This window comes from Aphelocoma coerulescens, chromosome 3 (assembly GCF_041296385.1).
Source record: "Aphelocoma coerulescens isolate FSJ_1873_10779 chromosome 3, UR_Acoe_1.0, whole genome shotgun sequence".
NCBI lineage: Eukaryota > Metazoa > Chordata > Aves > Passeriformes > Corvidae > Aphelocoma > Aphelocoma coerulescens.
The window spans coordinates 101,680,498-101,824,676 of record NC_091016.1 but is presented as its reverse complement, the minus strand read 5'-3'; the positions used below and the strand labels follow the sequence as shown (position 1 = coordinate 101,824,676).

Below are 144,179 nucleotides of genomic sequence, written 5' to 3'. Positions count from 1 at the left end.
TTCAGGAGAAAAAGAAAATTAGATCTGCTCTGGTAGCAGACTCTTAGCTCTTGATATATGTGTTCACCTGTTCCAGGTAGGACTCTGTGGCCAGAGATAACTTTGACCTGTAAGACAGAGCCCCTGCCTCTACCACTGTGATTACAATAGTGACTTAAAAACTACATGACCATCACTGTAAATACAATGGCTTGGCCAAAGTAGTTTTATAAAGCAGGTCTGAAAGAAATACAGTTTCATTTGTTTTATTTTATGTATTTCTTTACAGAAAACTGATTGTGACGTACAATACTCAGGTTCAGTTTCCATCAATCACTGGTGTTTGATGGGGATGATTTTTGTTACTATTTTTTAAAATAAATAGAAATTTTATTATTTAAAAATAATTAAGAGCACTGGAAACCAAAACACTTGTGCTCCTGAATCTTTTCTGATGCTCTGTAAAACCAATGAGAGAGACAGTGACAGAATGAATGCCATCACGTCTTCCTTGGCTCTCTGCGACATCTAACAAAGGGAAGAGTAAAGGTTCTGCAGACTGGTTATTTTTCTTATTCATGGTGTATTCATGTAGTTACATGTGTGGTTAGCTATTACATTTCACTAACACACTGGTTAGCTAACCATGCTTCTACAAGCAAAGTTACCTGTACTTTGAAGTGGACAACTGGACCACAGCTTAATGTTCTGTGCCTTTAAATTAAAGCAGAGTAGAGATTGCATGTGCTCTAGAGATGACAGCCATTACCCAGTACCAAGAAATCACTTCGGGGGGAAGACAAAATTTTATCAACAAAAATTAATCAAAATTTATAGGCACTTAATAGTTTCTCTCAGTCCCTGGAAGCACACAAATTTTAATGATCAGTGAAACAGAAAAATTTGAAAGACAAAACCCATATTGGACTTTGATACTCCCATCTGCTCAAAATGTAATGCACACACTTTCTGTAATATAATTAATAGTGATTTCTTCTTCCAAAGGTCCTAATGGCAGCAAGAGAAAAGGCATGCTATTGTCAGATCTTATGTTGCTGTAAGTAAATATTTAATCTATACGCAGCTCTAAAAATGGTCTGCTAAAAGGAACTTGTCCTAGAATACTATTTAGTAGCATGTCCTATATGCAGGTCCTGTCCCTATCTGAAGTGCTACAAATCAGATATGAGGCTAAAAAAGGAACTTTTTCTTTTCTAAATTGAGCACACAAAGCAACCGAAGTCACTGAAAGCAATCTATATTGTCCTAGTGCTATCACAAAGAGCACTTTCAAAATGACCCACTCAGAAAGCTAATGTTCTCTATGATACAAGGAAAATATAATTAACTGGAACCCTATAAAACATCCTGATAAATATCTTATTTGTTAGACTATTTCAGTAGGATCAATCTAGTTAGAAATCAGGTTACTTTCAGAATTGGCTAAAACTACCACTACCTAGCCACAGAGCAATGAAAAACAGACTATGTTCACTTAAGCATGAAGTGTCTACTGGCTTCCCTGCATTTACTATAAATATGACCTGAGCTTATGAAGAGGTCTTCAGCCATTGTTTCACTAAGACAAGAGCAAACAGAAGAGCAGTTCTCATATGGCTGATGGCTACTGAAGGGCTTCTTATATGGCTTGCTGCTTGACCTGTAATGTGTGATAAGAAGCTTCTTTTTTAATGTGTGATGCCTCCAAATCACATTTAAGGATGATTGGGTTTTTTTCTCAATGAAGGCTGCTCCATTTCACAGATTCTGTACCATCATAGTTATTCTGGCACAGCAGCACTGGAAACTAATCCCCTTCCAAAGGAGATGCAAAAATTCTGTCCAAATTAGCAAGTCTTTAAGAAAAATAGAGGATCAGTAGAGTGCAACTGTCAGTGTTAGGGAGCAGATTTTCATGGCTTTTTTATATATTTCACTTTCTTTAATCTAGTCCCATTGCCCAAATGTTCATTTGCAGGTGGACTTCATCTTCCATATTTTAATCTAAAATCCAATTCATGTGTACTAAGGCCACTCCGCAGTGTGAACAGCAGGAAGCAAGTGGGGAATGTCAGGAAATTCATTTTATTCATATGGACATAGTGGTTTAGTTCACTCTTGAACTAAAACACTGTGTCCATATTGTCCATAAACAAAGAAGGAGTTTTCCTGCTGGTGTAAATTTGCTTCCTCTTTAAATGACGTAAAGTCCATTGCATTATTCTCTGCTCATACAAGAACTGACATTTTTCATGCCCATATTCAAAGCCCAGCTGCATGTACTGCCAAAAGTCTATTTCATAAACCTGGTATACAAGTAACATCAAAGGCAAATCAGAACAAAGTATTCCTTCTAAACATGAGACTGCATGTCTCAAACAAGATTCCTGCATTTGCATCACTCTTGTAAAGTGATAGATATATTCATCATGCCATAGACAAGAAGAGCTGCTGACACTTAATGCTATTTCTGCATGTTCTGAATTTATTAACATTATGTAAAATGCAGCATCAACCACCCTATGCACAAAATTTGTGTTTGTTGGATATTATTAATAGAGAACACAAAGCCTCTACAGGTATATGATCCTTCAAACTATGGTTCACACAGCAATTACTATTAATTTTAGAAGTTATCCAGTCATATTCTTGGACAAAGCTTTGCGAGTGCAAGAGTGAGCTCACATGTACACAAGAATGATAAATATATTCCTCATGATTTATATTCACCAGCACAGTGCCCATCATTTTTCGGTAATGCAATTCATTGTAATGACTTCTAAGTAAATAAATACTTTAAAATAAAATAAAGCAGGGAACTTCAGGCAAGAGCTTGTTAGAATTTTTCAGTGAAACTCCTGTTGTTTGGGAGAGACTATTTATGAAAGGTTTTTGTGGGATTAGCATGAGTGACACTTACTGGGAAATGTTTCTGATCTGAATGGACATGCTAGAAATACAGAAAACAATGCAGGTAACAGCAGCACTCACAATTGCAGGTCTTTTGATGTACCAGACTTTTAGGAATGCTTCCTTCTCGTGACACTTTTCTTATATCTGCAACTATTTATTAGTCCAGAGTGAAAGAAAAGCTATCACACATACACTAGAGGGGTGGTCTCCAGATTGGTTTGATTGTTCACTCCATCAACTAAAAATTTCTGAACAGATACCCAGAATTTTTTTTTATTTATTTATAAAATGTATACATGTACTCCTGTACTAATATATTACATGTATTATAAAACACACATGAAAATAGAAAATAGAGTACAAGATAAACACTATTTCTAAATGTGTTTTATTTATTAATGGCAAAAAAATCATAGAATCATAGAACCATACAATGATTTGGGCTAGAAGGGACATTAAAGACCATCTAGCTCCAACCCTTCTGCCTTCAGCAGGGATGCCACCCACTAGATCAGGTTGCTCAGGACCCCATCCAAACTGGCCTTGGACACTTTCAGGGATAAGGTGCCCACAAAGTCTGTGGGTAACCTCAGAAGTGCTTCACCACCCTTTGAATAAAGAACTTCTTCCTAAAATGTAACTTGGACCTGTCCCCTTTCAGTTTAAAATCATTGCCTTTTGCTCTGTCACCATCTGCCCATTATAATAGCTCCCTCTTCTTCTTTTTAATTGTCCCTCTTAAGGTACTGGAAGGCCACAATGAGGTCTCCCTGAAGTCTTCTCTTCTCCAGCCTGGACAAGCCTAGTGCCCTCAGCCTGTCTTTGTAGAAGAGGTGCTCCAGCCCTATGATCATCTTTGTGGCCTCCTATCAACCTGCTTTAACAGGTCCATGTCTTTCCTGTGCTGAGAATCCCAGAGCTGGATGCAGCACTGCAGGTGGGATCTCACCAGAGAGGAGAAGAGGGGCAGAATCCCCTCTCTCGCCCTACTGGCCACTTTTGATGAAGCCCAGAACACTGGGATTGGATTTCTGGGTTTCAAGCACACATTATTGGCTCATGTCCAGCCTTTCATCCATGAGAGCCCCAAGGCCTTCTAAGCAGAGCTGCTGTCAATGAATTCATATCTCTGTCTGTGACCACGCCTGGGACTGCTCTGACCCAGGTGCAGCACTTTGCACTTGAACTTGTTGAACTGCATGAGGTTCTCATGGGCTCACTTCTCAAGTTTTTATTTTTTTCCTACACTCCAATGGATTGCTTTGAGAGTCCTGACATGTGCGCACACCCTGCTTTGGAGACTACTGAACAAGAGTATTCACCTCAAAGTCTGAATCCTTTATCTGAATCTAAAAGTGCAAGGATTTGGTTTCTCACAAAAACTTCTTCCAAGTCGTCTTGACATTGCTCTGACAGTTAAGATGGCATATTCTGTTTGAATTCTTCTCTCTCACCACTAGCAGGAACATGCATTGTCATTTCAGCTATCATGAGTCTTGATCATATGAAAGACAACTCAATAGAATTTCAGTATGTATTAATGACATCTATATTCAGCAAAACTGCTATTATCCAACAGAATGTTCAAAAAGTTGTCTGTTAGTACTTCTATAAGAGCATCTAAGTTGCTCTCGAATTATTCTTATTACCCATCCACCTTTCATACATACTCAAATAACTCCCAGACACAGATAAACAGACTAAAAGTTGCACACAATAATGCTTATTCAGTCTTGTTTAAGCTCTGACATAATTGCTTAATACCCATTTCTAAGTCCCAAATACAAAGTCCCCAAAAGCATACTAGTCTTTCTTTACTGAATACCTGTCTCTGCTTCCCTGATTTCCCAGATGCTCCATTCAAGTCACTAATACATGTGCAGAGTGCCTTTTCCAGAAATATATGAACCTCTCTCTTCCCTAATGGGCAACTGCAAACCAGGTTTAGCATGTGGGAACAAAATCTCTGACCATGCTGTGGTAAGCCTGAAAAAGCTGTTGCAGTCAACAACACAACTAATTTAGTCTGCTGTGATGGTAGGTTGTACACCATTTGTATAATGGCTAGCTCTTAGAGAATTCGCATAATGGTTGGAAAATAGAGCTCATCCCAGGAGATGTGGGATTAACCATATGGCTTTCAGTTATTGTGAGGGGCAAGGTATGCCACCTGCCTTCAAAACTGATCTGCCAAAAGCAGCAAATAGTCAGAAGGTGGGCCAGGCTAGGTCTGGACCCCTAATGACTAGACAAATCAGGGAACAGAGACATTTAAAGCTCTGCTTATGATCTTGAGTCATGACTAAAAAGTTCTTTTTTTAATAAAAAGCATTCTCACTGATACAACCAGACTTCTACCTGCTGAGTCTTCATCTGGTCCTGCAATACTTTTCACTGTGTAAGAGTTCAAGATGCAAGAGAAGGCACAAAAAGTTCATTTATTCATATGGGAAAAGAAAATAATGTTCTTTTTAGTCAGTAAATTTAAAGTCACCTAATACATGAATATGAAAACCTCCTGGTAAGACCATAACTACAGCTATCTTTTTAATACACTGTTGTGAAATTCCAGACATGATGCACACTCATAATTTAATCATGGCAATAATAACATTACCTTTGGTAATCAATTAACACAATGAATTTTACATTGCTGATAAAAAATCATTAATATGTCTTGTCATTCCAGTGCATCAGCAAGTAGTTCATTTTGCAACAGAGTCATCCTACTATACCAGTTAAAAGGAAGCTCACCTCAGGGCCATATTATTCATAGAGTCCTTGCTCCCAATGGAGAGACAGGTTCCAGGCAGATCCTGGGTGTTCTGCCTCCCTCTTATGTATGCAAAATGCAGACAATGGTGGTATTTAAAAATTAAATTCTGCTTCACAAAGGTTCACACTGCATTTACAACTGCCTTTCCTGGACATTTGAGTAAGAAAAGCTTCATCCATACAAATGCCCACAAAAACCCATTTCTGAATCCATAAAATTCATGTGTTTTAGCTTGGTTCCAAAACAATAATTGTCTTAAGTGTAAGTGGAGACTGCTTATATGATTCAGAATGGATTGGAAACCGTAAGATAGTTTTGCCTGATCAGTCACAGCCTGCATATGAGATTGGGTTTATGAATTCTTGAAGGAAGAAGACACCATTCTAGATCTACACAAACTGATCTTAATGCTCTTTGACCATAGTGAAATATTAAGAATTATGTTTCAAACCATTGGCATGTACAATGGCTAAGTCATGATTAGGCAAACTATGGCCTTCCAATAATAAATAAACCAGAATTCATTCTCTGCCAGAGAATCTTGTTTAAAATATTATCATGCAGAAAAACCCTTGTTCAAAATACATACACCTTCTTTTCCTCAGGGCAGGAACCACATTTGCTTCACAGTCTGAGAAGCTCAAAGAAATCCTTATTGCTGAGAAAACAAAAGTACCTATTGACACAATCATGTCTCGTTGATGTCTTGGAATTATGATGATGCTTGGTCTCACTGACTGCAGTAGCAGCCTTTATTGAAGAACTGTTAAGAAATCTAAATATAACACAAAAGCCTGATTTGTCAAAAAAATGAACATGGAGGGAACAGGGGAAAACAAAGAGAGCAGGGCAGAAGAGTCAGAATGCTTTAGCTTTAGCATTCTCCTGAGCACTCAGATAGTCAGCTAATGACCTTGCAGTACACCTTAAACCTAGATTTTAAACCATCCATGGCCCCTGTATACTGTCAGCACAGATACTGATGACATTTTTTGAACATGGTCAGAGATATGTGTCCTAATACGGTCTCCTCAAATTTTCATGGTTAAAAGTCAGAATGTGTTACATGTTCTTTCTGTTTGTAATGTCACAGTCACACAGTAAACTAAAATGGCATTTTTCTGATTAAAATATTTCTCCAGCAGCAAGCCACAGATCTGCAACAGTACATAGCACTGGGATTTATTTTTTTTATATCCATTTGCAGAAAATTAAATATGTGGTTTATGTCCACTTTTATGCTTAACATAACAGCAGCTACATCAAAAAGTTGGTATAGATCTGGTCCAAGCTTTCATATATTATTCTGCAGATGACAGAATGAAGTCCCATAGAAATGTTTTCAAATAAACATAAACATTTATTTAAAGTGGTTACTCACAGGACAGGTACTTTTTCCCAGAAATATTACCTGCAGTCTGTTTCTGGAAACATCTGTGCTTTAAGTGGTTTCTGTAGTGTTTGCAAAGCCTCCAGACATACAAGCCATTGAGAATACAACTGAAACTGTGTGTTGTCTCACCCTACAGCAGTTTGTAGTGTTGCCTGCAAACAAAAGTAAAAGTCAGACCAATTAGGCTTGAACACTACCTGTGCGACTGATAACTCTCTAACCTTTTTCAGTTCTGTATTTTTGTAATACCTCAAGCAGAGGATATGCTTCCCTTTCAAGCTCCAGCCCACTCCTGACCTAACAGCTCTCATTCAGGTTGGGGTAACTTTCACTTCCATTTGTTCCATGAGGTCGGACTCCACTGTCTGGTTATTTCATTTTCTAACAACATTTTCACCTTGTCCAATGCAAACTCATAGAATTTTTACTAAGCATTACAGATTTTCTTTCTCTGCCTTCAAATCACTTACTGAAACTTTGATTTGCAGCTAAGATCACTGGCAGACATGCTAACCATTATCTCACTGTCTTCACGCTCACCCATTTTAAGAAATGGTTCTCTTGTCCTGCGCATAGACTGTAAACTGCTTAGGAAATAAATACTATCTGAGACACAGGCTATGACTAGCATTCCTATGTGCAGATAGAAAGATAACATAGGATAAAAAATAGTAATTTTTGTGAGGAACATCAAGATGAAAACGATTGGTAAAAGAAAAGCAGTACTTCACAATGCACCACTGAGGCTTTTGATCAGTATCTACCCACAAAGAAGAATGCCACCCACTAAGCTGGTAATACAGATGAATCACTCAAAGCATCCACGAGTCTTTTTATGGCAATCATTCAACTTAAGTCAGGTAAGCCTACAAAATATAAGGAGGAGAAAAGCTCAAGACAACAAGGCAGAAGAAACAGAGGGGTGGAGAGTGTTTTTAAAAAGAATTCTTTTGTTTATCTAACATACAGTTTCCCCATAAGAAGTTCAATTTTTCCACAGTGGTTACTCCACCTTTATACCAAATGACTTGGAACATAAAGAGCTCATTTAATAAAGGCATTTTTGTTTACAGTGTTTAAAAATTCATAAACTCACTATATAAGCCCACGCTGAGATTCAGTCTTTCCTCAAAAAAGTGTCACACCTGCATAAAAGAAAACTGATTATAAAATGGGGGGGGAAAAAGGTGGAAAAAATTATGTGCAGAATTACTTTAGAATATTTAACTGCCTCAGCTTACACTGAAGAAAATACTAAAATTAAATAATGATGGAGATTATCAGAGCAATAAATTTTATAACATTCGTGTGAATTAGGCATATGGTGGTCCCTAACAAGAAGCAGGATGTGCCACAATGCCTACTTCCCTTGAAACCTAGTTTGCATACATGTTATATAGATTGTTCTACAGAAATAATAGAATAGATTCCTTTTTTGGTTGTGGTTTTTTTTCCTAAATGGAACATTCTAAAAATCAAACATTCTTTACAGAAAACAAAACAAAAAAAAAAAAAAAAATTGAGGGCAGCATAAAAGAAGAATAATCAATGAGAAAAATAACAGGGGGTTTTCTTCTTTTATTTAGTGTGGTAGCATTTGGGAACCTTACACTCAGATCAGAATACCTGTGTGTTTGGAACTATGCAAGAATATTAAAAAAAAAAAGAAGAAGAAGAAGAAGAAAACATTGCTTTTTCTATAACCTGAACTTCATCATAACTTGATTCTGATTTTATAACACACAGGTATGTTGAGCTTTATACTCCACTCAGAATGCAAAGCACTCATGCACTTTGCAGACAAGTGCAATTTTTTGCTTTATTCAAGTTATAATAGGAAAGGTCTGCTTAGGTGTACAAGAACTTACAAAAGCTTTAGATAAAAGCCTCTCTCATAGGTAATTCATAATATTTTTTACATAACAAGATAAAGATGAAAGAAATTTGCTTCCTAAAATTGGGACAGAACATCAAGAAAGCATGTAGATTTGGTTGTATAAGCAATCTGAACAATTTTTCATCATTAAAAGTCATAAAAATCTTGAAAATCTCTGATACGTTCAAAACATCAGGGCACATCTCCAGTGTTTTTGGAACACAATATTAGAATCATACCAGCTGTGGTAGATCTTTGACTTTGTGATGATATAGCAAAAATATTAGAAAAATAGTGGTGTGGCACAAATCTCAAAGTATTATTGTCTATGGACATCAAACTTGGTAAGTACAACTAAGTCTGGGGTGTGCATGATAGCAGAAATTTTTAAGGAAAGAAGAACATGAACACAAGAGGTAAGTTAGTCATTGTGTTAGACTGAAAATATCCTCCAAAGTTTCCTCAAGAATGCTGTTTGCTAAGACACCTACTAAAAGGAGATCTTCTTGGAGCTTGGAACTTTGCCCATTCTGTGCCTGAGTGATTCCAGGAAAACAAGATTCTCTGTTTAACTACCTCCGAAAGCATGCAAAATGTTATTTTAATTACTACTCAATAAATAAATACTCCATTTTACTGAGCTTTTCTTCATGCTCGCAATACTCTGTTGGCAAATATTTCTCTATCTTAAGAACCAAGTGCCTTCTTTTCCTTGGCTGTATAAATATTATTTTCAGTCTATCCACAAAGAGGAACTGACATTAACTTCAGCAAATAACTTAGAATCAATAAAATAGTTGCTTTCTGGAATTTGGCAGAGCAAAACATTGAAACCGTAATCCTCTGCAGTGGCCATAACCTGAATGAGAAGATTAAGATATAGACATAAACATCCACCATAAACTTATGTATGGCATGTTTATCATTTTTTCCCCACACTCAGCATACTAACCCATGCACAGTTATTAAGTTCGTCTCTTGTTTGTGATTAGGCAAAATTAAAAACCCGGACTTGTAATATTACACATTATTTTAATGATGATGTTAAAAACGTTATGAGTAGGACAATATTTAACTCAACGCAATCTGTCCACTTGTCTACTCCCTAACTAAGGGAAGACACATAAGTAATTGTGGTGAAGAGTATTAATGATAAAAGGAGAATGCAAGGCTGCTTCAAAATCATATGGTTGCAGCAGTCAAATGTTGTTGCTTCTCAGATACTGTTTTCCAAAAGCAGCTTTTGCAATGCACGATGCTGCAATAGCTTCTCCTTATGAGTTAGGAGATTGGTAATTATTTTTTTGGTCAATTCAACCAGTCAGGTTGCAAAAAGTAAGTCTTTTTTTCTTGCTGCTTGTCTCCCTTGTCACCTTGTCTTGGCTCATTTCCTTTCTCCTTTCTAGCCAGCAGCTATTTGCATAACATTCTATTGCAAATGTCAATGAGGGTGGTTTTAAACTTTTTCAGAGGTGTTTGTTATTTTTCTTTTGCTGGTCAGACAAATTATTTGCATTTTAAGCAAAATGAGAGAATAAGTGAAAAAGAAATCCACTGTTAAAAGTGTGATTAGCTCTGATATACAGTATTCAAGATAAGCCAGTTTCTTGCTTCCCATTCTGTGCAACTGACTGGCCATACAAAAGATTAAAAAACTAATATAGTTGTTTTGATCAAGACTCTTCCTTCAGAGCTGGTAATGACACTCACTAATACATTCCCAACAACACCTGGGATGGCTCCAAAGGAAACAGCAAACAGGTTGTGACACACTCTCTACTGGCTTTATTGCACTAAAAAAAAATGGGAATTTCTGTCACGCAGCTTTCTCCCTAGTATGGAACCCAAGTGAAGCTGGGATAGGAGTGCTTCATAGCAGGGTACTTCTCTGGGTTCCCAGAAATGGCAATTTTTGCCTTACGAATCTGCTATGGCACATTTTGAGTTCCATGCTGAGTTCTTCCGGTTTAGTTGAGAATGTCTCCACTGTGTACCCAGTGTTCTCCCTTAGGTGCCATAGTCGAAGACAGGAGGAGGAAAAAGATGCACAGCAGGAGCCTCTTCTCACCCAGAAAGTCATCTTCAATGGCTCCCTTCTTTGCATATGGATAAAGAGAGGCAAAATGGCTGGATCACTTATAGTTGAACATTTTGACAAAATTATTTAGTCAATGAAGTTGAAAGAAAGCCTCTAAGAACTGTGTGGACAACAGTGGATAAATTAACCTTTTGGATGAATTGAAGCTGTGTTTTCTTCATATGCTGCTCAGTGAATTCAAGCTGAATACAACCTGAATACTCCGTGAATACAACAGTTAGTAAACTGATGTTTCACTTCTGTGGGAGTGTGTTAGCTTAGCTCAGCCCGGGTCTCCCCGCCATGTTCTGTAAGTTTGGTGTACCCCAGTTGGCACCCCCCCTGTTTTATTTAAATCGCCCTGTCTGTCATTTTTATCTCCTCCCAGGACCCTGTCTGTCACTCTGCCACCCCTCCCAGGCTTCTGGAAAGTTCTAGCCAGGGGGCCAGGTGATTAGTCCTGGGAAAGGAGCCCCTCCCTTCCCCTGTTACAGTTGGTTCCCTTATGTGTCCCTCGTTCTGTATGCCGCACCCTTCCCTTCCCTGGTTGGTTGTTCTGTACACCCCCCCCCCCCCAAGCCCCCCCTGCCATAAAATGCCCCGGCGCGCCATCGGCAGGTGCTCTGGGTTGGGCACCCCTGGTGGTTGAGGTCCCCCCGTTCAGAGGACCAATAAACTTTCTGGATTTAACCCAACTCTGAGCCTGCCCCCTTTCCTCCACCGTCTGCCTTTATCGCCGGGTCCCTTGGAAAGACCCACGAGCCAGACCTCTGATCCGTCCGATATCAGAGGCTGGCCCCCGTTGCCTGCTGTGTCCCGAGCTGACCGGGCTGAGTGGGAACTGTTCCCAGAAGACACAACGGCACACTTCAAATGTGTATTCCTCCACTGATCTACCTATATCAAATAATTTTGTGAATAGTTTCTTAAACCACTTGTGAAAGTACTGCTTCTTCTTTTGGATTACTTCTCATCCCTGATTTACATCTTTTGGAGCTACTAACAAAAATAACTGTGGAGTTTTAAATATTGCAAAGACATGTCATTCAGAATTACCACTATCTCTTGCCTTGCCCATTTTCCTCTAAGACCCTCTCACTATCATGTTTCAAATATCTGTTGTGACCATTTACACAAAAACTGCATTAGCTATTGCTTTCATTTGCCCTTCTTTCCCCATGCTTCATAAATTTACAAGGAAAAGTGTTGGGATCAGACAAAGGCATATATCTGGCATATCTGTTTCTCTTTGGCTCATATTAGGAGTGGAGAGCCAGAAACTCAGTGATAAGCATTAGATGTACTGCATCTGAAATATTGTTTTTGAAAACAGAAAGTTAAAATCTTCTTCTGGAATTGTGAAGGTTTTGAATGGATGTCAGAAAACATGAAAAAACACACAGTCCTCACCAGTATTTTGTTTTTCTAAAAATATGATACTTGATCCATCCTTCCATGCACAGTCCCACACATACACACACACGCACACAAACCCATATTCTAGTCCAATGATGGAGTAAATCCTGTGGTTAAAAAACCCAATATACAGCTGTGAACAAGTGATAAAGCTACCTGCCAGCTCAGCTGTAAAGGCATGTCCAAGGCTTTTTTTTTTTACCTCCCGTAGGAACAATGTGAATAGGGTTGTGATTGCTACCTGTGGCATTTTATCACATAAAGCAAAATGTCTATGTTGTGTTGGAACATTTCATCAGTGTCTCATCACTCTTTATTGGATATGTCATGGCAGTTCAAAACTGCATGGCAAAGATTCCTTTGAAATATGATGGTTTTAGGAAGCTTGACACCATATTAGTTCCCTCCATCCTTAAAACCTAAAGCCCAATCCTCCAGAAGTTTCATATAAAAAATTTCAAACACAAAGCAAGGATTTTGCAAAAACAAAGTGCAGATTCACTGAAATAAAAATATTTTTATAAGCATTTTGGTTTCATAAATGCACGGCACAAACGTAGGCAGGCTTTGGAGCGGAAGAACACCTGTCTCTGATATCTGTTCTTTTTCTAGCTAACCTTGAAGGCAATTTTGACCTTGAGTCACAAGTTTAACGATTTTAAGAAGCTAGAAATATGCTTATGAAAACTGGAGATTCTACCGTTTCCAGGCCTGGAACTGCAGAAGACCTAATTATGTATACAGGACTGGGGTCAGAGATCGTGACAGTGCATTTGTATCACTAGACTTCTGAAATTGGTGAGTGCCAGTTCACAGTACAGAGCTCAAGAGTAGGGACTCGGCACTTCTACACCTCCCACAGAGAATTTGCGATCCGAGAGAAACTCAAAGGAACACCCTAAGCCAAACTTTTTAGTGTCTACAGAGTCCAAATAATTAGAACAGGAGTTCTAAGTTTGAGAGGGACTTCCCAAGCTGTCCTCTCTGAAAACAACTGTAAAAATAATTGTTCGCCATGCCAGAATGTCTAATGAAACATTTTGTTGGGCCGAAACTAAGGTGACAGCGTGCTTCCTCAAGCTCGGAACAAGGTTTACAGAGCCTACAAACCATAAGCCTGACAATTGCTCTTTTGAGACTCTTGCAACCTTGTATTATCTTGATGTGGTGCAAGAGGGGGGTGGAAAGAGTGCTATGTCCATCCCGAAAGTGTGCCTTCGGAGCAGCTCAGGTGGTGCCGCGCAAACACACTAGGACACACTCTGACACGCCAGAGTTGGTGGATACATGCAGCCACTCACACACACAGAGCCAAATAGCTTCTGCAGTGCCGCCGGAGACAAGAGGAGGGAGGGGTCTTTTGTATGGAGTTCCAAGGGGTTTATTGGGGTCCACCCTTGGAGGGATCCAGGGACAAAGAACTCAGTACACTGAGGGGTCCAGGGTTTTATCTGAGGCGGCACCAGGGGGGTGGGGCAGAACATCTGAGACCAATCATCTGGGGCCAAGGGGTGGAGAGGACATGGGGTGACAGTACAGTGACCAATGGGGAAGGCGAGGGGTGGAACAAGTGTCCGTTTCCCGCGCTTTCATGTGTCGGAGGAAAATAACTTTAAGGGATGGGACTATGCAACTACACGAATTTATTGTTTAAAATAACAAACGCATCAGTCGAGGCGTGAGATTTTACAACACATACGAGTAATGGCGACTAGTCACAAGATTTAGGGTTACATCGTAATTTATAACTTTCTAATCCAATAGATACTTAAAACGACACTTTGTTTTAGATTAATGACGTATCACCTGTGGCACTTCTCACTGCAATGCAGCTGTCTTGACCAATAACTTCTCATGTCACGTACACACAGATGTCCCTCTTATACCATCTACTTTCTTAACTTAAACTATATAAAATCACACTGCTATATTTTAAAACCCTTCACCAAAACACCCACTGTACAATTTTACTTATAATGATAGGAACACAAGTTTGTAATCCTTTTGCTTAAAGTCCACAAATCTTTGTCAATTAAGCAGACCTAGTGTCTTCCAGGGTTGTAAATCAAAGCCTCCTTTAATTGCAGGAGTTTCTACTCCTCTGTCTCCCACAAACAAGGGAACTGGGAACCAGTGGGGTATCAAGGAAAGGAGAACTATCTAGAATATGGACTTAAAAGGGGTAAAGGTGGTGGTAAGCCAACAAGCCATCTAACTGAGGGTAATTAATGTAGGGAAGCAAGGTCTTGTGGGATCTCGCCATGACCTGAAGGGTGGTCTTAGACCTCTGAGCCTTCCCACCAGCAGACCTCCACTGTTTTGGAGCCCTGTGGCTCCTTGGTCGATCCCATGGTGGACTCAACCACCGCTACATTATCTATCATGCCTTGATCAGTTTCTGAAGATTTTAAATGTTGATAAGCACCTGCAAAAAAGATTACTTACTGCATATTGCCTCTTAGTGATTTCAGTGGACTGAATGTGAGGGCCTAAAGTGTTTCTTGATTTTTAAAGCATTAAAAGGTGTCCTCACACTGTTCTCATGTAAACCAAAGGGTACAAGAGATAAAGTCCTGGAAGCATAGAATGAATAAGGTTGTAAAAGACCCTTAAGATCATCAATTCCAACTCTTACTTGAGCACTGTCAAGTCTGCCACTAAATCATGTCCCTAAGTGTCACATCTACACATCTTTCAAATACTTCAGGGATGGTGACTCAACCACTTCTTTGGGCAGCCTGATCCATTGCTTGACAACCATTTCTGTGAAGAATTTTTCCTAATATCCAACCTAAACCTCTCCTGGGGAAACTTGAGGCCACTTCCTCTTGTCCTGTCACTTGTTACTTGGGGAGAAGAGGCCAACCCCCACCTGGCTACAACCTCCTTTTGGGCAGTTGTAGAGAGTAATAAGGTCTCCCCTGAGCCTCCTTTTCCTCAGGCTAAACAACCCCACCTCTCAGCCATTCCTCATAGGACTTACCCTCTAGAGCCTTCATCAGCTCCACTGCCTTTCTCTGGACTTGCTCCAGCATCTCAATGCCTTTCTTGTAGTGAAGGGCCCAAAACTGGACACAGGATTTGAGATGTGGCCTCACCAGTGCCAAGTAGATCACTAGTCCACTCTATTTCTGATGCAGGTCAGGATGTCACTGGCCTCTTGGCCACCTGGGCACATGCTGGCTTACATTCAGCTGCTGTTGACGAGCACCCCCAGGTCCTTTTCCAATGGGCAGCTTTTCAGCCACTCTGCTCCCAGCCTGTAGCTCTGCATGAGGTTGTTGTGACCCAAATAAAGAACCAAGCACTTGGCCTTGTTGAGCCTCACACAACTGGCCTCAGCCCATTGATCCAACCTCTTCAGATCCCTCTGCAGAGCCTTCCTACCCTCTAGCAGATCAGCATTCCTGCCCAATTTAGTGTCATCTGCAAAATGATTGAGGGTGCACTCAATCTCCTCATCCAGATTATCAATAAAGATATTAAAAAGGATTGTCCATAATACTGAGACTTGAGGAACTCCACTAGTGACTGGCCAGCAATAGGATGTAACTCCATTCACCACCACTCTCTGGGCCTGGCCAAACAGCCAGTTTTTTACCCAGCAAACAGTGTGCACTCTCCAAGCCGTAAGCAGCCAGTTTCTCCAGGAGAATGCTCTGGGAAATGGTGTCAAACTCCAAGCAGAAAAAATCCACAGCCTTTTCCTCATCCACTAGAAGGGTCACCTTCTTATAGAAGGAGATTAGGTTGGTCAGGCAGCACATGTTTTTCCTAAACCCATGCTGGCTGGCCTCATCCCCTGGTTGTCCTGCAAGTGCTGCATGATGGCATTCAAGATTATCTGCTCCATGACCTTCCCCAGCACTGAGGTCAGGCTGACAGGTCTGTAGTTCCATGGAATTTTCATCTAGCCCTTCCTGCATATGGGCATCACTTTGCTAACCTCTAGTCCCCTGGGACCAGTTAGCAAGGACTGATTGGTGAGCACTTCTGCCGGTTCCCTCAGTACCCTTGTGTGGATTCATCCATCCCCATGAACCTTTGTGTGTCTAAGAGATGCAGCAGGTAGCTGACCATTTTCCCTTGGAATACGGAAACTTCATTCTGCTCCCCATCCCTGTCTTCCAGCCCAGGGGGCTGGTACCCAGAGAAGAACTGGTCTTACTACTGAAGTCTGGGAGAAAAAAGACATGAAGTACCTCATCCTTTTCCTCATATTTGCCACTGTGTTTCACCTCAAATCCAATAAAGGATTAAGATTCTCCTCAACTGTCCTATTGTTGCCCTCAGTAGCTCTCTATACTCTTCTAGGGATATGATTATCAGCCATGATTGCACAAGAATAAAGATTTTACAGGCTAGAACCTATCTATATATAAATAATATACTGAATTCCATGCAGCAAAATTGCATATAAAAGTGTACATAGGCCCCAAAGAGAGAAAAACCCATCATTCAACAAGGCATCACCTCATGATGGTTCCAGGTAAGTTAATTCTTACACTGGGAACAACAGGTTGCTTAGCAATAAGAAGACACAAGAAAGACAAACTGATATATTATATCCAGTGCTTTGGAAAGGCTAACTTTACAAAGCTCAGGAAAATTTGAACACAGATAAAGCTTTTTAACAGGATTCCAAAGGAAGGTCTCACCAGTGTAGTGCACAGTGGCATTGATACTTCCCTTTCTCTGCTGAAAATAGTTTACCCGATACATCCTTATGCTAAGTTCCCTTTCCACAGACCTGTCCTATTGCCACAACCCGGCTGACCCAGATCATTGTCCTTTGCTGTCATTTCCAACTGATCAGTCCCTAGCTTCCAGAAGAAATTCTTGTTATTAGTCCCTAAATACATTACCTGACACTTTTCATTATTAAATGTAATACTATTCTATTACTGCAGTCTTTTAGGTCATCCAGTTTCTTCTTTGTATTGGTAACACTTCCCATATTTTTTCATAAGCAAATTTCATTACCACATTCCTACTATTTCTGCCAAGATCCTTAATTAAACTATTAGATGAGATCAACCTCCAAAACCAATCCTCAAGGAAATCTAGAGACAACCTTTTTTTTCACCACAATTATTCCTTCAACCAATGTGTTGTCATATTGTCTTTAGCCAGTTCTCTTGTATTTCTGTCTATTTCACTGTTCTTCATTTCAACTAGTATCTTACCAAATGGTGATATACTGAATGCTCAGATGAAGGTCAGATAGAATTAATGAATTTCCATTACTTTTCGTATCATCTAAGACTGATAAAGAGGCTTACATTGGCGTGTCTCATAGTTAGGAGTCTTAAAATGATTAGTTGACAGAGTCAGTATGATTTACATTCATATTAAAAACACTAGGAAGTATGGAAATTTCAGAATAGATACGTGATCAGCTAAGGAAACATCTTTAAAGAAATAAAAGGTTTCACACACAAATAACTAGGTTGTCATCATAACCAAGTAAAATTGTGGAGAAACACAAAAACTTAAGACAGGAATACAATTATGTCAAGAATTTAGATTTTATGGAAAACAGGCCCTTTCAAACAAAAGTGATTTCATTCTTTCATAAGACTGACAAATGGAATAATATACCCTTAATATAGAGACTTGAAAACGGTTTGACGTGTGCTGCATTACATTTTGATTAATAAATGAGCATCATATTCTATCAATGAAGCATGTGGTAAATAGTTTAAAAGTTACCATGGACAGTATATACTTTGAATCCTAGACTGACTCCTGGAATAATCTAAAAGGATGTGCACTGTTCTCTCTGGTCTGTATTATATATTGTACCACCCAGCAAAGCCACCCAGGTTATGGAGTAGCCTTTATTTTTTTGGTTTTGTTTTTATATTTCATTAAGTGGAATCAGAGAGATGAAGAGAGATGAAGTAGTGTGCAAAAATTCCAGAAATTATTCTTATTTGGAAAATTTTAATATGCAAACTTGCCTATGCAAGTGAGCTTGAAATACCTTTTGAAAGTGTATTAACTTATTAAGCAAGCAAAGACAGATTCATCCTGGAAATTTAAGAGAGTCTCTGAAAAGGGAATAGACCATTCCTGTGATCGTGCTAAAAAGACTGACAGACAAGGAAGGCTAAGAACTTGGATGCAATGGCAATGTCGTTAAGACCCAGTATTAAATTCTACCTTACTGAAATACCTTCAAGAACTCTTCTCACTGAAGAGTTTTCCATTGACTGGGAGTGTTTTTCAGGCTGTCCCAAAGGCACTGGTTCAAGGCTTGGTTCTATCCAAAATTTTCATTAGTAAGCTAGTTAAAAATTATTACACGACCATACAGTAAGCAGAGTGATAAATAATGATGAGGAAAAGGAATCATGCAGAACAGTCTCTCTCACTTGCTAGGTTTGGCTTCTATTTAAACAGTGTAGAATTTACTAATTATAATGCAAAGTTCTATTTGTAGAAACCAAGAGTAGAGGTAAAATCCACAAGTATGACAGATTGTATCCTGAAAATTAATGATTAAAAAGCATGTAAAAATCATAGTAGACTACCAACTAAGCATAAACAGCTGGTGCATGCTACCACTATCCAAGGAGATTGCACCTAGGTCTAGTCTATTCAACAATTTCAGTCATTCGGGAAAATGTGTCTCTTCATTTGGCTTCTCATGTGCTAATCAATTCCTAATTATCTTCAAACATATTGACCTGCTCTCACTGTTTGTGCCATATAGATTAATGAATGACATTCTAAAGAACACAATATTACACTTGGAGAGCAAGGGATTCATGTATTATTCACTCTGCATAAATATATACTGTTACCTCTTATTTGATCTAAGTCAGACTTTGGAACTTGCAGATTGTTTGTGTGAAGAGATGCTGATAATGCAATCTTGTTTATTTACATCAACATTTAAAAAATAGAAACCAGAGAACTAAATAAGTCTCTTACAACTCTGCCCTGGAATTCTCAGTTCCAAAAGCTTTCTTTGTCAGGACCACAGTGCCAAGACTGGTCCAGGCTATGCCTGGTCCTTCCTTGGTAGCTCCTCTCTTTTCTCCTTTGAGTTTTCTGCCTTAACAATGCAACAGCCCAAAAATTCTCACCAGCCTTTCATCTGCTTTACTTTCATACCCAGAAATATGTACCCAGGTTTGGGAGTGAGGCTGCAGTCTAGTTCTTTGAAGAACTAACTGCTTTCTTTTTTCCCCTGTGGTTGTGCTTTTCCATCTTGATGCAGAAGCAACACATTTGGGGAGGTGAAGGGCTTGAGAGGTGAAAGAATAAAGCATAAAACGGAAAATGCTGTTGCGTAGGCAGAGTAGGGAAGAGGACAGAAGAAGTCATCATACATAAACAAAGAAAAAACACATGCCTTGGGAAAACACAGGAGAGAAAGAAAATAGACTTGAAGAGAGGAAATTGACATTGGAGATTGCTTTGAGCACTTACCCATGTTCACAAGTCTTTTTCTCCCATGGTACTCCCAACCAAATGCATTACCCTTGTGGGAAACAATGTCTTCTAATATGCTACACTGGAAAAAGTATTCCTAGTTTTGTACGTAAAGCTGATAAAAAAGGGAAGAATATTCTGAAATTGTGCTTTGTCCAGTTGAAGATAAAACTGCCTTTCTACCCTCTGCTGGTCCTTTCCTAGGCAACCTAATTTCTCCTGATCAAAGATTGTGTGATTTATTCTGGCTTCTGCCAAATGTCATGGTAGCCAACAATCTGTCAGAGCCTGCCTTCACCTCTTCCATGCTCTGCTATTCCTATGAGGACAGCTGGGACAGGTGCTTGGAGAAGGGTATTCTGACTTTGTGGAAGGGAAAGGTTGAGGTCCTTAGGTCACTTTTTTTTTTTCCTGCTGCTTTAACAGTTTCATACCAAACAGGAATTTGTCTTCAGAATTAGGAAGATTGTGTTCTTTTTCTGACTTGCTGATCTGGACAGAAGTGAGATAAGTAAGAACTGGTCTAGCATTTTAAACCATTGTAAGCTTTTTTTCTCTGTTGATGTAATTAAAAAAGATGGAAACATGCCAGATACACAGAGGACTCAGCAATATACCTATAAACATGCATAGAATGAAAACAACCCCTGCACACAGAAGCAAAAAACAACTCCTCTGGTCTGACCTTTATGTTAATTTAGAACCTGTTTGAATAGATGAGGTGAGATTTGAGCAGATACTTAAATTTGGTGCATATTGTCTTTTGAGATCCACTCTAAAAGTGCAGTTACTCTGCAGAGTGCAAGTGCAATAACAGGTTTCAGAGCAGGCCAGGTAATAATACTATGCCAGGGACATGTCAGAAATAAACACTGAATTTGAAGCACCTTGGTATATCAAGAATTGATCCAAGTACTTCTCACAATTTAGAAGGTTAATCCTGAACCATATATATTTTCAGAATTTAATACTTTAAAAATGAAAACATCCCTTATCAAGTATTATCTTACCAAAACCTTGGACTTTGCCAATGATAGATACAAGACTTTATTTGCGGAGACATGAACAATGATAGCACAGTTTACAAATCCCTCTCCTAAGCAGAGATTGTATTTCCAGTGTTTTAAGTATATTTAGGTATTCTGCATCATATGGCCAAACTTTACAAGAGTATGTGTATAAAATATTTTTTACAGGAATATATAACTGTTGCTGCATCAGGGCCCATATGCTTGCTTACTTCATGGGAGCACGAATGTGCGATTTTAATTCTCTCTTTACTGCTTTCATTTAAAGAACATTTTCCCCTTCTGGACTAAACACATAATTAGGGTTATTACAATATGAAGAGAAGTGAAAGCCAGAGGGAGAAGAGAATGTGTCCAGAGGAAAACATAAAGGAGGAGACTCTGCTGCTATGAGTATTGTGAATGGGGGCCCGTAACAAGTGCTTCTACACAAATGGATGCAGTGTGACAAACATCAAGAGGAATTACCAGTTCTTGTGTATCTGTAGAGAAATTATATCAGATAGGGAAGTGTGGTGGAACAGTGTTAATTTTCTCTGTTTTCATTTTGCCTCTGTTCCACGAGTTCTTTTACTCAGAGTTTGGATTGGAACACAGGATTGAGACGACAGACTTTTCTTCTAATTGATGTTTATTATTTTCTTATCTATAATACAGCAGCACAGAGTGTGTCTCCAAGTTAACAAGGTGGAAAATGGCCCCGAGTTCTAACTTCCAAGGCCATTTAAAGTCCAAATCAACCAATTATGAAATGAAACCTAAATTCTCCAAACCCAACAGAACAGCTCCCATGATAAAGTGTTGCAATAGCTTTTTGTGCAAGTTTTTTACATCAGAGAACAGATCAACACGGGTGATACTGTGGTGTGCATCTGTTATATATCATCTGATCAGAAATATCAAGACAAAAGTTTCTTTAGACACAACACTTTCACTTGCCCTGGTAGCATGGGGACTTCAGCCACTCTGATATCTGCTGGGAAAACATAAATCTTGGCGCAAACATCCAGGAGATTTCTGGGATGCGTTGTCAAAAAGTTGAGTTGCTCCTAATGAAGAGGATCAACTAATTAGGGATATGCTCTGCTAGACCTATCACAGAGCTAAGAACTGGCCAAGGCACTTTAAGAATGTGGAGTTTAAAATTCAGAGAAAAAGCCAGCAAAACAAATAGTAGAATCACAACACTAGACCTAAGGAAAGCAAATTTCAGATTGTCATGAATCTGCTCGGCAGAGTCCCATGAGAGACATCTTCAAACAAAAATGGAAAACTTGTGGAAGCCCATACTTACTTTTTGAAATATGTGTATGTTCATGCAACTTCTCCCGTTTAATGTTCGTACTTTCACTAAAGTAATAATAGTAATAAAGTAATAAAGTAATAAAGTAATAGAGAGAAGAGACAGGATCATTAATCACTATATACTCAGCTCTTCAAAAATGTGACCTGAAATTAGAAGACTGCACGAGAGTCTAAGTATGAAGAGTGAGTGGGGGTTAACATTTGCATAAGATATGTAATATGGGCAGTATAGACCACATGGATTATATAATGCATATACTTATTAAGATTAATAACATATGTATGAAGACTTTTTAAAAATTGATATGTCATAATTGGGCCCTAACTACATATACAACCATTTATACCAAGGTGGGAAGGCTATTAAGAAAATATGACACTTGAAAATGTTCATCAAAATGAATTAGTGGCTTTCAAAAATTTTGAAAGTCTATCGATTGTAAAGTACAGATTTGGAAACATAACCTCAAGTTAACAAGTATGGACAGAGGGTAGGACAGGCTATACAGGAGCCAGAAGACTTTAAACAAGGGAGAACATTTTCTCTAGAAGGCCCGTCAGAACAAATTAAACTAGGCTCTGAAGTATTTCATAAATGGATCTCTAATAAACACTGAGGAAGTCTAGAGAAATTAGCCTCCTGTGCCTGAAGCTAGTCATTGTAAATACCTCCTAATGTCCTTCTTGATACTATGTCTGTATATAAAAGTAGATCAAATAATTGGACTATCATAAAAATATGGCAAAGGTACTTGGGCAGAGAAGGAAGGTTTCTTTGATGTTGATTTGAATTTTGAACTTCAAGAGATGTGTGATGATATTAAAATAAATCAGAAAGAATCCTTGTGGTTGAGAAGACAAAGATAAAAGCTGAATATAAATTTATTCTACCTCCATTTCTCTCTGACCATTAGTTGGAATCCTGAACTAACAAATAAATGAAAAAGCACTAATGCTAATATTTAAGTATTAACTTTTTTTTACTTTAAAAGAGGTAGAGTCCTTTTTTCTGACCTTTATTTACCATTTAATTATTCCATTCTGCAGGCAACATCTAGGATGAATTTATTCTAGGATACTTATGAAGGCAAGAAATAAACATCTAAAATTTGCTCAGGTACAAACTGCAGGACCAGATTCTTTCTAAGTCATAATTTAAAGCAGAAAAAAGAACTCTGCTGGATGTAAGATAAGTTAGCCAAATGTCTAATGAAACTTGTTTACACAGCACTGTAATAAAAATATAGATGTTATGTATGAGCATCCTAAGCATGTCATATCACCAGTCTAAAACACTTTATATCACCTTGAAGGTCCTTTAGACAACAGTTTGAAGACAATTTTTTGCCTACTCTCTTGGGGTTTTTTCCTATTTACATTCCTTGAATATGTACAAGGTTAACTTTGAAAGAGGTGATGCATTCCCTCTGTGCTTTCCATATTGGGAAAGGTATTTTGGATATGTATCTGTTTTATCTTTATTTGAAAGGATTTCACAAATAGAATGTTTTATATTTCTGTTTATGATCAAAAGAGAAAAAGACCTGGATAAGGCATGATCAAAAGAAATTTTAAAACAATCCCATAATACTTAATTTGAGCATAAATAAATGCAAGTCAGATAAGACTGAACAAACAGATGGCAAATAAAAATAACATACAAATACCAAATAACTTATGAGTGTGCATAAGACCTTTCATGCAGTACAAAGAATCTACAAAAACAAAATCTGTAGCAAGAAGTGGGTTTACTCTTTCCACATAAAATAGAATTTTCTGGTTCAAACTGAAAATATGTTTTAGTAAAGATATTTTGTTTCTTCAATTTTGCATGGACTTTTGCATATTTATTACAGCTTGATATGAAGAACAATTTGTACAAAGGTAAACCAACAGAATAACCAGCATCCATGTGACAGGAATATCCCTGTATTCAAAATAGAAAGGAAAAAAAAGATGTTGAAATGCCAGCCTCATTAGTGCAGTATTTGGTATAAAAATATTGAAATTAAAATATTATTAATGTTTAAAGACAGAAATTGATTCAATATTGAATACTGCTTCAAAGGCAGTGCCTTTGTCTTTAGGAAGTATGACAATGCAGATTTCAAACCTGTAAAGATTTGGGGATATGATTTTAGTGAGCAATGGTACAGAATTCCCTGCAATTTACAGAATAGAAAAGTTTATTTTCCTTATTATGCATGCTTTAAGGCAATCACAGTGCTGTAAATATTCAGTAATTTATCACTGGGGTAAGACAGCAATTAATTAAATCAACATGAGGTAACAAACTCATTGACTAGTATTGACTACTATTTAAAATAATTTTGAATGTTCCCTAGATAATCACCATATTATGACATGGAACACACTCAGCATCCAATAGGGGATGACTTATTCATAGAAGAGGTGAGTTTAAAAGCTTTGTGAGAAAAATCTCTATGGATTCTGTCTAAAATCAATGAAGAAAATAAAGTTCTTAAGTGAAAAAATCAGAACAGTTTAATTAGGATACAACTCTGAACTATCCATAAAAGAAGCCTTTCAATTAGCTATAACGAAAGCCAAGGGAAACTTGCGAAACATTAGTGCTAAGAACACCCACCTCTGTCAGTATAAAATTGGAACTGTGGCCGCTGAATGGTTATTACACCTTAGGGTTCAAAACTTTAAATTAATTATCATTAGGTCTAAAGGAGAGAGGAGAAAAAAAATCCCTAAGGTTGTATCCAAATGGATTAAAGTAGAATGGAAAATAAATGGTTGCTCACACACCTTCTAGTCCTGAACTTCAAAATAAGGACTAGGAAATGTATTTCCTAGGATGTCCCAAGTGATTGACAGATCTATCATTATTCTCTTATATTAGTATTACCACTGAACCTTGAGGCCACTGTCAGACTGTTCAAGACAGTGTTTATCATCTTTAAAGACAAAGAAGACAGGTAACATTAGGGTAGGGGATTGAACACTAAAGTAATATACATGTATGCTAAATTACGTATCTACATCAGGCAATTTCTTGCATTTTTATAGATAAAAATAGTGGGTCTGCTCATTATTCCCTTTGGTTGACATTTCCCTAGTACTCTGCACTTAGCTGCATGTAATCTTGCAAAATATTACCAGTCCCAACTGAAACTTTTTAATTCAGAGAATAAACTCTTTGGAAAAGTCTTTCTCTAGTTTAGTTAGCTTCTGCTGAAGGTAAGTTATATTATAAACTCAAGGAAAAAGTATTTTGAAGGCTATTTATCCTGTGAAGATCTGGTACTCAAATGCTTTGACTTAAGACATATTTCTGAAATGTGCCTTATCCAGCTTCACGCAAATATATCTATAATTGTCCAGGTTGGAAAACTTGGAATGTTGCCATTTACACATGCTCTGTAGAAATTTTTTATCTTAACAGATTTGGGTTGGTGTAGGTGCTGCCTTTGCTGGGTGAGGCAGCTTCAGCCAGTGCAGAGTAATACTTTCTGATAGTTTGGATTGCTGTGGACCATGAGGAGCCCAGGAGCAAATTCTATTCATCTATACATAGAGCATGAGCACTCTCCTCTGCATTCGCTGAGCACTGAGGAGCTGTGGACATTCAAAATGGGAAAAGGAACAAGACGAATCTAAATGGACATGAGAGAGTGAATTAGGACTAAATAAATGGGAGGGAGAGCAGTTCAAAATTGAACCTAGAACTACTGTAAGTAATACAAATCACACAATGGTAGAAACTAGAAAGTGAAACCACAACTGGGTTAGAAAACATGGCAAGACAAGGAAAAGAACAAGAGTCAGGGAATAGGATGCAAGTAGAAAGAGCTAAAGGGGTTATTGAGCAAAGTTAGCTGTGAAGGCATTGGGACATTGAGATTGGGAAGGGATCTGGAAAGTGCAAGTGGTGAGGCAGTGGTACAGATCTCAGCAGGAGCTCTGCCACTAGAGGGAACTGGGGCAAGTCACATACTGTGCCATGGTGCAGGAATGCAGGCACAGGAAGAAAAGGAAGACTAAAGGAGAAGCAAAGACTGGAACTAAGCAAAAAAATGGGGGGAAAGATAGGGTCTGACTGCACCAGAAGATTACAAGTGTGGCAGAAGTCTGGAGTGAGGGGAGTAGCTGGATAATGTTCTGGTGCTTGTTCTGGTGCTGTCACCATGGAGAAGGCATAGGAAGTGTTTTGTATAAAGCCTACCTCATCAGTTGAAGAGTCTCCTAGTAATTCAATAAATTACTTAATAAAGAAGTAATCAGCAGGTACTACAGTCAAGTGTCCAGAGAAGGAATGCCCATTCTTTATGTCCTATTTTCAAAGCTCTAACCTTCTCAATGTGTAAAAAAAATGCTGGATCCCAGCACCAAGACAGGGATCTACAAGACTGAAGTTCACCTTATTCTCTACATCTGGCAGTGACAAATGACCAGTATGGCTAGAAAAACTCAATGTACTACTTAATCACATACTACTATAAGCCATTACTCTGGGGTCACTAAGGAAAAGATGATATTAATTTGAGTTTGATTGGTTTATGAACATGATTACTTGACATGGTCATCAGTAAAAACAGGAAACTGCCTCAGTAGCAGATTGAAAAATTCACCATCTCCTGCTTTTAGTAAAATTATACAGAGCTAACCTTTTCTGTTGGAAAATAACACACTTCTCAAGCACATGAGGCGATACAGTAGCATTTTGTCATATTCCTTTTTTATGTGGGGGATGTATTTATCTTTCAGTATGATAAATAACAAGTTCTACAGAACAGTGCACATTAAATGATGCCAGAGCATAAAAGTGGCAATGCTGCTTCATATTACAAGAATATAAGTAGATAAAATGTACAATAGTTCAAAGTATTTTCAGGAACTTTAAATTTTATTATAGGTATGTAAATAAGTGATAAAATATGAAGAAGATAAAGCATTTTTCAGTGCTATAAAATTTATACAAACGAAATTATTTTCTTATATATGAGTGAGAGGAGGAGAGGCAATGCTTCACACAGCAAACACATTACCATGATTTTTACACGCCCTAAGATACCGACACTGACACAGTAACTTTCATTCACTTGTTCAAAATATTCCAGCTTTTTGAAAAAAACAGCTGAGAACTGCTTCACAAATTTCTCTTTAGCACTTCCGTTCAAAAGACACGATTATCTTCCTACTATGCAAAAAAAAAAAATGGGATGTTGTTCATTACTAAGACAATAACATGAATCTCTGTCCCATTCTATTGCCTTTCATCAGTCTGTTTTAATATCCTGGCCCATAGGTTTTCATCTTGACTGTTAATCTTGCCACCAAATATCAGCAAAATCTGAGAAAGTATGCACAACCTCCCAAGTCATAACATGGACTACATATAACACATAATCAGGAGCACATACTAAATGATCAGAAAACAGAAAAAATCTGTTCTCTCATCTAAGGATGTCCTAGCACTTTAGGAGATATACAATTTTAAGTAGTATTTGTGATTGTGAAGTTAATGGCATCCTTTTGAATATCATATTTCACATAAAGATAGCTTAACTTTGGGCATCAAATATTCAGATATTGTCACTGTTCGAGGATTTTTTCCTTCTTTGTGGCTGTCACTGCAACTAGGATTGCTTTTAAAAAGTAACATAATTAATTTGCTAAAATCTCTTAAGAATAAATAATTTTAAAATGTTTTATTGTATTTTTAAAAGATATGCTATTGTATTGTATTTAAAAGAAATGCTATTGCATATATTATATGCATTATACCTATGTTACAAAACATATATGTGTGCATAATTACCCTTCTAAGTATTCGATTTACCGTAAGAAAAGGCTGTAATGTTTTGCAAAGCAATTGTTCCATCTTTGCTAAATTACAACCTTAATTGTAACTCAGCAAATGTTTCTAGGCATCTGTAACAAACATTATGAACAGGATGATTCTGATTACACAGTTTTTTCTAGAGATCATATATTCCAGCTCTAAATCACCTGTGCTGCAGCCCTGACAAATTCCAAAGCAGAGGAGCACCATCTAGTTGTTTCTATATCAAAGCTGCTGTCCTTTTTTAAAAAGTATATACTAGTTTTGATAGTATTATTTTTGCAAACAATAAGATGTTAAATAATCATAATTGGTTTAGGTATATTTAAGCAGGAAATTCCTTTGTATGGTTTAAAATTTATTTCTAGATGAATGCAAGAAGGTATTCTAATAACCAAGAATTTAGCAGATTTGACTTGCTTAGTTCTATTGTGTGTGTTTGCAAGTAGGATTTGTGGCTAGACAGAGGACATCGCAGCATCATGCATCAGCAGGAATGATCTCAGGAATACGTTTGCACTGTTCTCAGAGATGTGAGTGACACCTAGTATAGTCAGGCTCTGTCAAAGTCTTCAGGACATGGGAAAATAGCAGATCTATGAGATACAATCTTGTTTATTTATTCCTAATGTGGGATACACACCCATGGCTCTTCAGTCTTTCCTAAGGCAAACACCTATTAACTTTCTCACTTTTAACTGTAGAAATTTTTCACAGTGTTTAGGTAACACAATCATGATTTTTAGTCCCAATTTCAGCAGCACTCTCCTTGTTGAATACAGCAGAGATATTTTATGCAGAGTGCAAGAAAGTGCAGAGTCAGGATCTTTGTTGTAATCAGCTCACCTGCAGACTAATACTGCAGACTGCCCACTAAAATTTAAAATGGGTAATTTTATGTATGAATTCTTTAGTTTGTCAGCATGCTTCCACGCAGTATATATACTAGCACCAGAAGAAAAGAAGTATTTGGCAAAAACTTAATACCTAAAGAGACCTACCTATATAAGCCTGCCTATAAAAAAGCCTGGCAGGAGACCTAAGAAAGTCATTGTATCATTTTTACAGTTTCCCAAATGAAAATTATCTTCATACTTTAAAACTTCCTAAGGCTGCATATTCAAAGGCACCTGGAGACCTACACTATATTCTAGACATTAATTTAATAAATCTGGAAAGACAGACATACACAGAAGAAAAATTATCCTGCAATATGCCTACTTCTTTGGTTTTGGCTGTTAAAAAAAATCTCAAAGCTACAAACTAAACAAGCTCAATCATTGGACTGGGATGAATAAAATTATCTATTCTTAGAGACAACAGAATACAAGTAAACCAGAGGTGAAGAACTGTGTACAGGTCCGTAGACTTAATGAGGGAGCTGCTATGGGACAGCAAGAAAAAACACAAAGCACATTTATATATGTCTTCAGTGTTATGGTAGAGCTTGTAAAGAATTATTGACTGGCTGAAGAAAAAAAGGACGAACAAGCTGGACAAACAACATTTAACTCATTAAAGGTAGAAGTTTGTTTTAACCTGTTATATAATTCACTTCTATAAGCTGGTAGGCTGGGAAACAGATGGCCACTACGAATTCAATTCTTCAACTGAAAGAGCTGTTAGAAGCAGCTTTCCATGACTTCCCATGAGGTCAGATTTAGTATGAAATGAGCTAAAGCACTCTAATATTGTGAAAGAACATTTAAAGCTAAAATCACCAAAATGTATTTTCATGACCTAGTGCTAATGGTAGTGCTTCTTTGGCTTTGTTTCTCCAGGAACCAGTAAGCTAAAGAAATTTCAGAGACTGACAGAAAAAAAATACGTTAAAACTGCAGATGGTACCTCATTTCCTATTCAGATCCTGGAACTCTATTGAACTTTCATAATCTGGATCCTGAAAATTATCCTGATCTGTCAGATAAATACAAATTAAAATACATAAACAAATGAAATAAAGACAAATATAGAAGAGCTAGTAATTTCACATTTTAAAAAGTTAAAATACCCAATACCAATACATTCTGTAGACCAATATTAGGACCATTATGCCAACCAACACCTACTATGCTTCTTAAATCAGTGTGGTAAGCCTGAATTAGTTAAAAAGAGCTAGAAAAATAAACAGGGGAAATACTTCAATATTTACATCAGTCTGCTACCCCCTCTGGAAGTGGAACAGTGTGTCAGAGTATTAAAACAAAGTCACTGGCAAATCTCCAAGATAACAGCTGTAACATACCTCTCAAAGTCATATATCATAACAAACAATCTCTGCAGGAACAGAGACCATCTAAATAAAAGCAAAAATGGTTATGATTCTCTGCTTCTTGGGAAGATCTAGAATGTCAGACAATACTTAGCTATAGCCATGGTGCTCCAGAGCACTATGTGCTTTCTACATCCATGAAGCAAGTCCTTTGAACATCCCATCTAACCCTACAGCGTTGGGTGTGCTTGTACAATCTCTTTCACAGATGCCAAAGGCCTTCCTATTTCTTTTTCAACTCCTTTTTATCTATACCTTACAAATTAGTTGATTCACTTTACTATACCAGATGCTCCTGCCTTTCACCAACCACACTGACCACATTATATCAGTATGTGAAAAAAAGAGGTAAATTGTGAGACTGGGGAAAGTTGAGAAAGAGTCTGATCCCCAAGAGTGCTCTATCTAGAGAGAAGTAAAGTCCAGCATGGTAATGTCCCATTTTATCCCACTCCCAGTCTTTATTCACACTGAAAGGTTTGAATTGTCCCATGCATCTCCAGTGGGGTGTTCAGTCCACATCTACTGCCAGGTTAAGGAATTAATACCAACCTTGTTGCAGACAAGAAAAGACTACAGTACAGACATCTCAAGCACTCTGAAATGCCACAGATATTAGAAAAATATTCAAGCCCACTCTGTGAGCAGCAGGTTCATACCCTGGCACCAGGGTTGTGTTTGTTTTGAGGCGGAGAGCTGTCACTCCAGATGAACTATGAGAGAACAGAAAGAGCCTAGTGTAGAGCTATGCCTAGGGCTACATTTTTCTACCTGAGCTATGGGTACACTCATCACAAGTGTCTCACTTTTTGTTCACGTGACATGGACTCCTGCAAAGCTATTTTCTCTTGGATCCAGAGAAGCAGCCTGGGTAAGAAGAATGAATACTCCAGAACTGACCTCCTCACTCACACACCTTCCTCTTTAAATGCCCCAGTCAGCTGCTGGCCAAGAACCAAGGAGCAGGTGTCTGCAGATACTGGCATTTCTGCAGCTGTTGTTCCTGGTCCCAAATTAAGCTGGTTTGTTTTCTGGGTTTTTTTCCATTTGTTTTTCAAGAGAGAAAAGGCAGGACAATGGCAAGGTCAAAAGAGCAGCAAGGCAGGTGTTATAATAGTGTGTCAAAGGAAAGTACACAGCATTCTGGCAGCAGGGGTTAGTCTTCTCTGTTAGGAAGTAACACTAAAATTTTTGGTTGATTTCTGAGCTTGGGTGGGGGTTTTTTAATGGTCTGTACAAACCTCTGTTTACTTATTTATTTATGGCTTACTGCTACAATATTTGTTTAAGGACAGATTCAGTTTAGACCTCAAGTATACATTGCAGTGAGCAGACTGACCTCTTTTCAGGTGGGAGAAAGAGGTGGCATAGGTGGGAGAGAAAGGTGGCACTGCTGGTGGGCAGGAATCATCAAGCATATCATTGTTGGTGCCAGGCAACATTAGCACATGCAATTAAGACTTCATTTCCAGTACTAAGTAAAGTCCTATTTTCTCTCCCTTGTGTAATAGGAATTTAGGCCAGACTGCATGGAACTCTGAGCAATCTGCTCTAGTGAAAGATGTCCCTGCCCACAGCAGGGGGTTTGGAACCGCATGATCTATAAGTTCCCTTCCAAGCCAAACCATTCTGTGATTCTGTAAGAACTCACGGTCAGTAAGCTGTGGTTTTGCTTTGAAAAAGCAGTTGACCAACTCAGTGAGCGAACTGCATGGCTGATGATTCTCATAACATTTTGTTTTCCCTAAAGACATTTTTTCTTATGTTTGTGAAGAAGCGTAGTAGCCAACAGTCATTGCCAAAGACCTGCTTCCTTCCTAACAATCTTATCTGGACCTCAGCCATGTTCCTTCCCTGTTACTCTCTCATTTCCCTGAAACTGTTTTGCTCACTCTGCTTCCTTTTGGTTGCAAATACTGTTAATGAGAGAGTGAAGCTCTTAAAGAATATGTAAAACTCCATTATGTTTACTTCATGCTCTGATCAAAACAGCAAAGCTGCACCATTTTATAACAATTAATTACAGCCTTTTGAAACAATGAAATTTGAGTTGAAGTGTTTCTGCTGAGTTTAACAGGACATAAGGGCACCTAGGAAAAATGCAATGAACAATCAGTAACTAATCAATTCTGCTAGCATTCCTTTACTTCAGGGTAGTAGGAAGGATTAAATCAGACTAAGAAAATAGATGCCTCTCCTGACATCTTGAAAATATATCATTGCAGGTTGCTCACATTAAAAAGTAAAAATGTTTACATGAGCTCCCCTATGCTACTTTGTTGGTACTGTTCATTTTTAGAAACGAAACCCTTTGTTCCTTATCTATGAATCACTTTGGTTACCCTTGAATTTTATAAATAATGTCTTTCTCTCTGTTGGTCAGATAGCCTACTTTCAGATCAGGAGAGCAAGAGCAATGTTCCTATGATGTAAAATAAAACTTGCAAAAATTGCTAGCTGCTTTCCTTTTAGTTTCTAGGTGACTTCTGAAACTCAACTGATATCAAAAAGTGATGTAAGAATTGTTTTAAAAAATGAAGGAACTGCTTTCCCCACAGCATTTTAAGTTTAATCATGTCCTGATTTTTTCTTTGTAACCAGAAGCATTGATCAGCTTTGATTCGTGTAAAAATCATCTGCTGGTGTGCTTCTTTCTTGTGATGTGATGGATATAGCCTACTTTTCTAAAACCCAATATGCTTGTTTACAAGCAGAAGTTTCTTTCTTCATTCTTGCTCCACTCCAGCCCCTACCCCCCAAATGTGTACAGTTCCTGTGTTCAGCAATCAAACATAACATTTGCAGCAATATGTGCCATAGCCTAGCTTCATAGTCAGGGTATAGTGATCCTGATGTTATGATCACAGACAGGTCTGGGACTATGACATGATTTTCCTTTTCCTCTCTGAGGCCAGATATGAATAAAGTCCTGAATTCATTTCTCATGCATCATAGGGTCACGGTCTGGAAAAAACAAGGATCACCACTGAATAATGCAAAGAAGAGAGGTCATGCGTAACACCACTGTCAAAAATGAGGCTGTAAATATGCTGTCTTTAATAATGAAGCACACTTAAGTTTCTCATCCTGAAGTTCCTTCTGCCCCTCTCTCTCTCCTTGCCTCCCCCCCCAGCTTTTCTCAATCAGATCACTAAAAGGGAGTAACTTTCCAAAAAATGGGTCTCGGAGGAGAAAATGTTACTTTTAACCTGGACACAGACAACTATGCATCATAAACATCTAACAGCTTACTGCTACTAAGAGGGGACAGCAAATAACAGTATTACCATGTGTGTATGAAAGGGATAATTTCTTAAGCCTGTTTCACCTTCAAATATATTTTATCATGGATGTACTCTATGAAAATTGTGTGCCCAACTACTTAAGGTCTCTGCATTTAAAACAAGAAGAGACAAATGTTATCCTTGGTGTTGATGTAAAATTCAAAATGCCCTTGACGTTTATTATACTAGAATGATGATGAGTCTAATTTGTAGTAGACTTGTCAAAGTCTTGAAAAGCATACATCATTCCAGTAATATTTTCTCTAGGCTTTTAATAAGACATCCACATTCTAGATCCTAAGGGCTTTCCTCATAGGAAATAAAAAGGACACAGACGTCGCTCAAAAAGACACAGATCTCACTCATTCTATTGTTTCTCCCAAGCTTTGCTGCTCGTGAAGTTTCTTTCTGTAAGAACACCTTGTCTCTTCCTCAGCCTTAAGAGACATTAAAATACTTTTTATAACCCAATATATTGCCAGCAAGAACTCCTTGTTCCAACTGGAAGGCAAAGCAGATGAATTCCACATCACTGAGTATACTCCTAGAGCATGAATACTTTTACAATCCCATTTGAGACTCTATATAGTACTTTTTATTTGAGCAAGTCTAGTGATGCAACTTTTTTCCTGGTAATATATTCACTTCCTTATTGCCTGACACAATTTTGCTGCTATCTGCAAGTCCTACATGAAAGTGCCATGAGCAATTTCTTTGCCACGATGTTTTGCCATTTTTGAGAATATTGGGTTTAGGCCTCATTTTTTTCAAATCGGTTAACAGTTTGAGATGTCCAACCCAAACCTCTCTACATGTCTTGTTTCACAGGAAGGCAGATGATATTTTCTAAGACTATCAGCAGCTTATCAAGATAAAAGAAGTTAACATAGGCCATGAACAGGCAAGGAATTTGTCATTCAACTGTAACAATTCATGTACATACTTTGCCTCTTATAAACATTTTTTTTCAAGAGTCAGTGAGAAAGGGTAATCAATCATTCACTGAGGCGGCTGGTGTGGGGTCTGTAGCTCAGACCCAGGAAGCTGTGACTGGTCCGGAGAGATGGTCCCATGAGGAACCCCCGGGGCCCGGTGTCTTCCCTCAGCCGTAGCTGGAGTGCCCTTGCAGAGAAGCTGTCAGCTCTTTAGTGATTCTCAGCTCATGATTTCAGCTCTTGCTCTGCGGGGCAATCTCCAGGCCAGACCAGGAGGAGGGAGACGAGAGACCCATAGAGCAGTTCCGCATGGGGCAGCTTTATTAGTCCACACCCCACAAAGGGGAGGCCAGGGACGAGCTCTCTCTGCCCTCGCAGGGGCAGAGGGCTAGATCTTATAGGGATACAGGGGGTGGGTGTCAGAAGGTAAAAGCCAATGGGTTACAAAGGATCTGCATAGGGTCTCCCACAGGATTCTGGGTCTGTCTTCTTCTCACCATACCTGAAAGTGGTTGCCTTTCCAGGGGAGTTCTCCCGGGAAGTTATGCAGTCTCCTTATCTCAGCAGGCCTCCCTCCAGGGCAGAGGCTGGGCATACCCCACAATTCACTTGTTTCTCAATAAAAGCTGAGTTTTTGACAGCTATTGAACAATCTGCTATGCTACAAATTAACAGATGAATTCCATAGTGACTTCTCTATAGGTCCATACCTTCGCAACAAAAATCCTCTGTATTTGCCACCCTGAAAGATAGGCACCCAAAATTATCAGAAAAAGTCTACACTTGGGTCTGAAGCCTACTACTTATGCTCAAAGTTTTTCAATGGCTAGCCATATCCTCATGAGTCTCAGGCCTTAGTTTCCAGACAACAAAAAGTGATGTGAAAACTTCAACTAGTTGAACAGAAATTAGTTTTGGAAATGTTATGCAGTGCTGTTGGGCTTCAGGAAAGAACAGATTTTTAACTTTATCAATAGGCATATGGAAATGTAATATACATGTGGCAAATTAACATAGCGGAGCAAGAACAAGGTAATCTCTTAGTGCACATGATGTCTAGCTTTGTGTTATGCTGTATCAAAACAGCATTATGTGAAAGAATGCCGAAATTTAAGTAGTTAGATAACCACCTCAAAATTTTCTCAGACTTTGGACAAATCAATCTACAATCTAAAACTTTGGGGTGCCTTATAAAAGTCAAATAACAGTCCTATTATCTGTCTGTGGGTTTCAGTATCTTTCGGCCTGTGGATCTCTTCAGCTTTTCCAGTAGATCTTTGTGTCACTTTAAATTTTCATATCCATTGTGTTATTGCATAACAAATACTGCTTATACTGCAAATCCTTACTAAGTGATCTGTATATCTGTAGCTCACTCTTAACTGCAGAGCACCCTTTTATCTTGTTTTGTTATGTTTTGAACAGTCTGACAAAGTTGCTGACTCTTCTTATAGGTTTCATTGTATTCTGATGATCCAAATATATTTTATCTCTGTCTTGATGAAAGAGAAATTAGAATCCAACTTCAAACAACTGAAAAGTAAATGGGTTAATCTTTAGTGCTCCCAAGTCTCCCATCTGCCATTTACCTTCTTCCTTATAATCCATTCCTAATTTTTTTTCCATTTAATATTAGCTGGCCCATAATCATTACTAGCTTCACTAGAATTGCATAAAAGATTAATTTGGTCTCTCATGACCAAAAATATATGATGAGCAATAGAAACAATCAAAATGGGTTTGCTCTACTTGAACATAAATGGACATTTACCTAACATTTGCCATTTGTTCCTTTGCCGCTTTCCTACAACCTACTTGGATATGTACTGAGAGTTAACACTTAGTTCTGCTGCACTTCTTCCACCATTTACTGTGATAACAGGTTAGCTAAGCAGAGCTGGAAGTATGCAAAACCTTTTTGCAGTTCTCAGTCTAGATGCTCTTCAAACATATTTGAAAAAGAGGGGGGAATGGACAAACAGAATTAAATCAATTTTCAAGATCAATCATTTTATTAGAATGTACCACACAAAAAGGCATTAAATAATGAGAATTCCAGTCAACTCTATCAGTAACTTTTGTAAATGCTGCACTAAAAATCTAAGTGCTTTGTAGCATTCTGGAAGACAGCATTCCTAGTAGTAAACTATTCACAGAATTTTAGAATATCCCAAGTTGGATGGGACCCATAAAGATCATTGCATTCAACTCCCTGCTCCTCACAGAACTACATAAAATTAACCATATGGCTAAGAGCATCGATCAGGCACTCCTTCAACTCTGTTAGGCTTAGTGCTGTGACCACTTCCCTCAGGAGCCTGTTCCAGTAACCAACCACCCTCTCAGCGAAGACCCTTTTCCTAAGTCCAGTCTGAACTTCCCTTGACACAGCTTCATTCCATTTCCTTGTGTCCTGTTGCTGGTAACCAGAGAGAGATAAGCATTTCACTCTCTGCTGCCTGCCTTGAGAAAGGTTTAGATTGCCAAGAGGTCACCTCTCCAGGTTCTTCTCCACGCTGAACAAGCCAAGTGATCTCAGCTGCTTCTCCTAAGTCTTGCCTTCAAGAACTTTCGGTGTCCTGGTCGCCCTTGCCTGGAGACTCTCTAATACTTTGACATCCTTCTCATATTGAGATACACAAAACTGAACACAATAGTGTGGGGGCTACAGCAGTGAAGTGTTGAGAAGGACAATCACCTCCCTTGAGTGGCTGGCAGTGCTGTTCCTGATGCACCCCAGGACACAGTTCACCCTTTCAGCTTCCAGGGCACTACTGACTCATATTTAACTTGCCATTATCAGTGTTGAAAACAGGCAAAAAAAGGCATTAAACATCTCTTCTTCGTCTATGTCTGTGCTTAGGAGGTGACTGACCCCAACAGCAACAGACCAATATTACTTCAGATTCTCTTATTGCTACTAACATATTTTTAAAAGCCCTTTTTGTTGTCCTTCCAAAGTCTAATCAAGATTTGGCCACAAGAATTTTATCCCTACAGTGGTGACCATCATCTCTGTACTCCTCCCATGTTGCCTGTCCTTATCTCCAATGGCCATACATTTTCCTCCTCTTCCTAAGATCTAGAAGAAAATCCCTGTTCAGCCAAGCCAGCTCTGTGCCACTTGACTTCAGACATTTTGAAATTGGCTGCCCTGCCTGTCTGTCCTGAAGAGCCTATAACTGTCCGTCGCAGCACCCCAGTCATAGGACTCATCCCAACATGTTTATCTTATGCCAGTGATTTCATAGATATGGGACAGGGCCAAAGCTTCTATTCTTCTTTCTTATTCCTCAGGCTGTGCACATTTGTATAAGGACATTTCAAATGTACTCCATGTAATGAGCACATCATGGACCTCACTAGCACATGATCCTTCAAAACTTGGCATACCACCCCCCCACTTATCTCTAAGGAGACTGGTTTTATCCCCTTCCCATTTTAAATCTAGTTTAAAGCTCATTCAGTGGGCTCTGCGAACTGCTATGCAAAGATTCTTTTCCCCTTTGTGACAGGTGTTTGCCATCTGTTGCCAGCAGGCTCAATGTCATGTAGACAAACCCAAAATTCTGCCAGTGACAGCAGGCTCAGAGCCAGGTACTGATTTGCTGGTTCTTCCAGTTTCTTCCCTCATCATTTCCTGCAACTGGAATGATTATGAACACTACTTCTGCTCCTGATCCCTTAATTTGTTGTCCCAAGGCCCTGAAGTCTCTCCTGATTGCCCTCAGGCTCCTTGTTGCAAGCTCACCATTGCCTACATGAAAAATCAGTAAATGATCTGAGAGTCATACCAGGGTATGAAGTTTTCTCATCACATCACAACCCAGGTCCCAGAAAGGCAGCAGGCCTGTTCTTCTCTACAAGATTGGGTTGCAGGTGTTTTGTTCCAGGTGTTTTGTTCCACCTTTAGAACACTGTCCTGGTTCTGCAGCACAAGGTGAAAGATGGCATGGACCAGTTCCACAACACGTTACACTGGTCCAAGTCAGATGAGCTTCCACTCCTTCTTTGATAATGTGGCCCTGTCCCCTGTTTTGCACAGGCTCAGAAGTCATGCACTGACTTAATTCAGGGAGGTGATCTAATTCCTAGAATTAAAGGATAAATCCAGTTGGAAGGGATCTCAGGAATTTGTCTAGTCAGGTACAATACTGAACTCGGATAATATTTGCTTGGGTCTTTGTGCTCTCGAACACTTCCAAGAACAGATATTCCACAACCCCTCTGGGCAACCTGCTCCATTGCTCGGCCCAGTTACCTCAGTCTCTCCTCAAAGGACAAAGGTTCCAGTCATCCTGATGGCCTTTCACTGAACTTACTCCCGTTTCCCCATGTCTTCCTTGTACAGAAAGAACCCAAACCACACTTTATTATCGCCAGAAGTCCTTCCTGTCCAGGTGCAGGACATTGGATCCTTGCTGAATTTAACAAGGTTCCCATCAGCCCATTCAGGTCCCTCTGAATGGCAGTCTTAAACTCAGGAGTACTGACATTACCCCTCAGTTGGAGTCACTCACAAACTTAATGGATTCCTTTCTTACAGCATCAAGGCTCTCATAACTTGAAACTTTGGAAATGCAAAAATATGTATTCTCAGTCAGAGTTTATCTAACCTAGTAACCTGTCTCAGAATTTCAACCTATTTATGGTTTCAGGATTTCCTGAACTAAGCATTACGTGAAATACTTAGTAACCCACCTGAATTCTGTGACCACTTATGTCAGCCACAACACCCAGCTGCTAGGAGTTCTACTGTTTAAGTTCCTCTTGTGTGGAAAAAAAACCACCTTTTTGTTATGAATATGACTTCTACTGATTTCTTTTGATGCCTGTATTTTATTGGGAAAAGAGAGCAAACAGCCTCTCCCCAGTATCCCTGTCCAGGTCACTCATCAGTTTGTACACCCCTTTTTACACACCCACCCCCACTTAGCTGTTTTCCAGACAATACTGAGGCCTGCTAAACCATACAGAATCTATCACATACCTCTGCTCACACCAGTCACCCTTCTCTGAGCCTGAATTCTACTATATCCTACTTAACTTGGGAGACAAGTTTTGCTGACAGGATGTAGGCAAACTATAGTTACAAGTATAGTAATATTCCTTGTTTTGCTGCCTATTCCCAAAGAGACAGTAACAGAAAGCTCCTTTCCTGTGTATACCACTTCATCCTTAATACAAGTTAGAGGATCTAGTTGGCAAGTAAAGCGCTTCAGATGCCTTTAAATGAGATTTGGTCATTCATGTCAGGGAGATATAAGTTCACACCATTGTTCTCTTTGCTGTGTCCAGTGTTTCTGGATCTGAGTCAGCTGCAGCAAATGTGAGTCCTGCTTCAGTTCACAGCCTGAACTCCAAATTTACCCTACCATCACTTTTCCTGAGACTCAGTAAGCTGTGGAGCTCACAGTAGGAGATGGAAACCTTAAATGGTTCTCACATGTTCAAGCAAGACCTGCCTAAACACATGCAAGAGGACCGTGTTTTTAAACAGTATCTTTTGGGCTGCTTTGCCAAGTGTGAGTAAGATCATGAAGCACTGGGGATACTCGTTGTTAAGGCTGTCCTCAGATCTGCATCTCCATCAGAGATGTATGAAAAGCAAGAAGCCTGTGTTCAGTAGTCCAGTTCTATATTGCTTGGGAAAATCACAAAGCTTCACAACAGAATTTTAGTACAAAGGTTAGATAAACTGGCTTTTCCACCCCTTCACAGCTGCAGTCTTAGCCTGAACTGCAGGCAGTGAAAACTGCTCAGAGGGGAAATGCACAAGCCTTCTATGCCATCATGAACAACACAGACACCTGCTTACCAGCATGTTGTTGAGTCATACTCTCAATTACATGATGGGCTGTTGTTTTTCAGCATGTTGCTGTCTTTTTCTTCCACAATAGGCCTTTGGGGTCAGAGTGCATCAAAGACATTGTCTTACTGGGTGAGTTAAAACTTAACAAGGATAGGTCTCTATCCTAGTATCACTGTTTCACAAACACAAAATAAAGCTGGTGCTGTGTCAGCACATTAGCTGTGGATATAAAAACAGTGATTTCTTAAATTACAGGGTAGAAAAAGAAAATAAAATTGGTCACTGCCTCAGCTGAAAGAAAAAAGTATTAACTGCTTTTTCATTTCCTGAAAAAGGTCTCATACTTCCTTCACATCATTTTCTTAATCATGAACTTCACATTGGAAAATTAACAAAAGTCATCTCATTGATGAGAACATTCAACAATTTCATAAGACTATGCAATCCATAATGTTACACTTTCTTTGTGACAGGAAATAAATGTCCCTCATAATTTTTTCCATGTTCCGTAAAACACAAATAAGGACTGAGAGTAGCAGTAAAGTTTTTTTGACAATGACAAATACACATACATCTGACAAGCATATGCAACTTTTTTTCCAAATATTGCTCACAATGGCTATTAGAAAGCTGTTTTTTTCTTTGGGTTTTTTTCTTACTAATATGTACTAATAGTCTACATAATATATACTAACATAAACAGGGAAAATATGAGATAGGAATTTCTCCTTGTCTGTTTATAATGAACTTCTGCAAAACAGAAGTGGAAAGTTAAAACATGCCCATCAGCCAGCCAAAGGAGGAAAACAGGAAAACAGGAAGAAAACAAGCCACTGTTGGCAATCTCAGGAGGCATTCTGCTTGTGGAGAAGCAAAGAGACTGGAATGCCTCTGAGGCTACTGAGGTGTGACTCCTCTATCCTGTTGTCCTGGTTTAAAAGACAGGTGTCTGCCAAGGAAGGCAGGAACCTTACTGGAATGGAAAACGTGACCCCCTTCCCTCCAAATTATTATAACTTTGAAATTATGGGGCTTTCAGGCAAGGATATAGGCAAAGGAATAATAGTTCTTTACTAGAAGACATGTAACAAGACAAACAAACAACAATAACACCAGCAACAACAAACAAAACCAGAGACCCAGCCACAGCCCTCTGTCGGCCATCAAGCAACTGCCCCTTTGGTGCAGTTACGGTCACAGCCAGCAGGGGCGCTGGGGGCTCCCGGCCGGGCAGGGCAGGTGCGATGATTCCCCCACGCCTGCAGGCGGCACTGTCGCGCCAGCTCAGCCACATCTCCACATGGGTGATGGCAGGCGCAGCTGGGGGGAGAGAGGGAAAAGGGCTTCCTTTACTAATTGGAAACTAATAAACAAACAGCTACAATCCTGGAGCTCATGAGCTGGAAAAATTAGTCCATCACAGAATAGTTATGTGGTCCTGAGAAAAGGATCCTGGGGGCAAGTATGTAAAGTATATCTGTCAGTCCAGTATTAGTGGCACAGAACACGGCCACCAAAACACTGTACAGTTTTGTATGCTACTTTAAAAATCCACACTCGAACTGAAACAGGCATAGACAAGAACTGTTAGGCTTACTGAGAAAATGAGGAGTCTACCTTGTCAGAGGAGACAATGACAGTTGATGTGGACAATCAGAGCTGATTTCTGGAGCTTCCTCCATGAAGGCAGCATGCAAATTTGTACCTGGTCCAAGCACTTCTTCCACCTCTGCATCTGGAATGGTCAAGTGGCATTGTAGAGATGATAACTCCAGCTTTTATACAAGTGTTTAGATCTTAAATACACAAACTGACTGACAGGGATTTACTACTTTAGAGGGAGCAGCTGTTTATCTGGGACATAACTCACACTTGGAAATTTAAGATTAAAAAAAATAAATACAAAAAGTTAAAGCTGTTGTTTGCACAAACTGGAAATAGGCTCATAAATCCACCCAAGCAAATAAACAAACAAACACTACCCAATAATCAATATACAAAATCAGATTTTACTTAATTATAGCAAACCTCCTCATTTGTTCTAGGAATCTTTCATATGCTTAATGTCAAGTCCCAGGGAGTAATACATAGCCCACCATCTGAACTCTATGTCTGAGAAATTGTCTCTGTGACACAGCTTTACAAAATACCATCCCAAAGTTCATATCCAATTTATGGCAATAAATTAAGGGCTGGCTGAGAAGGAATCTTTTGAATTACCAAAGAAACACTTGAGAATACAGCCCCTTTTTATATTTTACCTAATTCTGGAAAATGACTGAATTGCTGGATTTTATTTTTTAGTTTTTCAAGACTGTTCGGATGGCTAGGAAACATTTACGTGTTTATACGACTTTTACTTTCTTGGGACTATTATTTCTTTTTGATTAAGAGGTCAACTGAAATGTAACTTTCACAGTTCCTTCCTTTCTCAACATAATTAACCTGTAAAACTCTTTCTTCCTAGTGCAGCATTCCATAACCTGTATGTCCTAGTAAGTACTGACTGTAGAGAAATCATGTCAATATAATACTTAATGCTATATTCCTAGCTTTATAGACACTATGAAATTGCATATCATCAAGCCAAATAACAAGGCTATTTAGAGGGCATTTACATTATGTTTACTTAATGTAAATAAGCCCCATTCATTGCCACTTTCAGGAGTTCATTGTGGCATGAAAGCTAAAACACCCTGATGTATTCAAACTGGCAAAATAGCAGCTGTAAAAATATAGTGCTGCTTTCTGTAAGTACTAGAGGATGATAAATGCTGAGGAGTAACTGACAGCAAGACAATACTGGCACAAGAACAGACAACTATGAACTACCAGTGGAATTCTGAAAGTTTAGTCACCATCTGAGAATTAAGTTCTTGCAAACCCTAAAGTAACTCTGAGGTCAAAACTCCAACCATTTAAGACAAAACTATAAAACTGTGGGACAGTTTCAGTATTCTGTGTATTCATTTCCATGATAAAAAAGGTGGACATCCCAAACCCAGTGTTCTCATGAGTAGTCCTAGTCTGCTCTGATAATGAATTACATCTTCTTGCAATTACTAGTTTTCATTGTCTCTCAGTGTAGAATCAGAGCATACAGGTATAATTGCACGTTTCAGCATATTTGCCTTTAGCATCTATAAAACCTGCTACTACCTTTCAGCTAAAGGCTCAAACACAGCCTGTGGGTTTTTTACGAGGGTTGTCATGTACATTTAAATCTTCCCCCACCTCCACTTCTGGAATTGCCTTCAGATCAGTGTTCATAGACACTGCATTAAGACAAGACTCCCTTTTCCTTGAGGCACAGTTGAGAACCTCGGTAAAAATATTTTATTATCTGCTAGCAAAGAACTGTGTAACATACTGACAGAAGTACAAAGGATATGTAAATACAAACAAACATATATATGTAGATTGACTGGTTACTTTATACACAGAGTGAATACATAAGTGAAAGGAAGTCTGTCACACATTCAGCAGAGGAAGCACCCAAGAACTAATGCTCAACACTTGCCACAGATCTAGTGCCATACCAATGCCCTCAAAATGAAACAAATTATCAATGCCAAAATATCGCATACTAGACTAACATATCTTAAAAAGCATTAGTATAGCCATCTGCTTGGTAGATTCCTAGGAGTCAAGATCTGAGTCTCTCCACAAAAGTAAGAATGGGCATAATGGACCACACCAAAACCTCTTTAGGTCAGCACTGTCTCTCCAGTGGAAAATTACTGGGAAAAAAAAAAAAAAACCACAAGCGAAAAGAAAAACCCAAAGTATTCCCTTTACCTTCTCAGAGTCCAGCAATATACAGTTCAGGGCTTTACTGAGGGAAAGGCGGTTTTGTACATTTTTGATAGTCTTAAAATGGTTTTCAAAAGTTTGCGGGATTTGCTTCAGAAACCATGTAGTTTGCCAGCACTCTGAACACTTCCACAACCTCAAGAGGCGCAATGTGGAAATACACGTTCTGAGAAGACCCCATCTGGTAGTCTCTTTTGGTGCTCACTGGCTCTTTTTGGGAATGCTCCATGCTCACCTTCTGCACATACTCATGATTTTAAGGACCTCAAGTACATCCCCCTTCCACCATTTCTTTTGCAAGCTGACAAGTCCTCGTCTGAATAGCAATTTCTCATACAGAAATCACTTAGTATCCTTGTTTTGCATCTCTGTTGTTCTTCCACGTCAGCTATATTATTTTTCAGATGTAATTAGCATTACATATTAAAGATTTCAGAACAGCACCAATTTGTACAACCATATAGTAACTCCTGAGTTCCGTGAGTTGCATAATAAAGCTGTGCAGCATCATTTTCCTTGATGTGCTCCTTCTTTCTCATGATAAATCTCCTTACACTAATTCCCTCACTTTATTATACATTTTATCATTTTTCTCTGGGGAAGTAATGAGTTTTTCTCTAACTTCCCTCTAGTATCATATTTACTACACTCCAGCCTTCAAGCACCAAAGCCAGTTAGGGTTCCCTAACCACAGTTAATAGTACAGTTGCTCTCAAGCAGTTTTACATGCTTTGGTAAATACTGCCTCACAGTGCTCTTTGCTAACCCCTATTTTGCTGGCTTTTTCTGTTATTTGTTTTCTCACTTCAGACACTGCAGTTTGGGCCACCAGAGAGTTGAGAGACCAGCAGTTCTCTGATGCACTTTCCTACAAACTAAAATTCTTCAGGACTGCCTCTTTGGGACTCCTTGTGGTGACTGGTGACACAAGAAAATTCATTTGGTGTTTGGCTTTGTCAAACCTTCATGGCATCCTGGCCTCTGTCAGCAGTAGGGTGGCCAGCAGGACCAGGACCAGTGATTCTCCCCCTGTACTGAGCACTGGTGAGGCCATACCGCAAGTGCTGTGTCCAGGTCTGGGCCCCTCAATTCAGAAAAGACAGTGAGGTGCTGGAGCGACTCCATAGAAGGAGAGCAGAGCTGGTGAAGTGTCTTGAGCACAAGTCCTGTGTGGGGCGCCTGAGGAAGCTGGGGGTGTTTAGCCTGGAGGAGGCTCAGGAGGGACCTTACTGCTCTCTACAACTGCCTGAAAGGAGGTTATAGCCACCCGAGGGTTGGTCTCTTCTCCCAGGAACTAGTGACAGGATGCGAGGACATAGTCTTAAACTGTGCCAGGGGCAGTTTAGGCTTGATATTAGGAAGAATTTTGTAATAGGAAGGGTGATTAGATATTGGAACGGGCTGCCCAGGGAAGTGGTAGAGTCACTGTCCCTGGAGATGTTTACGGAAAGACTCAGTGCCATGGTCTAGTTCACCAGGTGGGGTTGGGTCATAGGTTGGACTCGATGATCTCAGAGGGCTTTTCCAACCTAATTAACTCTGTGACACTGTTTCCAGCAGCATTCGGCTGTGCCAAGCCTCCACCGGCGCCGGGCAGGGCCGGAGCTGGGCCGAGCACGCCCCATTTCCGACCAGGACCGCGGGACGCCACAGCCGCTCCGCGCCCCGCAGCTGTACGGCCACGGCCGGGCCGCCGCCCGCTCCTTCTGCGCAGGCGCAGCGGGGCCGTGCGCGGAGGCGGGTTTGAACCGTGGCGGGCGCTGTAAGCTGCCGGGCTCTGCCGCCAATGGAGCCCGTCCTGAAAGGTACCAGCTTGGCCGCCGTGCAGTGGCTTCTCCCGGCGCGGGCTCCGCGCTGCCCCTGCCCCCTGTCTCCTTGCGGCCCTTGTCTTGGCGCTTCCCGGCAGGGCGGGTGACGGGCCGCGGCAGGGGCCCGGCCCGCGGGCTGCTCTGACTCGCCGCGAGCCCGCCCGATCCCGGCGGCGCGGCCTGGTCGGCCCCGGCTGGAAGCGGGCTGTGCCCGGGCGCAGGCGCGGCCGCCGGCGCGGCCAGGGCCGGACTCTTGCCTCCGCTCGGGCTGCCCCTTTAGGGTGGCTCCCAGTGGGGCACTGCCCGGCGACCCCTCTGCTCTTCCCACCCCGGTCGATCGTGGCTTTCTTCTGCATCTCAAAATTTCTGCCTCCCCAAGTTGACCTCTCATGGCCATTTTCCTCTGCGATCACCGCCTTCTCTGAGACCTTCAAAGGCTGGCTTTTACAAGAACCCATCTCTACTCAGAGCTCTTCTAGTTCAAAAGAGCGCCCAGCACTTCCACATTTTCCTTTCCATCAACTGTACAAAAACTCCTGTCTTTTGCTGGAATATATTTGATTAGCTAAAATAGTCTAATTATTGTAAAATACACCTTTGATCCTACTGCATATGCATGGCGCTTTGAAGTAGCATCCCTTTAAGTTCCTAGTTAGACCTTTACTGAAATGTTCCTATCTGTTTCCTAGGAGAATTTTAATTGTGAAAGTTGTAAAATATTTGATGTAAGAGGAAGATACTATCTTATCAAATGCAAGTAAAATGTTTTTCACAATTGCACAATCAAGGGAAAAAGCAACTCTGGCAGAATCTGCCCCAGTCTAGTAGTAGAATGAATACAGTTAAAAGCACATTGGAGCAGACTTGTCTTAAATTCCCATTTATATCTGAAGTACTGATAATAAGATTTTTCCCAGCGCTTTGTGTGAGGCAGTGGTTTATGTTTCATTTTTCTCTTGTATGACAAAAATGTCTCTAGTAATTGTAAAAATATTTTAATCTTTATAAAAGATACTTCTATTGTTGGAGCATTATTCTGGTTTTCATTTATAAAGAAGACAGATGAGACTGCATAATAATTAATCAGAAGGACATGCTTAATTATCTTAGTAGCTAAGGTAATTAAGCAATATTTGCTAAGGATGACCCTTTTAAATTGAAACTCTCAGTTTTATTCATGAGTTCTGAGAGTTGCCTGGCCTGCAGTTTGCATGAAGTTGTTTTTGGTGAACTGCCATTTCTCCAGTTTTTGGAATTTTCCTGATTTGTCATTCAAAATGGGAAAGTGGCATGGCCAGTGGAACTGTAGGTCACTTTAGTGCCTGTCCTATGTAAAATTAATGAAGGGATTGTTATGAGTTTTATTTGCTTATCCCTCCTTGTCAGTACTTCTGTCTTTGGTTGGTTGGTTGGTTGGTTGGTTGAAGATATTCTCAACCAAGGCTGATCCCTTGAAGAGTTTATTAGTCTGCTTAATAAAGCAAGCTAATTAAATCTGAATACCTAAAGTTGCGTAAGGCAACTGACATTAAATTTTATTAGCCGTTGTTGTATGAACTTAATTTTGGGTGTTTCAATACAAATAAAGTGACAATTGAAGTCAATTGGAAACTGTTACATGATATTTCTGCAAAATTTTCTGGGAGTTTGGGCAAGGAATAATTCTATTGTGGTGATTCTATTTTGTTCTGTAAGTTGTGTTATATCAACTAGTTTTCAAATTTTTAATTAATCTAAAGATTAACAGTGATTAAATAATGGTAAGGCTGAGCAGTCAGGTAAAGATAACGTATTGCTTGTTAAGCTGGTAGTGTGTTTTAAACAGATGAAGTGAAAAGACAGACTTCTAAGTTATTTCCATTACACCTAATTTAGGGGACATAAATACACTAAAAAAATTCTGCTGCTAAAATCTGACACTCAGTTTACTAAAAGCTGTATTTGCAACTGAATGTGATTTGTATAAAAAAAAACTTCTATTGGAAAGGCAGTTTAACCAGTTTTACCATGGTATGTGCTTCATAAGTTGTTGTGTTCTCTCTTCTGATCCAGGTATTTCTGCATTTGTGGAAGTTTGGTCCTCTAACAGAACAGAAAATTACTCAAAAACCTTTGAACAGCAACTTCTTGATATGGGAGCAAAAGTAAGGAGACTATTTTGAAATAAATAGAATAGGAAAGATCTTAATTATAAATTAGCGTGCTTGTTCTGCTTGTCACATATATTTCTATTTAATGTGAGTTTTTAAAGGGCAAGAAGGGAGAAAATCAGAGACCTGAGAATAGACCAACATGCTGTAAAATTCTTGCTACTGACAGATGGGAAATGCATCTAAAGCCTTTCTACATCTACAGACCTCTTTGCATATTAATGTGATAGCATGCATTTCTTGGGAAGTATTGGGTTTGCCACATACTGTGGGCAAAGCAAATCTACGTGTTGAAAACCTGTAGTTTACAAGTATGTACCTTATATTGTTCTGTTTTCATCCACTTGTAAGCAGCTGTTCTGTTATTAGTACAATATTTTCTGACTCAAGTACCATGATGTTTTATTCTTCCATTCACTTGCCCACATATTTAGATCAATTCCAGAAAGTGCTAGTAAAAATACGTCAAAGAGTTTTGGTATATGTCTCAATGATTTTTTCTATACCAGATATAGTTGACTTGTAGGTGCAAAACATGTTTAATTGCCAGCTGTAACATTTCAACCAAAGTCAAACTGGCATCTTCCCTTCTTGCGCATTATCACTGGTTAATGGAGATTTTCACAACCCACATCATGCTCTAAAAAATACTTGTGTGGACTCCCAGAGCTCTTTAAATGGGCATGTTTAGATGTCTCTTACAGTAATTTAGGAAATCATGCTGATCTCCCTCCCCAAATCCTCTTTCTGTATGAAGGTAGCTGAGTGAGTGTGACCAGAACAGTAGGATAACTGGTTTTATTATTAAAGCAAACATGACTCTCAATAAATCACTTGAGTGAAAAGAACAAGAAATATTTCTATGCTGTACTATCAGACCTATGTAATTCTATTCTGATGATGCTAGATTTTTTTTCTCACAGAAAATATGGCAGAAGCATAAGGCTTCAAAATTCTTCAAAATGATCAAAATAACCAAATATGGTGCAGGCAGGTGATACAAATGAGCCTATTTAGCAGATCCCTATGACTGAATAGGGATGGTCATGCCCCTTCCCTATTCCAGACACTTCCCTTTCTTGGCTGAGCACGATAGTAAGCTGACTTGGTTCACTATGTCAGGAAATTAAATTCTAAATTAGTTTTTCACTAGATTGTTGATTCAGACATCTCAAAAGTAAGTTCAGCTGAGCAGCAGAAGATGCGCTGGGTAAGGGGAGGAGGTGGGAAAGGAGAGAAGGAGGTGTAAGGTGGTGCTTCTCCATAATTTGGAGGCAAAGCTGCATCAATCATCATTAGGACATGGACTGTGAGGCAGATACTGGTAAAAGTAAGCAAGCAATTGCAGCTGGAGTCATAATTTATTCTATAAGAGATTAATGGATCATTTTATACCTAGATACTTAAATATCATGGGGTTTTATCTTCTAAGAAGTCATAATCAGCTTGCCACCAGCAATGTTTGGAAAAGATAAATAGTGTTCTTAAAGCTAAGCACAGACCCAGCATGCTGTAAGCCAAGTATAATGATGCAACTGAGGGTGCAACAGAAATCTGTGGAGCCATTTCCATTTGCCAGGGGAGATGCCGCAGTAAAAAATGAGTTCTTTAGATCTCGCCAGGTCAAAAATCTCAACTGATCAAGCAGTTCTGTGTAGGGTCCTTAGTCTCCACAAAGGAAACCTTGTTTGTGAAGAATGGAGTACCTAGAACTGAAAACATCACTTGCCAATGGAGGCTGATAACTGAAAATTTGATCATCTGTGCTACTTTAATTTTCTGTATTTGTCATTTTTCAAAGCATTCCCATGTAATTTTTGTTTGTAGTATCTTCAGCCTTCCCTCAAAACAAAAAGGGATTTTTATTGACAAAAATTAGTTTAAAAAGTGAGGTTAGCTGTACCTGAGTTCTTTACTGCCTAAAAGATATTTTGTTCTTTCTTTGGATAGTGGCATCTGCTTTCTATATTGGCTGATGCATAAGAAATTATGTTGCACTATATAAATAAACATATTGTAAAATTAGTGATACACATAGAGTAGGAAGCTGAAAATGGTAACCTCAGGCAGTTTGAAAACAAAAGGCTACTCCATGTCTTTAGCCTGCATTAGCTTGACTAATGAGACTGGAGTTTTTATTGCTTGAGGCTTTGTGTGAATTTGGGAAAGATCAAAAGAGTCCTTGACATAATGTTTAAAATAAATTTTTACGCTAATGGTTTATACACTAAAAATGGACTACACTAGCTGGTTTCATTAGCATTTTCCAATTATCAGACTTAAATATGAGCTCTCTGTGTATTTCTGCAGGTTTCAAAAACTTTGAACAAGCATGTGACCCATGTAGTCTTCAAAGACGGACGTTTGACTACGTGGAAAAAAGCACAGAAGATGGGTGTAAAAATAGTTTCTGTACTCTGGGTGGAAAAGTAAGTACTCGTGGTTATAATGAATATGGCCTATTTCAGAGATAATAGATTCTAGTATTGTTTTATTGAAAAACTTAAATATGGAAACCATTTTATTAATGTACTTGAAATAGTGATAAATATATGAGTAAATTACAACTTTCCTATGACATTATTCCTATTATAAACCATGTGACTCGCATAAAAAGGTAAAATGTTAACCCTTAAAAAATGAATGTGTCCAACTAATTTCATAGTATATTTGTTAACAGTGCTCTGCTCCTGTGCTCTCAGATGGTATGCATAGGCAATGAAGGCCATACTTATGTTGAATAGAATTCTTCCATTTTCATAAGAAAAAGCACATTTCACCAAGGGCGTTGTACTGTTTCTGTACTTAAATCCTGTAAACAATATATCCTAGCAAGACAGAAAAAGATCCTTATATATGCTGGTTTTTAAGGTATTGGCAAGTTCAGGACAGAACTATGTGAAGATTCTCTACTACCATATGGAAAAAGTTAAATTTATTTTTTTAAAAATTAAAGAAAAATTTAATCTGTGCGACCAGTCCTTTAGAATTTGCTACTCCATAGCTGTGTCTCTGAGTTTACAAAGTGCTTGTGAGGCGTAACTAAAATTTCAGATGAAGTGTAAAACACAGTTTATGAATATGCATGTGTTAAACACTCCAATCGATAAATCAATGAGATGATGGAAATTAGAATATAAATCAAGTAAAGAGGGCCTTACCTATACCAATTGTAATATGCATGGAGAGGTAGTGGTCTAAGTGCAAACATTTTGGGCTTGTTTTTTTTAAAAAAGTGTGGGCACAAGGAGGGAGGGCAAATCTGGGGTCTACAGGCACTTAAATGTAGGCCAGTACAGCTCAAAAACTTGTGATGCAAGTCTGTTAGCCAAAAAAGAAATTCATGCAGATCTGCAGAAGAAAGGTTTTTCTTTTTTTTTTCTTTAAGTATGTCAGATAGAGAAGCTTCAGCCACACAGCCCAGACAGCTTTAACACCAAGCAAGAAATACCTTAAGTTCCCTAAAATGAGGGCAATGCAAAATTTTATTTATGTGAATGTATCTTTCTGGGACCTGGTGCTGTTTGAATGTGTGACAATGATGATTTCAATACAGTTGTAAAATTAAATATGCTCTTCAGGTGGCAAAGTGTATAAATACAGAATTTGAAATCTTAGTCACGTGAACTATAAGCTATTTGAGGACTTAGATGTGCTGTAGTAAAAAGGATCTCATGAAAGTCCAGATGAGTAGAATCAGCAATGGAAGAATGAGAGTGCTTTACAGGGGAGAGTCTAGGATATGTCATACAGAAACACTCTTTTATAATAGCAGTGCCACCACAAAAATCTCCTCTGCATGGCTGGAAGGCTTTGAGTGGATGAACACTGTAGAAAGCTGAGGCATAGAAACAACTGGATGTGTGATACTCTAGGGGGCAGCATGGAGCTTTGAAATCCAGGTGTAAAAGCCTCAAGAAACTTTAAATTTTGCTGGGTAACAGCAACAAAGGAAAAGACAAGAGAAAGCATCTAGAGGGAAAACTTAGGCTGTTTGGTAGGAAAGAGAAGGCTAGCATCTTCCTGGTATTTTTCAAGTGTTCCTATCATCACTTTCTGACCAAAGCAAGATCTTGGTGCATGGCTTAGAAGATGAAGTTTGTTGGAACTGGGGGAATCATCTGAAATAGATGTATTTTATTGCAGAGGAGGACCCAAGCTGGGAATTATGATTGAACTTCTCTGTAATCTTTTTCTTCTGCCCTTCAGTTTAAGGTAAATGCCAAAAGGTACAGATGAACATACAGCTTAGATTGGTGTATACTGTAAGCAGAATTCATGAAAATATCATATCCTTGGACAAAGTATAGGTTAGGAGCAGTAGAAGCTTATTTAAGGGATAGTGATGAATATTCTTACTGGTCATGGAGTTATTCAAATGAGGCACAGGCAGTACAAAGTTAGAATGAATCTGTGCTAGTATACATGCAAATTTTTGGTTTTTGTAATAAGATGAGGGAACCACAATGCCTGACTAAATTACATGTCTAGTATATCCATGTCTCAAACATGGATATACTAGACTGGTAGGCAGAAGACAGTCTATTGAACCCTGGAACAATATAAATAGGAAGGACTGAATAATATGTACCAGTAAAATTGTGGTCCTGTGTGAATGGAAACTTAGTTTGAAGCTGATAACTGTGTAAGCAAATCATGCAGAGTTCCTAGGAGTTTTATTATTGCTAAAAAAGATGGCTTGATTAACCAGATGCTTCATTCAATAGCAAGCAGAACATTCTCAAAAAGGTCAGAAATGCTGTGAAATGTTATCTCAGCAAATGTAATAGTATGTGTCAACTTTCTGGTGTAGACTGGGGGTTGGTGACTCCTGTAGAGTGCAGTGCAAAACCAAGTATGTTAATTATTGCTTAGTCTTAATTGGTTTGTGGATTGCTGTTCAAACTATGTCAGAGGACGTTTTCGTAAGTATGTCTACAGTATAAAATAGGTGTTCATACAGTATAAAATAGGTGTTCAGCACCAAACCCAAGAAATTCTATGAATGCTTAAATTTTAAAAGAAGTCTACTTAAAATGGAAGAAGTATTGTTAAGAAGCTAAGACTGAAGGGAATAAAATTCTTGCTGATGTCAAGGAGACTGTTTAAAGCAGTCCTCTTAAGCATATCAGAAAGATGGTCGTTGCACTTTGGGACTTAGACATTTTCATCATCAGTAGTCAAAAGTCAAATTAAATAGAACATAAAACTTCATATAGTGGAATGACAGCATTTTATTGTGGTTATATTGGGAATGTTGCCAGAGGATGGCAATGAGCTTGACTGAAGTTGTAAAACAGTTTTCTTACAACATGTGATTGAAGAGACAGTCTGGAAAAGGAGTGGAGGAGGGAGTCTACTGTGATGACAAAGGTTTGTGTAGAGAGGCTGAATGGGAAATGAATGTATATTTTCCTTTCCAGCAGAAGAATTGGAAAGTGTTACATCAATACACATGGAGACAAATTCAGAGAAAACAGTAAATTATGGGGTTTTAATAACACAGGGTTAGGCTATAGAACTCCTTGTTGCAGAATCATAGTGAGTAAAGATTTTCATGGGTTTAAAAAATTGCTGAAGCAATTAAACAGTTCATTTTATCAAAACCCAAATATAGTATTGCATCTGACCATCTGACAACCAGAAATCTGTGGAACACAGTAAACTGAGAGTGTTTGGCTGCGTTTTTATGTTCTTACATGCTCTTGGGAATCTTGATATAGGAGCATATTGCAGGATGCTGCGGTATATGATATTTAATCTGGATGCTACTTTTTGATGTTTGAAAATACCAGACAAGGAAGGAAATAATATATACAATTATTCCAGCATTTTCTGGTTCTTCTGCTTTGTGGAAAATACTCTCGCATTTAACAGCTAGTGGACCCCTACTTCCAGCCTGTTAGACTTAGACCCTAGTGTTGCCTTGCCCTGAGCAGTGCTTGAGCCTCTCAGAGGAATATGCCCTATGAGCTGAAAAGTGCTGTAATACTTAGATTTCTCCATAAAAGCCTGAAACGTTTGAATGGTTTGTGCAGTATTTAGTGATCATTGCCTTGTTGAACTCTTACTGGATTTCTAGTGCTCTCTCCAATGATCTGCCTCAAACTTTTATTAGAAGCTTCTGCTCTATAGTACAAGCATCTATTTGAGCCTAAACTGTGTATGCAGTTCTACAGTTTAGGAAGTAATTTGAGAAGACAACTCTTTAAGATGAAAATTGAAAATCAGAAACATTTGTAACTGCAGAGTAAAGTTATTTTAATTTTCTTTTTAAATTGTTTGCTTTTGCTTTATTTTGCTTTTGCTTTTTTTTTTTTTTTTTTTTTTTTTGCTTTCCAAGAATGACACATATGTCTAACTTTAAAAATAGCAAACAAAAGTCGTGGACTTGCTGTCATGCAAATAAAGTTTAGTGCAAAATGAGTGACAGCTTTACAGTCACTGAGAAAAAGTTTTTTATTGCTTCTTCAACACAAACACTTCAGTGAGCATCCTAAAATAAAAATCAAAACCCAGAACAAAAAGAACCCGATATAAGATGAAATTGCAACAATCTGTCCAAATTATGAACACTTAATGCTTCCACATCAAATGCATAATTGTGAAGCTCTACCTGTGTTTTCTTAGTAGGGTAACTCATCCCACAAATAAGTTATATAAAACATTTACATTCAGATTTTTCTGTGAAGTAAAGAATTCTTAGATTTAATCGTAAATTTTTTATCGCTTTAGATTCTCTGAATCAATGAAATCTCTGAATTAATGTAACTTTTCATGTAGTTTACATCTGTGCTGATTATTATCCAGAATTTAATAACTGTCACTGAAGTCCAGCTGCTGAATCTCTGTCTTTGATGCTCCTGAGAACTCTAAATTCAGTGAGTTTGACAAATACTTGCAGTGGTTTGTCTTTCTCACCCATTCAAACGCAAGTAAGGATGAGGCTGTAACTACAGTGCAGGCTCACACTGTGTAGCAGTTCCATCGCTAGGTGTCACCAGAGCCACACGAGCGGCTGCTCGGAGCACAGTCCGACAGCTTGGAAAGGGGTGGAAAATGACATGAGTGGGAATCTTGCTGTTTCAGAACTACAATTTGGAGGGCATCATTGGCACAAAATATTGTATCACATATTTGGCGTGTGATAAACAGAAGCAGAGAGTGAGGGTAATATTATGGTACTTACCTTAAAAGTTACACACTTAGGAAGAGTTGGTGTTTCATTACCAGAGGGCTTAGAGAACTCTTCTTGCAATAAAGGTCTCCTTCTTAAAACCAAACAAAACCAAGAGATAAAAACCCCACCAAACCTTCTTTAATTTATTGTACAGGTGTCAAGAAACTGGAGTCCATGTTGATGAATCCCTATTTCCTGCAGTAGACACTAATAAAGGATTTCTACTACCAATCAAAAAAGTAAGTATCTGATTTTTTTTTTAAATGGGCCTAGAATAATAAACTTTAAAGTTTGAACTTGACTTTTTGACCTCAGGCATTTGAACTGTTTATTTTCAGAACATTCTGTAAACTCTACCTATCCATCTGAGTAAGAGTTTAAAGATAGTCTATTGCTGTAATCATGTGACATCTTATCTGAAGAAAGTATACTAAAAATCATGCTTCTGTATTGGTGATTAAAAAAACAAAGATTTAAATTCAAATTATATAATGATGACTAATCAGAAAAATATGACTACTATGTGGCTTATGTTTCACAGAGTTGCAACAAATACTAGTATTTAAAAAACTACCTTTAAATCTTTAACTTTGCCACAAGCAAAAAAAAAAGACTTGTTAGGTTCTTTCTTATTTAATATTAAAGCTTATTTTTCAAAATGTTAACTTCTATAATTACCTGTGACTCTCAAGGAGGTGATAAGCAGGATAAATATCAATAATAAATACTGTGACAAAGTGATAGGCAAAATAGGAGGTGTAGTTATTTCGACAGTTTTATACATGTAATTAATAGTTTTGCCTGTCTTGTAGCACAAATGTATGCAGCCAAAAGACTATGTTGAAAAAACTCCAGAAAATAATAGAAAGCTTCAGAGAAGACTAAGCCAAATAGCTAAAGAATTGGCTCTACAAAAAACAGCAGTTAATGCTGGTAAGAACTATTTTTTACTAAGATTCAAATATCTGAAGTTATTTCTTTAAAGCACTTGATGGGGTTTTGGTGTTTGTTGGCTGGGGGTTTTTTTGAGTCTTGCATCTTGCCATGAGAAATGAAGTTGATGTAATTTTTACGGAGTTCTTTGCAATTCTGTTGTGTTAAGGCATCTGTAATGATCTTAGATCTAAGAAAATTCTTTATTTTTGGCAAGTTTTTTTGAAAAAAGAAAAGAGACTTCATCTGAAGCTGTTCCAGCATTTAAATATTAATACATAAATACAATTTCTTTGTGTAGAAACAGATGTACCAGTTTTATTGTTTGAAGACAACGGTTCACTTATATACAGCCCTGTTAATAAGATAAAAGATCAATGCAATGCAACGGAAAGAAGAATAAAGGATATGAAGGAAAAAAGAGAGAATCCTTCTACTGGTAAGAAGTTAAATTTTACTTACTTATGAAGATGCACAAATGGCTGCTGGTTTTACCGCTGACTTTTTTGTGTGCTTGTTGTGCTCTCGCCTTTAGAATTTTTTAATATCTTGATTTCATGTCTGGAGCACAGTGGTTGCAAAATAATTTTTTTATCACTAGTCTGCTCAAGAGGACTAATGTTTAAGCTAGACTTTCTAGCTGTGTAAATTGATACTATCACCTCTTGATTAAACTTTACAGCGAGACTCTAAATCTTGTTTCCTGTTAAAGTATAAATTTTATTACTCCCACATCAACAGTTTAAAAAGTAGCCCAAAACTGATGAGGTATCTGTCCAGGTGCTGAAGAATGGGACTTAAAAAAGAAATAAATTTGATTAACCTAATTAAATAAATCTAGTTGATTTTTAAATGCATATTCTGATAAACTAAATCCAGATTGTAGTTTTCAGATATTTTTTTGGTGTTTGCATTACCTTACTGAGAAAATATTAAGGTCTAAGTTATTAGGTTTTGCCAGTTACTATAAAAAGTGTTGAATGTGGAACATCTTTTGGTGGGGGGAGGAAACTGTAGTACTCGAAGTTTTAAGACGCGCATGTCAGCTAGACTGTCAATTTCTAATTTCAAAAACAGTTGTGAAAGTAATGAAACAGTAATACATGGATGAAAAATTAAATCTCAGTTTATTTTAGTGAGGCTTGTATTTATTTTCTGTTTGAATTTTAAGGTAAACCTTTAAAATTTTTAAAAGCATTTTTGCTATATCAAGACTTGGCTGCCAATTGCAAGTTTTCACAGATTATTTAGTAAAATGCCTCAGCAGGCCTTAAAAATATCAGTAATAATTTCTAAATGGTTTGACATCATTCTTCCGTTTCAGAAAAATGTGCTGCTGAGTTACCTAGAAAAAATGCTTGCTAATATCTCATTGTTTTTTTGTATTCCTAGGTTCACAAATGACTCAAACACTTCCGAGTAGCTCACCAGGAGACTGCCCACTTTCTATTTGTGTCTTCACTAATTCAGAAGATGTGCTGCTACCAGGTAACTAACACAACTTGATATATATTACAGAAATTACAAATAATTAATGGCCTTTATATCTTAATTTGGAAAGTACAGTATACTGAAATGTGAACTGTAGCTATTTTCTCTATCTTTTATATTTAAAGCTGAATTATCTTAGTTTTTCTTAACTAAAGAAAGTATGTTGTACTAAGAACTCAACAAAAATGGAGCAAGAGGAATACCACTGGATAAATATTCTGCCTTACTGCTGTATTGCCTGCCTCACTGCATCCTCTTTACTCATACCATTCCCTATTAATAACTTCTTGTCCTGACATGGTCTCAATCTTCTCTGCTCTTAGCAGTGATTATATATATAACACAGAGTGCATATCAAATAGTGTGATGTGAGAAGCTAAAAAGAGATCTGAATGAGGGTAAGACCACAAAGAACTGAAATGTCTTCCAAATTTTCAATTGAAAAACTCAAATTTGAAAGTTAGCCTAATGTGTTTTTCAGCTTAAGTAGTCGGGTTTGAAGAAAAACAAGAGTAAAAATAAATTGGCTTTTTAAATGTTTTATGGTTTCAGATGGATTAAAATAATTTGTTAGCAAGGTAAGAACCTCATAAAGTTATTCTTGTAAAGTTAGGGGTTTGTTCCTGTGTTTTGGTGTATTAGCAGGGCATAGGAGAGAAGATTATTGTGAAGTCTGTTGAGTTGCATCAGTGAACAGCTCAATAATCTTAATAGTATTGATTATGTAGGCGATAGGTGTGTGTGCTTCAGACCTCATGTCATCTGTCAGTCACAGGGACAAAAAGCGCAAGTCAGACGCTGGCCTTGATCTCAATAGAAGAATGAGTAGAAGGGAGTCTTTAGAATTTGTAATGAGGGCCACTAGAGCAGTTTCTCTGCAGCTTTTGTAATACAGCTTCAAAAGTCCTTCAAGAAAATGTTTAAGTCATAGACTGTAATATTTCAGTCTCTGACAGGATACAATAGCTAAAACTGTTGCAGGTTCTTAGAGAATTTGCTTTGTTTCTAATCCATTTTCTGTTTAGTTTTTGTTGACTTGCCATATAATATCCAGAGAAGTGGCTAAATCTTTGTTTCTTCAGTTCACGAATTCCATATGTATTTCACTAAGAAATTGCTACACTTTTTGTTTGGTTTAATACATTTATATTGCCACTTTTTTTGTTTTGCAGAAGAACAAATGGAAGACTGCTTGAACTCAAGTTGTGATTATCTTCACGGAACTGAGAAATCAAAGAGACAGAGGACAGAGGTAGCAAAACATGCCTGTCATACTTGGACTGATATTCATATATCCATGAGTGCATCAGTGAATTCTCCGTCACACGGCAATGAGCAGAAGAGCTTAACACCAAAACGACATGCCAGAAGTTTAACAAAGAAACAGATTATACAGCACACTTTGGATGACAGATTGTCTTTAGGAAAGAAACATTTAAAGTTTCCAAAGAAAAATCAGAAGAATGAGACGTGCAAGACTACTTCAATTGCAAATGAAAGTTCTCTTCTTGAGGGCTTTGGTCATATTACTCCTTCCAAAAAAATAGTCCAGTTAAATACTGCTCCTGCTTTGATTGACAGTTTTTCTAATTCAGCTATGAATAGTGAAGACTTAGATGCATGTTCACTGGATAAAAGCTTCCCTGTTGACAGAAATGATTATATTCTTGAAGACAAGAAGAGGAAGAAACTACAAACATTACCAGGTTTAAAGCTGGCTACCTCAGAACTGGGTACATCATGCTCTAAGGGGTTCTTGCAAGCAGTTACTATGTATAGCAAGTCTTACTGCACTGAAGAGGCTTCTTATGACGACTTCTTTTCATCATCTAATTCAAATGAAAATGAAGTACAAATACAAGTACCAAAGGAATCACAGAATCCTTCTGAAGTTTGTTGCAAATACTCTTTTACAAGCATGGACCTACATGATGTGAGTTTCTGTGAGCTACATAATACTACTAAGAAAAGTAGGAAGAAGTCTATTTCAGTGAATGATTTTCCACTAAAGAAAAAAATCAAACCAGCTAAACGTCCTGGAAGCATACCATTAAATATATCAGGTGGTGAAAAAGATGACACTGAAGAAGCTCTAGATTCTGATGATGTGAATAGGCTGCCACAGCATGCTCATGAAAAATCCTATAACAATGTGAATTACTGTGCTCATACTACTGGTAAGTTACTACATAGAGCTGGAAAATCAAAAGATATCATACTGCATTAGATATACTAATGCAGCGAAATTGCAAAATGAACTGCCATTCCAAAAGGAAAAATATTTCAGAAATACACCAAAAGAAGAAATTACTGTGGTACTGACTTTATTATTGAGTAAAATAAATGAGTCCATAGAATTCAAAAGAACACCTATTTGTTTTCCCATACCTTACAAACACAGTCATAAGAGATAAGGAAACTGCTCTCTATACACAACAAAAGTAATGTTAAGCCTTCTTTTCTCCTAATCTCCTAACTTTCTGTAGCTGTTCAAAATCTGTTTAAGAAACCAAGGTCTTTCTGTTTTACATGTTATGGTGCTCTTGTAAATTGTTTATTAGTAACTCCTCATCATAGGTTCCCTTGTTCAAACTATTTTCATTTCACAAGTAAAAATTGTTACCAGAATTGCAGTCAGGATCATAAAATCTCTGGTGGAAAAAAACATTTGAGTTAGCAGTTTCTAAATTGTGCAGTGATGAAGATGAAATAAGACCTGCAAGAGTTGCAGTGTGTCTTGTTGACCCATGACTTTTTTATATGGAACTGATCTTAATTTTTAATAATAATTTTAAGACTATTTTTTATATTTAAGCATTTTCAAGTTGGTTTAGTATAAGATATTTTTGTGTAAATGTATACTAAAATATTGAATCTCAGGAGCTTCGCTGGATGATGCTCCTAACTTGCATTGGGGTAATCATTTTTAGATTTTGATGTTTTGAGCTTTGTCAAGCTTTACATAACTTTTGTAATTATAATTGTATATTTTAGGAATTTATTTTCCTAGAAAATTCTGTAGAAGTGTGTCAATTGATTATATAAAACTAATTATTAACTTAAAGGGCTCGACAAACTTGTTATCAGACTTATGAAATCCAGTGGAAATGTTGAACCATGACTGTGCCTATATGTGTGAGTAATAAGTTACTGAACTGTGAGCTGCTATTTTGAGTTCTCTACACCTGTATTTTAATATCTGGAGTGCATAATTTCTAACACAGTTAAAAAACCAGTGGATGCAGGCGTATGTTATACAGGTAAAAATGTACACCCATAAATGACAACTTTCTGCTCCAAGGGGTAGATGAGCCATAAAGTAGAGGTGTCTATGTTGGATCTTGTTCTCACCAACAAGAAGGTGCTGGTGAGGAGTGTGAAGCTCAAGGACGGCCTTGGCTGCAGTGACCATGAAATGTTGGAGTTCAAGATCCTTGGAGCAGGGAGGAGGGCATACAGCAAGCTTACTACCCTGGACTTCAGGAGGGCAGACTTAGGCGTCACCAGGGATTTTCTTGCTAGAGTACCATGGAAAGAGGTACCCAAGGTATATTCAAGGATTGTCTCCAGACTGGAGAACAACACATCTCTTCAAAGAGGAAATCATGGAAAAATGCCAGGAGGCCTGCATGGATGAACATGGAGCTCCTGGACAATCTTAAACAGGTAGCTTTCAGAAAGCAGAAGCAGGGAAAGGTAGCCGGGGAGGAAGACAGAGAAATCGAACAGCCACGGATCTGATTAGGAAGGCTAAAGCACTATCAGAAGGAAATCCACCCATGGATATGAAGGGTAAACAAATAAAGCTTTAGGTGCATCAGCAACAAATGAAATACTAGGGAAAATAATGGGTCCTTTCAGGAATGATAGAACTAGTTACCCAGGTTATAGAGAAGGCTGACAAACTCAGCATGGTTTTTTTCCCCAGGCTTCACTAGCAAGTGCTTCAGCCACACCACCTGTGTTGCAGCAGGTGAAAGCAGGGATTGGGGGAATGAAGAACTGCCTGCTGTAGGAGAAATCCAGGTTTGAGACCTCCAGCTCTGGACCCCCCAGAAGAAGAAAGAAGTTGACCTCTTGGAACAAGCCCAGAGCAGGCCACAAAGATGATCACAGGACTGGAGCACCTCTAGTATGAAGACAGACTGAGAAAGTTGGGGATGTTCAGGCTGGAGAAGAGAAGGCTCTGAGGAAACCTAAGAGCAGCTTTCCAGTGCCTAAAGGGGGCTTACAAGAAAGCTGTAGAGGGACTTTTCTTGGGGGTATGTAGTGATGGGCCAAGGGGGAACAGTCTTGAAAAAGAGTAGGTTTAGGTTAGATATTAGGAAGAAATTCTTCACTCTGAGTGTGCTGAGGCACTGGAACAGGTAGCCCAGAGAAGTTGTGGATGCCTCATCCTTGGAAGTGTTCAAGGTGAGGTTGGATGGAGCTCTGAGTAACCTGGTCTGGTGGAAGGTGTCCCTGTCTATTCCTTCCAACCCAAACCATTCTATGATTCTATGAAATAGATGAACCCACTGTAAGAGGTTTTTTGCCATGTGTCAATGTACTAGAAGATGATCCTTAAATGCTGTAGTTCCTAATGTCAAAGAACAGTCTGGTTTTCATTAAACAGTCATGGAAACAAGGAGAAAAATCACAGAGTATTCTGAGCTGGAAGGCAGGGACCCACAAGTGTCACCAAAGTCCAGCTCCTGGCCCTGCACAGGACAGCCCCAAGAATCACACCATTGCCTGAGACCATTGTCCAAATGCTTCTTGAACTCCATCAGGCTTATTTACTATGTTTAAACTTAGGTATTCCAGTTAATTTTAGATTTAATTATAACTTTTAAATTCTAACAACTAAATTATGATCTCTGTTCATGTGTGCATGTCATGCTTTTATTTTCATGCTGGACAACTTGTTTAAAATAATAGATTTTAGAGGACAGAAAAAAAAAGGAATAACATTCAGCAAACATAAGTTATCCCGTGTTTATACTTTTAATCCTTTTTGTTAGTTCCAATTTGTGTTTGTAGTGATTTTAATAGTATTTGTGTTTTATCATTGATGGCCCTTTTCCCAAATATGGTATACTCAGCTTCGTGCATCTTTTGTGTAGTCAAGCAGGACCTCAGGTCTGACAGCTTCAATAAGCTCACTTAAAAATGGAAGGAATCAATAATGTAAGAGAAGTTGTGTTTTCCCTAATAATGCAAGGTTTGTGGAAGAAAATTAAAATCTTGTATTACACTTACTCCTGTGATTCTCTGTGATGGAATAATTGATTTTTATTGATTGTGGATTAAGCATTTCCTTTTTTTAATTAAATGTAATTTGTTTCTTGTCCCTGTTAGTAAATAAAGGGTAAATTGGTGGGTTTTTTCTGTATATTGTACATTATTTGAAACCCGGTAAATCCAGTATATTTTTAGAAACTAATGAATTCTCTTTGTTTGTCTCATATATATGGTTAGGAGTTAAAATAATATATCTGTAAATGTTTTAAATATCAAACATTTTTCTTGCCCATTTTTTTGTTGTGATTTTATGTCAGTGGCACTTTCATCCAGTATCTTTAATGACAAGAAGATTTGATAAGCTTTCTTTCCATAGACTACTTGGAACATTTCATTTTAAAGTAGAAGTGTAATATGCAGGCATGTCTAAAACCAAATTCTCAAGGCCTAATGCTTATGTGGTAGCAAGCTTCAGGTTCCTTTGTAGGGCACATTCAAGACTGCCCAGTTGTTTTGCTGAAATAAATACTGCTACTTATTTTCATCTTACTCCAGGTCATGAGACTCTTCATCTCAAAGCTACAACAATAAATAATAATGGACAAGGAATGCAAGAGTATACTCTCTTACACTTTTATCATACTAAAATAATTTAGAAATTTGAACTCAGACTTTGCATTAGTTCCAGCCTTAAAAATAAACTTAAGGCTTATCTGAGTGAATTTTATATATTTATGGTAATGTGGAAGGCAAATATTATCTCAATTGGCAAAAAGACTTAAATGAAGAACCATTTTACTGTAATTAATGTAGTTCAGTGTTAAGCTGGGAAATCTGGAATATCATTCTGGTGCAAGAAATCATTGTGTTTAATTTCAATTAATGAGTTTTACCTGAGTTTCTAGGTGCTATGGGGCTTAATGCTGCAAAAATACTTTTTATGTCTTTAAAGCACACATGTGAAAACTTCCTTAGATTGATGTGCCTTTTGTTTTTTTCCAGCTTTGGAAGAAGATAGGCTCACTAAAAATATTGTCTAATGTCCTCTTGATGCCTTAGGTTTTAACTTTTATATTTTTCAAATTCTGAACTGCTTGGTGCATGACTCTGGAGTTTCTTGTAGCCCGTTAATTTCTGCTCTTTCATGCTAGGTAGACATAACAAAGCCTCTCTGGCCCTGCTTTCCAAGGACACCAAGACTGTCCTAGGCCAAAAGTATAAACCAAAGAGCCACTAAGGGGGGGAAAGGTGAGGGGAAAACTGGAGTTTTAATTGGAGAATTAACCCTGCTATGCAAATGAACCAAACCTATAAAAGGGTGAAGAACTCATGACCTGGGGTCCATCTTGGGGTCCATTTTGAGAACAGCTTCAGAGTCCCCAGGGTGTACCTTTGAAGGCCTTTCAAATAAATACCTACTTTTATTCCCTTACTCCTGTCTAGTCTGTTTCTGGGAGGCCTCTTAAGGCATCACTCTATTGACATTTTATTATGTCCTTGTAAAAAACAAGTGAGGCATGAAGAGGAAAACTCTTTTTTTCCTTGATTCCTTGTTTTGTTTATCTTAACAAAACGTTGAATTGTAACTAATTATTAAAAGAAAAAAGGACAAGTATTTTTGAATAGAGGAACAGGTTGAGGATTATTTTGATGTAGTCAAATTTGCAAAGCCTGATGATACTTGTCCTAGAGCACATAACAAACTACATAAAACTTTTATAAATGATTAACAGGCTCTCTCTGAGGACCTGGGGGTTTTCAGCAGACTTGAAGAAATTAAGTTCTGTATAATAAAAACTTGGTGTTTGCCCATGCTTCAGTAATATCTATAGTAATAATAACACAAGGTATTAAATATTATGTGCATGTGTACCTGAAGGATTGTTAATGATGACAAATTTGGACTTAATTTCTTCATAGTTGGGGTAAATACCTCTATGGATAAGTACAAAATAGTAGATACAATATAACTTAATTTAAGTGACACTTCATAACAATATTTTTAAAGTAGAGAACTAATACTATAGAAAAAAATTTTATTAGAGAGATGTGGTTTATTTGATCAAGCAGAACTAGCTCGTTTTGCCTAATAATTGCTTTTTAATTCAATGGAAATATCAAATGGAATTTTGAAGATAATATTCTGGTTCAAAACTTCTCATTGGTGTTAAAATTATCATGAATGAGTAGAAACTTAAATTGCAAAGTAAAATCACTCTAATTTGTGATAATGCTTCAGAGGGCTCAGTTGTTGATTTTGATGCCAATCATTGAGCAGTGTTTTGGAAAAGCATTTAGGGGATCTCCTGGACCACAGTGTCAGGAGTTACTTGCATGTTTGAATTTAGTTTGGGGATAACTAACGCTGGATGCAATTGCTTCAAAAAGTTCCATCAACTTTAAAGTTCTCTAGGAAAAGCTACTAAAGATGAAAACTCATTATTTGTGCCTGAGTGACTGCTTCAAAAAGAAGTAATCAGGAAAAGACAGAAAATAGTGAAGCTTGAGACCTATAGGATGGAAAACTTGGAAAGTGTTTGAGAAATCCTGATAGACAGGAATAGCAAAGAATAGTCCTTATTAATGTAGTGCTTAAGATCCCTGTAATCAGAGATAAGGGACATTATCCAGTCTTCCTGCTTTCCTGTAAATATGAAGAACCCACAGAAGTGAACCCTAACAGAAAGAAGTCCAAGAATACAGGTCTTAAGACTTTAAGCCCAAGTGCTGTGGAGCATGAGCATTCAGGCCAAGAATAGTAAAAGGAATATTATACCACTTTTCACTGTTAGCCCCCAACCCAAGCTACCCCTCAAAAAAAAAGAAAAAAACAAACCTGAAATAACCTAATGGAAATTAACAGAGACTACTTTGGGTAAAGCAGTGGAGTACACAATCTTCTTACATCCTATGCAGTCACGTTGTTAGGGTTTTTTAGGATTCAAAATGCATCTTTAGAAGTTCTGTTTTTCATGGAAAAAGAGGTCATTTTTTTTCTTTATTGTGTATTTTCTCCTCTTCTACTTGCCATCAGTCTTTCTCAGTGATTGAAAACAATGGGTCTCAGTGCAATACTAAATAAAATTAGCATAGTTATTAGTTTTCTCTTTATTAAATGACACTATGGGTCATTCAAATATTGAATTTAAATCAACAATTGTACCTGAAAATCAGGTTTACATTTATTACACAAAGATTACTGCAATAATTTTTTGACTAGTTTAAAGATTATAATTTTAAGATGAGTTATCAGTAATGGATTGTAATTTGATGTTCTGTTAAATCAAGGATTAAGAGTTTAAGTAGCTGACAGAGAAAAAATTATTCTTAGTTATATATGCATACTAAATAAAGATAGTACTCTTCAGGATGTTCCAAAAGTAATCAAAGCAACTTAGTTAGCAGGAGCTAAATTTAGGCCACTTTAATCACTAATTAAACTTTCTTTAACTGATCTCATCCATTTTTTTGAAATGAAAAATTAACAAATGCTCTAAAGTAGACTTTATTGAATGACATTTGGGAAAAATTATTTCCTTAAATTTTGAGTAATTAAAGCTTAATTGTTTAAAAGATACATCAAAATTTTTCATCTTAGGCAAGCTAATTTCTCAAATGATTCAGAAGTTTATTATTTAGTTCTTATAAAAGTCATCCTGACGGTATTGAAGAATTAAATGTGTTAATTCATAAAATACATAATGAAAAATAGTGCTTTTTGACAGAGTGCGTTCTTATGGATGGTGCCTTTTGATATATTATAGGTCTGATATGCCTGCATGTGCACAGAATCCTTGCCTGCTAACAATTTGCTAGATTTGCTTGCAAAGCATTTGAGAACAAGTTTCAGACCTTCAGGTCATTTTAGATAAACAAAGTGTGTACCAAAAGCATTGATTTTTAATAAGAAAATCTAGCCACTCATGCTTCATATGCAGATATCTCTATGCAGAGAAATTGCATGTTTTGTAATAAATAGAAAGCAATTTAGCCGATTCTACACTTGTAGTTAATACATGGTTTTCAATATATAGGACATTGGGAGTTTTACAACTCATTTGAAGAGATACTGAAAGATGAAGTCAGATGCTTCAGTGTCATTCCTTTACCCTAACTGAAATACAGTGAAAAAATAACTGGTACAAATTATTAACGAGTATCTTAAGTGTACATAGCACTGTGATATGATAAAATAATTGGTGGCCGTTCCATTTCATAAGATTGCATTTTTCATTTTAAGTTTCTAAATTTGGTTTCTAGGTGATGAAAATGAAGTTTCAGAGTGTCATGTTACTGATGGCTCTTGCAAAAGTTTTAACAAACGAAAGAGTAAGCACACTGGGGGCCTTAAGAAAAGCTGGAAGACTCCAAAAGGTCAGTTTGACTGGACATTTGCTTTGTTAAACTCTTTCGTGGAGGATCATTGACCGACTTCATATGTACAAAAATTAAAATAAATTCTCTTTGCAGTATCAATTTTAAAACTTTCCTGAATCTCACTTTTCTTGATATAATATGCTGATGGTCTTGGTGTATAACCATAAAACTCAGCTTCTGGTAACTTGTGGTGACAGAGTCCATGCCAAGCTGACACCATAGAAGAGGTTGTTGGTAAGCCAGCTCAAACTGAAAAAAGCTGAAAAGCCACTGAAGTTACCTGAAAAGATGCCTGTTCCTTTTGGAGGAGTTACTAAATGCAGCAGGTTTTTTATTTGTTTTATACTGGATCATCACCAGTGGATGTTTCTGCAGAATAAAGATTTATGCATGATTTTCTTTAGGTTCTGGTAAATCTCTTAATTTGGTATTTGAGCTCAGTTTGGCTGTAAAAAAGGGAGAGAGGATTGAGTCAGCATTGAATCCTTTTTTTAAGTGTTTTTCCTTTGTAAAAGTCTTTTAAGTAAATATAAAACTGATCAGGAAAATAAATATTAGTTCTTTTATTCAGTAAATAGCAAGTCAATTAAAATGAGTGCTGAGTTCTTTTGAGAATGGAAAGTCCTAAAGCACTGAAGGATATCTGGTGTCATTAACTATATGAAATGACTTAGGTGTTTCATTGGTAGGTACTGGTGGAGTTTCAAAGAGACTGATCATAGATTTTGATACTTTTTTATGTAAAAGTTTTGTGCAGATGCAATTACTAAGTTGTTCAACATTTTAAACATCCTGAAGAGAGGATATTAATCTCCATGGGCCAGTGATCTCTGGATTAAAATGATTATTTGACTTGTCTGCATTCTACTACTTTTATGTTTTTTAAATATTTATTCCCTTTATTTTCCTAAATATATTATGTGTAAAATTAATATCTAGAATGTAGAATGTATAAATCACTCTATATCCATGTCCTATAGAAGCATTTAAGATAGTGCTATCTCTAGGCTAAAATATCTCTCCAGAATAGTTTCATCTCCTGGCACAGAAATCTGACTAAAGCTGCTACATATAAATCCACAAACCACACTCAGTGGCTCTTTCTAAGGCTATTTGCAGAAAGTGTGCTTGGAGATTTGTCAGGTTTGTTGGTACTGATTCCTTCTCCAGTGAAATTACTCAACAAGAGCATTATACATCAGTGCTAATTTTGACTCGTTTCTCTTAAGATCCCAACGTAATGAATATATAATGAAGAGAAATAAAAAGCAATATGAAATTCTGTTTTACTGTTCCTCTTTGTCAGATCTGGCCTTGCGGTCAGAGGTATCTTTAAATGGTTCTACTTGGTGTCTGCTTGCAAAGCATGCTCTGTGAGGTGTTTAACAGTAGGAAAGTTAAATGGGTGCTAGAGAAAATTCCTATTAAGTGTTTTGAGATGACTTCTTTTATCCATTCATTTTATCTTGCTGATAATACTGTTTCACTCAAATATCAATAAAATAGCAGTGTATAGTTTCATTCATGTCAAGAATGCTTTTTAAAACTAATTTTAAAGGTTTTCATTGTCAGCGTGACTATGCAGATTCATATAGAGACAATTTTGGGGAAGGACAGGTATTTGACTGAAAAATAAAAAAAAATTTCACAAAAAGGTGCCATGTGATTAACCAGGTGCTATGTCTGGCAATGAGACTGGTGCTCTGAAAAGTTTAAATTTTAAGAGAATATTGTTTTGAACAAAATCAGACTCTAAATTTTTATAACTAATTATGTTGCAAAACCTCTCTAGTACCAATCAGAATATGTTCTTGAAGATTTATAAAAAAAACCAAACATTATACACCATTTTTATTTAATACATTTTTCCAGTGGCTACAGTTTAAACATTGCAACATTTTGCTAACTTTGGCAATGTAAAAGTTAAGTTAGAAAATATTAGTTGGTTTCCTTTGCATAAAGAAAGAAGTGGGAGAGAAATGGCACAAATATCTTTAAAAATATTATTTTATTGAATCATAGTATTATGAAGAATTTCCTAATGTTAATTTAAATCTTAAAAGAAACTTTTTGCTAAAAGCAAAACTGCAGAAGAAATGCCATTTCCTGGATACTTTCATGGATGGACATTTCCACAAACGTGACTATGTGAATCTTGAGACAGACCATATTGCTGGGAATCTGTTGTTAAGTGTGATCTGTTAAATTCATTACTTTGCTTCCTAAAATAAGCGACAGCTATGTAAATTGCAGCTATCTTTTTTACAGATAAAGAGTTTGAAATATAATGCCCCCTTAAAAATATTTTAGATGCTTGCTGAATGTAATTCCCAGATAATACTGAAACTGAAACTTTTTCGTGTACTTCAGTTACAACTCATTCACTGTGGTGTATGCTACAGTGAACACTACAATTCTAACTCGTTCAGTACAGTGAACGCATGCCAGTAGGCCTTTGGAGTTCACTATGTGATGGTAAATATTAAAAAAGACATGGAAAAATATCTTTTGGAAATACAACTAGGTCTAAGTCTTAACATTATTTACTTCGCTGGTTCTTTCAATTTTTCATTTGTAGTTTCTTTAATAGAAACCAAGCCATAGGTTCTGTATTTCTCTGCTCTGCTATTGTGTTATGCTTTTGTTTTCTTCAAAACATCATGCAGGTTGAGTTTCTTGTATTTTGTTTTAGCTGAAGTCAAAACCAAGAATGACTTTGTTTAGAAACTTGTATATCACAACTTTAGATTAAAGTACTCATAATTTCTTTTTCTATACTCTTTGTGTTGGCATGCTTACTGCACTGTTAATGTGGAAGATATCTAATCAAATACATGTAAAATTGTAATGTCAACAAGCAAAAGCCACGAAGACAGACCAGTTTATAATGGCAGCTGCAGGTGTGTTTGGGGAAGATAAGTAAGATTTTCAGGAATCTTTAATAGCTGCAGGAAAAAGATTTTTGGATTTAAAACAACACCACCACCCTGAAACCAGGACTTTTGGTATGTTCAAAGGCAGCACATATAAACAAATTTATAAAATCGACTCTTAGTTTTGAGGCAGAGTTGGTAAGGATAAATGCTGTCGATTAATGCTTCTGAATGTCAGCAGGTGGCTTCCCTGGTCTAGAAATCTAAGTTGATGCTACTGGATTGCAGGGATAAAATAAACCCTTTTTGCATTGTGATTTGTTTTTCAATTATTCCATGAAATTGGATTCATAATTCTTTGTTGCTTTGCATAGGGAGGACAAAGTGAAAAAACTAAAATTCATCTTAAAGGCGAAAATGTATTCAAACAAGTTATTTACAGTAGTGGTGAACTACTGGTATGAGGTTGAGTGCTCATTTCATTGCTTATTGTCACAAAAAAGTTTACGTTTATCACAGCGCCTGTTGCATGCCACAAGTTAAATATTTTGTACTTTAAAAAGATCAGAGACTCATTATTATTGACCAGTTAACTGCCATTTTTATCCAAGTAAATATTTGTTTTATAGTTTTAGAGGGATATGAGAAGTGATGAATGTCTTTTAAAGCATCTAAGAGTTTCACGTCACTAGAAATACAATTGGAATAAATTTTAAAATGAAAAAAACCCTTAAAATACTGTTTTCTGAGTGAAAAGAAGAAACTCTTTAACCATGTGAAAAAATGTTTTTTTCATGAGAGATAATTAAAAACATATTTTCACAAAGAAGACTGTATGGATTTAACTGAAATTCCTTCAGTTTTGTTTTTAAACAGATTCATCTTGGCTCATATTTCTGTAGCTCTTGGATTTGGGTGAAGGTACATCAGCACTCTTAAGAGACTTTTTGAGAGAGGATTTTTACAAGCAATCTAAGCTCATGCTGTGGAACAAATAGGGTGAAGCAGGCCATTGTGAGATCCTGTTATCAGAATTTTTTAAATTACTTTATTCATGGCAAAACAAATTTTAATATCCTGAAAAATCTGTAACTATAAAACATGAAGCATCTTGCCAGATATTCAGGAAAGTAGCTTTATGACTATATTTTATATGTGCATTCATAGACTTGTCTTAGATTGTGTTGGTTTAAGGGATAACATCATTTTATGTTTTCCTTCCAGTTTTGATTTGTAGTTGCTTTGAAGAGGTACATATTTTAAATATTGATACTTGAAATGTTACTGGCTTAGAGGCACAAATGAATAGGACAGTGAATTAGACAAGGTGGAAGCATGCAAGTTCATTTAGAGTTAACAATGAAGAAACTGGAACTACCTACCTTTATGGTTTGGGGAAAATGCTTGATGTAATGGGGGTGGTCAGAGGATAGCACTGTGAAGGATGCCTATGAATCCCATGGTTTGAGACAGTTTTAAAAATAATTCTGTATGATTAATCCCATGACTATTTTCACTCAACCTTTGCGAGGTAGTTCTGGTTCTGGACTTCCTCCAGCTAGTGAATTTGTCCCCCACACTTCTCCCACATCAAGTTGAGGGCTTCCAGGACAGGAGCTATACTCTTGGCAACTGCTGCTATACCTTACAGTGCATGCTTTGAGCCATATCCTAATGTCAACAGCTTTGTTATCACCCCTTAGGGATGCTACCATGCCTGACGGGATTATCTCCTGTAGATGAACCCAGTGGGTTGATTCATGACCTTGGGTCACTAGAAATCATTCTCTTTATGACAGGTTTCATATTAGCTATTTGGGACTACCTACTGAAGTGCTGTGGTCTATTTCTTAATTTTAAAAAAGTGTCTTGTAAAATCAGTACCTTTCTATGGCAAAAGGCACATGCTCCTCTCAGCTCAAGCTGTTTCCTGTTGTTCCAGGGACACTGGTTGCTGTTTGGAACACTGGAAATGTGCTATGACAGTGAAACAGGAGGTGGTTGACTGTAGCTTGTCATCTTAGCAGGCAGGATAGTAAAGATCCAGGAACTGAATTTGCCTAAGTTTTTATATTAAATTGTCGCTAAATTTCTGTTTCCTCAACAAATTAACATACTGATTATTTTTCAGACCCTTCTTCTAAAAGAAGACATAGAGGATTAAGTAGATGGAGAGTTTTGATTTTTTTTTGTCCTCATAGAATTAAGGGGAAAAAACACACTGTTTCTTTTTTTTCCCCAGAAGATTAGTAGGTTTGGTGACTTTTTATGTAAGGAGACTGTTTATGAGGCTTCATGTAAAGTCAGAACATATTTTTTATTACTACTTTTAGGCAAGTAGGAAATTGCTCAAGGTCTATTCACAGTGAATGGTAGATAAGGATAAGCACCAAGAATAACATCCTGGAATATCAAGTTATTTGAAGTACATCTATGTCATCTCCATCCTTTTAAATAAAAGTCTGTGGCATTCTTGGATTTAATGGTGGAAGGAAGGCTTAGGTGCAAGAAGCAAATGCAGCTCTTTCTGGCTCAGAGCATGAGGGGAACAGTACATGAGCCTTGTGCAACAAGTCAGATGATAGAGTCCATGCTTGAAGCATACGTCATTGCTGAAGATATATGTATGTATGCTGTTCTTTTCCAGTTTTGAGGTGCACTGTGTTCACAACCATCATGCCAGAAAACCAAGTAATCCACTGGACTGCAGCTGACTTGGCAGAGAATAACTGTAAAATTGAAACTGTTTTCCCTCTTGGGATCAGGAACTATCAGGAGGACAAGCAACTGCTGCTTAGATCCTCTTTTTCTTTTTTTTTTTTTTTTTTTATTTAGCTCTTGGGAAAATGAACACCCTACTTAAACCTGCTGGTGTCTGGCATGACTCTGTAGGCTGGAAATTCTTTTGTTAATGGGTTTCCTTTCTAAATTATAGTCTTGCAGCTCATGAAAATTGTTGAATATCAATCTGAACAAAAGATTTCCTAAACTCCATTTCATCAGCATTTAACGTTTCTTCATCAAGTTTTTGTTTAATAATTTGACAAATATTACCATTCTGTTCTTCATTGGAATTAAACATTTGATAGATTATTGGTGTGATTTTTGTAGAATTGAATTATGAGCTTACAAACAAATCTGTATGGAACATAAATATAAATAGGCAGTCAGTCAAATAGGAAAAAATCTTGCAACACATTACATATGCACTACAAAAATAATTTGTTTTTCAAAGATTTGTCTGCAAGTATGATTAATTCATAATCCTTCAAGATTCTAAAAAAATATTTGGGGGGGGGGGGTGGTTAAAAAATTTTTATTCTACCGTTCCTAATATTGCTGTTGCACTTTAAAGCATGACATAAATATTGTTCAGTTGTTTACCATATGGTCTAGAGGACTGTAAAGCTTTAAGTCAGGTTGTTAGTTATGTGCCAGTTTGGACAAATTCGGAGGAAAATATCCTCTGATAGAAGGCAGGTTACAACCACTCTTCTCCTACCAGGTTCAGGAAAAAAGAAATTTTCCTCGGAGGAAAGTGAAAGAGATAAAAACCTGTTTCTTTAACAAACACGCAGGAAAAGGGTAATAATGCTAAGTAATAAAACCTCTCGCTGTGGAGAGAAACCTGGGAAAATTTTGGAGTTCTTCTGTAGATGTAGTCTCTCTCTCCTCCTCGGAGCTGGGTCAGTTTGGGCCCACCTCCGTGGCCTTGGTGGAAAATTCTCCCAATGTGTTCTGATGTTGAAACAGTCCAGAAGAGAAGAAGTGATATAACCGAAGTCCCAGGAAAACAAAGTTCAACTCTCCATCTCCCTCTGGAGAAAAGGAGCTGAAAGCTGGCTGAAAAGCAAGAAGGGAGCTTCCTCCACTCTTGCTGCTGCAGAAAAAGAGGAGTCTGTGTCCTTGAACAACTGTTTTGAAAAGTTCGCTCCATTTTTTCTCTCTTCCCCCTCTCGGGCTCAGTTTAAAGGCACAAAAAAGCACAAAATTAATTTCTGGGGATAGAGCAGCGATAGGGGATACACATCATAAAGTCACCCCAAGACAGTTATCATAAGCAAGTGGCTTAAAATCTTGTCAGCAAAGTATTTACTGAAGTTTACAATCTTGTATCTTAACACAAAGCTAACATAAATCCTGGCTTGTGTCTTTTGGGCTGCAAACATATTCAGGATTATCTTCCCCTCAAATTCCACTCATTGTTGCATAGTTGGCAGTCTCCAGAAGACTTAAACTATCCAAATTAACTTCACACTTCTAATTGTGCAAACCCACCACATAACAGTTGGGGTAATGCAAAATGGTTTTTTTCCCTCTTAAAATGGTTCCATACCTACAGCTTGCGCAATGGAAATGTGTCTCTGTGTCTCAGTTCTTCTGCCCAATGACCCATTGTGAGCAGAGTTAATGAGCCACTGATGTCTCCAATGAAGTAGCTGAGGCAAACATTCATTTCTAATGAACCGTCGAGGATGGGTGACAACCATCATGACGAAAACTTGAATGCATGGCTGACAAGGTCGTAAATATCAAGCAATTAATTTCACTGGAGCTACTCTACTGTTGCCCACTACCCTTGTGGCTTCTTATCTCACAATAAGGCTATATAAATCTGAAGCTTTATAAAGTGCTTTTAATTGGTCATAAGTCAGCAGTCTGGAGGCATTGTTCACTTCATTAGATCATTATGAGAGTGTAATCAATTTTTTTATTTGAACAGATGAAACAGATTCATTCTATAGCATACTTAATTTTTTGTTGGAATTATTTATAGAAGGGTACAAACTAGTTTTCTTAACCTTGGTGAGGCTGGAGTTAAGGGGTGAAGTTCATCTTGCCTAAAATTTCAGCAGAAAAAAATTTACTGTGCATGACTTTCTCACAGATCATTTGGGAAGGTGAGTATACATTGGGCATTATTTGGTACTAAGGACAGAATTAATTTGTTCCTTAGTGTTGTCTTTAAAATGTTTCTGCTTGCCTATACCAGTTTTCTCTGTAACATAGTATTGCCCCATGATAACCCTGGTTCCTCTTCTTCCTGTCTTTTGACTTTTTTGGGGTAAACATGTACCATTCCTTCACCTGAGCTTTCATCCTAGAATCTAATCATGTTGAAATCTAAACTATAAAGTTCCTTTCTCCTCCCCTTAGCATTCCACTTCATGAGATTCGCTTCTGTCACATTGGTAATCCTGCTGTCTCTTTCTGATACTAGAAAAACGTTCTTCACCCAGAGGGTGGTTGGGCACTGGTACAGGCTCCCCAGAGAAGTGGTCACAGCAGCAAGCCTGACAAGAGTTCAAGAGGTGTTTGAACAACACGCTCAGGCACACATTGTGACTCTTGGGATGTCCTGTGCAGGGCCAGGAGTTGGACTTTGATGAGCCTTCTGGGTGCCTTCCAACCGAGGATATTCTCTGGTTCTATGATTTCCTCAGGTTTCACATAATAAGGTAAAGACATGAAACTTCCCTGGTAAAATACAGTGGAGAACTGGACTGCTGCTTTTCCTGAGTGATGCTGACCAGGAAGTCAATCCCTAGTTTGTACCTGTTGGAAAGGCTTGAGCTTGGAATGAGAATCACTACTGCCTGTGCTTGTAGAATTGATAGTGTCACGCTGATTGATGTAGGAGTTTTTTGGTTGCAGTCAAACGATTGGGAACGAGCATCTCCTCTCCCCTTAATCTTTGGCTATCCTAATAGAAAAAGTCCCTCTCCAGTTTTGCTAATGATCACAGATGGGTAAACCTGTCCTTCAAAGTTGCAGAATGCTGGGAAAGCTATCCCTTGCTACAAAGTTTTCCATGCCTATGGTTGGGGTTCTTTTATTTTTCTTAAATATAGTTGTTAGCTATGATTGGTTGCATTTGGAAAACTGAAAATGTCAGAAAGTTGTAAACTCTGACACTGTTGTCTGAAAAGTCTGAAGCTACTCATTGTCTCTTATCTTGCAAACTGAAGTTCTAGGGGTTCCTATGTCTTCAATTACAGGATTTCTCATTATTTTCTTGTATTTGGCAGTGAAGGAAAAATGATGCCCAGGCACCTGTCACGTCATCTAATTTCTCGGTCTTCTAATAGATTGCTTTGTTTTTCATCTTTCCACATGGCAATATTTGATCTAGTTAGGATGGGCTCATTTTTTCATATCTTTCTAGGACCAAAGCAGAGGTACTATATTTGGTGAAGAAATTACAGTTGAAATTGACTTTTGCAGCTAGAGGAAACTTGAAAAATATCAGTAACAAAGGATTGGTAAGAGAAAGGTCAGCCAGAAAGTAAATTACAGCTTTGAATAATTGCTGTTTAAAAATACTGAATAGTAATCATTCATTACAATTACCAATTATTTTCAGCTATGAGCCACAATTACTTGAATAAATTAATGTTATACTACTTAAAATATGTTTCTAAAAACAGCTTTAAAGTTTTGGGTCCTCATTACAACGTTCTTAAATAGAGGCAGAGTGAAATTAACCTGATATTTTTAATATTCCTATACTACACACAGCTCTGTCTTTTGGCTCATATACTATTAAGACTGAAGATTATTACTTCTGAAATAGAGTTGTAAAGGCCAAAATTGATTATAAGTGTACTAAACCAATTTCAGAACCATCTGATGGACTTCTTTGGAATAGCCAAAGAAAGGGATTTGAAGATTATAAAACAGTATAATATACTCTCCCTTATACTTTCTTTGCTCACACATGCACTGTTTTTTTCCTGCCTGCCTCCCACCCTCCAAAAGTTTTTTATCCCTTGTATATTGGCCAAGCCACGTAGGGTATCTTGTTGAGTCCTGGAGTTGAAGATCTTTTTTCACTCCACTAAAACACATATCTGAGTTTGAGACTACTCTGAGGCTTATTTCTTTCAGAACTTCAGTCAACTCTAAGGCACAAGAGGAGCACTTGGACTAAGTAATATACAATCTGAAAGTGCTATTTATTGGTTGAAATAATTTCTTGAAAAATATTTGAGACGTGGGTTCTTGACTGAAAGACAAAATGAGACCTAATATACATAGGCTTGAATTTTATCAGTCACAAATCTAAACGTATTCCTATCAAATTAATTCTTTGCATAAATACACTTCATTCTTGAGAACTAGTCTGGAAAAACATTTTATGGTCTCATTTTCATTCGTCACTTATGAAAAAAAAAAAAACTTATGACAAGCTTAACGAAGCAAAATTTGAGTTCACCTTCTTGAAAAGCAGGTTGTACAAAACAGGACTTTTTTCTTCTTGTCCTTCATCTCCAAGAAACACCAGCTCAAATTTAGAGGAGAGAAAGAATACATTTTGATGTTGGATACCTCTTTTGTGGTGTAGGTCAGTTAACATACAGGAAGTAACACTTTTAAGTACTGGGGAGATTTACTAATACTGTTTCCTTCTAGCTACTGAAATGAATGTTTTATATTTCAGATGACTTAGAAAAACCTTGTTGTTGGCAGACAGTAAAGAAGTACTTAATGCAACTGTGCTTCTAAGAAATATATAAAGGAAAGCTGAAGCTGTCATTTATAACAGTCTGTATTCCAGACCTCAAAAATAACTCAGAAAGGAGTGTGTGCTCTGACTCAGGGTACGGATATGCAACTCTTCAGGATTCAGAGATTAATGGTAAATAAAAGAACCAGTTAACTTAATACCACCTTTTCCAGTGTTTTATTAATAATAATCCTGCTATAAAACATGCATTAGAACTCATAATGATGCTCACCAGATGTCTTTTTGCTGGTCAGAAAACTAAATGCTAACTCATTTTTTTTTTTAAATAAAAGCAACATGTAAAATGAAACAGACAGAAAAAGCACAGAAGAAAAATTGCATATTGGGGGGTGGGGGAGAAAGCAATTAACTTGAAAAATGTAGAACTGAAAATTAGAACATAGTTTGGCTAAGTTTTCCACTTGGTAACTGTAATTAAAGAGAACTGCTTGTCTTATTGAAGCAATAAAACAAAATATTGTCTGCTTAGCAAATGACCTTTAACTTGCAAAAATATGCAGTTCTGAATGCAAATGAAATAATAGCTTGGAAGAAATTAAATTTATTTCTAATTTCTACATTTTGTGTGCACCCTCCTGCATTCTTAAGTCTTTGAATCACTTCTAAGTGCACTGACAAGACATTTGTTCAGCATACTCACTGCATCATCTTGTACACGATGTGTTGTAACATAAAATCTGCAATTCAAAAGCTGACCTTGCAGGGTAAGGTCAGGACAGGCTGTAGATTTCCCAATTTGTGTGGATCCAGTATTTTTTGTTACCTATAGACAAGGTATTAAGGAACTGCTAACAAACATTTTTGCTCTGAAGCTGAAGAAGCAGCTGTAGGATCTCAAGCTGCTCTGGCCTTGGTTTATAGTATTGCTTCTTTTTAACCCAAGTTTGGCAAAAATAGTGGTATGATTAGTAATACTTTCATAACATTTATTAAAAAATTGCGAGAAAGGTTATTTTTCTGCACATTCTGAACTGACACATCAGGATCTAGCTTTAGAGCTAATACTATACAAAGACCCTCAAGAACCTAGTGCAATTGCTTTGTGTGGATTTAACTCCAGACTTTTAGACAAGGAGGTTGATTTTGATGGCAATGAGGCGTGGCTGCAGGTAGTAAAGAAGAATGTCACGACCATGCTGAAACATACACATTTGACGTAGATGAGTTCTTCCACCCAGAAAGACTGGATAGATCAAAGCAAAAGCTTGCTTAATTAAGCCTTGTTTTTGCCCTTCCCAGGCAGTTACATCCCAGAATCCTTTAATGCTCATGAGTTTATGGAGAGTTATGGAGATCCTACCATGTGTATTAAGACAGCATGAGGCATATACTCATAATTGTCTAATGTGGTATCACGTCTGATTCTAATCATCTCACCTAACCTGTGCAGTAATGTACAGTCCTTTGGACACAAGAGCCCTTACTCATTGTGTTACTAGATGCCCTTTTTGAGTGTTTATTCTCAAATTTTGTGTATGTATATGATAGATATATTTGATGTATCTTGTTGCATTGTCATTATTTTTATTCAAATTCTTTATGTGTAAAACTCCAGTGTAGAATTGAGTTGGAACTTCCAAAAGCAATTAAATGTGACTGCTTGTTTGGAGTTGGAAGTAATGCAGTAGAAATTCTTTTGGCTAAGAATAGAACCAAATTTGATCAAGATAAGTTCATATTATCTTCTTTTCAACTGTCAGTCTATCAGTAGAGTAAGATTTCATCAGTAAGTATTGCTGGTAATGTTAGAATTTGGAAACTTTATTTCCAAAAATACTGCATAGAATTTCTTTCAAATATTTCAGTGCAAAAGTTTCGTCCTTTTTTCTTTTGAAGTTTTATTCCATTTTATTGTTATTTGGGTTTATATTTTCACATTGTATACATATTCAGTGTGAAGTATTCAGTAGAGCTTACATAGTCTGGTCTGAGTGCATGTTTATCATGAATTTAAAAAATTATTGAATATGCTGCATTACATTGCTTCTGAAGACTTCAATAGTATCTGGATTTTGTGGTTGAAATTATCATGTGGTGTTGAAATGACTACTACTTGTGTTATCATTAATACCTGCCTTGTCAATGGTATCTAAATTGTGTTTTATTTATGCAAAGAACAGTCATGGTGCACATAATTTGTCTACATTCTGTTAGTTTAATAGTCTACACAGGTAATTCCAACTCCATTCTTAAATGTGAAAGTTTACTAGGTCTTTCAATAGAGAACAGTTCTGTACTGATAACAGAGGTCAGATGGAATTGCATCAGAGTTCTCTCATTTGTTCTTTGATTCATTACTGGGTAAAATTAGTTGCCCTGATTTTTTTTTTTCCTATGCTCACAATTCGAAATATTTTTGTGCTCTCAGCTCAGTACATTACTCAAAGGAAACTGAATTTTAGCAGAGACTTTGGGAGCTTACCACTTGTGGTTAATATATTGGGGGGCAGAAGTGGGAATTAGTATGTCATATGGAGCAGTAGCTATGGAGAAATAATTTAAATTCATATAATGGTTTTGAAAATTAGGAGTTTTTTGAAATCATTGTATAAAATTCAGTCAGTCTGCTTTTTCTACAAAATTAAAATGTTTGTGTATATTTATTTGTGCATGTTTATGTAGCTACAAGTAATTCTTAGCTAAGATGATCAAAACCTCTTACATGTGTTTTTTGATTATCATGTTCTGTATAGTTATGTATTTCTCTGATACTGCTAAAAGTCATGTTCTATCCTGCCTCTGTGCATACTGGAGGCTTTCCTGGTCAGTGGTGATGAACTTCCTCCTCTTCTGACCTCTGTTATAATAATTCCTCCCAAGCTTATTTAAAGTCCATAGGGGACAAACATTCCTGCTTCTCACATAAGCTATGGGGGGTATTGCAGGAGAAGAGAAGGGTGCTTTTTAAAGTGTCTCAGAATTGCTGATTTGAGGATTGCTGTATTCTTTGAGTATACCCTGTGTGTTACATTACTTGGACAACTTTTATTCACTAGAAAATACTGAAGAGTGAAAGAATGTTTACTTAACCTTGACATAAAATATTGATGTTGTACCAAAACCCCCCAAAAAATACACTATCAAAATAAAAACAAAATCATTAAAATTATATTTTACAATAAATATACTCTTCTTTCTGAAGCATCCCAGCCAGTGTCTGCCTTTCTTTTGGAATAAACTGGAATTTTAAATTACAGGTTTTCTTTGTTGTAGGTAAGCTACCTTTTCCTTTCCATCTGATGAAAAGGAAAAGTCAGTAGACCAATACTGTTCTTATTTCTGTGGCATCTCAGGCTGGAAATCCTTTGCTTTTTGTTTTTACTAAAAAAAGCATTCCTGTCTTCTGCTATATCATATGCTTTGACATAAAACATGATTGAAGAGTTTTCCTTCCTTCCATGTCCTCAAAGTTTAATATTTCTAGAATATGTGTTAATTAGTATAGACTCTTCTCCAGGTGATACTATAGTTATGGAGTAGTTTACACCTTTTAATATAACATTTTCTAACAAGGTTTTTTCGAAGGGTTTTTTTTTTCAGATTTTTGATGTTTTCTTGTTTCTTTCATGTCTCTACCCAACAAGGACACTAGTTGCAACAAGTATGTCTTCTGAGTAAGTATTAACTGTTTTGGCTCTTTATTCAGCCCACCATTTAAACTTGAATGTTGATAATTTTTTTATGCCTATAGAAAATGAAATTTATCTTTGGGCTCTGCACTTTATTTCTTTCTGTATTCTAGCTAGGAACTTGTACATGCATGCATAGGTCATTGTTATTTGCACGGTATATGTATGTCTTTGTTGCAGTGGTGCAGACTGAAGCAGTTCCATAAGCGAGTTCAACAGGGCTTCAGAGCAATAAAACTAAAATCTTAAGCAAGTTTTGAATTTTTATGAAGGAAATGTAAATAGTAGTTGTAAATGGTTCGGTCCAACACAGCCTTTTCACCATACATTTTAATTCTTTCTATTTAAAAAGTCATAATCTGAAACATCAGTTTAAAATGTTTTATTTCATATGAATAGTTGCAGAATAAATATCAGTTGTAGGCTTTTTAGCGACTTAGTTTCAAAACATTAGAAGCAACTGCCGCTGCATATTTTGGGGGAGAGTTAATATTCTGGCATGCTCTTATCATTCTCTTAAAAGTCTTACAGCATAAGGAACATCCAACAAAAACATGATTCCATATTTTATACTACACTTGCTTACAGTTTTTGAATTCTTTTTCAAAACTCAGGATATTTATACTACCCAAAAATCTGTTTCAGGTTTGATATAACTAAATGCTGACAGTAACACAGATAAAAATACTCAGAAACAGCACTTAGTGGCTATGCTTTCAGAAGTTTTTTGTAAAAGGTCGTCAATAGCTATTAACAAGTATAGTTATGTATGTCAGAAACATAAAATGGAATTAATAGTTTTCTTCTGTTTAATGTGCCTGGATGCTAGTAACACCAGGACTAGAAAATGAACTTCACAAGTCATGCAATGCAGGATCGCTGTAGAGGAGGTAAAGATCATCTCTACAGTGCAGATAGGGGAAAACAGAGGCTCTGGTATGCCTAAAAGAGGAGAACAAATCCTGCTTCAGCTGGGGTTTTTTTGTTTTTTTTAAGAGGTCATTAATATATTATTTCTTTTATGTTCTTATATGTTGACTTTTCCCACTACCCAATTACTATTTCATTAAATTAAATTGTCTGGGGATAACAATTGCTTTTTGTCAGAGCCTTTTCATTAAGGCTGCTTTTGGCTGTCTACAACTGTAGGCATTCATCAACTTGTAAATGGGTGAAGGGAAAGGGACTGCTTCTGAAAGAACTAAAGAACAGAAAAGAGCCCTCCAAAATACAACCCAGTGGTCAAAAGCCAATTCTACTTACCAGTAGCTACAGCCTCAAAAGTGGTTCATTAGAATTTACATTTTAAGATGCATGAGTTCAATGGTTTCATGGCATTGGGTTTTGAGATTATATTAAATGCTGCTCACTGATTCACAGCCACCAGCTACCTAATCTTCTGATTTAAAAATAGAGTGAAATTTTGCTGTAAATTTTCCTCCCCTAGTTTTTGCAGCTGTCTCAAGTGTAAACTGGTGAGTTTTCTCTGCAGTTTGTAAGACATCTTCAATTCAAGAAGATGTACAATTCAATTCTGTACAACAGAAGTTTTTCTTCTCATTGTAAGGAATTTTGTGTAGACACAGGAAGAACTAAGAAACGGTTCAGGTAGGGCATGGGAGCATGCAGGGCCAGCCCCTATGGGTTGCAATGTTGCAAAAACATTCACTTGTAGGCTATGCCAAGCTAAACCTCACAAAATGAAAAGGGAATACTAAATAGTCTAGAAACAATCAAAGCTGTATAGCCAAGGCCAGAATTCATACCAGAGAGAGGGTCAGTCATTTGATTTTTTAAGTATTTCAACATACAATATCACTTTTTGACTTAATTGTGAGATTAATTTGCTGCACTGTTTTCACTACGCATTTTTTTGTTTTAAACTTCTTGAAAAATAGATTGCTCTAATTTTTGTGAAGAATTTTTTTGCAGTTTTGTTGGGATTCTGCTATGTAGTGTTTGTTTTAGCTGAGATATTTTGAGAGTTTTAACAGACTTCTCTTCTGTGGAGTTAAATGTAGTGAGAATGAAGCAACCCCAGAGGTTTCTGGAGATGGTCTGATTGTACTTGCATTGTGTCTGTGATTAATTTACGTGTTTTGCCTTAAAGGCTCACCCCTGTGATAGGTGTGACTGTGTTCAAGGTTCTGCCTAATTGCTTTATCTTGTGCTACATGGACATTTCAAAGTCAGTGTGGGGAGCAGAGGGACCACCAGAATTTTGCTTTCATTTACAGACTTTAACGATCATTTATAATTGTAAAAATAATCATTAATAAGAGCAGTAAATTGTTATCATGCAAGAGCTTTTCTCTGATGATACCAAGGTCTTTCTGCTTTCATAATTATATATTTATGTCCTCCTGCGTAGCTACGTAGAGAGCTCAAATTAGAATTCCAGCTATAGATGACCATTCTGGAATTTATGTTTAATTTTATATATTTCATTATAATTGTATTTAAGGATAAGTGAATTTTTAATTGAAACATTGGCATAGATGTGTAGGTAGCAAGCCAGATAGAACTTCAGGACTTCTCTCTAAATTTAGACACAGAATTATTCAGATGCTGAAAATCTGGTGCTTCCTAATGAAAAACTGTTAAGTGTCCTGTGTCGAAAGGTTTGCATTTCTTGGTAATATTTTTTTTTTAGTACTACAAAAGAAACCAAGAATTAGGCTCTGTTGTGTTGGGCATTGTACATAAACAACATAATAGATAATTCTGCACTCAAAAGCTTTTATTTAAACAGACAAGATAGATATGAGGGGCAAAAGGGCTTTGATGAGCAAGTAGATGTTGATGCCTTTTCTTGGTCTTAAAATCAAGAGTCAAACATGGTTAGAAGGGAAAAAGGGATTTTACCTTGGTATTTAATTAAGGATCCTTAAGTGCACATGTCCAGTTTGAATGCACCGAAATGCACACCACAATGCACCCCCAAAAGATCTGGTGTAACATTATAGGTTTTACTAATTAGCATATCTATCAAAAATTCCCCAATGAGAGGCTTGACTGAGGCCCCCCCCCCCACCCACCCCCCAAGGAACCTTCTCTTGGATGGGATGGTTCTATCTTAGTTTACAGAATGTGTTCTGGAGAGGACCATGGGGTCTGGGGCACACTAACCCCTACCTACAAAGCTTCTAAAATGTTTAGTCTCCTAGCTGAACAAACAAGTCTAAGAATGTAGGAAAAAAGCACTAAGAATACAGAAGTTGTAAAAAAGGTATAACAGGGGTATAAAAGAGAAGGCAAAAAATCATCATGGCATCATGTGATTGTGTGATAATGGAAGAAGGTCTGTTTGGACTCTGTGGAGAGGCTAATGAATTTAGGGCTAGCAAGTGGGTAGAGGCTTAGTGAGAAAAGGATAAAAAACGATTGGGGGAAAAGACATGAGGTGAATTTGAGTTAATTTGTATTGTGTGTATATGATTTCATAATTCTGCCTTCCTCCATTCAATTTTGTATGGGTTTTTTTACCTTTTCTTCTTTTTAGGAAGCAAAATACAGTAATTCAGGTAGTGAATAAACTTGGAGACTTTTTGTTCTCAGATGAAGTGTGTGAAACATCAAGTCACGTAGTTACTGGGAGCCCTTGTCATACCTTGAATGTTATGCTGGGAATTACTCGTGGGTGTTGGATTGTTTCTTATGAATGGGTGAGAAATGCTTTTTAATTTTACTACACAATAAATTAAATTTATTTTGTATAGCTGAAATATCAACCATGTTTGTGTCCATATTACATACAATATTGCCAATGTTAAGATATTCAGGTTTATGTAGAGTTAGTTCAATTAGATGAAATTTGTCTGTATGAAGATCTGTTAGTTACAGTTTTTCAGTGCTTAATTTAGCCAAAGTATTCCTGTATTGTTTCTCATTATGTATTTTAGAAAGGCCCAAGGTCTTATCTCATGGATGAGAAACTCATGTCCCATGCATTATTTTTGGACAGATTAATTTCTGCTCAACATTAGCCAACTCACATTATTCAGATTGACTTTTTTATATCCTGATATGCTTCTGTTATGTTCTGAAACATTTATTGTATTCAGCATTGGTAAAAATGAAGGGAAATTCTTAGATATTTTGCTGCAAGTGGGAAAAAATGTAGAATAGAAATAGTAGTGACTGGGTGGGGAACTTATCTGTCAGCCCAGCCTTAAGCCATTTCAACTGCTCACAGTAATAATAGAGATTAACCACTCAATCTGACATTGCAGATGACTGTTTCTCAGCTTTCCTCATGTTTCCAGAGCTATAAAACATAGATGTTGAAATTTATATGGAAATAGCTCTTCATCTTATACAGAAAAGGGTTGTTGAATTAATAAATTTCTTGGTTTCCTCTTTCTTATAAATACTTCAAAATTTTCTTGTTGGGTAGAAAATAAACTGCCGCCTTTTTGTTTTCAAGATGTCTGGCACTTACCAGTATGAAGCTTGGTAAGTGGGATATATATGGGATATATATGTAGTTATCTGAAGTTGTTGTGGCATACTTCAGGTTTTTCAGAAATTCTTGGTGATTAATGTCTCTTGGAATGGAGGGTTTGCATCTTTGGTCACCTTAAGGATCCAGTAATGTGCCTTTGTGGCAAAAGAAGACTAATAGTATCCTTGGCTGCATTCAGAGGAACATATTTGAGCAGGGGGTTTGGAGAAGAAAATCTCCACAGACTCATTCCAGCCTACCATATGATTCCTTGCATCTACTAAATAAATACACTGAATTATCTGTCCCACACTTAGCTTTGTATGGAGCATTCAACAAGTCACTACATAATTGCTGTAAGTTACTTTTTCATAACAGGGTACTCAAACATGAAAGCTGCATTCTTCCTTGATAAAAAGCTTCAAATAACTACTAAGATAGCTAGAGATGGAGAAAACTACTACAAAATAGTTTCCTGTCTTTGTACATAAGGCAGTATTTGGATAATCAGTTTTCCAACAAGCGCTGTCCTAGAATTTCATTGCCCTTTTTATGCCCTGCACTTCTGTGAACAAATGCATGGTGAAAATATCTATCTATGCTCTTCATAGACCAGTATTGATTGGAAATGTTGTCCTCCTCTCTTACAGCTTGCCTTGTAGACTCATCACAGGATCATCTGTATCCCTCATATAATACCAGTAAGTTGAATGAAATTGTTCCAAGGATTAGTTTTTTCCTGTAGATGTTATTGGATCAAATGCTGATGCTGCTTTCACTCATTTTATGGAGCTGCTATTAAAGTTCTGAAGTTACTGGGAGAGACACATGAGAAAGAATAAGAGAAGAACTCCACATCTCCAGATCAAAAGTTCATTTAATCTTGTAGTATCTGCTTATCTGGAAGATTGCTATTTTTATTATTTTTAGAACTGTGCTTATATCTTTCACCAAGACTGGCTCCAACTTTGCCCATAAATGTGTATTCCCTCAATTAATTAATTAATTAATTTCACTGACATAAAACTGAGCTTTGAACTTTTTAAAAAAATTATTTCTTAGCCTGGTTAAATCATTGAATCATATCATGTAAGAGCATTATTGTCTTATTTCTAATTGTGTCAATGGCATAATTTTGCCATCTTTTTACCCAAATTGGTTAACTAGAGAAGAGAAAACTGAAGCCTTACCTAGCCAGAATGAGGAATTCAGTAGAAAATTTTAGTCAGGAAAATTTTATTTAAGAAAATAATCATCTCCTTTTATTGATGCTGCATAACTCAATCCTTTAAATGTAATGAATCCTACCATTAGTATTTTCACTGATAAAATAGTTCAAATTGGATAATTAAAATAATCAATCAATCTGCATAAATTAATAATACCTTTTTAACATGGTCTCCCTTTTGAGCAATGATGATTGTCTTTTGGAAGATGTTTATCATCATTTTAAGAAGCTGTTTGCCTCTGCCTTTTGACTTGTAATGTGGAGATAATTTAGGCTGAATGGTTTTTTTCTTCTGAGAAAAACTGAAAATGTTATTTTTAAAGATGGATGTTGGAGAAATACCAAATTTAACATCAGACTTTTAATCTTCATAGCACTCCATTTGCGTATTTCAAGATGAATTATTCGAGTACAAATACCATATGATCATCATTCAGTGTGCTAGCTGGATAGGTAAGAGACTGAATAATAACTAATCACATGGTGTGTTTTCAGACCCTTGAGAACCTGATGTTTGCTATGCCATTTCCTATATGTTGTGAATAAAAGAACATAGCTGATACGGATATGCAGATGAAAATTCTTCCCCAAAGCTAAACTTGTTGCTGTATAACCTGCAGGACGCTTATTGGAGCTCCATGCCATACAGGTTGCATGCTGCCAAGTTAGACAAAATAGCCCATACTTGAGTGTTACAGCGGGGATTACTGTAACACGCATATATCAAACCAGGAGTCCCGTGGAAAAGAAATATATACGGACGGATTCTTGCTAGATGTTTCAGAGATGTTTATTTCCCCAGCCGCATGGCCGGGCTCTGCCGAGAGACTCTGCCACAGTCACAGGACCCGAGCTGCTTTGCCCGCGCAGGGGAACACAAACCAACCCATGGGGAACGAGGCTGAGCAGGGGCAGGGAAACCCCGTGCCTCCCCCCCAGGGCCCCTCTCCCAGGGCTACATGGCGGGGGTGGAGACCCCCACACTTGAGCAGGAAGTAACAGAAGATTAATCACTTTAATTCTAGAGTCCAAAGCCAAAGGAAAACATTCTTTAACTTTGTAAGAAGTCCACAGAAAAACTATGCTTTTCCCACTCTTGTCTTCCCCCCCTATATCCTCCTAACTTTGATTCTCCATGACCAGCAGGACTATTCTACTAGAATCTGATACATTCTTAATATTTCAGTGTTATCTTTAATTTTCCTAACTTCTGATACTTCTATATCCAGCATTCATATCTGATCCTTACTGTACTGCTTTATCATTACATTTTAAGCTCTTTTGTAACTACACCTTTGAAAACTTCTAGATAGCTCTTTCTTCTCAATAGAAACACACATTCTGAAGAATTTCAGTTGAGAATAATATTGCAAATCTTAACTCCTTTTTGAATTACACGAATCTGAAGCATTTTTTGGTGTTGCTGTGAAAATATACTGGTTGAAAATTTGCCAGAGTCATAATCAAACTTTCAGTGACTTGGAATGAAAAGCTCTTGTCTTTGTTTTCATGAAAACTGAATGTTTTAGTGAGTGGTGACCTAATTATTTACTGCAGGACCTGTTCATGAACTCAGCATCTAATTTTCTTTTTATCTAGGAAAGTAGATATGATGCCTTTGTATTCACTTCCAGAACCATGATAGACAAGCATTAATCCATCTTTTGTTAAGACAAACAAATTTCATTTCTAAACAAAATTCTGTAAATACTACAAGGGTTGATAGGGGTCATTGCTGTAGAATTGGCCTGGAAAATGAAATAGGATTACTTAATCATAACTAATCGTTTGGGTTTACATTTTAATCTATTTGGGTTGTTTTCCAGCTACTTTTGATACAAACATAATTTTGGTACTATAAGGACATGATGTATGTGTAATACAGCATGGTACATCTGTTCCTGCTCAAGTTTATTTATGAAGAATTTATTTTAATGTAGTATGTCTCTATGAATTTTATTAAAAGTTACAATTTTCTTGGTTCAGTTAAAGTTGATTTATATTGTGATTAAAAGAGAAATTACATTAACAAGTTTCTTTTGTGTTCAATAATTATATACAGCTATAAAGCTAAGAGGCTTTGATATTCTTACTGTAAATTGTTAAAAGTAATTGTAAAAAATATACATAGGTACCACCCTAAAATTTCTATTTTACAATCCTAAGTTGCAGTCTTAACTGTGTGTTTTTAAGAAGTTACCATACTTTTCTTAGCTGAACACTGCAGTGCATTATTAGGTTTTGAATATTTTTTAAAGGTCATTGATTTATTAATGTGATTAACTCTTATTTTCATGTTTGGTATGATATAATGACTAGAAATTATTTTCTTTTTTTACAGCTGTTGCATTTTCAAATATTTGATTGTTCTTTTTTTAAAAGTAAACATAATATTCTTTGGATGTTTTGTAACTGAATATAGCAAGAAGTCTAAAGATATGGTGTTTTTTATTATCAGCAAAAAATCACTGTTCATTTCCAATAGCCTGCAAGATTGGACACCTCTCCTCACAAGTCAAACATCTCTTGTCACATCACACAAGGCACCAGCTTTTGTAGAAGTTCACATTAGAGGTTATTGGAGTCCCTGGAAGTCATCAGGCATAAGACACTTTAGACTGAAAACTATAGAACTTACTTAGAAAATAATTTTTTTATGAAAACTGAATTTGAAATTTACTTCTTGTAGCAACAGATTTGGGCCAAAAGAGCCCTTTACAGAAACGTATTTTCTTACATACAATTAGGGCATTTTATAAGGTTTACATTGCTAGTTCATGATCAATCTGTTCAGCTTAGAATTTTCCATTAGTGAGCTGTAACATTGTAAAGGATAACTGTACCATGCTTAAAATATATAATGACAGTTTTTATCTACGGGGACTATTTCATAGACTTGCTCGTGAATTTTGTGAGGTAACATTTTATAATTTAAATTTAAACTGCATTTGCATGGCAGAGTATTTCAGTTACTGTGAATCAAGCATGGGAAAAATTTGAGGCACTGATGAAATTCAGCTTGTTCTAAGATGAATAATGACAACTGTTTAATAGTGCATGGCTGTGCTAACAGACTTCATCTATTTGAAATGGCTAGAGAACTATTTAGGAAAAATATGAGAGAGGTAGAATTATCCTAAAACAGGGATTTGCTTTCTGATAAATTCCATATATCCCATTTTGGGGGGTATATGTATGCTTCTTGTTCAGTTAGCTTAGCTTGCTCTAGGAACAGCAGGGTGTCCCACTGCTGGTTGGTAACATTTCTTTTTTTGACTCCAACTTAAGGGGTGCCAGATGGCAACTATAGAAGAGATATTGTGAAGCTCAATACCTGTAAAAGGGAAAAGATGTTGAATTGAGTGACAGTGGACAAACGTGGCAAAGAAGATACAAGTGGTTTACCTCTCTGAGAAGCTTCATGGCTCACCACTGATAAAACCAATAAGGAAAATAATCTCATCTTCCTTTAGAATGGGCTTCAGAATTTAGACTATCTACAAATTAGGAGTCCTTGATATGACTCAAGGGTGGAGCCAATTTAGGACTGTGTCTTTATCCATTTTCCCATTAAGACAGTGCTTTTACCAATTGAGAGATAGTATTTGAATACTCTCCATGGGGCTTTTAATATTATAGTCAACCAACTGCAAGTTATGATAAATTGTTCTGAAGAATGTTTTGAAAATCAATCCGTAAAAAATGCTGGATGGAGTAGTTTGGGGAATGTTTTGCGAAAAAAAATAATAAAAATACTGTATTTCAGAAATTGAAAATACAGCCATTTTAAGTTGTTTTTTTCTGTTGACCATTTGGTGCTGGCCCTAATGAGAACAGAAGTCTGCAAGTAGTCCACAGAATTAGGATTACTAGCCTCTAAAGATCATATTGATCCAGTGTTTCAGAGCTCAGTTGAACACAAATGATTATGTATTTTCTAGAGAGTCAGTGTTCTGCAGTCTTTTTTTTTGCTCTAGAGTATGACACTGATAAAGGAGGATACCAAGGAGAAAGAAATTGAGTTATTCTTGTTTGCAGGATGATTTATATATGTAGTGTGGATTCTATGCAATAGTTGCATAATCCTTGTCAGTAGTAGGGATCCAGTATTGTTTGACATCTTCATTTATGATCTGGATGATGGGGAAGAATGCACCCTCAGCAAGTTTGCAGATGTTAGAAAACTGTGAGGAGTATTTGATACACCAGATGGGTGTTCCTGTTCAGAGGAACTTTGACAAGCTGGAGAAATGAGCCAACAGGAACCTTGTGAAGTTCAGGGATTACTGAGCTGAGAGAACAAAACTGATATATTATGACTTTCCTTTTCAAATTTTTGCTCTATGTATTGTGATTTTTAAATAGTTGACTTTTCTAATATCTTCACACTGTTTTAAAATTTAATATAGCTATCCATAGAAGTACAACTGATATTTCAATGGTTTGTTTTAGTTATAAAATTGGTATCTTTCTGATTTCTTGATTTTTCAGCAAATCATTTGTTTTGGGTAAATGAAATAGCAAACCAACTATTGTAACAGCACTGTCACTTCTAACTGCACATTCAGAAAGTTTATTTTAGAAATTTTAAGCTTCTACTTACCACTTATTTTATTTTAGGTTCTGTGGTCTTTGGAATTAGGCCATTGGATCTCAGAGGAGCCATATGAGCTTTCATCCAGCTTCCCTGTGGCTCCTGTAAGTGTAATGGTCCTTTAAGCTTGTGAACCTTCTTTTGTTTATCTGGGAAATGATTTGTCCTCTAACTAGGTTTTGTGAATAAGAAAGCCTACTAGAAAAATATTTTTTTAGAGCAAGTACTGTGAGGAGTTATTTTCTTCTTTGTCCACTACTTTTTGAAATGTGTGCAAAAACTTTGGTACATGTGGAAAATGCAAAATACTGATTCACCAATTAACACCTGGATAAACCAGCATCTCATCGAAGTATTAATGTACTTTAATTTTATTTCTATCTGTACCTGTATACAAACTGGAGAGGCATGTTATTGCCAAATGGAAAGATTTTCAGGTCATGCAGGTCTCAATTTTTTTGGCCCAGAAATTACTTGGGCAATGGAAAATTACTGCGGTCTTCTAGAACTGCTAAGTAGGAAAAAATGAAGCATTTTTCCTGCCTCTAATAGTCATTCTCAAGTACTGAAAATGGAACCAGTGCAAAAGTGGGTATGTGGGGGCATGATGTACCTGTGTAGACCTCAGTCCACTTCATGTATCGTAATTGATTAAACAGGAATTTTATTTTGGTTTCAAAACAAGTAGAATTCTATTTGGTTACTAGTCAGTCATTCCAATAATTTTCCCTCTACTGAATTCATGTCTGCAATTTATTTCTCAAAGTTTCATACAGGCTTTGAAGAAAGAACAGTTAATGGGGTATGAAATTTATTTTTACTGCAATTTTATTAACTTCTGTTTAAGATTCTTTCTAAATCTATAACTTAGGTAAATTTACATATTCAACATGAAGCTTTATTTCACTATTGTAAGTTGTATGTTCTCAAAGTTTAGGGAAACTTTAGCAGTTATTCTCAAATATGCCTAAAGAAATTTAATTATTCATTATAATTTCATATTTTTTCTAAAAGGAGAAAGTGGATTGTTTTATGTATTCAAATAGAGTAAGAATGGTAAAAGTGTGAAAAATAAATAAGAAGCACGTTCTTTTTTTTCCCTTTTCTGTATTTCTATGAAAAAATCGACACTGAATTTCATGTTAAGTTGCTTTGAGTTTTCTGTTTCTTTTCAGACTACCTTGATTAATAATAAAGTATGCTATCAGTAACAATGTACATAGCATTCTTTACAAGTGATTCCTCTTGGGGCTGTATTTTAGATTCCATTTAGAGGTTTTATTCCTAAAGCAGAAGTAAGCAGAATTTGAGAGATGGTGAGAATGTAAAATTGAGGGAGGTTAGGGTTGTGCTGAATCACTTCTATTTGCAATCTGCTGTTCTTGCAAAGGAACAAAGTTGGTGTCCGAGGCGGTATTTCCATTACCATTCCAATCATTCCCTTCTTTGGTCACTCTCATTTCTTACTGTAACAGATACCGTATTTTTTTAAAAGATGCAATTATTATTTGAACATGAATGGTGGTTTTATTTGCTTTTTTTCCTTGTTTCTTTCCTGCTTCCTAAAAAGTACTTAGAGCAAATGGAAGTGCATTCTAGTTTCACAAACTGTTTATTTGATTACAGGAAGGAATTAAAAGTAGAGGTTACCTTGCTGTTATGTTTTAATTGTTTGTAGCAAGTCCAAAGCAGTTGTTGCAGCCTTCTGTTTCCTTTTATTGCCTTCCTTCTGACATGTCCTCCTGTTGCTTCACTGTGGCGTTTGGAATTCAAGCCATGCAATTTCCTTTAGATGAAACTTCATTTAAAGACATTCACTCTAAAATTTTACATTTGTGCTGATAAATTGATCCTTTTTCCCCCAAAATGAAGTCTCATTAAACAATTTATTCAGTGTCTACATCTGTATTTTTGATCACTTTCCCAGAACAGTCATCAGAACGCCTCAAATTTTATAAACTTTTTTTCAACAAATTAAAACTAGCCATGCAATATTAAATTATTTTTGTCATACAGTGTTTTCTTACTAAAATAAAGAAATGTAATGTCAACCAGAAGTTAGCACTACTTTTCTTTACCAGGTTGAGCATTCAGATTCCATCATGGTTTTTAAGAACGTTTTGGGGGATTTTTGTTTGTTTGTTTTTATCAGCTTTTTGGATATGCTTACTATCTCAAATATTGGGAGTATTTTCTTTAGTTGTCTGATTAAATGTAGCAACACAGGAAGTGCAATAATGTAGACTCAGCATTTCTTTTAAATTTCATAGAATCATAAAGTATTTTAGATTAGCAGGGACCTCTGAAGGTTGTCTAGTTCAACACTCTGCTCCAAGGGACTTGTCCAATCCACCCTCATGGTAATAAATGAATAAATTAAAAGGAAAATTAACTTTCCCCAATTCCAAATTGTATTTACTGCCTCTTGTCCCTGTCTCTTGTCTCATAGCAGAGCACCTCCAGTAAGGGTCTGTCTTGGTCCTCTCTATGTCGTCAATCAGGCACTTCTGGGCACCATTAAGGTCTCTCCCCTTCCCCTTTTCTCCTCTAGGCTGAAAAATGACAGCTCTTTGGGTTTCTCTTGGCATACTGTGTGCTTGTTGGTGTGTGTAGCCTCTCTAGTAGTGTGATGACTCTTCGAGACTTGCTCTCTAAGACATCTCTTGGAAATTCATGAAGGCAATTTTGAGAAGTTTTTTTTTTTTAGTTTGGGATATACATATCCTTACAAGTTTGCTATGAAAACCAATAAAATACTAAGCAGTAATTTCAAATACATTGAGATTATTTTATGCAACTCTTCAGACAGTGACTATTAATTTACATTCTTTAGGTTTATATAAAATAAGATCATGAAGTAATATTAGAAATATTATTTTGTCTCTGCTACACTTTAGTAATGGTGAGTGACACATTTGCAGTGAAGAAGAAGGGTGGTGGTGTGAGTGGTGGGGTACTCTTGACAGCAGCTTTAATGTCAGTATAAAATGTAGAGATTTCTTCCATCTTTCTCAAAATCATTTACTTTTTTCAAGACAGAATCGTAGAATTATCAAGGCTAGGAGAGATCTACAGGATCATCCAGTCCAACTATCCACCCAGCGCTTCCACTGTAACCCCTAAACCACATCACCCGCCAGATCCAGACGCCTCTTAAACACCTCCAGGGATAATGACTCCACAACCTCTCTGAGCAACCTATTCCAATGCCTGACCACTGTAACACTGATTTTTTTTTTTCTAATATCTGATCTGAATCTCCCCTGTGGGAGATTAATGGCTTAAGGCCATTTCTTCTGGGCTTCTCACTGCAGGCACAGTAGAAGAGAGACCAGACCCCAACTGACTGCAACCTCCTTTCAGGTGATTGTAGGGAGTGACGAGGTCCCCCCTGAAACTCCTCCATCTAAACAATCCCAGATCACTCACCCCCTCCTCATAAGATATTTTTTCTAGACCCTTCACAAGCTGTGTTGCCCTTACAGTACCTTTTGCTAAGTTAGCTCCAGAAATGTGTCTGGGGTTTTTGTTTTGTTTTGGGTTAAGTTCTTGCATTGTAACTAATTCAGTCATCTGCTGAAATCAGTTGTACAAAAATATTAGGCAAAGACTAAGCAGGAGAATAAAAAGCTAAACTTAATTTGGAGAGAAACCTCCACTAAATTATTGTGATTTATGGAGAAATACCTTCTCAGTCTGAACTGCAGTGTTTAGTACACAATTTTAAAGCATATAGTAATAAAATTAAGGGGAAAAAAAAGCAAAGATCACCCAGTAGAGTAATTTATTCACATTGTGGTGTACATTGAGGGCCTACCTACAGAGAATTTTTAGGGAGAAGTCCTAACCTTACTGAAAAAAAAACCCATAGTGTGACCTTAGGTAACTTTCAGATTATTTTTCTTCCTGTTTTTAAAATGTAGTAATTTGTATCTTAAGTTATAAGCATAAATTTAATTGTATCAAAGAACATGCATATGTTTTTCAGTTAGGTTATTTTTACAAAACATATAGATATATTACAGCACCAGGTGATAAATGATTATTGTCATAGACAACCGGACATCTGGTGTTGATGCCGTTGTCTCGGTTTATAAAATACTGCTCAGTTATTTTACAGGTAAATGACAAGGGAAGAAAAAAAGTGCAATCTTCATAAAAATGTATAGGAATACATGCTATATTTTAATTTGTAGGGATTTTTGTAATTTAAAGATAGTGACTGAAATAGACTGAAAAAAATGATGATTTTTGTAAATTGTATTTCCCAAGAATAAATGCAAACTACTTAAATGCTATTTGTCCTCTGTTAAACATTGTCATACAGGCTATTGGAAAAAAATCCTCAAATAAGTGTAAGAAGTTGCTTAGGAGACTATGGGGGAAAAGAATGTATTCCCTTACTACACTATTGAGCTAATTACAGGAAAGTTTTTTTTTTTTTATGTACATAAAGGGCACACATGACACAGAAAGATAAATAGTTCTAGATCTAGCTAAGTGTTTTATATTAATGTTTAAAGTTCAGTGGTGAGGCAAAACGCATATTTCTAAAACTATTTTAGGGTATTTTCACAGTTCCAGTTATTTACGATCACATACATAACATAAATGACCAGTAAAACAGAGTCCTTAAGTTGTCTGACGGTTTCTTGGATGTTCTTTTTATTGAGTCATTTGGCGAAATCACTGTTATATCAGGTTGATGCTTTAGACTTTGTGTCTGGTTGAATAATATGAGCTGCAGCTGATCAAGGCGATTGCAATTCAGGAACTGTACTGAACTGACCCCTTCAGAACACTAGTGCATGTTTCTGGGCTTGAAAAAATGAGACAAGTTGCTTGGTGAAATAAGTCTTTGAAGACTGTACAATACATAATTCACATAATGACAAAGCATTTAGAAATCTGCTGGTCGAATCATCATAGTTGTAGCTTTGAGCGAGTATCCCGAGCCCTTCCAGTAGTACCACTTGATCCCGTTAAACTTGTTGTTATTCTGTCGTAATGGATAATACATTCCATTGAGGTTAGAAGGACCACATGCGTCAAACCACCATCCTGCAAGACAGAAGACAAACATCAGCAGAAGTAATTCTCAAAATAGTATATAAGGTCACTTTGTCGTCTGGAAATGGGAAAGAAATCTAAACCCAGTTTTTTGTTCTTATGATTTGGAAGTGTCAGTATAAAATACTTGCCTCAAACTCAGGAAGGAAGTGTATTTATGTATCAACTACATATTCTTGAATCCTATGCAATACATTGTATTTGAAATTTGAGAAGGGAAAGTCTTCAATCAATTTATTATCCACATCAAACACTGTTGACAGTCTGAGGGTGGAACACAACTTGAACTATAATGATATTGAGTTGCCTTTGGTTTTACCTATTCTTTGGTAAACTGTTCTTCACAGACTTAAACTCCTTTCTTAATTCTTTCTAGAGGAATTATTCAGTTCTCTGTGCAGGTCAGTTCAAAACCTCCTGGAACTTGGGAAGAAGGAAAAGGAGAAAAAAGCAGCCCAAACCTATTTTGTATCCTTATAGTCCTGACCTGTTAGTGGGTCAGAAGAAAAAATTGTTTTTATTAATATAATAATATTTTTATATTTCTGTTATGGTGGCAATAGTGTGTGTGTTCTGTTTTGCAGGGCAGCATTCCAATTATCCTTTTGGATAAACCAAAGCTGTCTTTTTTTCTTGCAACTTGTGCTGTAGGAAAATGAACAATTGCTTAAAAGATAACAGGAAGAGAAGCCAAATCTACAATGCAGTTGTTTACATTTCAGAATGTGGAATTTTAGATTAACAAATTATATAGAATTACTTGTGTAGTTGAAGATAAAAATACCATCTAGAACTCAAATATAACTATTGAACAATCATTAGAAAAATGTAGATATATCTGTGATGTATCTTTACCACTTGATAACTATATTGAAAAAAGGAATTAAATTCGTGTACCCTTCTGTGGCACGTGCAGTACACAGCAGCTCTTGGGGTTTTTCTTCTTGGGTAGTTAGGGAAAGGGTTTATGCTTGAAGAATCAGGAGCCATTTCACTGACAAGCTGAATCTCTGAAACAGGTTTTTTGCAGGGAGTTGTGTTTTGATCTCTGAATGTTACCTCATTCCTTGAAAGAGGAGTCTGCTGTGTCTCTGATTAGTTCCACAGTTACAGATTTTCTTGTACCCCAACTTCAGAGACTTATTTTGCCTCCAGTTTTAACTTCTCTTGTTTTATTTTAACTAACAAAAATTTTATCATTGTCAAATGATAAAATACTTCATTTGGAGTCACCATACTAGTATTTCTATCCATGAGTTTTGAACTTTTTTAATAGTGAAAATTATCACTATTTATCTCGTAGACAATTTCAGTGCCAATAAAAATAGGAAGACTGAGAAACATAAAAACATTCGTACCTCCTGTTAGCATTTGTGAACATTTGCAAATACATTTGTCATTGTCTGCATCCTTTGTGCTAAAATCATTTCCTGGTTGGCTTATACTACTTATTTTGCCTGCTGTCCCAGTAAGTCCTTTAAGGTAAATCCTGTAGAAGTGAGAAATGGAAAAACAATTATTACGTGGAAGTTGATGGTAGTTGTCTGCAAAATAATGATGGAATAATTTGCAATAAATATCCTGTTCAAATAGTTTAATTCTTTTCTGGCCAATGTCCTGCTGTAAGATGTTTTTCAGCACAATGTTTTTATAGGAACAGAAATGGTCAGCACAATATTCTAATGAACATGTGTTTGTTCATCTCATACTAGAAGAAAACGAGAACAAGTAGATAGTAACTCTTATGATTTTTCATGTATTTATTAATACCGAAAGAACATTGTTGTACTTCAATGCAACAGCACATGCAATTTTTTTTATTAAGTTCAAAAGTTTATAACAAAACTGTTTTGATTCCTATTTTGCTGTTAGGACAACACAGCAATTTAGCATTACAACCCCACATATATGAGGTAACAACATTACCAAGAGTATTAATTCTGAGCTAGTAAATGATATTTTAGAAGTTTCTCAGTATTTCCTTTTCCACTTTCCTAATGACTTATCCTTTTCACATCATTGATAAATTTTAGTGTTAACTCACCACAAGTATTTCAGTTTGCTTCAATTCCCTGGCAGGGTAAGCTTTCAGTGAGGCTGCTGCTGTTGGGATCTGCTTGCACAGATGCCAATGCAATCTCAATGGGGAGAAACACAGGGCACTGAACTGGGCAGGGCAATTACACAGCTATTCCTGTGTTACCTTGAATTGGAAGGACTTGAACCCTCTAGTCCCACAGTATCTTTTTGGTGACTGTATTTCTGTATCAAATAGCTTGTGCTTCTCAGAGGTATTCTATTTGATTAAAGAGGAGATCTGACTCTCTGAGGAGAATTACCTTGTCCCTCAATCAGTCTTCATCTTGCATGTAATTCTCTGCTTATGGCAGAAGTTTTCTTTGGTAGTTTAACAAATTATTTTAACCCATTTTATATTCCCTATTTTAAAATTTAATAAATTAATTAACTGTTATTCATTTTGGTTTCAAAGGATCAGTTCATTACAGATTTTCTTTAAAATGTCTTTAAAAAATTACTGGTTTTTCTTAAGATGAGTTCAAAATTATGTAAGCCAATTTCTAACATATACTGTATTAAAGGTTCCAAGTATAATGTATGAGCTGGGTCTTCAAATATCATTTGGAGTCTAATATAAGCATAGTATTATTTACTTACTATTAATAAAAAATTTTTTTAGGTACAGTTTATTATAACAGAAGATGAGAGGCAGTGGATAGAAATTGAAATGAGATGTTCTGACTGGATATCAGAAAAACTTTTTACCATGAAGAAAGAAAAGTAAGTTGTGCCTCCATCTTTGGAGGTTATCAAGACCCAAATGAAAAACCCTGAGCAACCTGGTTTGACGTCATAGCTTTGAGATCAGGAAGTTTGATTCAAACAAAGTCAATTCTGATCTCAGTTTAATATGAAGAAATTTCAGTTTTATGGCCCAACTCATAATCTTTCCAGCATTCAGAATGTATTAATCTTTTTAATATAATGGATCACAGAATCATAGAATTGTTTAAGTTGGAAAGGACCTTAAAGATCATCTAGATCCAACCCCTTTGCCATGGGCAGGGACACCTTCCACTAGATCAGGCTGCTCAAAGCCCCATCCAACCTGGCCTTAAACACTGCCAGAGATGGGGCATGGAAGATGTTCTTAACTGAATACTTTCTTTGGTTTTTTCTTTTTCATAATGTTAAATATATTCTTTAAACCACTCAGGTTTATTATGAATTCCTTGTTTGGTTGCATATTGTAATAAAATTGCTTTTACTATCTTAGTTTTCAGTAATTACATTTTAATATTGTAAAGGGAAAGGGTAATCACCCATTTTGCAAAGGTTGCCCTTCTAAGTATTTTAAAGCATTACTTAAAAAAAAAAAAATCTCTGCTGTAGATTCTGACTATTTCCAGATGAAAAAATATTTACTTTGGAGTTGAGACAACTAAATACTACCAAGGCATTAAGATCTAACGTTTTGTGGGGGACAGATGCGGATAGTTTTGAATTGCTTTGTTTGCATATAAGCCCTGAGTTGAAATAACAGCATCAGTTCTCTCAGGTGTCAGGTCGACTTTATTTACAACAAATAGTTGCTAGAGATCTTGGAGAAATTCATCTAAATGGAGACAGTTTTTCTGTCCAGTCACCCAAAACTCCATGAATCCATAAGACTCTTACAAAGAAACATTTCATGGACCATATAGTAGGAAAGCATCTGTTATACTGTGAAGTCTTTAGTTTCTTCTATAATAAATCAAACTGTTTATTGCATTTACAGAGAGGCTGGTGAATGAACTATGAACTGCCCATATATTTCAGCTGTGGCTGATACTATTTCAAAATGTATAATGCTATGATACTATTTAAAGTGTATCATACTATGATAATATTTATATAAAGTATTTATCTAAAATTTGTATTATTTCTTATTTTAACCAAGAATTAAGAAGAAATTGTGAACCTTTACATTTTACAGGATTAGAGGATAAATAATAGGTCCATTAAATTGACAAGTTGTTGGTGAGTGAAATGCACATTTACTCCATTTTCACAAGTAGGAGAGTTATTGAGAATCTAAGCCAGCAGGTCATGGAAGGATAAGGCCACATCACCTCAGTGTGCTCTTTATGACAACAGAACAGTTCCTCAAAGTCACTGACAAGGAAAATCCTTGCAGTATAATTCATCTTAGTCATCCACCTTCTGGAAATGTATTTATTGCAGGGAACCAGGATTTGATAGCAGCTGGAGACAGGTTCCTATTGTCCTAATGACTGTGCACTGTCACCCACTGTATGGGCACATGTATCCTATCTTATTCCATACTATCTCATCATCTTTGCATTTTGTGTGTTATACTCATCCAGGGTGCACTAGTAAAATACTAGCATACATTTTCTCCTCTGGAAAAAGAAATTTTTTTTAGGCAATAGATGAAAAATGGAGAAAACATTATTTTTTGAGTGAATTGGAAAATAATAATGATTTGTATGGAATAAGGCCATGCATCTACACAGTTTAGAAAGATTACTATTAGAACTTTTTTTTATTTAGATCTGATTTTTCCTGCTTACCTGTATTTTTGTTCTTCACTTGCTAGAGAGAAGTGGTCATACAATGAATATGCCTCATTTCCTTCCCAGTCTTTCAGGTGTATTTTAAGAACATAACGCTTCTGATTAGTCAGTTGAGAAACAAACTCATTTCCCAGCCAGTACTCCCCAGCAGGATCACCAAATCCCTGTAATTCAAGTTGTATATTTAAATAGCTTTGTTTGGGTGGATTTTTTTCCTTTGAGTTTGAAATTATCACTTTATCAGTTTTTAAGTTTAATAGTTTTCAGCCTGTCAACTAAGAATTTTACTGTGTCCATGAGGGTTATTGATCTGTAATATTTCAAAAAATTGATTTCAGCAAGGACAACCTCAGGAATCTGAAACAGTGAATCAATATAACTTAGTAGATTTGGAGTAGTTTCTACTGTTGCCACTAGAAACACAAATATAAACAACTCAAAAATGTAGACATATGATGGAACAGTTGATTAAAGAAAACTAAGGTTTCTCTTTAAAAACAAATAACACACTTGCAAGTCTGCTTAGGCAAACAACTTACACTACTCTGACATTTTCTAAATGAGCATCTGAGGATAAATACAGCTTTTTAAAGCTGCTTACATTCTAAGGATGCTATTAATATAATTTTAGTATATTAGATTTCAAATAATAATAACAACTAATATTAAGGCTTCAGAGAACACTGTTTACCATCTTGTACTCTTTCCATGTCCGGTGGAAGTCCACACTGCCATCTTCTCGTTTCTGAATAACTGTCCAACCTCCTCCACCACTTTCCATGTCACAGTAGGCCTACCAGAATAAGCATGTAACAGCCTAAGTGCGTGCATTTACAGTAAAACAAAACCAGAAATCATGTACTTTGCATAATTCTATATAGTGGCAAGTTGTGTGCAAAATATGAGTTAACCTAAAAATGCAGGTTTTCATAGCTTTCATATGAATCAGTTGTGGTTGTCCACAAAAAGATGTGATTCCTCAGTAAATACCACACTTAGCAGAATACCTTAACAAATTACACCTTTCACTTCTCTATCTTTTTTGTGAGAGATCCATTCAAAATTCCCATGACTTGTCAGAGTATAGATACTGTTAAACTCAGGCAATGAGCAAACTGAAATATATTTTTATTATCACAGTCATTGTTCAATGCCTTTGCAAATGGTCTGACTCCAAAGTTAAATCTAAGTGTATTATCTGAAAGTTGTGTCTTAAAGCCATGTTATTATACAGACTGCAATGAACATCTTCTATGCTCGAACAAAAAAGTAACAACTATGAGATGTTTCCAAATATTCATAAATCACCTTTGAATTACCAAGTTACTGCTAAAAATTTGAAAAGACTGACATGTAATAAGCAGTTCACTGAACTCAGTTTTAGAATACCCAATAAATGCATCCCTGGCACAGTAAAATTCAAGTTTATAGGTGACTTCTTCAATCAATCTCCCAGATTAAATTACTTTAGTGTCAGAGGTGAAAGGTAATACTGAAAGTGCCAATATACTGTGGAGGTGCTGATGGGAAAAAAACCTTTTGAAAATGAATGGGAATTTTGGAGTGATGTTTGGGAGAAGTGGGGGATAAATTAAGAAGAAAATTTTGTGAATATTAGAATATCTAGTACAATTTTTCGTGGGAAAGGATTTCAAATTGTTGCATCTAATTCTGCTTTTCTGAAACTAACAGAACTTATAACTAGATGTATGAAGTCAGTGGAGCTAAGCTGGTGTAAGACAGTACAGTGAAAGTCAAACTGAAGTCAGTATCTTTTTAAATTGCATGTTAGTATCAATACTATCTTTAAGAAAGATACTGAATTTCTTGTCAAAGTATTCCTGTTTGGAGCATTCTCAGTTAATGTTTTCTCATTTGGAAGTTTAATTTTTTTGACCACTTTCTGCCAAGATACTGAAGTTCAGAGCCTTCTTCAGAATCACTTCACATCTTTGAAAACTTCTGAATTCTAGTTTGGGTATTAAACTACATTAACTTCTAATCTGTATTCTAGATCTTTCATCCATTAACTGAAGTTGTGTCTTCTCATTTATAGTAGTATAGGCAAGATCTGACTTCTTACACTTTGATAGGATATTTCATCTGTAGAGTAATTAAATAAATAATTTTTAAATAAACTAGGCAAGTATTTCATTATGAATTTTGATGTTTCCTTCTTTGTTTAACAGTCCTCTCAGTAGTCTTACTTCTTGCCTAACTACTGCTTGTCAGAACATGCCTATAAATTCCCCGAATTATGACTGGGTGACACTGAAGCTGTATGTCTTTTTCATCATCTTCTATGGGTGACTGTCTTATCAGTGTTAGCAGTTAGCAGATTTGAGCTCTTTGAATTGTTAGACATCCTGGAAATTCATTGAAAAAGTATGACTTCAGAGAAGCCAGTTTCCTTTTGTCCTGTAGTAGTGTTATGTGTGTCATTTTGGGAAGTAAAGTGTGCTCCTTACTAAGTTTTCAGTATAGTTGGCTCTTTTAGGGTATGTGTATTGCATGTATGTTGTACACACACATATATATTTATATAAATCAAACAGAGTATTTATAATTCAAGCAGTGTCATATACACAGTTGAAAGGCATCAGACCTTTGAAGGGAAAGAAAGTCTTTAGAGCTGCAAATATAAATTATATTAGTGTTTCAATAGGCTGTAGCACATTGGAAATCCAAAGCAGATACTGTACTTTAAGCATGCAGTAGACTTTTTTAACATCAGAGAATCACAAGACATTCAATTGGAGATTTTTAGGGAAGATAAAATAAATAAGGAAAAGAGTTGGATAAGGGATTACTTTTTAAAGTGCGTATTGTGAATGGAATTTAATTGAAAGCAGGAACCTCAATTTATACTGATGTATGCAATGCCTTACACCTCAAAGCCTGTTTTTTGTTTGGCTTTACTAACATCTGAATTCAACGACTGGTAAAAATTTGATAATAGCATATAAATTAATTTAGTAAAAAAAAAAAATCCCTTCAAAGGAAAGTCTGAAGATAAGGTATTGTAAGAGAAGATCAATCTGTTTTAGAAGGCTAACTCATGATGTGTAATGTATATGTGAAAACTAATTTCCACAGAGGGCTATAGAGGGATACTAGGAATGGGCTAAAGGAGATGCAGATACTTTTTTTAAGCATCGAAACAAGTTAAAAATCTGATTTTACAATTATCAAATATCATTGGTTGTAGATAAAGTTGTTGACTCCGAAGCTTAACCCCACTTAAAAGAACAGTATAAGCAGCCAGATGGAGAATAGAACTGTTTCACCCTTCTCTGATATATGCAGTTTTTAACTACATACAGTGGAAGGCCATGTATCAATTTATTTGAGGCATGGCTTCAGTCTGATATTGCTATTATAGATGTTAATTGATGGTTATTGAATGTTACATGCAATTTCCCTTATGCCTCTTGTCTAAATTTCAGTTTAGTTGGAATTGATACTTTGAAGAAATCAGTGCGTTTAAATAGCACTTTATTTTGTTCTAATGAGATTAAAATATAAATAGTGAATGGTTCTGAATGTCTTTCATAAAATATTCCTGTTACAGGCAGTATCCACTTTTTAAAGTGAATGGTAAGACAACTAGCTTTAAGAGACATTATAGATCCTTGAGATAAATGCTGGGGTACTACAAATTTGTTCCCAAAGAAAAAAGCAACTCACTAGGAACTGAAAAACATAATGAGAAATTGAAGAAGAGATGACCATAAAAATCTCATGTAGATTTTTCTTACCAGTAACAATTTTTAAAAGTATATGTAAATTTGGGAGTATAATTTTTCCACACCAAAATAATTTCATGTCAATCAAGTCTAAGTCTTTCACTTAACACTCATTACTAGAACAGAACTTTTCTGACCTTTCAACCTATTCTAGGTTTTATATTCAAAAGAAAGATATGTAACATTTCATAAAACTAGTAAAAATAGATACCAAGATTAGGCAGGCAGCAGGAGTCTTCAAATAGATGCCAAAAAGAATAAAGAGATTAGCCTCTCAAGTTACAACAAATTGGAACGGGCAGTTATTTGATGTATCTTGTGAACTGCTTCAGTACTTACAGTTCTAGCAGCTGTAGCACTGTAAGAAGATATTTGGGGTGTTTTCAGACCTACTTTGAGAATGTTAAGGCTCAGGCTGAGATATCAGTATAAAGAGCCACTGCAGTTTTTATACCAAAGCAAGTGCAATATCCACATCTTTGCAGTCACCCTGTTGGCTGTTGGCTGAACACTTTTGAGTTATTATATTCAATGATTTTGTATTCTGCTATCTCTGTCTCCTAGAGATGTGACTAGATAAGAACTACAGTGTAATTGGTTCATGAGGTTGCTGTATACATAAAACTATTGACTTTTCATAGTTTTGCCTCTGCCATTTTTCCTTGTGTCAGCAATATTTTGCTGGTTTTATTCAGTGTTTTTAAAAGGGCTTAGCTTTTGTCCTGGTGCAGAACAGGAAAGTTTGAAAATATTAATGGAATTAAATAATTTTTTTCCTCTCAGTTGTCATATGCAATTCCTTAGTTTTGGATTATGATGGGAGACAAGTTAGTAATGTGGGATCAGTTACAGATTACACAGAAGTTGTTTATAAGCCTGTTGGGAGGTCAGAAGGTGTTACAAGAGGAAAAGATGAAAACATAAACAGCAGTGCAGCACTTTTGGCAAATAAAAAAAGGTCACTCTGTTTCCTGGTCTGAGTAGCCATCCACATCATAAACAGTTGAAAATGCTGTAACATGTTGATTATCCCTAAACCTTCACTTCCCTTGACAGCTCCTCTTATGCATTCATATTTGTACAAAAAAATCAGCATCAGGTTAAAACTTTTTAGTCTCTTATTTTCAGTGTCATACGGTAAGTAAAACATTCCCTATCTTTTTCTATCTGAAATGGACAGAATAAGATTTAAATTCTTTCATATTATTAAATGGCTGATTTAATACTAAGTGAAATTATTACATTTTAACTATGTTTTTTAACCTAGTAAGCTACCAAAATGGGTATTTACATAAAGTATTTTGAGCCTTCATATTCAAATGTAGAGCATTTAATATTTTATAGTCTAGGGAATTTGTACTTTTGTACTTTTGAAAATGCAGTGTTAGTGTTTATGACATAAATTTTTATTCTGGAATACATCATGCACTTGTGTCTGCTTTTAGAAAATATGCATGTTCTATATACTATATTTGACAGTAAAATTAAAACCAAAGATAAAAGCTTGAGACAAGTAATAGTAAGAGATCCAAGGAATGTAAACCTTCCTGAGATGTCTAACAAAGACTGCTGCATTCTATTCCTCTAGAGATTCAGTAGCTTTCATCTCCTTTAGCTTTTAAAATTGTGATTGTAGATATCTATGCTATTAGATGCCATTCAGCTTCATGTGTACTAAAACACTTCATTGCATCTTACGTAACTAATTTTCTTTTGAAATGGATGCATTTAGACTAGATTATTCCAAAGGAAAACCAGCTTTTTTTTTTTTTCCCAAGAGAAGCAGAATCTGAATAATTTCTCTAGAGCATATCTACAAAAAACCCTGGAAGTTTTATCTGTTGTATTTTATAGATCTTACCCAAACAAATTGCTTATTTCCTTTAGCTTTGTAATGGTAAAGATCACAGTCTGGCTTGGGCTAAATGAAGTTCTGGCACTTCAAAGGCTAGTCACCAGTGAACTTCATTTCTAAACCTTTGCTTGGGAAAAAAAAATGCTTTCTCTATCTTCACCAATTCCTTTTCCACATTGCACCTCTTTTTTCACTGCTTTTTTACCTTTTTTGTTAATTTTTATGATGGAATAAAGTAGACCCTTAGGAATTCCATAAAATATTTCCTTCTCTTGTGTAAAGGAAATATCTACAGTAGAAATTAGAAAATAAAAACATCAGGAAATTATTTAGTGTTTGTCTAAGAAATATATTGTTCACATAATATATGCCTCCTCAGCCTGCTATGCCTTCATCATCTGAGCCCCACTCCTCCAAATGCTCACTCCAGGATTTTTGGTTCTTTATCCTCACAATCCACCTGGGACTTTTCTCCCTTTCAGATTCTATTGATTGTTTCAACTGAATTATACTGTCTGAAGCTTTATCATTTTATTTACTTCAGCAGATGGAGCATCTCTGTGAGGCATCCAGGTTATCGTCCACTGAGTGCCATCTTTAGCTCAAGGTCTCTTCTACAGAGGTATGACATACTGCTTTAACTTAAATTGACATTGAAGTTCATTTCAGTTAAACACATAGGGAAAAAATATCCATAGAGAAGTTTAAACTGATCTAGTGAAACCACTGCAAACTCGTCTGTTATAATAAGCAGTAGTAGTATTTTCCAGAGCAGTATTTTCCAGAAAAGTCCTCTCTGTTAGACAGTATCTAACTGTTAATCTAGTTGTTACACAAATGTCCTTAAAACTCTGTGTTACAAAGAACTGAAACCCATACATGAGTCCAGTACTAGTAGATTGCTTTCATGAGTATAAATCCATGAGTAATCTTCCATGCCCCTGACTTTACCTCCTTTTGCCACCTGAACAGCCTTGGGCATATGAAGGAGCTAAGAACTTAGAGGAGACAGGAGTCTGCTGATCATGCAGAGCAGCTCTGTTGGAGTTACAGATTTTATAAAGAAATTACAGTACCTTATTGATTTAATTACATTAATTATGTGGGGGAAAAGAGTGGAATTCTGGCATGATGAAGCAAACAACAAAACATTATTAATTTAACTGAGCCAAGATTTCACCTGAAGGACTTTTTTCTTCCTGTGAGATACTCAGATCTAGGAGTGATGAAATGCTTATAAAAAAACTTGGTAAGTAGTAAACTTCATTGTTAACTAGCCTTTAAAATAGCATATTTGCCAGATCAAATAACTTTTAACATGCAGTATGCAGCTCTTTATAGTCATCCTACCTTCTTCTCTTGTGCAGTGTTTGAAACTGTTAAAGTGTAGATTCCACTTGTTGTCAGTCCAGATTTGAAAGCTTCAGCACAGTCTTTGAAGCTGATCTGCTCCTCTTTGGCTATGAAGTTGTTTTTAGCTGTTAAAAATACAATAGAAATTGAAGGCATTAAGAGGAGATGAATGAAAGTTACTAAGAATCATTTTATGGTCGAATTGGCTTAAAGCAGTTCCAAAAAAACATGTCTGACCCTGGAAGAAACAACAGATCAAGGTACTTATCATGTGTGTTGTTACTTTGTATCATTTAGAGACATTGTTCTGATAGGACTGTGGTTGTTTGATAGGTTGAAAAGTGCCAACACTTATTAATATGTTGAATGAGAAAACTCAGGGTACTGGATCTCATTCCGTTGAACAGTTTCTGCTTCCACTCATTGCCCTTGCTGGACTCCTACATGCATTACAACCTATGCATGCATTAACTACTATTACATACATAACTAAGTAGCAAATGATTATGTTAATAATGACTTTTGGCCAGTAGTCTAACTTACTAAAGAGACATACCTTCTGGAATTCATTTGTGTAAAAAATACATTTTCACATGTCTAAGCCTTCTTATTCAACAGAACAATCTAAGGCTCGTCTTTTTGTTCAGTTCTTTATTAACTATGGAGATTGGAATTTCCTGGCATTTTGCCTGCTGACTGATATTTCATATTTGACCCTTTTGGGGTTGGTTCTGTGTATTTTCCCTTTTAATTTAATCTAACAATCACAGGCAGTTACTACAAAGGTTTAGCTGCCATACAAATACATGCTTATATTACAGTTGCTTATTGTGTTCTTTTAAGCTTGCTTATTCATTATTTACCTGTTTAAGTGCTTTGCCTTAAATAGAAAAATAACACATTCAGTGTTTTAATTGCTTTTCCACACTCTATTGTTTGCATACTGTCTTAGAAGCTTTCCCTGCTAATTTTGTCTTTTTGGCAAACACTCATTATTTTTTCCACTCTGGGTTTAATGGTGCTGTAGCCAACATGACTGTGACTTGTTTACTTATTTGTGCACTAGCATAGCAGATAACATCAGCAGGAACATGTACAGCCTTGGTATTTAAGGGAATAGCGTCGGTTATTAAGAAAAAAACTTGGAATTTACTTTGCTTAGAAAAACCTAAAATATAGCATATAGGACAATACTAAAAGTGAGGACTTCCAAACATCCTTTTCCTTTTCTGTGATCCACCTTACAGTAACATATCATAGACCACCTGTATTTTAAGTTGCAATGCCAACTTTTAAATATTTTTCCCAGTATTTAATTTTGAATCCTTTTTAGGGGTTCTGTATGCTTGTGTATCTTCAGCCCTGAGAACTTTACAGGCAAATGTGACAGATTCTAGAGTCTTTTAGAACAGCGTCCTAGTTTGTCCAGGTTCTATATCAGACATGAAATTCGGGGCAGGGAATGTTTAAATCCTGTATAGCCATAACTTTCAGTTTATGGCTTGTGTGGGTTTTTTATGGAGCACATGAATCTGCATGAATCTGGAAGCTCTGCTTGGTGGCTATGATTTGTTGCGGGGTTATCAGGCATTTAGGGGTGAGATTATTGCCTATAAAGTTTGCTAGGCTGAGGGATTTTTAGGATGAATGAGGAAACCTTGGTGAAGAACTTTTGGGAGTACCTGCTGCCCTGGCCTGGTGCTTTCTTGTTTTGAGGGCTAAAAACTATGCCTGTGCTGATTCCTTTGCCTTTAGTAGCCACTATAATTCATCCTTTCTTTGATAAACTCCATGTGCATAAGGCAATGAGAGGTGGCAGAAACAATCTCTGTGAGCCAGGAAGAAAAGTTGCAGGCCTACAATATGCAGTTTCACTTAGATATATGGTTAAGGGAGTGTATGTTGCCATGCATATGGATGCCATGTGAGATGAAAGATACTTGACAGCTCTGTATTTTGTTGAACCACTGGAGAACTGGTTCAACAAAATAGAGAAGATAAACAGAATGTTGAAAAGAAATCACATAAACATGGCTGTTTCTCCCACCCCCCTAAAAAGTAGGTTAATTAACTCAGATGCAGAATTCAAGGCAAAAAAATACAGACTTTGTGAGAAGCAGAATTGTGTCAGAACTAGTTGTAAGACTTTATAGGTACTAATGGACACAAATTAGGAAATAGCACTGAAATAATATAGGCATGTCTGCTTTAACTTACAGTTTGGTGTCGATATCATAGTAAGCAAGCTATGAACCGTCTCCATCAGATCGTGTTGCTGTTTTTGCAGAACTGAGTTGTTTACTGTAGCTGTAACTAACTGTTTTTCTAGTTCTTCTATAATAGAATTCTGTCTGGCTACTAGGACTTGAAGCTGATCTTTTTCATCTTTTATTGACTTCAGCTGAAGCATGTGCTTGTCTTCCATCTCAAGAACTCTTTTTTCTAGAAAGCTAAATAAAAGATTACAGTTAGGCTCTCCAGAAACAATTCTGAGCTGATGTCAAGGGAATCAAACCTGCTATATAAATTTCTTTCTTCATAAACACTCGACTTCATTCTCTGATGCTATGCATGCAGTAGGCAACTAAATGAAAGTTTAGTTTGATACATATGCTGTAATTTATTATATAAGTGCACAAATAACATTATCTATTACAGTGTGTATTGCAGGCTTTAAAAGTATAATAATTGGGTGTTTGATAATTCAACATTCTTAAAGGAAAGATAAGTGACCGAGTTCTCATGGGTTTACCCTATTAAAAGATGAAACTTATTTAAAGATGTAACGATGAACTTTCCAAATATCCTATACTTATAATAAAATATATACTTAACATAAATGTTATGGCATTAGGACAGGGAAATGTACAAATAGTTATTGAAGATGTGTTACCTTTCTCCAGTTTTGGAGCTGGTATTATTAGGGGACTGCCTGGGAACATTATTTCTCTGCTAATTGTTCTGATACAGACTCTGAGAAAGCTGATGTTAAAAGATGCATAGCCAGAAGAGAGAAGTTCACCTAAAATCCATTGCTGTTACTGAAAAAATAATCCTGAACTTTATATATAATTATGTTTCAAGCGGATTAGCTCAATGCAGATTGTATTTTGTTAGGTGAGAAACAATGCTTTTGTGTTTTATATGGATGTTACAAGGGTAGTCTATAGTCTGATGAGTTCAACACCAAAAAACATGACCTTTTAAAAATCAGTATTTCCTTTGCTTTCCATTTGATAAGGATGCTTGTTTTTCTTAAGCTGCTAGATTAAACCTTTAGGGAACATATATAAATGTAGTAGAGTAGTGAACAAAAATGTCAAAACATGTCTCCTGGGTTTCTTAAGCTAATTCTTTCAAAGAAAAAGCACTTTGCACATATGGTTCTCATTGAAAAACTTGCTTTGAAGGAGAAAACTTACTGTTATTGCTGCTTTTAGATTTTTCTAAAAGCAATAATAGTAAACTATTTATTGCCAAAAGTAAAATAAGACTGTGGTGATATGGAAATGAAACTAGCTGAAAAAAGGTATGAGCCTTTGGACCACAGCCAAGTACAGAAAAGGATAGGAGTAATAGTTGTATATTGGTCAATTTCAAAACATTGACTCTCAAGGAACGTTGAATATGATTAGTGTTTTATTTTTCTCACTACATTAGATAAAAATTGTAGCAATGACCTGGTTAATCATTAGGATAGCTGTGTACTACATGGAAATCAAATTTTGGAAATGTGGTTACACTCAATTACTTTGAATCAGGTTACATCAACTTCATCTGGATAAGTCTAAAGAAGAATATAAATTGGGTACAACTGAAGTACTTTTTCAGTTTTAGCTTTAAGTTCCTCACATAAAGGAGAACTTTAGATAGTGAAGAACAATATATAAACAATACAAGAATAAACCTGCATGAATCTCCTATGCTTTAAGTAATATATGACCTTTGTAATGAGTGTGGGTAACACTTTGTAATGGGTTTGGAGAGCTTGTGTACCAACCCTTATTTTCCTACTTGAGCACATTTGTTTCTAAAACTGTTAAAAGGGCACTTAATGGAGTAGTGTTTTATTGGGCTATGCAAACTTACCTGTTTTTTTCTTGTAATTTAGTTATCTCATTGGTCTGATCTGAAATCTGTCTTTCTAGTTTGTTTGTTGAAAGAGAGTGTTCCAAAAGCTGAAGTTCAAGTCTGGTTGTCTGGTTTAATACCTAAAAAAATTTACAAAAAAAAATACTTCTTTTAAAAATACTTCTTTTAAATAAATTGTAATTTTGTTACATTGTGAAATCATGCAAGTCTCTATGTGCACTTATGATTAAAAACTATTTTTCAACACTTAATTTTGGGCACAAATATTCATAGAATCAGAATGAAGAAGAATACACAGAGTTACACTAATTTTTTTATTACACTACCGTATATCATTGGGAATATTTCAGTAGTATGCTACGTTTCTGACGAGAGAAAACTGATAAAAGTTACTATGTACTTTAGCTTTGTTGTTATACCTTCCCTTCTGTTATGATAATTTTTATTTCATTACTGGAACTATCATGGTTGTGGCTCAAAGAATGAGTTGTTTTCCCCATCTGGTGTTGAATGTAAGTTTCTCACTGAAATCTTGGCCCAGTCCTGAAATCACTTGGTAGTTCCCTCCTAGCTATTTTACTCAATCTCAAATTATATTTTGAAGTGTTTATCATGTGAACCACACTTTAGTCAATTCATTCTTTGCATTTTAATATTACCTTTTCTCTATGTATTGTTTACACTTTATTTGCATCTTTAAATGAAGAAATGCATATACTAGGAAACATAGAAGATACTTTATGGTTTGTATTGGATTGCATTACTTTGAGGCATGTTTTCTAGAAATATTTTCTCATTGTTTTAGAATTGCTTTTTTTAATTCAACAGAATTTGGCTTTTCTTGACAGGAAGAATTGATTACTCATGTCCTTCATGTTAAACAGTTATTCAGGACATGATTTCACACTTAAGTGTAATTGAAAACTATTGCCAAAAGTAAGTGTCCTTGAGAGAGCAATTGTTTGGTTAATTTCCTTATGTTGCTAATTAAGCCTCAACCCAGTCACCAGTAATTTCAAGCAGAGAAGGAAAGTTACAGTGATGATTTTCTTCCTCTAAGCAGAAAATAACTGTAATTTCCATAAAGACATTACTGTGAATGAATAAATACATTCTCTCAACATGTGCAAAATATTAGGCTCCTGAATAATGCAATCAGAAAATTGAATTCAGTATGACTAAGAGCTGTGAATTATCAGTTTATCAAAGAGTTCTCAAAGTCTTGGTTTAGGTTAAAAAGTATAATTTAATTCCTTGGATGAATTCTACAGACAGTAAAATGTCTAACAAGGATTTTAGGCTTTGCATACTTTTTTATATTATACAAAATGTTATATGCTGCATGATATATCCATTATGTGTTTTGGCAATTATAGATTTGCATCTTTCTACCATGTCTGCAAAACTACAAATACTTACCACTCTACATTGATTGGACTTGTCCTTCTACTAATATCTGCATTCTGTTTAACAGAATGTCTTATTGTACTTAATGCTATTCAATTAAAGCCCCTTTGTTTTTGTTTGAAGTAAGTTAAGAAATGTATAGTAGACAGGTTTACTTCTGTGTGAATATACTTTTCTAGCAGCCTCCTAATTTCGTTTTTCTTGATTCATCTCAGATTTGTTTATGTATGCCTTTGTTAACCACAATACAGTGCATTGTGCTGGAAATGAACCATTTTCCCACTTAGAGTATCTGTGAAAACATTAATTAAAAAGATATCGTTCTCTTGATAAGTTTAAAAAAATAAAAAAGGAAAGACTCAGTTTAAAAAAGCAATTAAGCTGGTAAATGGAACAAAGACATTTTGAAGAGACTCATTTAGCTAAGACCTGGTGATGAGAGGGTTGTATAAAAGCACATTAAGACCCAACGGATGCCTGGATATAGTATAGTAGTTTTAAATACATTCTCTTTAAAGATTAATTTAACAATTGTCTTTCTCGACTTACTTAAAATACTACTGTAATGAAAATCACTCAAGTGACAGCACTGGGCTTGAGATGAAACTATGTATTTCCAAATACTAATGTTTCATTAAGCTGGCTAGAGCTGTGGGTGATAATGATTGACTTCTAATTGTTGAACAGAAGTGTGTAATACCAAACAGTGTTAAATGTATAGTTGTAGTATTTGGGAAGCAGAAGCATTTTTAGGTTGAAATTCTTTACTTACTTGTGCTTCAACATCTGTTAATTTGCGGGTCTGTTCAGCTGTTTGATTTAGCAAGTTTGTGCCTATTTCAATCATTACTGCAGTCTGGTTCTGCACTGCAGTTTGCTGGATCTCTACCATTTCTTTCTTCATACTGTCTTGGATGTAATTCTCAAGCTACATGGGAAAGGAAAGAGAGAAGATAGTTGCATTCTTTAAATGTTGGAAAGGGGGTAGTACAGTAAGCCTGCTGGCAATCTTGCTAAACAAATTTGGTCCTTGTCTGTTATGTATTTATGTTAAGTTTCCCAATGTTAAGCTCTGTGAGAGGAAGACCAAGTGTGACAAGGAATGTGTGGCCACTTGTTTTCTAAAGGCAGGAATAGAGATTTGCAGGAGGTAGATAGTAGGTACAGTGGTGAGAGTGCTTGTGGGCACTTGGAAGCCTTTCTGCCCTTGTGCTCCCACCATTGTAACCATCAGAGGAGTTTCACCAGCTTTGGCAGCGATGGGAATTTTTTAGAAGATAAAAGTTTAGGAGTTTAGTCATCTTCCTGTATTTACACTTAACTATTTTAAAAGCATTTTTCATCACATGACTAGAAGTCAGAGAAGAGGTCAGATGTCATTTAACACTGTTATGTGCACATTTTTATCAGGGAGAATTTCAAATAAAGACACAAAACAGTAGAAAAACCTATAAATACTTCAAATGCTTAATATTAAGGAATGCAAAAGTTGTTTAAAATACTTGACTCTGAAGTAATTTCTGTCTAAACTAATAAGGCTTTTATAGTAGTCATTTTATAGCAGAGTACCCTGCTTTCAAGGAAAGTGACAAGAAAATAAGTAGCAAGGAGAAAATTAAAGTAGCCTTTTGCATAAATCTTTCTTCCTACCCATCTGGATTATGAAAAAGCAGTCTGAGTTTTCATCACACTTCTTTGCTTCTTCTCAGTAATTGCAAATATTTCCTATTTCTTTGATGTGTCATTGTTTATGTTTCAATTCATAAAAGTCCAGGCCACAAGACTTCATTTTTTTTCCATTGCCTGAGGAAATTTGTAGAATCAAACTTCTACTTCACTCCAAAACTGTTTTAGCAAGGGAACCATAATAAATTTTGAGCTTCATGCTGTACCTACAAGGAGGATACTAGCTAATAACAAATAGCTAGTGTCATTAAGCACAAATGGTAATACATCACCAATTCCGCATCTAAGTAAAATGGTAAAACAGGTTGATATCTCAATTTTTTTAAAAATACTATTTTGATAGTGCTATCTTTATATGAATGATGGCTTGTGGTAAGGAGACACTTTGAACATTATTTTACAGCTACTTTCCATATCAGTGAGGAAAAAGCATCTTGTGATTTAATATTCTATAAACCACTATTCAGATACAACCATTCCACTTCCAACCAGCTAAAGATCAATGGGCAGATCCATCAGCTTTGAATATTTAATAATTCCCCCTTAAATATTACTTGAGCAAGGACTGGGTTAATTTTTCATACTCCACAGTTGTTTTTTAAAGGTGGCAAATGAAGAAAACAGGGCATATTAAAAAATCAAAACCTCTAAAACTGGTGGTATATGGTGACATTTGAAGTGACCATTATATCTTGATGCCCAGTGTGACCAAACTGTCAGAGCAGTATTTGTTCACTCCAGTCTCCCCATGCAGCTGGTGAACTGCAATGCACAACAGGGAGATTTCTGACCTGGCATAAGCTTTGACCCACATCTACTGTGCTGCTCCATAAGCATACTTCTCGAGTGTACCACAAAGATTTAAAATCAGCCTTTAGGCAGCCTCTTTGCATAATGATCTTTTTGAATAAAAAAGTAAACATACAATCAACTGGGTTTTGGCATAAAAATTTAACAGGGGTATCTTCAATTGCCATCATACTATGGTAATTAGAATTGTTCACTATTCATAGGGCTGATTCTTAAATGTTACCATTTGCTCCAGGCTATTCCTCGTTTTCAAAAGCTTCTCCAGACAGAGACAAATCTAATTTCACCAAACATGTTGGACTGGACATCGTTATAGATAACATGGAAAAAAACTTTGCTCAAATGCAACTCTGTTAAAAGAATATGTAGGGAGATCTCCAGAATGCATTTTATTTACACATTTATGTCACTGTTAAGTACTGAAATCTTTATCAAGATCGAAGATATGGCCTCACCTGACAGATTCAATGCATTGAAAATGTTGCATCGTCTTTAATTTAGAAAAAAAGGCCCAAAAATAAAAAGAAAGACAGCAATAATAGATCAACAAAGAAAGATTGTTCACAAGCTTTGATTCTTTCATGAAATAATTGTGGATATTTAACCTCATTCTTCAAGGTTCTTTGTTCACCAAAGAGAGAGCAGAATGAAAATCTGAGCAAAGACATCTCTGCATATAGGATTACAGAACTGCATGGCTTCTTTGAAAATGTTATCACTGAAAACACACTACTAGAAAATGAGTTAATTCTGGGCTTAAAGGTAAGGTAAACATTTTATGGTAGGCTTAGGCAATTGCCCAGTTCAAACACACAGATGTAAGGTTGCTCCGAATACAGTACGCAAAACCCATGATTACAGTTTAAGGCATCTGGTGGTTCTGGTTGCCAGATTTTTATACCCCTTGTCACTGTGCTTTCAACCTTGGAAAGCAGTTTTGTTTGGACACACCGATCTGCATTTTCATAATTTATCTTATTTGAACATCTTTAAGTGTAAGTGTACCTCCAAGTATCTGATCTCTTTCAAATAATCTCTCATTCATGTGGGGAATTCCCAATCACTGAAGTATTCTCTTGACTCCAGTTTAAGTTTGTCTTCACATCTGTTTTTCAACTTAAAAATATTAAATATGTAATTTAGGGAATATGGTATCTGTGCTTACTTGAAAGCATGAAATGTGAACACCCAAAGGGATTTATATTAAGATTTAAAGCCAGTTTCATTATCTGACTCATTTATTCTAATTTAGATCAACATGAAGCATCAAAATTATAATGACCTATTAAGTGGCTTTGGAGCTTCTTGTGGCTTTTTCCCTAAAAATTATACAAAGCATGATTACATAAAACCCTTCTGTTTTTTTCCTTCATATTCACTAATCCTCGCCCACTTTTGTACATTCTCTGCATGTACACATCATAAAATCTCTTTTCCTGACCTGAACCAAGATACACATTGATCCCTCTCTGCTTATTTCCCCTCTCTCATCATCATACAATGGAAAACTGTAGAAAGTAGCACTTTGTACAACTACAACTTCCTAATTTTTTTTTTAGTGGCGGATGCTTACTTTCATCTTTCTTCAAAGAGGAATAAAAGAACGACTTTCATCAAAAATGCCCCACCATCTCCCACTGACCTTAGTGACAGCAGAACATGTTCCCACTGCATACCCCTGGCAAGCAAGGCCCTTGGGTTTCCCTGAGAGGGTGGTGGAACACGGGCTCCAGTTCCCACAGCCACGGCTGAGCTACACTGACAACACTGAGGATTAGCAGCCATTTTGCAAGACTGCAGTTCTTTGTGGCACATTTCTTTGTAGAGTACTATTCATCAGCTCCTGCCAAGGAGCCTCCTTCCTTTGTAAGCAGCAGCACACTCAGAGTTTCTGACGGAGGAAGAATAGCTTGGGTCAAAAAGAGGTTTAAAAGAGGGAAGGACACATGAATGAATCAGTCCCCATCCATCACTTGGGAAGCTTGGCAGTTTGGTTTGAACAGCATGTCTGTCTTCTTCAATATTTTGCTCAAATTTGGAAGGTGAAACGGATTATTTGCCAGATTTCTCCTTTGCCACTTGGCTAGTTATGGTTTAATCTCTTTTTAATTCAAATAATATTTGGCATATAAGAATTGTGTTAACCATGATTACATTATTGTTATTTTGAACAAAGTAAATGTTAAAACCTAATAGCTGACTATTAGTGATGCATCTTCTTGCAGGAATTTTGCTTTTGAAGGAGCAACTCAATCAATGAATTCTATCTTAAAGATAATACAAGGGAGAGGGAATATTTGAAAGGAGGAATAGTTAGTTGATAGCATTTCAGTGATTCTTCTTGGGATTTTTCCAGTAAACATTCTATCTTTTGTGTAAGAATTTGGCTGGCATGTATTCTTGAACAAAGTAAATATAAAAATGAAAGCACAGATGGGAAAAAACATGTCTTAAGGTATGCTTAAATTGCAAAAACAGCTGGGAAAATTGAAATACTTTCACAGTTAAGATTTGTTATAGAGTTATAGTGATGCATTTTTAGAGAGAAAAAATTCTCTAAGGTCATCACTTTGGGGCTGTGTCCTGCTTTATTACTTCAAATCATATAAAATCATAAAATTTGATGAAAATACTTCAGCTAAGTTGCCAGAAAAACAAGGACAGGTCACTAATATTGGAGCACATTTCAACACATTGCTTTTATAGCCAAGACTTTTTTTTATACAAGCTTTAAACTGGCAAGAAAGAAAAGACAACATGTAGACTATGCACTAAAAGAAGTGTGTTTTCTAACCATTGGCAGAGATAGTATTATTCCATTATGACGGATTATCAATACTCAGTCAAATGAAAAGTCTTCCTGATTGTATAGTTTGTATCCATGTTACAGAATTTTTCAAAGCTTCAGGAACTTATTTGTGCATTTTATAGACATTTGACTTACCATTATTTCCCTTTTAAGTTATGAATGATGTCTTGCATTTGTTCTTTGCTGCCAAATGTATAATTTATAGTAATTAAACAGTCATGTTCCTGGCAGCATTTATGCTCCATGAATACATACATCCCTCTTTTGCCAAATGCTACCCCATATAAATGGTATACATAGTACTGGATGCTTGTTCTATTTTATAGAATTTTTGAGTTATTGGAGTAGGCTTTCCAAATAAAGTTTGGTGATTTTCTTAATGTTTATAGTCTGATTCTATCAACTCTAACATTTATTTTCAGCAAGAGGTAATGTTAATCATGAGTTTCTATATAGTGCTGTGTCCTATGTGAACAGGTTGTGTTACAATGCATATTGCATGCTTAGTCATCCAGTAAAGACACAGAGAAAACTGCAGGGCCAATGATACATATGTAGTGATTTCCCTCTAACTTTTGTTTTGGATTTACAAAAGTGGAGTAGACCCTGTAGAAAACCTAGCAACAAAAGTACATTTACAGTTAGGCACCTTTTAAATATGCATTGAAGCTACTGTTTGGCCTACTGTAAAAGCCTGGGAAGTAAGGAGTTAATGCGTTGTTATGCCTCAAACGCTGATGGCTGTTCAAGTGGGCAAATAAGAACAGGATGTGGCTGGAAAGAGGGGCTGCTGGAAAGTAGGGCAGCGCCTTTCTGGAACCCACTTCCCTGTTCTGGTCCATGGTGACATAAAGGACAGCAGATGTGCAGAAATAGGATCAAGAATCAGGCATGAACTGTCAACTTAGGGTCAATCCAGTAGAGGGGGATCAAGACCATCAAAAGACCTTCAAAGACCCTCAACCCATTTCCAGAAAGGTCCAGAAGAATGCACTGCATGTGCTCACTTATTTACATGAAGAGTGAGAAACCTAATCCCAGGGGAGGAAAACTTACCTATAAAATGATCCCCTGACAAAGCCCGGGTGGCACCAGGACCTTGGACACCCTATTGGCTGGATCAGTGCCGGACACAGAACTGGTGATCCCCTTTCCTCTCCTATTTCTCTTTATAGGAGCAAACATATTTCCATGCCAAGTGTGTAGTCTGTTAATAACGCTTTGTGCGCGTTTTTGTTTTGGACCCTTTTGGCTCTTGCCACTCTATTTTGACCAAAGGCATTGAGGAATTTTGCAGGCTCCCTTCCACGAAGGAATGAGATGTGGCACATATATTAAGTTGTCAAAAGCTTTGAGTTATGGTTCTCACATCCCTAATAAAAATGTCCTGTGCTTTATTCAAAACTTACCTTTGCAAATTTAAACCACTGGAGTTTAATCAGCCCTTCCAATACCTGTGATCATCATTCTGGTACTTTATGCACTAAGATGTTCATTATACACACAGAAGTGAGCAAGATGGAAAAGATACTAAGATTTGGTTAGTTTTAGTAACAGGAAAAAGTAAGAAAACTGCTGAGTCTCATTTGTTCCTTTGGGAATACTTTTTCAGAGTGTAGATACTTCTATACTTCTATAGATGCTTCCTGCTTCTTATACTCCAGATGTCTTCAGGTATCTTTAACCTATTAATGCTTGGTCTTAGTTGTCCTGCCCATTTTTCAGAGTGGCAGTGTTCTTTGGATTATGGCCATATCTGATTTCTTCATAAGTCATCTGAAGTAGAATTTAGCCCATAATTTGGAACTTTTTTTTTCAAATGCTGTGCCAATGTGCAGTTTTCTGACTGTAAAAGTTATCCTTATATGCCAAAAAAGCCTTAAATTTCTCATTCACAAATACATTTTTTTAATATAAAGACAAAAATATAGTTTTTTCAAAGACTATTTTAACAGATTTAATTTTCAATTAAAATACTAAATATTTCAATTGGTACTTGTATAATTGAAGCCTGTACATTTAGAAGGGTTTTCTTGGGATGAGCCACCTTGGATCCTACTGGACATGGATAACAGTGAAATGTAATGTAGTCTTTAAAAAAGAAGAAAACACTGTCTCAGTCACAGGAGTTCACATAGGCAGTTTGTAGTATTTTACCGACATACATATGCTACCCATGCTCCTTAATGTGCGTGTATGCAACCGTATTGCCAGGCGCTCCATGTGCACCTGTATTTGTATTTCCACATCCCTATAACGTATTGGTGTTACAAAGGCAAAATACTGTCAAATTTTCAATTTTGCAGACAGTTTTGTTCTTTTTAAAATAGCTTTTCATACTTATGTTCAGTCTGTCAACGTTGCTACTGCTTAAAGTCAGAATGGAAATAGAAGAATGACTACCCTTTCCAAGAGTCATTTATCTTGACAGACCTAAGGGAACACATTTTTAAGGGCATTGCATCAATCCCCATCAATCAGACCTTAAGCTATTTTAAATCAGCTTTTAATAAAATAATTTATTTCTCCATCTTTTCTGGAAGTAAGGTATCAATTTTAGGAGCTTATCAGTACACTGCAGAAATAAAAAGGAATCATGTCTCAAAAAGAGACATTTAAAATTGCCTTTTTTTTTCCCCTTGAGCAGGAAGTCCCGATAGTCTATGAGTTGTTTCTCAAGGGAGGGAAAAAAATCTTTTGGGAATGTATATGGGAATGCCTGAGATGTCTCTACGCTATTAGATTCCTACATGCCCCATCAAACATGTCTGCCTGTCCAGACCTCCAGCTAAGATTTTTCTCTTATCTCATTTTCCTCTCAGCAAACAAAAGGTGAAAGTAACAGCATAAATGAATGCTATCTGGAAGTGAGCTGTGATTTACTGGAAAATATTCAAGCTAAAATTGTGTAATAAAATACTAAAAGTTTAAATGCTAACCCTTAAAATAGTAAATACAGACTTTAAAGTAAATGATATGCAGATGGTTCTGGTAGGGACACTTGTGCACTAAATGAAAGCTTACCAACTTATTCTCCTGTCTGATTACATTACATTTAGAGGAAGCTGTTACAGTTTTATAATTTATACTTGCTAGCAGAAGAAAAAAATCCCCCCCTCCTTTACTGGCTAAACTCTATTTAAATAAAAACTAAATTTTCATTAATATAACATGAAGCAAAATGTATTAAATGTCTTCATTTTCTATGCAAATATTTATGAAGAATGACTTTCAATCTGTGTTCTTGAATGGAAGTACTTTGTACCTAATTCTAAAAGTTATTACACCATGATTGTACTTTCTACTGTATGTTTTGAACTAACTATGAATTTTAAAATCCAAGTGATGATGTAAAAAAAGCAAAGGAGCACATATGAAAAGGGAAGAGACTCTGACAGCTGAAATACTCCCAAAAGGCTGTCGTAGAGTTGAGCTCCCACCATTCCAGACACTGAGCTTATTTTGTACACCTAATACTACACTACTGCTTTCCTACCTCCACATGTGTTTTGTCATTTGGAGGATGATGTGGGTGGGTTCTTTGTACTATATATGATGCATGTACTTTCTGTGGTGCATTTTTAGGGAGTTGTACATTAAACTGCAAATGAAAAATACTCTTTTCAAAAAAACGCTGTTAATGGAAACTAAATAGTCAACTTGACAAACAGCTTAACAGTGTGAATTTCTATATAGCTAAGTAAATAATTTTAAAAAAACAAAACTTAGCAAGAGTAGCTTCAAAATTAAAATCAATCATTTGGTAATTACCCATACTCATTAAGAGTTAAGGCTGTTCATTAAGGCGGTAATTTAAGATTCTGGATCACCATTTTTCAGGATCATAGCTAAGTGGTATTTCTCTTCAAAATCAGGGAAGGAATTCATAAAGTTCCCATTAGTCTAAAAATAAAGAATAAATAAATAAATAGTGTGAGTCATGAATGGCATTTTCCCGAAGTTCAGTAGCACTGCAGCCAGGAAGACAAGAAGCCGGTGATGCTTCTGCCATTCACTGAAATGCATATAAATATTCTTCATTATACACAACAAGCCACCAATACTCAAAATTAGGATTCCTTATTTATAAACAGTATAGGAAATACTGCTAATCAATATTTAAATTTTAAACACTATGTTATGACATTGTGCTATAATTTCACAAATCAAATATCCAAACTTTTTGGAGACAAGTCTACATGTTTTCAATCAGATTTTGGACTTGCATGCTGCCATCAGGGAATCAGGACTTTACCACATCAGTGTAAGGATGAGATTCTGCCCTACAAAGATGACATCTAAATAAACACTTGCTATCCCAGATCTCAATAATACTTTCTCATTTATGTATTTTTTCCATTCCACTGAGTAATAGGCAGCTGAAATAAAATTACTCTCAGATATGCTGGTGACATTTTTCATGAAAAACATTGTCCATGTAGCCTCATAAACTTTACAAAATATTTAGCAAATGTATCTGTCACAGTTAAAGCCATTTATCTTTTTTATCTCAACTTACAATATCAACTGGTTTTTTACTCTTCTTTCAACTGGACAGTCTATTTTAGAGAATAGCTCATGATGTGGTGAAGCAAATCAGAGTTCAAGTTTTTGACAAAATATGAAGCAAATTCCACTTCTCAAAACATGTTATTGGGGAAGTGAAAAAGAGCTAGGCATTTACAGTTCATTCTCAGCATTGCTTTCTAGGGAAGCAGTCATCTTGCATTCCATTTCCAACCAGAAGGAAGAATGATTTGGAGTTCAAGGATCAAACTAGTTAGAAAGCTATGGTACACAATTAGTCCCTTTTGTTAGCTATAAAACTGGGTGTCTCCAGTTTCAAAGCTGTGTTCACAGAGCATCTTTCAGCATGAAAAAAATTAGATTTTTTTTTTTAAGTTCACAGGTTAAGGAAACAGAAATCATTTTAAGTAGTTCTTAAACTTTGCAATATACTGACATCTAATTATAGTTTATTGAGCTTTTATAAGACCTTTTTCTCGTAGAAGTAGCCTCGATGATGCTACCAAGTGACAACCAGTCATTTCAGCTGAAGGTCTGACAAATTTTGAATGCTTAAGAGTTTGGGGAAGCACATGTCAGCTGCTGGATTCAGTCTTGAAGGACTAAATTTCTTTACTGAGAACCCGTTCACTGATTTTGGAGAGGGGGAAAAGAAAGTAATTTCTGCTCAAGTGCTGTAGCTCTTTTTTTAAGACGTGCTGATCTTTCTCACTACTGTTTCCATTGATAATATGTTATATGGACTGGGGAGGTGGAGTGTCTGGAGAGCTGCTACATTTACATCACCAGCTTAAAAATTCCTCACTTCCTGGACCAAACCTTTCAGAGAACTTCCCAAAGGTTTCCAAAACACTGGGCGGGAGAAGCAGGACCCAAAAACCAAACTGGCCTTAACTGTGACTACAGAAATCACTAGAGGCTTCCTGAAATAAGAGAAGCTCATGTGGTCACCTCTGCTTAGTTAAAAAAATTAGCATCCTTGTATGTTCTTGTCAAATGCTGTTTATTTATTTCTCTGAACTGTTCCATTAGCCCAGTTAAGGGTCTTTAATGCAAAAGCTTCTGAGGAATTCCATGCTTGAAAGATAAAACAGAAAACTACTGTGTTAAAAGTGGGCAAACAAAAATACCTGGAAGCAAGATCAGAACATATAGGCAGCATATTGCAGAAACAAAATGTAGTGTGTGATGCAGAAAAAAAAATAAGTAATCCTTATTTAAAATACTTTTTTTTGTCTCAATAGCTGGAATTATCCATCTAAAAGCAGGTAGTTTCATTTTTTGGAACAGAAACAAGATGACAAGTCTTTCCATCCATTGCTTCCAAAATTTTCTCTTTGTCTCTGGTACCCCCTGAGCATTCAGGTAGTGATGGAGTCACCTCTTGAGCTGAGCTCCAGTCAGTGCTCCTGAAAGCCTGACACCAGGCAGCTGCCAGTTGCTGCCCTTCTATGAAGGCTAGATCCAGCTCCTCTCAAAACAAATGATGCTACTGGCATTAACCATAAGAGAAGAGGAGAAACTCTCAGAAAGAATGGCTGAGAACCAAAGCTATACATTATAGGATGGGTATTTTATGAGAGGACACTCTTCCCTGTCTGTCAAGATCTAGCAAGAAGGGCCACTGAAGAGGGAGACTTTTAAATACATTTTCCAGAGACTCTCTTGGATGTAAAACTCTGCTGTCAAGATGACTAAGCTCATTAGCAATGGAGAAAGTACAATGACATTGATACTATATGCACCTAGGCAGAAAAGGAAGTTGTCTGTCTTAGATTTGAGAGGTGGGCCCATGCAAACACCATAAATTTCAGTAAGGCCAAGTGCAAGGTCCTGAACTTGGGTCAGGGTAATCCCAAGCATAAGCACAGGCTTGCTGGTGAAGGGATTGAGAGCAGCCCTGACAAGAAGGACTTAGGGGTGCTGGTGGAGGAGAGGCTGAACATGCCCCGGCAATGTGTTCTCACAGGCCAGAAAGCCAAATGTATCCTGGGCTGCATCCAAAGAGCGTGGCCAGCAGGGCAAGGGAAGGAATTCTGCCTCTCTGCTCTGGAGACACCCCACCCTGGAGTGCTACATCCAGCCCTGGGTTCCACAGCATTAGAAGGGATTTGATCGGGTCCAGAGGAAGGCCACAAAGATGATCCCATGGCTGAAGCACCTCTCCTGTGAAGACAGGTTGAGACAGTTGGGATTTTTCAGTCTGGAGAAGAGAAGGTTTTGGGACACCTTAGAGCAGATTTCCAGTGCCTAAATGGGGCTTACAAGAAAGCTGAAGAGGGACTTTTTCACATGGACAATGACAGGACAAGAGAGAATGGCCTTAAACTGAAAGAGAGTAGGTTTAGATTAGACATTAGGAAGAAATTCTTTACAGTGAGGGTAATGAGGCACTGGCATAGGTTGCCCAGAGAAGTTGTGGACACGCCATTCCTGGAAGCATTCAACCCCAGGCTGCATGGAGCTCTGAGTAACGTGGTCTAGTGGAAGTTGACCCTGCCTACAGCAGGGGAGTTGAAACTAGATAACTTTATAGGTCCCTTCCAACCAAAACCATTCTATGGTTCTGTGAATACTCAGGAAAGCATGCACAGAAGGTTAAAAACAAATTTAGCTACAAGGACAAAAGAATCCAGCACTGAGAATTCTGAATGAGAAAGAATATAGAGGAAAGGGACATCTAGGAAGCAGCATAACTTTAACAGAAGGAAAGAAATAAAGGAAATGAATCTCTGTAAGCAGAATTTTAAAAGTAGATTTATTAGGGATAGGAATTGTTAATGACAGTAAGCTGTAAAAGGGGACTGGAAGGCTGATCTTAAAGCCAGCTGAGGGAATGAGTTCTCTAGTTTGCTTGAAGTTTAAAAACATTGTGAAGTCGGGAGAAAATTCACTGAGGAAAATGGTAAGTGCAAAGGACTTGACTGGATAAGACTCTTGGGAGATGTTACACCCACATGGACTAGAGAGGGACAAGAACAGGAAAATGTTTATTTCCTTGTGATGAAAATTATTACTCTTTTTTCTATTCCAATAGCATCTTCACATAGTTAGAGGTAATCCACATGGAATAAGCCTTAAAGCAGACATCTGATTTACTAGTGTACTCCATTATCAACTTCAAATACTTTTTCAATATTTTTTTATTAATACTTACTTAGTGAAACTAAGTATTTTTAGTTTCACTAAAAAGTCAGTGGGAATTTTTCTACTTGTTTGGAGCAGAGCTAGGTTTTTGTATGCTGTCCTCAGAGCCTTTTTTAAATAATAAAGTTTACCATAACAAAGAAGCTGAACTCAAGACATGGCTAAGGTTTTTCTAGAGTCAAGTCAAATAAACTTATGTGTCAGGGGAAAAAATTAGGGTATTTTTAACTCTATTTAAACTCTCTTCCCTAGCTGGTAAACTGTAGTTGTCAGAATCCTTGCTTGTATGTGCTAAGATTTCAACAGGGTCAGATTGTTTATATTTGTTGCAGTTTATAGTCTTTGTAAGGGCTAGGTTATTAGTCTATGGGCTTACTTTCTAGTTATTTGAACTTTGTTTCATCATGTCAGAGTAGTTTTCAGAAAACATTCCCAGTAAGGTTCCAGTAGCAGTTACAATAGGGTTTTTTAATTTACTATTACTTTATAGGCAAATTTTATATCAGACAGAAAATCTGGCATCAGGATGACAGTTTAACATAAGTGAAAACACAGGGATAGTTAATATGGTCAAAGTTCAGACCTCATGCAAGGAAGCTTAAAGGTTTTTAAAGTCAATTCCTTAGAAGTAGAAAAACACAAGATTTTTTTATTTGTTACTTATTCACTTAAGCTGTCTTTTGCCTACTTTATCCATTTTTTAAGTTGTACTAAGAAACTGGAAACTAGTGTTTCATTTGAATAGTTGAATTACCCTGTTTGAAAAAAATCATTCTGAAAAGAAAAGCAAAAATATGGACATTTTTCATTAGGTCTTCACCAGGGAATTTTCTTGAGTAAGAAAACATCCGAATGGACGGGGTATTTGTTAACGCAATTTGAAGTATAGCAAGTGCATTTTCCATTACTGTGTGTATTTCAGTCTTGATCTGCAGCTTTTTGGTGTTTGAATGTTAACACTTTGCACAGCTGAAATTGTCAGTTGACAGCTGATACCCTGGAAAAATGAGGCTATTGCTTCTTGACTGAATGGCATATTCTCCTTAAGGTGCTGGTTTATATTGCATTCTGAAACTGTGGGTTTGAACTAGTATCTTGCAGGTAGTTACACCTTGTAAATGGAAAATGAGGAAAATGTTGCATAGAACATAATGTAGTTCATGGGAAACGACCTAAAGCAAGTATATAATGTGTCATAACATGATGCCTACAAGTTCTGTCAAGGAAGACAAAACTATAATTGTTTTTAGGTGGCAGGGATCAAAATTAAACCTCTCAGCTTACTCAGGTACCTCACATCAGGTCACATGATGAGCAGCAGCCCTGCGGCACACGGATGTCACATCATGCTGGGGGAGCTGCTATGGGGGCTACAGCTATTGCCCAGGAAATGTCCTTTCCACTTATCTGGGTGTCTCCCCATTCCCACACCCTGACAGAATGGAACAAAGAGGCTTTTTCCTTCCAGGATCACGCACATCAGGTGCAGGCCTGAACCAAAAAGCAAGCATAGCGATGAAGCTGATACCGTGAGTGCAGGAGGTGAATGACTCTTAGTGCCTGCAGCGTGAGAATGAACAGGTCTGCAGAGCTGTTGTTTGCAGAGGGCTTAAGACACTGCTCAGTCATTTTTATACTAGAGATTTTCACAAGATCCTACTATTTTTAAGTGGATACAATTATTTTCTCCAAAGATGAGAACTTTTAGATTTTCTCCCCGTCAAAAAGTTCTTTTAAGTGGAGTGATAAAGATCAAACATTTGCTTAGTGTGCTTTCCTGTGGTTTTGACAAACAGTTTATTCAAAAAACATACTAAAACATTGCTTCTGAAGTACACAAATTATGGCAGTTGAGTGATTATGCTGTACCACACTGGAATGGTCTAATATGATAGTTTTGATTTTATACTGAGCTACTCTGGTCCTCATCAATGCTTTAGTACAGCTTTTGAAATGCACATAGCTAGTTTCCATCTCTCGATAATTCTATTACTAAAAGATGCTATACAGTCTAAAAATTGAATGCCTATTAAAAAAATTTCAGTTGCTAATATTGAGAGAGCTGTAATAAATCAAGCAAGGCTTTTTCCCCCCCTTTTGGAAAGTTATTATTTAAGTCATTGTAGCTAGCTGTTCAATAAAATAGTGTGTTAAGCTCTCAGTTGTGTTACCATAACACACTGATTTTAATACCTGAGCAAAATCAATGAGAGAAATTTGACATGTTGTTTCCCAGAGGGTAAAGGAACTCTGTATAGTTGGGGTTTTTATTTTAAAACTCTATCATGAGGCTTGAGACCTAAATACAAGTATAACACTAAAAAGGTCATTTTTTCACCACAGTATTAAAGGGAGTTTGAGCAAAGCTCGGACACTTGCATGCTGCTTGGGTTTAACAAGAAATCTCCAGAGACAGCTGAATTGGAAGAAAAGTTGCCACCATCTAAGAATTCTGAAGTATTTGCTCTTCTAGAGAGGAAATGTTTCCTTACAGCTTCTGTGAATAGTGTAGCTGTGAAGAACACTAGATTTCCATCCATACTTTGATTAACAGGGAGAGAAGTTAACAGACAGAGGATTGCATATTCTATCAGCCTTCCCTTTTTAGTTGTAAGACTTTTTTATGACCTTAGTAGGCCCCTGGAAGATTGTTAGCTAAACTGATAAAGCTTCATATGGGCAGTATAAAGACAGCAGAAAAGTTCCTGTAGCTTCCTGCTCTCTCTCTTCAGACTAAGCCATAATGTGCTGGAAGTTGGAAAGAAAACAGATAGATATCATTTAATCATACAAATTGTAGGATACATTTGCTGAGCTTTGTAAACAACATCTTAATTTTAGGGTTAACCTGTTCCATAAACAGATAAAAACTAACAGGATTTTCAGTAATTACGTGGATCAAAGTAAGAACTTTTTTAAAAAAGCTTTTAAGGAGTAGTAATGTATTTCCCTAGGCAGCTTAAAAACTGACACAGTGAGTGTTTGCAGAACCATCTAGGTGTGGGATTTTTTTTGTACAAAACATAGATCTGGATTTTGTAACCTGAAGAATTCTTTAACATCTCCTCTGAGCTTTGTTTACTTGGAATAGACATCAGCTTCACCAAAAAGTATTTTTTATTCTCACTAGGGAATAAGTAAAATTCTTTTTCCCTCTGTCCCATTTCCTAGAAATATATCTGGTCAAGGAAATTAAATGATCACAGTATTTCCAGTTGTAAAGTACTTTTTAACTTACTGTGTGCATTAGGTTATTTGGTTTAACACTGTATAATGTGCATATCTTTAAAGCATTTTCAGGTATTAAATTACTGAGGTATACTTTTTCTCTCCCCAGATGCTTTGCCTTTTTAAGTTATCTGAGGTTCCTATTATTTTCTCACTGCTAGTTTTTATTTTGCTAGTCTGAGAAAGTCAAATAATAAAATGGCAGATGAAATTCAGTGCTTATTTCTGAAACTTCTTATTCAGTGCCATAGAAACTCTCCTTTTCTTGAAGGATTTAGTGATACTTATGGTCCACTGACACATTGTTTTCACTGTTATTACCAGTGAGATAGCTCCTAGGGTGCATTTGGACTACCAAAATATTTTCTGTGCATGACATCTTTGTTTTGGGTACTAGTATATACATGAATTTATTTTTTTTTTAAAGAGCCATCTCCTATTTTCCCTTGTTCAGTCTCTGTACTGGTATCCTCAAGGTTCCTATTAGTACCTTAACTAGTATTTTAACATGTTAACTAGATGCTAGAACCATTTCTCTCTGAAGTACAACTTGCATCTCCAGTTCCAGGAAATTTTTTTTTTTTTTTTAAACAGTAGGAGTGGTGACATGCTGAAACAGGCTGCCTTGAGAAGTTGTGGACACCCCATCCCTGGAAGAGTTCAAGGTTTGGCTGGATAGGGCTTTGAGCAACTTGATCTGGAAGATGGCCCTGCCCACAGCAGAGGAGTTGGAACTAGATGATCTTTGAAAATCCCTTCCAAACCAAGCCAGTCTGCAATTCTATGATTCTGTCAGGATGTGGGAATAGGAAGACACCAAAGTCTTATGGAAAAGCCATCAATCCTGATTTGACTCTTGTACTCAAGCTGTTTTTTAACAAGTGGGAAGCATAATGGTTATCTGTATATTCATATTATATTTGCAGTCTACTCCACAGTTCTACCTTCTACCTGTTGTCTCTGGATTCTGAGACCTACAAACTTCAGTGCTAAAGCAGTATGTCAGGATGAGAGCCATATAGCATGCCAGCTTCTGTAAGTTCTTCAGCAATGCTGATAATTCTTCCTCTTCCGGGGGGGGTTCTGTTAAGTTTTCCATTCCTCTATGTGTCTCTCTCAGGCTGAAAAGTCTGATTGAACTTACTCTAGGAAGCTAATTAATATAGACTGAGGCACCTGATGAAACTCTGGGTTTGCAAAGTTCCAAAGATCCAAGAGTGGCACCTCTCTGTTGTAGACACTAATGTACGATATAAGACTGTGTTTTCTAAATCAGTTGGCAACATTTTGCATGTCCAGCCCTATAATAATAGTGGGGGAAGACCATCTTACTTTGCCCCCACCCTGGCTTTCAGCCAAAGCTGTGTAGAAGCCCATGAAATGACAGATGCAGCAGGAGGTTCTTGCATTAATGTAAAACGTTATTAAAAAATAATGGTTAAATAAGCTGATTAATATTGTAAATCAAAGAATATGGTTCATTTTCAAAAGCAAGTACTGTAGTATGTAAAAGACAGTATTAAACAGTCTCTAAAGGTACTAGCTGTCGTATTTTGAAGGTTAGAAACAGGTATCTGTGTCTTTTAGGGTAACTTCCATTCTAGGCAATACATACATGATAGCTTAGGAATCAAGCAAGTGATATTATTTTACTTGGTAAATTAAGGCAAGATGCAAATTACTGATTTTTTTCATAATTAACAAGGAAAAAGGAGCAGTAACAATAATTGTCTGTAAAAGAAACACCATTCTCAACTTCAGTCTCTCTGACAAAGTATCAAAGATACTCCAATGGTTATGCTGTTAAATTCCATGTATTAAGTGGGTATGCAAACAAAAAGGACTGGAAACTGGCAATTCAAGCATCTTCAAGCTAATTTCCTATAGTACACTTGAAGGAAGAAAAGAAAAAGAAAAGAAAGAAATAAAAAAAGGAAATTAAGCACTTCATGTCAATAATTGATGGAGAAAATCTCCCAGTTTGCTGTTTGGACCAGTCAAAGAATGCAAGTTTATGATCATGTTAATAACAAACAAAGCACAGGAAAATAGATCTTGAATGCTAGCAAGAGACTGGTTCTGTAAAACAAGCCTCTATTTATCACATTTTTTTACTGAAAACATCTTGGAGAAGTTGAATCCTCTATTTCAATTTTGTCTTGTAGATCTGTACAAGAAAACCTCATCTTCTTTGTTGATTTTGTACAATTTCATACCTGTATCACCAATTTGGTATTTGCAGAATGATGCAGAAATGGTCTCTACAACACAGTTTTTAAACACATGCAAAAGAATCATTTCAAATCCTTTAACTGAAATTTACCTACAGGAGATACAACAATAAACTGCATAATTACATCATCCAGAGTAGTGTGGAAACTTTATCTGGTAACATACTAATCTGAAAATAAGAAAGTATTTTCTTTTGAGTCCTGCCAGTATTCTTTTGCTTAGCAAATACATTGTTGATAGACAGAAACAGGAATTTTCACAATAAGTAAAAATAGATGCATTACTTAAGAAAGGAATGCAGGATTCAGAGTCAGAATCATCTCTTTCATATTTCAAAATTCAACACTGTTCAATATATTTGTCCTTATCCATTGGGTGCTGGCGGCTTTGGATGGCAGCATGTCAAAGTATCCTTTTGTATTTGGCAAATGACATTCAGTACAACAATAATTATAACTTTTCGGGGTATCAAGACAAGGGAAAATGAATCTCAGTTAAGAGTATCCAAAGATACTGCATTCCCATCAGCAGTGCATCCCCCTCCTAGTCTGCTGTGATGGTTCAGGATGAAGCCCTGGTCTGGATTTAAATGTTGACTCCTGACACAGACTTTTATTTTCTAGTCTTTTGATCTGCTGGTAAACTAGAAATAAATTACCTGTATTCCAGATGCTATCATCAAATTGATCATACATTGTTTTCAGCTGTTTGTAACAGGAAAGACTAAGAAAATAGGACCTGTTTCCTTTACACTATTGCTTTGGACAGTCATATCTCCTGAGTCATAGGATCCAGTCAATATACTAAGAAGCAAATTCAAGTCAGCATTCAGTTATTTCAATGTCTTAAAAATGCAGTTCCTTGAGTACAAGTGTTGTGATCCAAATGGTAAAGCTGTCTTTTTTTCAGATAGAAGTAGTCTAATTGTTGACCCTAAGGAATTGCCTGTCTTTTAGGAATATCTGAAAACCTGGTGTTTTATATAAAAAGTTCCAAAGTATAACAGCCAACATATATGTCTATATTTAAAATTTCCAGTCTTGTATCTCAGCTGCATACCAACTTCCTATCGTCTCAAGTTAATTGAAAATTTTATTATTGAGAGCTTTATTCTCCCTGCTCACACACACGTTAGAAAAAAAATCATACACCAGTATACAAATTGATCCCAAGATAGGAAAAGTCAAAGAGGAAAGTTCATTTCAGGTATATTGCTGCACAGCTGATCTAGGGTTTTGGCCTTTGCTTCACAGTATCACTTACTGGCTTACTGCTAAAGAGTGGATTAGGTGGAATAGTGGTTTGTTCTAGTTTGTCATCTGAATGCTTAAACATAATCTGCTTTTCAAAAGACATTCTCCAGTTTTATGTATGGCACATACAATAGTGGCATAATGCATTATTAAAGTTCAGATTGAAAAGAATGTATTTTCATGAAGAAGCAATTTGTAATAACTGTAGAAAAAAGTCTTCTGCTTCCTATGCAGGAGCAGATCAGAAAAGAACCTGGATGTATCTAACTCATTTTCTTCCCATTGTGTTTGCCCATTAAGCAGATGAAGTGCACACTTCCCATGCTGTTCCATTCATACAGCCCAGTGTTCATTCAGAAACAGAACGTTTCCTTTAGTTGATGGATTAAAGGCAGGAGAGGGGGAGGTGTGTAAAAATGTTTGGGGATTTGCAATATTTCAGGAACAATGTTTAAAGGTTAATTCACACTTGAAGTTTGTAATGTATATTTTACACAACTTTAAAACAAAACAGGTTCTGCCTCTTGAAAGAACAAAAATCAATTTTAAAGATCAAGACCTAATGAAGTTTTTTGGGCAATTGCTGAGAAGCTAAATATCAGGTTATTTTTAAAAGCAATCTTGTATTACACTTTCCATACACTAAAAAATTAAGCAAATACAATTTTTTCACCCCACATTGACTGACCTTGCATCATATTTTGGGAGGTTGAAATATGAACCTAAGAATGTGTATTAGTGACTTTATAAAAACAACAAGTAAACTCTGTAAGCAGCTTTAAAGGTTATTGTTTGCTTTTTATCTTCACTTGCAGACCAGGTGTCTCTAGCAAAGTAAATCTGAGGAAAAGCTACCTTTTGTTGGAGACTCTTTGTGAACAAAACAGATGACATAGAGAGCAGGTGTTAAAATAGTGAAAAAGGCAAACAGCAGATACTTTACAGGATGTTTAGCTATGGAAGAGCTAGGGGAAAAAAAAACAGGCTGTTCTAAAGCATCTTATTTAGAAGTCTTTGCTCAAATACAAGAAATACTTCTCTGTCTTGTAAATCAGAATCTGTGTTTTGATCCCCCAAAGAATGAGTTAGAGATACTTATTCTATTCCTCTTGGCACTGATTTCCCAGGGACTGACAGGAAAAAGCATCGTTTTTACTAAATAAGGATGCTGGAATTTGTTTACCTGATGTCACTTATGATACTGTGTTTGTCTGCTTAAGTGGCATTTAGGACTGAAGTGTTGTGTGATTTTACTATTTATGTTAGGAAATTGCTTAGCAGCTGGGTAAATTAGGCTGTTCTACTTTGTGTGGTTTTCATCCTACATTGCACATCTGTTAATTTTCATCTTAACATTACAATGGTGAGCATTGTAAATTAATAAGTAGAAAGGTAAGTAAGTGAAGGAAAGTAAGTTTGCCTGTTTAAAAAAACAAAAACTACTCAACTGACATTATTTGTGTCTCTAAGTTAAGCATCCTAAACATATAAAGAGATATTTAGAGTTCCACACTGGAGCCTTCAAGTGTATGCATTTTGGATTTAAGCTTCAAGGCTCATTTTCAGGTTGATGAAAACCCTGCACTGTTTGTTCTGGAATGTGACTTTTAACACTCACAAATTTGCCAGCGGGTTTCATTGGTTGTATCACAGGAGTTCTGTAACTTTGTAACTGATGAGAGTAGTGAACCCTAATGCAAAATTATTTTATAACTATGTATGAAATGACTATTCATTGTAAAAAACTGAATTCTCTCCATTCACAACACAGATTTCTTTTGCTATGAAGAAACCATTATGACATCACTGGAACACTTACTGGGAAATACAATGCCAAGTCCTCAAAACATTTTGCTTAGGAAATAGGCATCTTGGTACAAAACATAAATGTTTATAAATATACTCTGCAGTTAGACTATATTATCACACTTTTCCATGTAGTAGCAAAATAAAGGTTTTTTAAGTCAAAATCTGTTGAACTGCATAGCATTTTGAATCAAATGAATTTCTATAAAAATGTGAAATAGTGATCAGGTTTATTCTCCATTAATACTAAGAATATATGCTGCAAATTTTTTTTTTCTGCTCTTTCAGGTACAGATGTTGCCACTTTGGAAATAAACATGTCATTTTCCCTTAGTTCTAATGGAATTGCACTAAAGGAATTTTTGTGATATCTGCAGCACCTTTTCCAGCCTATTTTTCCCTTGAATATTGTACAATTTCACTGAAAATGTTACAAGATGCAAAGGATATCTGCTAAAGAGTTTTCTTGAAATTCTATCACTTCACAAGGCTAATTTCACTGCAAGTCAGACTTGCAGTCTTTGCTGGAACTACAGTTCTTTTTTAGTGGGGTTTAATAGGTTAATTTCTGTATCCAGGTTTTGAAATCACATTTCAGATAATATTTTTCAGGCATACCTCAGATAAAGGTACATTCTAGGTTCTTTAAATAGAGCTAAAATAGCCCTTGCCAGTTAGTTATAAATTAGTAGATACTTCTCGCATGTCAGAAACTTCAGACATGCCCACGGTCCATCTGTGTGTGTAATTTGTCCAAGCAACTCAAATGTAATGACAAATTTTAAAGCACATTCTCTGCAGAACTGTGCAGTTCACTCTTCCTTTCTAGTTAAAATTATGTTCCCAGACTTCAAAATAACTTTTGATTGAAAGGTAATTCAGGAATTTAGCTTAGACAATGCACTCTGTGAATTTAGGCACTGTTCAAGGAAAAAAAAGAAGTCACACTGAAACAGATAACAGGATGTCAAGTTTCTGGGATATAAATTATATTACCCTACCTTCATTAGCCACTGAGTGTTGTTTTCCATGACGTTCTCAAGTAGCTGCAGTCTTTGAACTGAATCATCATAGTCCAGAGGTGCATCCCTTTGCACCGCGTTGGACACGTACGGAGTCGAGGAGCGGCAGTTGTCCGCCTCAGGCAGAAGGAAGGTGTAGCTGCACGACCCGTGCTGAACCTGGTACTGCTTCTTGCCTATCGTCTCCATGCTCTTACTGAAGGAGTTGTAACCTGAAGCTAAGAATATGCCGCAGCCCAAAAAGAAGCAGGCGGCCAGCTGCATTTTAATCCCTGCGGTAACTCGGCGGACCTAGAGAGCCTGGGTGCGCTGGCCAGAGCCCGGCCCTAGCTAACCTGCGGCGCAGCCGAGCGCTCCGCTGCCATGTGCCGTCAGGCGAGGGCTGGGCTTGCCTGCCTGCCCCCGGCGGGCCGGAGGTGCGGCCGCTCCCGCGCCGTGCCCGCAGCTGTCAGGCGGGGAAGCAGCTGCGGCCGGCCCCGCCTGGCCCGCTGCCTTCCTGCGCCGCGCCGAGCCCCCGCCGCCCAGCCACCCGAGGCAATCGCGCCCCTGCCCTTATAGCTGCGGTTGGTGGGAGCAGGCACACATGTGGAGCGGAGCCGCTCCTCCCTCCCGGGCTCGCCAGTGCCGGGGGGCACCGCACAGCGGCTAGCGGGAGCGGGGCGGCGAGAGGAAACCCCAGGGAGGAGCCGGCAGCGGCAGGACCCCTGCGAATTCCTGCAGTACGGCTCTCATTAAGGGTTTCCTAGACAGAGCAACCAGTTCCGATAGCCTCCAACTATGCTAGTAAATCATTTGTGCTGGTAATAATTTTTAGCTCTTTCCCCTTGAACCCCCTCCTTCCCCCCCCCCCCCCCCCCCCCAATACAGAAGTCTATGGGCTTGTTTGTTCTTTATTTTCTTTAAAATGTGCTGAACCAAGATGTAATTTAGTTAGTGCATAATACATTGTGGAATTACAGAGAAAGACACTGTCCCAAGCATACAAAAGCAGGCTTGGGTACGTCCTTGCAAAGAGAACAAGAGGAGCAGTAATTAGGGATTTTCAGCTGAACACAGACTTTGTATTTTACTGAATCTCTGAGATGAATACTCATGTTTAGGCATGTCTTTCAATAGTTAAGCGTTTACAAGCTTTTTATTTATTATTTTAAAGGCTTTTTTTGTCTGTATGACATGGCTAACTTTGGAAGTGCTAATGTTAATAAAAGAGTTAGAAATCACAAGTCAGCTGGTACTGGAAGAGGAAAAACCATCCAGAGTCAGTGGCAGTAAGACATGGCTCAGGAAGTGGCATGGCTGAATAGGAATTATCCTGTTAGTTCTCCCTAGCCCAATTCTGTGCCCTTGGGAGTGGGAAATACCCATAAAAGGGGAGGGAAGTTCTAATAAAGTATTTGAAATGTATATGTAAGAGTAAAAAGGAGCTTCCCCTACTTCCCAACTCCCATGGTCTCTGCAATGATCGGTCATCTTGAAAAAGCGGAAAATTACTAGCCAACTAACCAGACCCTGGGAAAGAGTCCATTCCACTGAAATTTTGGAAAAGTTTACTTCTCTGTAGGAAGAAATATAGGATATAAGTCAGGATACTGACTCCTTAAGACATACTGCCTGAGATTTTGGCTAGGTCTGGATCTGGAAACTATAGATTTTTCTTAATTAAAGTAAACAAAGGGAATGCCGTGCTAGTCAAACTAACATGAATTACTGACCAAAGTTTCTCATATTCAAGGAAAATCCCAGCATATCTTAGGATCTCTTAGGACAGACTCTTACACAATTTGCTGTATCTCATACAGTGTATTAATGTGGCTTTACATTTTTATATCATGGAAGTTGTGTTCAGGGGCTGTCAAAAATAATTGTAGCAGTTAAAATTCATGGTTTGGATTGTTGGAAGCTGCTGATCTTTCTTTACATAGTTACCTTTGGAAAGGAAAATCTCCAGAATTCAATTCTGGAGAATTCCAGAAAGATTCTGATTATATTTGGACTGTGATGAGTGGAACAAATTTGTCAGATTTTTTCCTGCGGAGTATTCATATGCCGTTGTTCATCCTTCTAACCAGAGGAAACGGAGGAATATGTTTGGAACAGTCAGGATTATTTGCAACAAAATATATGTATGTGGAGGGTTTGGTATATGAAGTATGCATTCTCCATCCCTTCAATTTTGTATTGTAATAGGAAAGCAGATTAATGTGACAGCTACTTGCATTGATAACAAAGTTTCCAACTTGTTGTATGCTGATTTCTAATTTTCAATGAACTGAAGTCTTTGAAAGAATGTTTAATTCCATGTGAATAACAGTCTTTTGCAAGACACTTGACCAACCTACTATTATCCAATGAAGAATATAGCATTCAATTAATGCACTAGACTGTGTGAAGCATTTCTAGGTATCTAACCAGACATTCCAATTCAGTATCTTCTGTTATTTGGGTACTTTAATTAATTTGCTAAGTTAAATAGGAATTTCCCATTACGATTTGCCCTTAAATTGGTCTGTTCCCTGTTTTCCTTGCACACCTAGCCCAAAAAAATACAGGGCCATATTTTACTAGTCATCCTTCCTTTCACCACTATGTGCTTGTGCTCAACAGAGTAGTGCTGAAAATTAGATTGCTCCAGCCCTGAAAATATCTGTCTCTTAATGAGGAAGAACTGGAGGATAATCTTTATTTTTCTGATTATATTGTCATGGATTTTTTTTTTTTAATTCTTTAATTAGCTATTAAATGAAAATATGAAACTGAGCAGTGTAGTCTTTTAGACATTTTCTTTTTAATCATTAGAACTCTATTCAAGGGACCGAACACGTATAAAATACAAGATTTAAGAGAGAATCTGCTGAGAATTCATTAGATAGGATCTCCATGAGAGGCTTAATTAAATCAGTAGTTTTTGAATGGCTATAAACTTTGCCATCTGTGTGCCACACCAGTGAGTCAGATCACCATTGTAATCTGGCAGCTCAGTTTCGCTGGGTTTTTGAGGAGAGAGGAGTGTCTCTAAAGGTTTGAACTGGAGTCTCTTTTCCTTTATGAAAGGCCAAAGCATGACCCTGGGAGGCCCTTGTGCTGTAATGAGGCCAGGACAAAAACTGAATTTGGAGACTGCCTAGGAAGCCTTGCTGTATCCTGGGCCTCCACTAGGGAGAACTGTGGTTGTAGGAATACTGGAAAGAGAAACAAGTTCACCTTTTACTGTGTTTTGAGCTGGGTTTGGTTTTTGTGTCTTGGTTTTTTTGTTGTTGTTGTGAATGAATGAATGAATGTATGAATGAGTAAATGGCCAGTTGCTGCGGCAGCTGTCTGCAGTTCGGGGAGAAGGTACAGAAAGCACAGGTATCATTCTAAGAAGTGACAACAAACCCGTAATGGAAGACTCTTACCAGCACAGCAGGCACCCCCGGTTAGCTGCTATTCACTGTGCTTCTCATCTGGCTCTTGGAGTAACACCCTGAGGTTCACCATGGTAATGTTTTCCCCAACCTTTCATTGATAATCCCAGGCTGTAGGGGCAGTGACTGGAATACACCCCCCCCACACACACATAACTGAGAGAGGGTTTTGCTGTTTCCCCATCTGGGTCCAATGGACTCATATTGCTTTAATGAGGTGCTCTTTCCCATTGTCCAGGAAAGTTAGTGAATGTTCACCTTGCCAACGAAATAAATATACATCCCTTTAACCCTTCGCTACAGCATAGTACCGTATTTGGTGCATCTTTTGGAGCAGTTGATTGTGATCCTTCACCCTTTCTATCCCTTTGGGAGCAGCTTTCCCAGCTGTGGAGGAGGAAGTGGTCTTCTCTCCCTCTCCAGGGAGTCAAAGCCAGTCAGAGTTCAGGGGGAAAGAAAGTAGTAACAGCTAAATTTAGAAAACTGGTGTGAAAAGTAAGGCAAGTTAAATCCATTTTTGTCCTTGAAATTTGAGGAAGAGGAAGGAAGATGCCTGAATACAGCCTTTTCGCTGAGCCTTAGAGGCATTTTAACAAGTCTGCTTGAAGGGGAGGGCTTATTCTGAAAACTGAATGACTGAGAAGATCTGTCCCCTGTCAGTTACGAGAAGGACCATTTCTTTGTTAGACACGTTGAAGTAGGGAGGAATTTAAATAATGTGGCATGGAGTCTTATAAATGTCAGAAACTGAGTAAAAAGTTATATTTCAGACTAGTCACATCCTCTCAGTACTTCTTTCATGTTCATTGTTGTCTTCATCTTTCATTTCTGCTGTCGATATGGAGTGTTGTATTTACATTCGTGATACATTTTTCCTGTAAACTAAAATATAGCTTTAGCCTGTGAGTTCCTGCTTGCTTTAGAGCCGAGTGTATACAGTATATGCCATAAAAAAGCAAATAGTGGATTGGCATATTTAAAGTACAAATTAGATCTTTCCCTTTTTAGAAAGAAGATACCCATTCTACAGAACTCACCTTATAAGCAGAGCTGAAATGTATATTTTGTCAAAACTAAACATTTAGAACATTTTGCCAGATGTGTGCAGGCAATTTCCTTTCCTGGGAAACAGTAAATTCCCTTACTGAGCCAATCCTGGGTTTCTCCCATACAGCATACGACTAGGCTGCTTTGAAAGAGATGTCTGAATTCTACTAACATTATCTTTCCAATTATCATTTTACTTACAGCTGCACAGCTTCTGTTTGACAGGCAGATACAGAGCTCTTGTGAGATCTCTGATAGAAAAGGAAGCATATAAACTTCTTAAGTAATATGAGAAAATGTTGACTTGGCTTTAGTCTGCTATCTGCAAACTTTGCCACCTAAAACTTTCAGGACGTTGATTTAGTAGGTAAGTTTTCATTTCAGCAGTTTTCTCATTTTAGGAAGGGAAAACTACGTAATAAAATATGTGCAAACTAAAGGCAAAACCCTGTAAACAAGTAGGTTTGGTGCTGCATTCTTACAGGGATATTTGATCTACATATATAAATGAAAATGCTGCAACTGCAATGTGAGAACATGTAACTTCAAAATCAAATCTGAGATGAAAAATCATCTGAAACATGGAATAAATTAATAAAGTATTTTATATATTTCTGGTATTTACATTCCTCACATTTTGTCACTCAGTGTTAAGTCCCCACCTTTGGTTCCTGGTACTTCAATATTAGTTTATGATACTTCCATTTGCTGTCTTCAAAATATTTTCTTTCACTGTGAGTAGTTTAGCATTTTTCTCAGGAACAAATGTCAACAAGGACAAGACTCATGAACTTGTAACTTAAAAAACAGGGGACAGGATCCAGGACTCTACTGGATTTTTAGTCTGCTGAAAATCTTGTCTGTTTTTAGATCTTACACTCTTTTTGAAAGAGAGGAGTGACAGGTTATTATGTTTTTCTATAAGCCAAAAAATTTCTTTTCATCAAGACCCATAGTACAGATTTTTAGCACTTTAAAATTAATGATAATATCTTTCCACTTATTCTGACTTTCCCCACCATTTGCTCATTATCTTTTTTATTTAGTCTGAGCTTCTGCACCAGTCTCTCAAGACTTCTTTAACAAAGTCTCAGGATTCCACTCACTTTCTCAGCTGCAGCTTATTTCTAATCACTCAGAACATCTGGTGTAACATCTTGTGAATTCATAATCATCTTTATGTTCCATCTCTGACGTTCCATCATGTCTCCTTTGAGTGCCCTTCCTTACAAGGGAGGGCATTTGCCCAATAGTTCTCATATTGTACTTCTGCTGAAGGGACAAGAGGTCAATAATCTGATCTGCTGAAAATTTCAGTTACCACCCTGTCTTGGTAACTCAGTCTGTTTGTTCCCATCTTGCCTTGTAACATCCAATCCATCATTTCAGTACACAGTCTTTTTCCTAGATGTCACAGCACTAGTGGAAGCATAATGCAGCCAAAACCAAACTTTGTGTATTCCCTTGGAAATGCTTGCATGCTCCCTTTTTCTCCTTGACAATGGATACTGCCACCATCCTTCAACACATTTAAATCTATAATCTGCAAGTTATGTTTCCTTTGTTTCTTTGATGTTTTATTCTCTCCCTTTTTTGATGCTATGCTTTCATTAATGTGTCTAAAATTCCTATCTTGGTCCTTATAATCAAGTTACTGAATTTTTTAACATAATCTGTCTGGCTCCTTCATAATATTTGAAATGTGACTTGCTTTTGAAGCTTGTTATATTAGTTCTGCCTCAGTAAATTACATTCAACTTTGCTATCATAAGGATAGTTAGATAACTATCAGATCTTCACAAAAGTAGATTATGTACTTAATTGCTTCAAATTTGGAAGGTCTAAATTCAGCACCTCTCCTACCAATATGTCAACTTCATTGCTTTCTTTGTAGCCACTGGCTGGATTGGCTTTCCTGGACTATCTTGGGTTAAACTTGGGTTGTCTTTTCTCAGATAATTGGATATTTAATGTGATCATATTTTCAAATTATAGGCTTATTTTGGTGTCCCACTTTTTTTAATATAACATTTTCTCAAGTTTTTTTCATTGAGATTGTATTACCATCAAAAGACATTATATATTTTATATATACATAATTATATCTGTATAAATGTGTGTGTTTAGGATGTTGTTGATGCTACTGTACCTAAAATATAATTGGTCATGTTAATTTAGATTGGGACTTTATGATATCACATCTTGAGTAATAACAATAACATGAATTAATGGGTTTTTTTTAATTCTTTTCGTTGTCACTTCCACATTCCAAAACGGTGTTAAATACAAAATGCTTCTTATTTCTGCTGTTTCATTATTTTTATAGTGATTTCTTTCTTCAGTCCAAATTTTCTAGTGATATCTAAAGTAGAATTCACAAGTATCAATGGAACACTAGTCTATACAAATAAGTAGTCACCTATCTAAGAAGACTCTCACTGTGCATTAATGAAGTTCCCGTTTGTAGGACAGCTGGTAGTGTCTTTCACTGTGAGCATTTTCTGATAATGAATGTTATTTTAATCTTTGAAAGATGAGTCATCCACATACAGAAGTAGGAAGTGAGTCCCAGGATTATGAAGAATAGTTGCTACATGCCCTTCCTCCTTAACATTTTTATATAGTTTGGCTATAGTGCCCAAAGGCTGTGCTTATTCTCTTCAGAGTTATGTGATGACAGCAAACTTTAGCTGGTAACAAGTATAATTACATTTTAAACTCAAATAGCACAAGTTCAAAACTAACATGGAAATTACAGCTAATGTTAAGGATCTTACAACTGCACTGCTGAATATCTGACAGTGTTAAGTGCTGTGCTCTGTCTATCTCCCATACTGGGCAAAGCATAATATAGCACTTGTTTAAACAGGTTATCATTGGTTTGAAACTGAATGAGATAACTTGTGTACTAATGTATAGCAACTAGCTCTAGTAAAGCCTTTAAAACCTGTTTTTAAAAATTGTTCCCATAGCACTTGTGGATTTACTCTTAACTGTTGAATTGTAAGTGAAAAAACAGATGTTATTACTCTGTATGCTTATATACTATTTCTATGCTTTGAAAAATGTCTTTTTAATTATAATTTTGTGCATTTGGACAATTTAAACCTAAAATCTTTATGTAAGGTTTTGACTTTTGTTGTATTATGTGAATGCTGTATTATGTTGATGTGAAAAGGCAGCAGACTCTGAAAGAATCCAGAAGGCTTTTGGAAAATGAAAAATCTGCCTTACTGACATCCTGAAGAAAAATGCATGTGCCGTTTGTTTAAAGGAATGTATTTTTAAAAGGTCTAAGCAGCTGACAGTAAGATAGCCTTACAAATCACCCCAGTCGCTGTGATTTAAATCCTTCCTCTTGTAAGCAGTCGTGCAGGTTAGCGGAAGGTCCTCTCATCTGGTAATAGCACACTTACTTGCTAATAACAGCATGTCATACTTCCAAAGAGCATGTTCAAGTTAAGAATCTGAATTCAAAGATAAACTGATGTCAAA

At 36.7% G+C, this 144,179-nt stretch overlaps 2 protein-coding genes across 4 annotated transcripts; one reads left to right on the top strand and one right to left on the bottom strand.

Annotated features, from left to right (window-relative positions):
• Positions 1 to 45,857: 45,857 nt before the first annotated feature.
• On the top strand, positions 45,858 to 107,450 carry MCPH1 (microcephalin 1). 2 transcript variants are annotated; one of them, XM_069011473.1, is made up of 10 exons: positions 45,858 to 45,942; positions 47,998 to 48,089; positions 50,406 to 50,524; positions 55,430 to 55,514; positions 56,088 to 56,208; positions 56,510 to 56,647; positions 57,601 to 57,696; positions 58,872 to 59,876; positions 67,183 to 67,296; positions 107,406 to 107,450. In XM_069011473.1, the coding sequence occupies exons 1-10, from the start codon at positions 45,924 to 45,926 to the stop codon at positions 107,423 to 107,425; spliced, it is 1,809 nt and encodes a 602-aa protein (XP_068867574.1). In that variant the 5' UTR covers positions 45,858 to 45,923; the 3' UTR covers positions 107,426 to 107,450. The 2 variants fall into 2 exon arrangements, with proteins under 2 accessions (XP_068867574.1, XP_068867573.1); XM_069011472.1 differs by lacking the exon at positions 107,406 to 107,450 and having other exon boundaries at positions 67,183 to 67,613.
• On the bottom strand, positions 93,463 to 136,772 carry ANGPT2 (angiopoietin 2). 2 transcript variants are annotated; one of them, XM_069011474.1, is made up of 9 exons: positions 136,213 to 136,772; positions 114,486 to 114,641; positions 112,304 to 112,425; positions 110,432 to 110,664; positions 108,212 to 108,339; positions 101,952 to 102,053; positions 101,258 to 101,424; positions 98,024 to 98,154; positions 93,463 to 96,656 (listed from the first exon to the last, which is right to left on the bottom strand). In XM_069011474.1, the coding sequence occupies exons 1-9, from the start codon at positions 136,495 to 136,497 to the stop codon at positions 96,496 to 96,498; spliced, it is 1,485 nt and encodes a 494-aa protein (XP_068867575.1). In that variant the 5' UTR covers positions 136,498 to 136,772; the 3' UTR covers positions 93,463 to 96,495. The 2 variants fall into 2 exon arrangements, with proteins under 2 accessions (XP_068867575.1, XP_068867576.1); XM_069011475.1 differs by lacking the exon at positions 114,486 to 114,641.
• Positions 136,773 to 144,179: the final 7,407 nt, after the last annotated feature.

Bases quoted from the DNA above. Each gene is read 5' to 3' on its own strand.
- MCPH1 (XM_069011472.1), top strand. The intron at 56,209-56,509 runs GTAAGAACTATT...TTCTTTGTGTAG, and splicing joins AAAAACAGCAGTTAATGCTG to AAACAGATGTACCAGTTTTA. The intron at 57,697-58,871 runs GTAACTAACACA...TTTGTTTTGCAG, and splicing joins AGAAGATGTGCTGCTACCAG to AAGAACAAATGGAAGACTGC.
- ANGPT2 (XM_069011474.1), bottom strand. From the start codon at position 136,497: ATGCAGCTGGCCGCCTGCTTCTTTTTGGGCTGCGGCATATTCTTAGCT. The intron at 110,665-112,303 runs GTAAGTTTGCAT...TCTTTTATTTAG, and splicing joins AAATTACAAGAAAAAAACAG to CTTTCTAGAAAAAAGAGTTC. The intron at 102,054-108,211 runs GTAGGATGACTA...TTATTCTGGTAG, and splicing joins ACACTGCACAAGAGAAGAAG to GCCTACTGTGACATGGAAAG.